At 63.9% G+C, this 125,728-nt stretch overlaps 6 protein-coding genes and 1 long non-coding RNA gene across 22 annotated transcripts; 4 read left to right on the forward strand and 3 right to left on the reverse strand.

Annotated features, from left to right (window-relative positions):
• Positions 1 to 1,062: 1,062 nt before the first annotated feature.
• On the reverse strand, positions 1,063 to 4,592 carry LOC132003779 (uncharacterized). 3 transcript variants are annotated; one of them, XR_009400311.1, is made up of 4 exons: positions 4,431 to 4,592; positions 4,060 to 4,232; positions 3,617 to 3,840; positions 1,063 to 1,462 (listed from the first exon to the last, which is right to left on the reverse strand). It is a non-coding gene; the product is annotated as an uncharacterized LOC132003779 (long non-coding RNA). The 3 variants fall into 3 exon arrangements; XR_009400309.1 differs by having other exon boundaries at positions 1,068 to 1,462; positions 4,060 to 4,130; XR_009400310.1 differs by having other exon boundaries at positions 1,069 to 1,462; positions 3,617 to 3,817; positions 4,060 to 4,130.
• A 33,090-nt stretch (positions 4,593 to 37,682) lies between these two features.
• On the forward strand, positions 37,683 to 77,301 carry SLC38A10 (solute carrier family 38 member 10). 4 transcript variants are annotated; one of them, XM_059379852.1, is made up of 17 exons: positions 37,683 to 38,080; positions 40,583 to 40,700; positions 45,645 to 45,690; positions 46,386 to 46,479; positions 46,728 to 46,871; positions 47,903 to 48,027; positions 50,696 to 50,798; positions 51,543 to 51,725; positions 54,495 to 54,606; positions 55,464 to 55,570; positions 65,081 to 65,252; positions 70,748 to 70,915; positions 71,226 to 71,681; positions 72,276 to 72,392; positions 73,607 to 73,630; positions 75,373 to 75,534; positions 75,758 to 77,301. In XM_059379852.1, the coding sequence occupies exons 1-17, from the start codon at positions 37,982 to 37,984 to the stop codon at positions 76,801 to 76,803; spliced, it is 3,276 nt and encodes a 1,091-aa protein (XP_059235835.1). In that variant the 5' UTR covers positions 37,683 to 37,981; the 3' UTR covers positions 76,804 to 77,301. The 4 variants fall into 4 exon arrangements, with proteins under 4 accessions (XP_059235835.1, XP_059235836.1, XP_059235837.1 ...); XM_059379853.1 differs by having other exon boundaries at positions 65,081 to 65,237; XM_059379854.1 differs by lacking the exon at positions 73,607 to 73,630 and having other exon boundaries at positions 37,684 to 38,080.
• A 2,128-nt stretch (positions 77,302 to 79,429) lies between these two features.
• On the reverse strand, positions 79,430 to 81,750 carry NDUFAF8 (NADH:ubiquinone oxidoreductase complex assembly factor 8). 2 transcript variants are annotated; one of them, XM_059380714.1, is made up of 3 exons: positions 81,601 to 81,748; positions 81,344 to 81,454; positions 79,430 to 79,674 (listed from the first exon to the last, which is right to left on the reverse strand). In XM_059380714.1, the coding sequence occupies exons 1-3, from the start codon at positions 81,682 to 81,684 to the stop codon at positions 79,645 to 79,647; spliced, it is 225 nt and encodes a 74-aa protein (XP_059236697.1). In that variant the 5' UTR covers positions 81,685 to 81,748; the 3' UTR covers positions 79,430 to 79,644. The 2 variants fall into 2 exon arrangements, with proteins under 2 accessions (XP_059236697.1, XP_059236696.1); XM_059380713.1 differs by lacking the exon at positions 79,430 to 79,674 and adding an exon at positions 79,743 to 80,095 and having other exon boundaries at positions 81,601 to 81,750.
• A 232-nt stretch (positions 81,751 to 81,982) lies between these two features.
• TEPSIN (TEPSIN adaptor related protein complex 4 accessory protein) lies at positions 81,983 to 93,764 on the forward strand. Of its 3 annotated transcripts, none has more exons than XM_059380710.1 (13): positions 81,983 to 82,082; positions 82,864 to 82,936; positions 83,193 to 83,284; positions 83,434 to 83,527; positions 85,505 to 85,572; positions 85,738 to 85,816; positions 85,972 to 86,043; positions 86,825 to 87,034; positions 87,975 to 88,221; positions 88,330 to 88,443; positions 88,529 to 88,607; positions 88,849 to 88,983; positions 89,939 to 93,764. In XM_059380710.1, exons 1-13 carry the CDS (start codon positions 82,035 to 82,037, stop codon positions 90,485 to 90,487), a joined length of 1,860 nt encoding a protein of 619 aa, XP_059236693.1. In that variant the 5' UTR covers positions 81,983 to 82,034; the 3' UTR covers positions 90,488 to 93,764. The 3 variants fall into 3 exon arrangements, with proteins under 3 accessions (XP_059236693.1, XP_059236694.1, XP_059236695.1); XM_059380711.1 differs by having other exon boundaries at positions 88,044 to 88,221; XM_059380712.1 differs by lacking the exon at positions 85,972 to 86,043.
• Positions 93,765 to 94,730: 966 nt separating this feature from the next.
• CEP131 (centrosomal protein 131) lies at positions 94,731 to 111,846 on the forward strand. Of its 6 annotated transcripts, none has more exons than XM_059380705.1 (26): positions 94,731 to 94,980; positions 96,972 to 97,173; positions 97,888 to 97,991; positions 98,452 to 98,566; positions 98,807 to 98,934; positions 101,200 to 101,313; positions 101,837 to 101,986; positions 103,052 to 103,169; positions 103,588 to 103,701; positions 103,913 to 104,069; positions 104,416 to 104,510; positions 104,979 to 105,161; positions 105,496 to 105,678; positions 105,757 to 105,879; positions 106,062 to 106,187; positions 106,530 to 106,679; positions 107,734 to 107,836; positions 108,508 to 108,709; positions 108,962 to 109,069; positions 109,149 to 109,266; positions 109,403 to 109,537; positions 110,184 to 110,326; positions 110,399 to 110,576; positions 110,670 to 110,866; positions 111,471 to 111,531; positions 111,605 to 111,846. In XM_059380705.1, the coding sequence occupies exons 2-26, from the start codon at positions 96,988 to 96,990 to the stop codon at positions 111,677 to 111,679; spliced, it is 3,366 nt and encodes a 1,121-aa protein (XP_059236688.1). In that variant the 5' UTR covers positions 94,731 to 94,980; positions 96,972 to 96,987; the 3' UTR covers positions 111,680 to 111,846. The 6 variants fall into 6 exon arrangements, with proteins under 6 accessions (XP_059236688.1, XP_059236686.1, XP_059236691.1 ...); XM_059380703.1 differs by having other exon boundaries at positions 94,731 to 94,962; XM_059380708.1 differs by having other exon boundaries at positions 94,731 to 94,962; positions 109,403 to 109,477.
• A 1,709-nt stretch (positions 111,847 to 113,555) lies between these two features.
• Positions 113,556 to 118,373, reverse strand: PVALEF (parvalbumin like EF-hand containing). 2 transcript variants are annotated; one of them, XM_059380718.1, is made up of 4 exons: positions 118,115 to 118,373; positions 117,812 to 117,947; positions 117,373 to 117,488; positions 113,556 to 116,615 (listed from the first exon to the last, which is right to left on the reverse strand). In XM_059380718.1, the coding sequence occupies exons 1-4, from the start codon at positions 118,371 to 118,373 to the stop codon at positions 116,569 to 116,571; spliced, it is 558 nt and encodes a 185-aa protein (XP_059236701.1). In that variant the 3' UTR covers positions 113,556 to 116,568. The 2 variants fall into 2 exon arrangements, with proteins under 2 accessions (XP_059236701.1, XP_059236700.1); XM_059380717.1 differs by lacking the exon at positions 113,556 to 116,615 and having other exon boundaries at positions 116,639 to 117,488.
• Positions 118,374 to 118,763: 390 nt separating this feature from the next.
• Positions 118,764 to 121,555, forward strand: LOC132004356 (uncharacterized). 2 transcript variants are annotated; one of them, XM_059380715.1, is made up of 3 exons: positions 118,764 to 118,912; positions 120,100 to 120,310; positions 121,190 to 121,555. In XM_059380715.1, exons 1-3 carry the CDS (start codon positions 118,764 to 118,766, stop codon positions 121,553 to 121,555), a joined length of 726 nt encoding a protein of 241 aa, XP_059236698.1. The 2 variants fall into 2 exon arrangements, with proteins under 2 accessions (XP_059236698.1, XP_059236699.1); XM_059380716.1 differs by lacking the exon at positions 118,764 to 118,912 and having other exon boundaries at positions 119,936 to 120,310.
• The last annotated feature ends 4,173 nt before the right edge of the window (positions 121,556 to 125,728 follow it).

A 125,728-nucleotide genomic window follows, 5' to 3' on the forward strand; every position in this document is an offset into this window, starting at 1 on the left:
CTGACCTGGTTTTTTCTCGGCCGGATCGCGGCAGCAGCTGTTTTCTCCAGAATTCCTGCTGCTGGGGGAGGGGCGTTATTATGATTATTTTGGGGCCGTCACAACCTCCTGGAAAAATTCCCTGGCCTCGGAAAGTGTTAACAATAGCCCCGCGGATTTCTGGAGGAAGCGCCCCCGCCCCCGCTTTCTGCCGGGACGCCTTTGCCCCCAGGCTGCTGCGGGGACCTCGGCCAAGAGCGGGGACCGCCGCCCCCGCCCCTGCCCCGACCCCCTGCTGGGCTTTCTGCTCCGGTTCCGCAATCTGCCTCCGCGCTGGGGTCCCGCAGGGCTCGGGACTGGGGAGCTAGGGCCCTTCTCCAGCCTCGGTGGGGCGCGACGCTGGGGGGATGAGGTGGAGCCTTCCGCCCCCGCCCCTAGCCGGAGTGTCCCTTCCCCAGGAATCCTATTCCTGTTTGCTTTTGGGGTCAGCGCTAGCCCAGAGGCAGTTAAAGATTAATGGGCCGCGGCCCTGGGGGCTGGGGCAGGGGCGCTGGGGATGGAGTTCAGCACAAGTGGTACAAGGGGTAGTGGCTGGCTCTCAGTCTCTCTCTCTCTCTCTCTATCGGTTGGGCACATGGTCTTGTTCCAACCGCGTCGTTGAACAGAGGGTTTGGGAGGGCCGCAGGGCCTGTCCACCTGCCGGCGGGGAGGAGACTGGGGAGCTCTGTTGCCCACCACTGCCCTTACTCTGCTTTCGGCCTCAGCCCTGCAGACTCCCAGGGCAAGTGTAGAAAGAGGAGGGGTCTCTCGCCCTCCCAGCCCCTCCCATAGTGGTGCAAGAAGCCCCAGAAAGTGGCCATGCCCCGGCGGGCCCGGAGAAACCAGGCTAGCTCCCGGGCCTGGGGCGTGCAGCTGATCCGTCGGACTCTGCTCCCCTGTGCCGGGGCGTGGAGGGGGGGAGTGTGGAGGGGCTGCTGTCTCTGCAGTCCTCCTCCTCGTCAGGAAGGAGAGTGGAGAGGTCCCGCTCCCCCCACCCCCCACCCCAGTCCCAGAGGCCTCTCCAGGGCCCTGATCCATCCCTCAGGAGGCAGGGGCTCTACCTGTCGCCTCCAGGACTTTCCCGAAGCCTCGATGTATTCACGCTGCTGTTCCGCCCGGTGCGTGGCCAGGAGCCGCATCCCCCAGCCCGCGTGGACGGCGGGCCCTGAGCCGGTCTCCAGGCGAGTAAGGCTACAAGGACTAGACTTCACCAGTGGCTGTTATGCACTAAAGGCGATACCATCACTCCTCCTCGTGATTTCAAAATGCCATTTATTTTAATTTACCTTTTTAAGAACTTCTAGGGCCTGATGAGGGCAGCTAGGGCATTGGTGGAGGAACAGGCATGGCCTGGCTGAAGTGCGCCGGGGGCACAGGAGACGGAGAGGCATGGGCAGCGGCAGGCTGGGCCTCGGGCTGGCAGAAGTGGAATATTCTGGGCTGCCTTTAAAAAGCGGAGAAAAGTCACTTGGAGGCCTTGCCCTTCTGTTCCTGGACGCTGCAGAGCAGGCTGGGGGCAGCGTTCCTGAGCCAGACATCTGGAAGCTTGCTGGGCAGGACTGCCCCCCAGGGCCCTGGCGTCTTGGGCATGGTGGTCCCCGGCTCATCCTGAGGGAAGCAGGGCTGCTTCCTCAGGTCCAGAGGGAACCTGCCTGGTGCCCCCTCCCCCCCACTGTCAGGAGCCCCCCTGTGGCTCCTTCCCCTGCGTGTGGATCACATTCCGGTTCCTGATGCCTCTGGAGGGTCCCCTGACTCCCGCTGAGGCTCTCTGCGATGCTGAGGCCTCGGGGCCCAGACAGTCCGTGCACGGGTGTCTCCTTGGTTCCTTCCGCAGCACCCGGACCCTGCCCACCCCGCGCCCAGACTGCGGAACAAGGCAAGAGCAGGGACAGGGGACCCGTGAGACTCCTTGGGGGAGCCAAGGCTGCCAGGGTGGGACCTGGCATTGAAGCGGAGGGGCCTGACTTTGCACAAGAGGGAGAAAGAAAGCACATGAAGGACCAACACTGCGGCCCTGGCTGTCACAGGACCCAAGGCCACCAGCTCCTGCCAGTCAGACCTGGCGCTGAACTGTCAGCGTGGTTGTTGTTCCCACCTATAGACCGTGAGAGCTGGGGCTCCCAGTCCAACCCCCACAGCACATGCACACGCGCGTGCACACACACAGACACACACACACACACAGACACACACACACACACTTTAGGAGCCGTGGCCCAGAAGACCAGGACAGCTTTGCCTCCTGCCACCTGCTAGTGGCATGGGTGGGTCGGAGCTGGGGAGGCTCCTAATTGCTGTGTCTGTGCCCTCCAGTCTCCTGAGGATGACGGCGTCTATACCTGCGTCCCCCACATCTCTCACCAGGACTGTCCCGGGTCCCTGCCTGCCTCTCCCTTTTACTCTGGCCACCTCGGTTTGCGGAATTAATTGGCAAACTTCCCCAGAAGTAAACTTGAGGATGGAAATTAATAATTTTCCTGGCGTTGAACTCACTGCTAATCATGCCAGCTGGGAGTCGGGGGCCCGGGTGCACAGGGACCCCTGAAAAGCCATTAGCATGACGAGAGCCTTCTGAGGAGCCGGGAATCCCTCCCTCAATTTAGGGGCTGAGCTGCCCGGGGGGCCAGCGGAGCCAGGGCAGGCGTGAGGGTGCTTCCGAAGGGGCCGAGCCGCCCCTGCACCCCCCATCCTGGCTCTCTTGCTGTGTGACCTGGGTCTCATGGGAGCGTCTGGAGTACTTCCTAGGGACACCAAGGACGTCCTTCACAAGGGAGGTGTGGGGCGGGGAGGGGAACCTGACTGGATGCCCAGAGACCTCCAGGCTGGGGGTGAAGGACGCCCTTGGGAGCCGAGGAGGAGAGGCAGGGGAGGGCGGCCAGGGGCTGGGGTGGGGAGACAAGTGACCGTGGTCTCATAGGTCCACTCCAGCAGAGGGTGCCTGGGGCTTGGAGAACTTCGCCGGGACTCCCCCATCCTGTAAAGAGGCCCAGCCCCTTCTCTCTCATCTTCCGGCTCTGGGCCAGGTGGGCCTTGTCTGGCAGGGGTGGTGAGGGGAGTTAAGTCTGTGGCCGAGCAGGCCTCCGCACATCAGGGCTCAGCTGCCCAGAGGCGAGGCGGGCCCAGCGCCCGTGGTGGGGTCCCCAGCAGGATCTTGCATAGCCGGCAGCCTTGCCTGGCCTTCAGCGCCTTCTGAAGGATGTGACCGTACAGGGGCCCTCCAGGGTCCCTGGTGAAAACCCAGACGCCCTGGAGAGAGGCCTGGGAGGCCTGGGGGTGACCAGCACGCCTGTGGACGGCTCTGGCATGGCCAGTCCAACTACCACCCAGGACCCTGGATGGACTGCAGGGTCAGTACTGGGGGCGGGGGCCTGGGATGCCGCCCAGCCTGCTGTCCAGGCCTCCCCAGCACCTCCTTGCTGTCACAATGGGACCACCAGGAAGCTGGGAGAGCCAGGCTGAGATGGAGGGGGAGGGGCGAAGACGGGGGGGGGGGGGGCAGAGGGGGGGGGCAGGGCAGCGAGAACAGCAGAAGCCCTGCTAGGCTGCAGGAACCAGGCTCCCAGCTGTCTGCCCCAGCTGGACAGGCCATCCCACTCACCTGGCAGGTGCAGAGACCACCTGTGGCCCCCCTCGGCCATCCTCTGTTTACCCTTAGCCGTGCTGACCCCTCCGTGGGCTTGGCTGTCTTCGGGTGGGCCACCACACTGCCAGCCCCAGGCCCGCTAAGAGCACTGCCGAGCCGCCCTGTGCTGTCCTTGCCGCATTTACAACATTGGCACTGTGGGTCCCCACAGCCGTCCTGCCATGGAAATGACTGTTAACCTTGAAGACAAGGTGCACAGAGAGGTTTAGTTGCTTGCCCGAGGCCACACAGCAGGACCGAACCAGGTCCATCCGATGAGGAAGCCTGCCTTTGTCTTTGTCCAAGACAACTCGTCACCCCAGCAGGGCCCCCCAGGGGCCCTTCCTCCCACCTGGGGCTGTGTCCCTGGCCCCGAGCCACCCAGCTGACCCCGGCTTCCTGGGCTTGGGATCACCTACCATGACCTCCGCACACCCAGGCTGGGCCCATTCTAGTCACTGTGGGAAATGGTGTCCTGGCCTCAGGAAAGCTGTGGAGAAGTCTCCGTGGGCTTTGGGGCATTGTCCTGGCAGAGCCCCCGCCCCAAGACGTCCCCAGGCACCCTGGGGTAGGCGTATGATAAGAGTGTGGCCTGCAGAGCAGAGGGCTGTAAGAGCCCCTCTCCCCACCCCTAACCTCGGGTTACACCAAGTCCCTCCCATTCTGCCCCTCAGGTCTCTTCTCTCACGAAAGGCCCCTTCTCAGCCTTGTCCCTCAGGTGTCATTGCCGCCCCCCGCCCCCTGGCCTCCCGTACCCACACGTAGCCAGGAACCTTAACAATTCACAAACCATCCCCAAGGTCCCCGTCTAGTGGTCCTTGGTCCTCTCGACCCCAGCCCGGCCCAGCAACACGGTGGACGTTCAGGAGGGTGGCGCTGGTCTGCTGGGGAGACGCGGGAACCAGGCTGGACAGCAGAATGCACTCCCCTCCCCATCGGGCCGATGCTGACAGGTGGGTGAGTGAGCCCAGCTGGGCCCCGGGCTCTCCGACCCCCGTCCTGGGGCTTGGGAATCTGCCATTTGGTGATGTTTTCATTGAAATGGAATTTGCTCTATGCTTGTTTATCGATTTGAGTTCCTGGGGCCCGATGGGCCTGACTTACACACGCTGCTCCTGCCCTGCTGTGCACTGTTCTGACCCTGGGGGGGTTGCTGCCGCTCCCCTGGCATCAGGGCCACCTCCCCTGGGTGAGTGGGGCCAGGATGGGGTGGAAGAGGGCTCCCAACTCTGCTCTCCATCCTGCAGCAGGTGTTCCTGGGGCTGTCTTTGGGTGGGCCTGAGGGGCCCCGGCAGACGGCAGCCACACGCTGATCTGATGTCCTAGAACTTGGTGCGGCACAGCGTACCTCGCGTACTGGGAGAGCCAGAGCAGCAACACAAAGGCCTTCCCAGAGGCCCTCTGAGCCCCCACACCCGGGGGCTCAGACCTGGCAGGGGCCCGTCTCTCTGCCAGCCTCACCACCTCTGGGATTCCGTCAGAGAAGAGCTTGGGAAGTCAGGGATGTCACCACTTCCCCAGCCCCTCGTCCTCAGCCTGCTCGCTGGGTACCCGTGGCTGCAGAGAGAGAGAGAGAGAGAGAGAGAGAGAGAGAGGTCAGGCTGCTCCTGTCTTCCCCTTGGACACAGCCCCTCGGAGCTCCTACCCTGTGCCCCGAGGCCCCTTACCCCACACCCTTTGGATCTTCCTGGAGACTCTGCCAAGGGAAAGGGATTTCTCCTGGTGCCGCTCTGCTCCCAGCCCTCCAGGGAACCCTGAGCCCCACACCTCAGGCTCTCTGCCCTTCACCTCTAGCCCTCCTGGGTCCCGCCTTCTCCCTGTGCCCTGCCCCGCGCCCCTGGGCAGCTCAGAGGAGACCCAGCAGGTGCCACATCAGGGAGCCTTGTCGTTGGGACCTGGGTGTGGCTGACAGTGCCCATGGGGGGAGGCCAGCCATACTGGGGAGCGGGGTCTCTGCTCTCGTCCCGGATACCTACCCTGAATGGAGCCGTAGGTCCAACGAGGGGGAAACCCCGGTCACAGGACGCTGTGCAGAACGAGCGCTCTGGAAGCTGTCCAAGGTCAGTGGCGAGGAAGACTGAAGGGGGCGTCTCTTTTACAAGGAAGGAGGTTAGAGAGATGGGACAAGTAATCGCAGTGCGAGGCCCAGGCAGTGTGCCGGACGCTCAGGGTTGGGGGGTCTGCTGTCTGGGACTATGGACAGAACCAGGGACCAGGAGCAGAGCGGGACCAGCTGGTCTCCTGGGTGCGATGATGCGTGAAAGCCGTTCCTGGACGTCGGCAGCCCGCCTTTTCGATGCCTGCCCAACGGCCGGCCGGGTGTGCAGGACATGGTCACAGCACCTGCCACCGACTCCCAAGTGGTTCAGAGATTGGCTTTCAAGGGAGGAGAGGGAGCAGACGCCACGGCATCTGTTTAAAAAGAGCTGCCGGGAGGGGGTGGGGACTCTCGATCTCGGGGTCGTGGGTTCGAGCCCCACGTTGGGTGTAGAGGGTTACTTAAATAAATAAACTTTAAAAACTAAAAAACAAAAAGCTGTTGGATACAGAATCAATATACACAAATACATTTTATTTGCATGTCCTTACAGGGAGATCTCTCCTGGGGCCCTCAGGTAGCGCCCAGCCTGCAACAAAGACTTCGCGGGGACCCTAGCCTGTGCCCTGGTTTCCGGGCCCGAACTGCCACTGCTCTGGCTCCGCAGCGTTGATGAGGGCGCGGTTCTGTTACTCAAATGCAGCTGACAGGAGTGACCACAGCCCCTAGACACCTGTCCGTACCCCTGAGGGCCGAAGGCCTTGACGCTCTCCAGGACGCCCTTGAAGGGGAAACCAGGGTAGTTCCGAAATCCTGCCTCAAATCCGCACACCGGGAGTTTGCTGTCATTAACTCATTTCTAAAACTTTAAAAAAAGATCGTATTTATTTGAGAGGGAGAGTGTGTGTGTGAGAGCGAGTGTGGGCGCAAACAGGGAGAGAGGCACGCAGAGGGACAGGGAAAGCGGAGCAGGAGCCCGACGCGGGGCTCGGTCCCAGGACCCTGAGATCACGACCTGAGCCGAAGGCAGCGGCTTAACTCACTGAGCTACCCAGGCGCCCAAATATTTTATTTTTAAGTAAGCTCTGCACTCAACACCCAACACGGGTCTCGAACTTCAACCCCCAGATCGAGTTGCTGGTCCACAGGCTGAGTCAGCCAGCGGCCCTGGGTTTGTTTTTTTTTTTTTTTTTATCATTTATTTGTTTGTCTGTTTACTTTCAAGAGAGGGAGAGTGCGATGCAGGGGGGTGGGGGCGACGGGCAGAGGCAGACGGAGAGGGAGAATCCCAAGCAGACTTCCCCGGGGAGTGCGGAGCCCAGAGCCGGGCTCCAGCTCTGCACCTGAGATCACACCCTGAGCCGGAACCAAGTCACACGCGTAACCCGCTGAGCCACCCAGGAGCCTGTTAACTTGTTTTTAAACAGGAAACTGAGGCCAAGAAAGACTAAAACTCAGGAGAAGCTGGTGCTCCCCATTCCTCAGATGAGAAAGCAGGGGCGCGGGAAGGCCCCAGAGGGGGAGCAGGGAGCTGAGCCCTAACCCCCTGGCTTCTCCCCTGCGGCAGCCCCTGGGTGGGAGGGGGCGAGGTCCTCACTCGGCCTCCAGCTCCAGGCCCCCCGCTGACGCCCCGCACCAGTGCCCCAGACCTGCTCTGCACACTTGCAGGGGAGCGGCTGCTCCGGCCGTAGGGAGGGCTTACAGGGGTCTGAGAGTGTGACGGCCACCACCGCGTCTCTCTCTCCGGCCAAGAGAAAACCGCAGAAGAGAAAACGGGCTCAGAGAGGGTCTGGGGCTTGTGGGCTGGTGTGGACTGCTGGGGACCCCCCCTCCGCACCCCAAGCTCCAAGGCCCTGGGCAGGCTCTTTGGTGCCCCTGAGGACAAGGAGCTCCGTCCCTGGGGGAGGGCACCGTCAGCCCCGGGCAGCGCCCCCGCAGCCACGGGGCCTTCTGCATTTTCACGAGGCGGCTCACACTCGGGACCCGCCTTGGTGGCCTTTGCTCATTCGTCACTGGGCTGGCTGCGGCCCGTTTCTTCTGCTCCTGGAGACCCCAGTCAGCCTGCAGAGCCCCTCAGCCTCCCCCACCGGCAGCACAGGCCTCCAGGCCTGCTCACCAGACTTTGCCTTTCCTCCTTGAATTTGCTTTTCCTGTGCGTGAGATCCTGCAAGGGGGGGCGCCTCGTGGGCCCGCAGGGGGCTCTGGCAGGGACAGGGCTCCGGGTCCGGCCCATCTGCTCCCTGCAGCCTCAGCTGTCCCTGGGGCCTGGGAGCTCCAGGCAGGCGGACGGACAGACAGCCTGCTCCGAAGAGCTCGCCTCACGACCCCCTGCCCCTCCAGGCCCAGTCAAAGATGTTCGGCCGTGGCTGGCTGGGCCGGCCTCCCTCCTCGGGCCTCTTCCTGGTCAGGACGTCCCCTCTGCTTCCCCCCACTCTTGGGTGCGCCTCCCTCATGGCACCAGGCTCCCCTTGGTCCCCCTGAGCCAGCAGGCACCCCTGCATCCATGTGTCCATCCCTTGGCCGTGGTCAGCAAGCTCGAGACAAGAGCCGTGTTTCTCCGATGAGGGATGGGCCCCGAATGCAGGCCTGGCATCCTGTGTGACAGTGGCCACGGGCTGGGGGCGGTGGGGGGCTCTGAGCCCTTCATCCGGGTCTTGCCGCCCCCTCAGGATGGCTGTTACCACGTCGCCGTGAGGCCAAAGAACAGGAGCGGAGGCCCCCAGCCAGAGGGGGAGGCTGGCAGCGGGGCTTGGCATAGGGCACCGTCCTCTGCACCCCAGTGCCAGCAGACACTGGCCATCTCCCACCCCCTGCTCCCTGCAACAGTCCCAAGTCCTGCTCCTCAGTCCCCCAGACCGCGCCTGCCTGGCCCCGCCCCGGAGCCTCTGCTCTTTGCACTGCCAGGAATTTGTCCCTGGTTCCCAGGAACGTTGTCTCCCTGAGGACTCCGCCCGCTGCGGAGAGGCTGGGTGTCCCCGTGTCCCCCCCCCCGCCCCCGCCGCCCCGACCCCGGCCTAGCAGGACAGGCCTCTCCTGACAGCCGCCTGGACCCTGCCCCACCCCTCCCCCGCTAACCCTGGGGCCAGCCTGGTGCCCGGGGCCAACGAAAGGAGGGGACAGAGGAGGAATCAGGGCCACTCTGCCTGGGTGGGGCTGATGGGGGCTGCAAGCAGCGCCCCCATGCAGGGTCCCTGGGAGGGACACCCCCCGCTCCTAAGTGGCCCAAGCCCCCTCCACAAACTGACGGACCCTGCCCTCTGCCCCCGGGGCCGGGACCTAGCCCTGTGTGGTTGCTGGGGAGGGTGGGGGGAAGCTGAGGGGCGCAGCTTCCGGGTCTGAAGAGAGCCGGAGCCCCAGTTTCCAGCACTGCTGTCAAAGCAGCGGCTCCCCACCTGCGTGGGGCCTCCCCACCTCCCGCCTTCGCCCGCCCCCACCCCTCCCTGCTGAGGGCTTGGGACTCTGGCCTGGATCCTGGGTCCTAGGCCCAGGGAGCCATGGCTATGGCGTCTGCCAGGGGAAGCTGCCAGGCTGGGCTCGGCCGCCCTGGCCGGAGGCCGGTGTGGGTGTGGGAGGGAGCCTGCCACCCAGCCACACCTGTCCCGCCGCGGGCCCTGGGGTGGGGTTTCCCATCGGTGCTGGAGTAGGGTCAGGCTTCTCACTCCGCCCCGGGGCAGGGTGCAGAGCAGATGGGCCCCTGCCAGCTAGGAGTCACCGCCCAGCCTCTGGCCGGCCTGCCCCGGCTCCGACAGACGGGAAAACCTGCGGGAAGGGGATGGGCTAGCCTGGAGCGTCGAGAGGGAGGTTGGAGGGGCTCCCTCGGGCCCCAAGGGACAGCTCCTGCCCTGCCCTGCCTCTCCCCGCTCCTCACCCAAGCCCCTGCGTGGCGGGAAAGGGGGCCACGCCCTGAACCTCAGTGTGTCCGGACCCTGAACCACCGTTCAGTCCACGGGCTTTTCCTCCTGATCTTGTCCCAAGCGTATCTGTGAAGTCAGAGGCGTGATGTGTTGGTTTTATTTTTTCTAAGACATGCTCAAAGAAGTTATGCATTTTATTTTATTTAAGATTTTATTTATTTGACAGAGATCCCAAGTAGGCAGAGAGGCACGCAGAGGCGGTGGGGGAAGCAGGCTCCCCGCCAAGCAGAGAGCCTCATGTGGGGCTCGATCCCAGGACTCTGGGATCATGACCTGAGCTGAAGGCAGAGGCTTTAAGCCAGTGAGTCATCCAGGTGCCCCAAATTTATGCATTTTAAAGAAACTTTGCAGGGTCATCTGTGGACATGCCCGGCAGCCTGGCCAGGTAGATCCTGTCATGGGGCCAGGCATTTCCAAATTTCCGGGGTCCGGGCAGCAGTTGGGGTAATCCAGGCAGCCCCAGAGCAGGGAGGCCAGGGTCTTGAGTCCCTCGTGAGCCCCTGCCTCATCCTTGACAGGCCAGACCCCCAGAAGCAGCCTCTCTCGGCAGCCCAAGTCCTGTCTGCCCTAGGAACGGTGTGGCACCCCAAGCAGACTCCCCGTGGCCCCACAGGCATCCACACCTTCCCTACGATCGTCTGTTCGGGCTGCTCCCCTCGTCTATAAGCACCCCCACAAACCCCTTCCAAGTGCCTCCTCGGCCCACCCAGGGTGAAACAGTAGACCCCAGTGACCTTGGCCCCTGGGGTCCATGGTCGGGAGAGACCAGCATGGCCAGACCTTCGTGCTGGGCTCTGCAATCCAGGGGAGATGCATACGCGGGGCGCACCCCAGGCCCAGAGCCAGTGGTTTACGCTGGACCAAGAAAGAGCCCTCCACTGCCCTCGGGAAAGGCCAGGACGATGGCAGAGCACGGAGGGCCCCTGCTGGACAGAGCCTTGGGCCGCAGGTCAGCCCCTCCCAGCCTGCCCCCTTGCCCCCAGGGAGGGGCAGGCAGTGAGGGAGGGAGAAGCCTGTGCCCCCTGCTCCCCACCTTGCCCCGGGCCTGTCTCCAGGCGGCCAGATCCACTTCTGAGCTGGCTCTGCCCTGGGGCCCTCGGAGCACTTTAGAGGGAGATAAGCCAGACTGTGTGGACAGGGTCTTGGAGACTCCTGGGCTGGGTGCTGGAGGGGCTGCGACCTTCTTCCCCAGAGGGGAGCTGTGTGTCCTGAGGCCAAGGTTACTGATGAGGAACCCGTGCCACACCTGCCTCCACACTCAGGAACCTCCAGAGAGGTAGATCCTGTTCTAGCCGCCTTGGACAGATGGGGAAACCGAGGCACAGAGGGCTGGATACACCACTGGGCCGGGTTGGGGGTGGAGGGGAGGGTGCCAGAGCTGGGACTGAGATACAGGCTGGTCCAGACTCCGGGCAACCGGGGGCGCGGCAGAGCGCCCCCACACCACTGCCCACAGGACCCCTGGCAGCTCAGAGCTACTGCTGGCCTGGGCTGTGAGGGTGACCTTTCAGGTCCCCTACCCACCTGCCGCAGCCCCTGCGCGTTTCCTACCTTCCTCGATTCCCCTCTGGTCCAGGACAGGGAACGGAGACAAAACCTTTATTTATTTATTATTTATTGGACAGACAGAGATCACAAGTAGGCAGAGAGGCAGGCAGAGAGAGAGAGGAGGAAGCAGGCGCCCTGCTGAGCAGAGAGCCCGCCGATGCGGGGCTCGATCCCAGGACCCTGAGACCATGACCCGAGCCGAGGGCAGAGGCTTAACCCACTGAGCCACCCAGGCACCCATGGCCCCAGGTCTTGATCTCAGAGTTGTGGGTTCAAGCCCTGCGCCGGGGTTCCATGTTGGGTGTGGCGCTCACTTAAAAAAATGGTTAAGGGGCGCATGGGTGGCTCAGTGGGTTAAAGCCTCTGCCTTTAGCTCAGGATCGAGCCCCGCATCAGTCTCTCTGCTCAGCGGGGAGCCTGCTTCCCCATCTCTCTCTGCCTGCCTCTCTGCCTACTTGTGATCTCTGTCAAATAAATAAATAAAATCTTTTAAAAAATGGTTAAAATGGTGCAATTATCTGTTATGCATGTTTTAGCACATGAAAACGGGTTATAGAGGAAAGGGCCTGGTGAGCGTCTCCCTGGGCTCGCCCCCTCCCCGCCCGCCCCATCCCTCTGAGGGTCAGAGTCCCTGCCAGGCCCGCCCGGCTTCCCAGCAGCCTAAAAGCAATTCCGCCCACTTCGTTCTTCTTCAGAGACGGCTGGGGAAGGGCGATCCCATAGGCATAGACGTGGGCTGGGCCTCGTCTATAGGGTCCCCATGTCGGCACCCTCCCACGGCTCCAGTTTTGGGGTGCTCTGTGGGCCCACGGGCCACCGCAGGAATGTGAGCCTGAGTCAGGGCCGGTCTCCTACTGCCTGCGGGCTGGTGTTGGGCCCGCAGCCTCCTTCCCGGGCCATGGAGGCTACACGGAAATCGCCCCACGGGGTCTGTGGGAGGAGTATCGGTCTCCATGCGAGCCTGTGCCGCGGCTCCTGGTGGGGCTCCTGGTGGGGCTCCAGGACCAAGCTCCCCCTTGCGGCCCCCATGGGGCATTTGGATGCCCGTGACTGAGCCCCTGCTGGAACAAAGCCACAGGGTCACCCTCGGGCCTCACCTAGTTCTGCAGGAGGAGGCGGTGCCACTGTTTCCAGGCTGTGCTGCCTCAGGGCAGATGCTTAAGCTCTCGGAGCCTCATTTCCCTGACCTCTGAAGAACCTAAGGCCGGGACTGGAAAATCCCTGTAGGACAAGCACTTACTTGTCTGACCTAACTCGGAATACGGCCTCTCAAGGGTGGGGTCCAGGGGAGGCTGTCTCTATGTAGGGGGTTTAACGAGAACCCCACTCCCCATCTCCCCAAAAGATACGCCCACCTGCAACCTGGGAGTGGGCGCTTCCTTGGAAGATGGGTCCTTGTCTGACCACCGTCAAACAACCCGCAGGGGCAGATCCGTGGAGGTCATGGTTACCGTCCTGGGGAAGGAGCCGTAGGCCCCAGTATTCTGCCTTGTCGACTCCCTGGAGCCCAAGGCCTGAGCCTCGAACTCCCTTCCAAGAGGGCCTGTGCCCGGTCTGACCGGCAGGCCGCGCGCGAGGTGCCCGCAACGGACCCCCGCGTGTCCGAGGTCCTCTGCAACCCTCCGTCTTCTCATCGGCCAAGCAGGGCACCCTCAGCTCCCTTGAGCATTGGAGGGTGCCCCCCAAGTCATATTTCCCCAAAGGCTTGGTGGCTTGGGAGGCAGACATGTGATCATGGCTATGAGCGTGCAAGGTCCCCAACGGTCACAGTCTCGGGAGGGCGCGGTCCGGGTGGAGAGAACCCGCTGAGGCCTCCTCAGGCCCAGGCGGACCCTGGCTCAGCGGGCTTCAGCCCCAGCGTGACCCCAACTCCCCGACCAACTCTCTGAGGCCTGGACCGGCTGTGACCTGAGGGTCTGGCCCTTCTCGCCCGGCCCTCCAGAGTCAGGGTGGGCGTCCCAGAGGGAGCAGGAGCCCTTGAGGATGCCCCCTTGTCCCGGCCATTCTCGCCCCCCACAGGAAACAGGCCCCAGCGGCGGTGGCCTTGGCCTGGGTGCCCAGGTTCGCGCGCTGGGCTGCGCAGGCCCGCGGGTGTGGAACCGATTTATTCGGTAGCTTTGCTGCTGATTAGTTGCAGGTGAGTGGACGGCACGTGGTTCGTGCTGTAACAATATTTTGGGACAATTAGATTGAAACCACATTGCTGGAGGCCTGCTGGCAGCTCGCCGCAGCCCTGCACTCTCCCTGCCCTTTGTGGCTCCCGGGCCGGCCGGGCCACCCCCAACCCTCCGGGGGCCTCAGGGCCTCCCACCCGCACCCCCGTCCGGCTCTTGCCCTGGCCTCCAGCTGACCCCGGCTTCCAGTTGCTCCAGGAAACAATCGCTGGGGTCTTCCAGGGGCAGGTGGGGGTCCTGGGGGGCCCTGAGTGGGGCTTCCAGGCTGGACGGCCACCCCCTCCCCCAAAGGTTTTTCTCCGCACACCGCTGCCCCTGCCCGGGCTACAGTCCCTGGAGCGCTCCTGCCCTCCGTCCCAGCCAGCTGCTCCCCTAGACTGTGCCCTGCAGGAGAGCGGTCCCAAGCCCGGTGACCCCCGACGGGAGGGCACAGCTGAGGCCGAGATGGCCCAGCTGCTGGTGGGGGTCCTCTGTCTTGCCCCCACCCCTGGACCATGCCATGGGCAGAAGGGCCTAGAGGCTGGGTGGGCCCTCTCACTGCAGGCGGGAGGGGGCCGTGCTTCCTCCGCAGGCCCTTGGAAAAGGCCGAGGGCACAGGGTCCATCCTGCAAGGGGACCCCTCAAGCCAGGCTCGGACTTGGGGAAGGGGGTAGTCCATGAGGTCTGAGCACGGATTTTACACCAGACACACCAAGTCCACTTTGAGTCTGGGGACATATGCATGTCCGGAGGAGATGGGGAGGGAGGCGTGTGGCACCTCCTGGGGCTGTGTCAGGGGCTCAGAGCCCTCCTTCTCTTCCTCAGACACTCGGGGGTCGTGCTTCGGGCCCCAGCCCTGGCGCAGAGCATGCTGGGGCCCTGCAGTGCGGGTGGCGTGTGTGAGGGGACCCCTCAGACCAGGGGCTCCTGGATCTTTCAGCCTGCTGGGCGTGAGGGGCACAGGTGAGGGGCCGCGCCCCGCTCTGCTCCTGCCTGCCAGCCTCTGGCCCAGGCACCTGCAAGCCCCCCAGGACCCCCGCAGACATGGGGGCGTGGGGACCCCGAGCCCCAGTACAGCTGCGGTAAGCGGAGAACTCGCTGTTCGCTACCGGATGACGGTGTTTATCGGTCTTCCGACGTAATCTCAGAAGGCTCGTTAGCAGGCTGCGTTTCTAATGCTTCCTGAGCACTCAGAGGGCTTTTCCAGAACGGGGTTTTCCTGGAGTTCTGCTCACTTGCCCACGTTTGTTCCTTCCCTGGGATCCTTGGCTCTCTCTGACCGGCCTTCTACTCCAGCGCCGCCCGTGACGTGTTCCGTTCCAGGAACACAGATCCGGAGCCTGAAACCTCAGGCGTGTCTGACGTCGGGGAGGCCGCCTGGCTGGCCCCCGGCACACAGAGGGGAAAGCCAGCTCTTCCCTCCAACCCCACTCTTCTCGGCCTCCCCTCGGCTCCATCCTGGGAGGCCCATCTTCACTCTGGGACTTGAGGCTTGGTACTGTGGAGGTCGCTCTGGGCCCTTGGCTCCATGACTCTCTCAGAGGGACCCTGCCCTGTGTCACTGTCCTGTTTCTGTGTCTGTGTCCTACCAGAGCCCCTGGACTGGCCCAGGAATGCAGAGGAGAGAGGGGGTGTGAGGGCCAGGAGCGACCCTGTCCCGGGTGGGTAGGAGCCTCTCAGAGCCTTTCGGAAGGTCCTGAGCCTGGCCGGCCCCTTCCTTTCTGGGTGTCCCCGGAGCAGATCTCCAAGGCCCGCTGTAGCCTCGGAGCCCAGCAGGGAGAGCACATCGGCAGGATCCCCGAAGGGCAGAGAGACACCGGCTCCCCGGCTGTGGCCTCACGGAGCTGGGGCGGGAAGCATCCAGAGAGCACCCCTCGGGGCCGATGGGAAGCAGCCCGGGCTCCCAGCCCCAAAGAACCGAGACCCACTGTCAGCAGACACGCGGTGTGGGGCGGGAAACGTCAGCTGGTCAGTGGTCCCCTCTCCCCCCGCAGCCCGACAGTCCCCAGGCTTTGGTGGTCCCGGGCATCCCCGTGGCTCCGAGCGGACTCTGGCCACTGCCCTCACCCTCACTGGCTCCCAGGGTGTCTGGAGCGTGGGGAGCACCTGTCCCACCTGTGGCCAGGGACAGAATCTACTAGGGCGTTTGCCACATCTTGGGGGCCTAGCCTGGGTCGGGGTCCCTGTGTGCTCCTCACTATGTGGGCGTGTGCACACCTAGGGTGAGCCCACATGAGCCGGCGTGGGACAGGAAGCAGGAAAGGTGGTGAGGCTCCTCCAGGAGCGACCCTCTTCAGCGGCACACGGGGTCCCCTGGGAACCGAGTCCCCTCTGTCCCCAGACTTTGGACTGGCAGCCCTGGCCTGGCCTGGGAAGGGAGGGTTTCCCTCCAACCCTAGCTGTGCGGGCGAGAAGGGGTCCCCTGCGACAGGCCCCGTGGGGTGCCCAGCCCATCGCTGGTCCTCACCCCGCCAGCACAGGGTGGAGGGGAAGCTCCCTGAGCGTGCGGGGCTCGCCTGTCTGGGTTGAAAGGGCAGAGGCACACGCATGTTTCCTTCTGACGAAAGAGTGGGGCTCGGGGACACCCCCTGTCAGCAGGTCAGACTGCCGACCGTGGGACTTCTGGGGTTGGGGCAGGTGCCCGGCCCGGCCAGCCAATCAGAGCAGGCCGCGCGTGGGTCATGTGCGGGGTCCCTCGGCCTGCCCAGCCTTCGGGTGTGGTGGGGTGGGTCCAGGCAGTGGGCAGAGCTCCTGGCCGCAAGCGTTGGGCACAACGGGAGACATTGCCTTCTCGGTGTGGACCCAGGACTGGCAGCAGCAGCCGTGCCTAGAGTTAGCGATGCAGACCGCGGAGCCCGGACCTGCCACAGTGGGTGGGCCGGCAGTCTGCGGCTCGCCGGGGCGGGGTGGGCGGTGAGGCCCGCTGGGTGGTGCCGCCGGCCGGACCTCCTGCAGCCACGTGAGAAGCGCCCCGTGTCCTTTGCCCACAACTTGCTCAGTCCCAGGGTCTCACCTACATCCCTCTTGCTGTCCTTGCCCTGCCGCGTCCTGGGAAGGTGCCTTCTCCCCGTCCTTCCAACCTAACAGCGGCAGGTCCCCCTGGGCCGGTGCCCTCCCTCGCCAGGTTGGGGCTGTCTGGGGTGGGGGAAGGGAAGGGGGACTAGGCGGGGTGGGGGGGATCGAGTGGAGTAGGGAGTGGGGGCGGGGGGAGGCACCGGGTGGTCCTGATGCCCAGTGTGGCTCCCACGTGAACCAGGGCCCACGGCCCTCGGTCCTCAGGGGCTGGGGCCAGGCTCTGTCCCCCAGCATGGCCTCACTGCGGGGGGCTGGGGACACTGCTTGCTTCCAGTAAAGTGTAGAATCAGACTTGGGCACTCACAGCGAGAGCCCCCGCTGGGCCTGTAAACCGGCCACACTGGGGCTGGACCAGTCCTTCCTCTGAGCCGCCGGGACGTGGGAGGAGGGTGGACGTGGGGGAGCCTCCAAGGGGAGCACCTGCGGGAGCCAGCATGGGAGGCACACGTGAGAACAAAGGGTCAGGGTGTCCCAAGGAGAGTGCGGGGAAGTGGAGGCAGGCGGGGTGGGTCCCCCAGGACAGGCCATCCGGAGAGGTCCCAGCAGGGGCACTGGGCAAGGGACTGGGAGCCTGCGAAGGCCGGGAGCCACCCCCAGGAGAATGGGCCCACGTGGAACGCATCATGGCCCTCTGGAAGCACCAAGTGTCAGATGATTTCCAGGAAGTTTTGGCAGCCCTGGTTTTGCCTTTGTCTGCCTGGTGGGCTCTCTAGCATGACGGTGGGGGGGGAGTGGGTGCTTCCCCGGGGAGCGGGGGGTGCACTAGGGACCCAGAGCAGGAGCTTGTTTCCTGAGAGGCAGAGGCTGCTGACACCCGTCTGCCCACCGAGTCCAGGGGATGGTCCCAGCACGCCAAGTGTGGGCTTCTTGAGCACATGTCCACTCTGGTCACCGGTGTCCCCAGGTGTGAGCGTTCATGGGACTTTTCTGACCCATGGGGGATGCAGCCCAGGCACCCACGTGCCGGCCCCTGTCAGGGCATCTGTATCAGGCTTCCCTGTGTCCCCACATTCTGGGGTCACCTCCCCGGGGGCCATGGGGCTCTTGCTCAGGACCTGCCTTAGGGGGTACACAGGGGCCCCCCAGCAAGGGTGCTAGTCTCCCGGGGCTGCCATCACAGAGGACCACGGAGTCAGTGGCTTTGAACAGCGGACGTGATTGTCTCCTAGCTCTGGAGGCCACAGGGCTGGTCCGTCTGTGGCTCTGGGGGAGAGACCCGCCTCGCCTCTGCCCCCGTTCCCGGGCCATTCCCGGCACGCCTTGGCTTGTGGCTCTCTTCTCTTCCCTGCATGAGGTGTGTCCTGCCGTCTCCTTACAAGGACGCCCGCCGCTGCTGTAGGGGTCGCCTACCCCAGGGGGATCTCTTCTCAGGATCCTTACCTTAATCACATCTGCAAAGGCCCTACTCTACATCAGGCCACGTTCGGAGGCTCTGGGTGGACACCATTCTCCCTGCCACAGTGAGGGACCCTGGAGTACCCCTGGCCCCGTGTCAGGGAGTTGCTGGGAGGCAGCTGACCGGAGCTTGAGTGAAAGGTTCAGCAGAGCAGGTGTGACAGGAGGAGGGATGAGTGGAGAGGGGCTTCTCCCCGGGGGTCTGCCTGGGAGTGGGGGGCCCTGGCCGGGAAGGGGGAGCAGGCCGTGGAACAGACCCTGGCCGGGCAGAGCCCATGGTGACCTGGCCACACTTGTGTGCCAGGAAGAAGAGGGGACGGAGGTGGGGTCCCCTGAACCCTGGAGGAACAGGCAGCTTTGACCCACTGGTCAGGCCTGACCCGGTCAGGACATCCCTCCCTGCGCCCATTGCGCACTGGCCCGCACCCGGCTCTGTCTCTCCAGCCCCAGCCACTGCCCGTGGGCTCGCTCTGAGGGTGCCTGCGGCTCACCAGTTGCTTCCACCGGGGTATGGGGCCTGTGGTCAGAGGAGTGACCGTCAGATGGCAGGACAGGACCCTTGGTGTGGGTGTTGGTGTCCCTGGAAGGGGAGGGCACTGATGTCTGTCTCTGTGCTGCTTCTCCCTGGTGGGCCCGGTGTGGCTGGAGAGGAGGGCGGTGGGGGGCTGTGAGCCTGGGTCTGGCACTTTGGAAACCCCTAAGAGTAAGAGGGGATCAGCCTGAGGGGCTCATTTCTGGGGCCTGAAGCCATCACGACTGGGGACTAAAGGGAAACCGACAAAACCCCAAACCACCGACAGAAAGAGAAACTTATTACACAAAATGCTTTGAAATTTCTGCCTGATAAAAGCGTCGTTATTAACAAATGTCGAAAGGCAGCAGACTAATCAGGAAACGCAGACAGGAACCTCTGTGAGACTGGGCCACACAGCTCCCAGCGGAGAGCCGCAGAGCCGGGGACGGAGAGCCTGTGGCGGGGGGGCCGCGGCGTGACGGGGCCAGGGAAGTTCCACGCGACCCAACCGTTCCAGTCCGTGGCGTCCATCCAGGGGAGAACACATGTTCACGTGCAGCCTTACCCCGGAAAGTTCCTTAAGAGCCCCGCCTGGAACAGCCCAGATGTCCAGCCACAGGGACCTGCCACAAACATGGTCCCCCAGGCCATGGTCACCAGCCCACAACAGGAGGACACACCTCATTAAGAACCCCGATGTGCCTCAGAATTGCTGGGCTGAGCGTGGGAGCCAGTGCCTTCCGCATGATTCCATTTGTTAAAAAAATTTTATCGAGCAGCGTCTGGGTGGCTCACTGGGTTAAGCCTCTGCCTTTGACTCAGGTCATGATCTCAGGGTCCTCGGATCGAGCCCTATGACGGGCTCCCCGCTCAGCGGGGAGCCTGCTTCTTCCACTCCCTCTGTCTGCTGCTCCCCTGGCTCATGAGCTATCTTTTTCTGTCAAATAAGTAAATAAGATCTTTTAAAGATCTTTTATTTCTTTATTTGAGAAAGAGGGAGCGTGCACAAGCAGGGGGTAGGGGTAGAGGGAGAACCAGGCCCCCGCTAGCTGGGAGCCGGACAGGGGGCTCGATCCCAAGTCGAAGGCAGAGGCTCTACCGACTGAGCCCCCAGGTGCCCCCTGCACGAGTCCATCTACAGGAAATTCTAGAAAGGGCGAAACCATCCCAGAGCGACAGGAAGGGGATGGGGCCCGCGGGGGCTGCCATCAGGTGTGCGACCCATTGGAAAGCAGCACGAAGAGATGTCCTGGGTCTCTGGGACGTTCTGTCTTGATTGTGGTGCCGTGGCATGCCTGTAGACATTGTCCAGAGTCATCGAACTGTACACTTAAAATGGGTGCATTTTATTGTATCTAAATCATATGTTACTAAAGATTAAAATAGAACAAAATAAAATAAAACCCCACCAGGATACTAGCTGTCCCCTGTCAGATGATGGGGGTCAAAACAGCTGGGGGGGGAGTCCAGCTGTGCCAAGAGGCGTGAAGCTCTCACACTAGCGGTGGGGCGGGGGGGCTATGTTGGCCCACGCCTGCCGGCAATTTGGCAAGAACAATCTAAATTTGAAACACGCTTGCCTTTTCGCCTAGCAGTTTCTCTTCCAGGAACTGAGTCTTCCAGACGGGCTCGCACAAGGGCACGAAGATGATGCGAGGGGCCCGTGCACAGCAACACTCGGTACGCTGGGAAATGAGAGTCAACCAGCAGGCGCCGGCCGGCTGAGCACCAGGAAGCGGAACGTCGGTGTCCCGGACCGTCCCGGACTAGCACCCGAAGTCCCGAGGCCTGGGAAGCCCCTGGGGGCCGAGAAACAAAACAACTGAGTTGCGGTGGCACAGGGCCGTTCCTGGATGTCGCCTCCGGAAACCCAGGGTGCTGGGACACGCTACGTTCTTCCCAGCCCATCGCGCAGTTGGATTCATTGGTTTTCCGTGTATACGGATTTTATAATTAAAAAAATATTTCTTTAGGAAATGTGACCTTGGTCTGCGTCCAAGGCAGGTGGGTGGGGCGTCTGGACCACCAGCCACAAGGAGGCAGGTGCCGGTGAGGGCGGGGCCCAGGCCCCTTCGGCAGGGGAGGAAGGCCGGGTTGGGGAGGGGCATCTCGAGGTCACAGTCTAGGGGACCCGGGCAGTGGAGGCTGTGGACGTCTGGGCGGCCTCCAGTCCTCCGCTTCCTTCCCCTGGATGTGGACCCCTCCGGAGGTGCCCCTCGCCCCGGGACCGCCTCCCGGAAATCGGCTCGCCCGCCTGGCTGCCTTTGAACCCCTCGGCCTTCAGCGGCAGCCCCCCAGCCTCAGCCAAAATAAGGCAGACCAGGATTGTTACACAAATTGGCTGGTGGGGCCCTGAGCCCCGCTAATTCCTGTGTCTTAATGAGTGGGAAAATGAGGTTTTTATTCATCACTGGGGCTTTAAAAATTGCAGTAAAGCGGCCCACTTTGTAAAGAAAAAATCAATAGAGAAAAGAAAACAGGAGTATGTAAATGGACAGAGTGACAAAAAGCAGGCCAATTACCCCCAAAACGAGACACAGTTATGCCTCCATTAACTCAATTATATTTTCAAAAAGATTTCTTGCGAGGCCCCCACCCCAGCCCACCCCCACACGCCTGTAATTTTTACATCAACTTCAACCCATTAAGTTGCATTAAATTATTTTGTGGGAGAGAGAGGTGTGTCTGGGGAGGGGAGCGGCGGGCCTGTCCGGCTCTGCTGGGGGCCTGGGGTCAGCGGCGGGCAGGCTGGGGGACCCGGGGGCGGGGGGGATCCAGCTCTCAGCCCCTGTGAGACCATGAGGAGGACGGCCACCGGCTCCCCCTTGCCACATGGCCGCCCCAGGACCTGCTGGTCTCCCCGGCCCCAGAGGCCCCCCACGCCCTGCCCCTGCCCTTTATTCCCAGATCATTCTCTGCTCCGCACGTCCTCCCCCTGCCCCCGGGCGGGGACCCACATGTGCCCCTCATAGTGGGCACCTGCCCTCGCGGCCTTCACGAGCTTTCTCTTTGTCTCGTTCCGGCTGGAAAACTTAGTTTTTTTGAGAAATAGGAAAATGAAGTATTTAAAATAAATCACCGCCCAAACTGGGGACTGAACGGGGTAGAGACCGATGCCTGCCCGACGGACTGCCCTTCCGTTCGCCCGGGGTCCGGCGGCCCAGCCGCACCCGCCTTCCCTGACGGTTCTTACGAGCTGCTGCTTCTGTGGGCCCCGCGGCTCTGGGCTGGCTGGCTCTAACCTGCTTTTCTGCCAGCCGCCCCCCGGGAGCCGAGGTCTGTCCTACATAAGCCTGTGTCTGGGCCAGCCCGGATCTGGAGCTTAGTATCAAGGACTCCAGGCGGCGGCTAGAGGAGGAGGGGTGGGCTGGGGCACGGAGGGCACAGGAGCCGTCAGACAGGGAGTCGCTAGGCACGATGTCGAGGGACACAGGGCCAGGCCTCAAGCCAGGGAATATAAAACCTGGGGAGACTCAGGCTGAGCAGGGCATGGGTGACCCCGAGACACAGGCCAGGGCCCCCTCCGGGGCCGGCAGAGTGAAGGTTTAGACCACAATACAAGACCCCCCAAAGAATCAACCCCTTTGTCCCTTGGGGTATGAGATCCACGCAGCAAGGGACCTGCCCGGGACAGGCTCTAGGGTCTGGTCGCCAGAGGTTTCCTGCGCTGGCCTGGCCGTAGGGACAGTGGCAGGGAGGGAGGAGGGACAAGGCACAGAGACAGAGAGAGGCCGCTGTGACCTGGACGGGGTTCCGCGTGGCCAGCCCCTGGGTGATCGCGCCGTGGGGACACCGGTGTGAACTTCAGCCCCTCAAAACCTCCGTCGCCCACGAGCACCCCGACTCTGGAGCTGAAGCAGCCACAGCAGTCGGACGGCCCGCAGCCCGGGGTCCACGGCCAGGGTGGGACGGGTCAGGTGCCCGGACGTCAGTGTGGGCACGCGTGTGTGCGTGTGTGGGAGCGGCAGCCTCTGCGCCCACCTCCGCTGCCCACCCCCACGCCCCGGGGGCCTGCCGCTCGCTGCCGTGTGCTCCTGGGCCGAGAGGCAGACATGCGGGCTGGACTGCAGAGTCCTGGCTGGAGAAGAGCCCGCAGTGGGGGTCGTGGCAGGGTGTGGGAGTCCCCGCTGGGCTGGGGAGGGGAACTGGGGGAGACCCTGCAAAGAGGGAGCACCCCACCCCGCCTGTAGCCTCACCCCGGACCAGTGCTCCCCGCACAGGGACCCCCTTTCGACCCCCAGAACCCTAAGGATGGAGGACAGCTCAGAGAGGGGCCGGTCCAGCCTTCCCTAGCTGCCCTCCCGCCCCTAGGGGCCCAGCACCCCAGGCCTCTGGGGAAGTGGGGGGATTCCGCCTCCCTTGGGACTGGATCCGGCGTCTCCTTGCTCTGTTTTCCTTATCAGTCATCTGTCCGCTCACTGCCGGGCCACAGGCCGCCAGGCCGACCTGCCCTTGCCAGTGAGTGGCCTGAAAGGGCCATTGTTCTGGAGCAGATTCGGGAAGGGCATGGAGACCCATCTGCCGTCAGTCAGGCCCACGGGGTCAGACCTGAGGACCTGGGTCAGGCGGGTCTCAGGAAACTCCCCAGGACCAGCTGTGCCTGGGCAGCCCGGGGGTGGGGGGGGGGCAGTGCCCGAGTGAGGGCCAGCTTGGGGGCCAGCTTCCCTGTGTGGAGAGTCTAGGACCCCAGCCCCCGGATCGGCTGAGAAGCGGGGGTCCTCCCTGGGGCAGCCCAGGGTTCATCCTCTCCACCTCTGCACCCCATGCCCATCCTGCCCCGAGCAGACTGTCCGCACAGATCGGGGGATGAAGGTGGGTGCAGCTGCTGGGCCCCGGCTGGCCGTGTGGGCCGGCATGGGGGCCTCCCTGGCTCCCGCCTGCCTGTTCCCCACACCCGACCTACCCCCTCATTCTTTTCGGGGTCCTGCCCAGCCTCTCTGCCACCTGGGGCACCTTCCTGAGAGCCGTGCAGGCTGGGCCGGCTCCTGCGCTCGCCTGGCTGAGCAGCTGGGACGCTGGGCCCCCCGGAGGGGAGAATGTCTGCATCTTCCCAGGAGCCTGTCGCAGGCCCTGCTTCTGCCGTGGTCCTCTCCCTGGTTCTGCTCAGGGCTCGGCCCCTCCGTTCATTTCTCTTAGCACCCCCCCCGCCCCCAACAGAGCGTGACCTGGGATTCCTCAGGCCCTGGGAGCTCTGTGGGCATGGTCTGGCAGCCAGAGGGGGCCAGATGGGTAGCGCAAGGCTGGCTGAGCCCTGGGGCTCTGGGGAGCCGTGGTCCAGGCTTTGGAAGACCGTCAGGAGGATGTGGGTGGCCCAGCTCCCGGGAGCAGCAGGCGGCCGCAGGGTCTAGGTCTGGGTGGTCTGAGCCTTCCAGGGCTGGTCCCCTCTCAGGCTGCTGCAGGTGCAGGGGTCACCTTGGTGGGGGGCGTGCCCGGCCATGGGGCCATAGCCTGCCCAGGCTCTGTGTCCGCCGTGCCCTTCCCACACAGAGCCCCCCAAGGTGATGAGGGCGACCTTGAGGGCTCCAGCTGTCCCACACCAAGGTCCAGGCATCAAGGTCACCGCCAGCCTGTGCTGCAGGAAGGGGGAGGGGTGACTGGAGGTTGGGGAGGGAGAGGGGGAGGGAAATAAAAAGAGATTAGATTTTGTAAAAGGTACTCGAGCTGTCTGCTGACACCGTCTCTGGTCTCCATCCGTTTTATAGCCTGACGGCTCCACGGCTGGGCCTCCTCCGTCAGGGCAAGCTGGGGGTTGGGGGGTGAGGAGCGCCCCCCACCCAAACCAGGGCCGCCTGGTGGATGTGCCAGTTCTTCCCCTGCCCGGCCTCTGCTCAGGGGCGGCCCCAGGTCACAGGCGCCCAGCCCCCAGCAGGACCAGGGCACTCTGCGCAGGCGGGACCCGGAGGCTGCCCGAGGACCCGGCCCCCCGCTGGCGGCCACTATCGCGGCCCATCTATCCCCCTGACAGGTCAATTTTCTCCCGTGTTTTACAGAACCTTTCAGAGCAGGAAATGTGATCCCGCGGCTGATTTATGTCCTTACCTGGTCTTTGTTCACAAGCTGCCCTCCACGGGGCTGCGCGGAGTGTCCAGGCCCGGCTGGAGGACGTCTCTTGACCGAAGGGAGTCCCGCCCCTGCCCCTCCTGGGCGCCGCTTTCCACAGAGCTCGCCTGGGACACGGGGCGCGGGGCCGTCACCGTGTTTCCCAAGACGGGCCTTCTTGGGGTGTTTTGGATTCTGGCGGGTGGGCAAGCCCACTCCTGCCCTGTGAGCATCCTGGGGCCACATCCTGGCGGGGAGCCCGTCCCTTGGTCCCTTCGCCTCCTGGCTTGCAAGGGAGGGTGCCCCGGGTAACTGTGTGTCTTGCGTGTTGAGTCCACTCTTGTTCCTCAAAGCGGGCTCTTCCTCGTTGCCGTAGCTGAGCTCTCAGGGCATCCTGGGGACAAGGGGCCCCTCTTTCCCCATGTCCTCTGGAGGAAGGAGTCCCTCAGCAGCTGCCTCCCGAAATGACGAGGACCTTTTGTGTACGATTGTCGGGCTTGCAACCTTCTGCAAGCGATGCACAACACATCCAGAGACTCTCCGCGGACGTTCCGAGTGGGGACTGCTCAGCGCCACGGGGCCCTGCCCCGCCCCCTCTGCCAGTGGCTACCCCCCACCCCTCCCAAAGAGAATTCTGGGAACCGGGGGCCATGGGGTCTTCTCTGTATCACCCCTGGTTCCGCATGGTTTTGTGAGGTGGGAGCTGCAAGCGCAGCCCACTGGGGGCTCCAGGGACAGATGCTCCGGGCACACCTGCTCCTGAGCAGCGGCCTCTGCCCCTGAGACTAGCAGGGGCCGTGCATGATTCTTGGCAGGCGGCGACCCCGCACAGCTCTCTAGCCTCTGATCCCGCAGGGAAACCCAGACCCTGGGCTCAGCCTCCCCGGCAGCCGGGACACGTGTGTGACCCAACCATCGGCAGACAGACTTTCCCCGGCTCTGGGTGTTGACCCCTGACCGGGTCACCAGGTGAAGACACGGGCAGAGTCGTCCTGGTGTAGCTGCCCGGGTGTCCTGTCCAGGCGGGGCCGCCCTCCTGCTTCTCCTCTTCCCAAGCCCACATTTCAGCCGCCCGTTTCAGCAGTGAGAGCTTCCACTACCCCTTCAACCTGACTGATGGGCAGAACCGCGCTGGTTGCTGTCGCCAGAAGCTGACTGAAAGCATTGGCTGACACAGGACCCAAGGCTGGGTCTTCAGATTCCACCGTGAGGGGAGGGGACGGCGCCCATCAGCCCACTCACCCATCTGTCCGTTCATCCACACACGCACACACCCATCTACCCCTCTGCCCTGGCATCCATCTGCCCCCTTCCGCCCACGCATCTGTCCATCCGTCCACTCACCCATGCTTATCTACTCCTACCTCTCCCTCCTCACTTTCCTGAATAGGGCACTAACCCTATTCCAGGCCTGGTGCTAGGCACCGAGGCCACAATGGTACAAGAGCCCTTTATTGGTTCTAATCTAGGGGAAGAGACGACAGCATGTAAGTCCAGGGGGCTCTGGGCAGGCAGAACCCAGCTGCGGGAGGAGAGGTCCAGGGAAGCTCCCAGAAGGAGACGGAGCTTCGACATGGTAGGGAATACGGGCTTGCTAGGCAGAGACCAGGGACGTTTCGGTTTTTCCAAGGCGCATGGCTCGAGGAGGTCAGGGAACAGGGTTGGGGGCCAGGAGGTGCGTCCGGAGTTGCACTCCGGACAGGAGAGGCTCCTTCCCAGTCTGCCTACAGACGGGAGAGGCATCGACAGTCTTGTGCTTAGGTGGCCGTGGCCACTGCACTAGCGGCAGGGGTCCGATAGGATGCGGCATGCCAAGTCGCTAAGGCACCCCAACTCCCAACACCGACCTCTAAGGCACTGCCTGAGATCCCGCAGGAGCCCCGGGCCCGGCCCCAGGCTTTTCTCCTCCCAGCAGCCACCGGTCCCAGCCTCGGACCGCTGCTGGCATTTTAGCAAAAATCTCCCAAGAAACAGGGGGACTGCACAGGCCCCATGCACAGAAGGGCCCCGTGGTCTGTCGTTGTCTTGAAATCCTGAAGAACGTCCACTTCTAGCTTGGGTGCTCTGCGGGGGACCCTGGGGCAGGTGAAAAGTGGAAGAGACACTGCGTCCGGGGTGTCCCTGCTGTGCCGCACGCCTGCAGGCAGTCCAAGAAGCCCCAGGAGCAGATCTGGGGGTGCCCCTGAGATGAGATCCCCAAAGTGAACACAAGGTAAGTGTGTTGCAAGGAAGCCGGGGGGGGGGGCGGTGCTCCACAGCCTCTGGGGCCACACTTCCCCTTAGAACCAGAGATGCCTCCTAACACGGGAGGGGTGATGTGTAGCAAGAGCACCGGGAGCAAGGGCCGCCACACGCGCTCTCAGTGGTGCCCTCCCTGCCCGCCGAGCCCTCGCCCCAGAACCGTGCCGATGCCCGGGAGGGGACGGGACAGTGGGGCCGCCAGACCCCCTCCCAGGCCCTCCCTGCCCTGTTTCCCGGATGCAGATGGAGCAGCAGGCAAACAGCCGGCCCAGCTCCGCACTGTGCGTGCCCTGGGGCTGGTAACGAAACCCAGGAGCCTGGACGCCAGGCGCGGGGGGACTGCGTGGCCTCAGTGCTCCCGCCCGCACTTGGGGTGCAGAACGGCATAGCGCGAGGTGAGAGTGAGCAGGAAACGTGTGCCAAGAGCTGTCCACTTTCTGTACTTAGAATAGCGTTAAAGAGCAAACACCGCCGCCAGGGACGGAGGACGGAGAAGGGAAGCTCTGGCCTCTCCCACCTTCCCGGGCACTGTCCGCAGCGTGTCGTGGGCCCTGCCCTTGCTCTTCCCTGTGGCTGGGCGCGCAGCGTGAGGAAGGCCTGGCCTGCGCCCCTCTCAGGAGCCACCTGCTGGGGTTACTTCCGCCCCCACCCCCGCGTCAGCTGGGGGACGGAGGTGACCTTGTGGCTCAGCGCCCCCCCCAGGAGCTCAACACACAAAGGGTTCCTTTCAAGAGCCCCTGTTCGGGGCTGGAGGCCCCCAGGAAGGGTGGGGACAGCTCCCTGAGGCTCTGTCCTGTGACTGTCTTCACCAGACTGGGCCTCCCTCCATGCCTCCAGAATGCTGAGCACAGGGTAGTTCGTCATCTGCGCAGAGAGGAGGGGACAGAGGGCTGGACCGAGCCGTGATAAAACGGTGTGGAATAGCCACTGTGCACTTTGAACCCCCTGATCTGCAGAACGGGGCTGTGACCACCCACGTCCCTCCTGGCCTGGGGGCAAGAGGCCGGGCCCTCTTTTCTCAAGACACACCCACCTTCCACACCAGGAGAGGGGGACAACTGGAGGGGTTTGAGCCAGGAAACTGAGTCTGGGGGATCTTTGTCATCAGGCCCCACCCCTGGGGGCTCTGGCTGTGCCATGGGAGACTGAACTTGGGCTCAGAGCCCCCCCAACCCCCACCCCAGCCTGGAATTTCAGGAACTCACCTGTGTTCTATGCAGACTTCATCTGTGCTTGTCTGGGCACCCGAACAGCAGGGACAATGACACCAGCCGGCAGGGACCGTGCCCCTGTGGGAAACACACCTGCTGCTTCCCATGCGGGGCCTGCTTCACCCCTGACACCGGCCCTGGCCTGGCACGAGGCCTGCGGGCCACCAAACACGAGGCTGGCTTTCACTTGCAGAGACGGTAGTGGGGCCCCCACGGCCACCTCCGGAGGGAGGGACGGGCTGCGCTGGGAGTGGGGGCTGAGGGACACCGGGCCCTTTGTGGGACTCCATGTCCTGTCTCAGCCCTGGGAGTGGGAGGGGAGCGCCTCATTTCAGGAAAGGAGACGGAGGTGGTGGAGATCCTGGTCCAGCCGCTGGCTTGAGGGTGGGGGAGCTTATGGTCTGCGGGGAGAAGGCTGAGGCCCCCTCCCCTGCCGTGCCGGGTGGGGCTCCTGCGGGGGCATTAGAGCCAGAGACCACTCTGTACCACGGGAGGGACCTGAGGCCACACAGCCCTCTGGGAACTCGAATTCAGGGGGCCTGGCCAGACCCCTGCCCCCAGGAAGGCCACCCTCCCCGGGCCCCGCCCCCACCCTCCCCCCAGGGCCTCCAGGGACAGCACGTCCCACACCTCCCACCTGCGCTGCCTGATTCTGTCTCCCCCAGGCTGCCGAAGGCTCGAGTTACCCAGGCTCCATCTGCCCAGGCCTCTGCACAGCTGGGGACGCTCTCGGAAGCTCTGTCCCTCGCCTGGGCATGTCACATTCCTGCATAACTCCCCGTGGCCCACTGTCCCGCTCACAGTCAGGACAGCCATGGGTGCAGGGAGCCTGGGGGGCTGCAGCTGCTGGATGGGGGAGCCTGGATGCGGCCCAACCGTGCCCCAGGGCTCCCAGCTGCGTCCCCCTCACCTCCCCCATCAGGGCCCTGGCTCCCAACCCAGCACAGGGAAGGCAGTAATTCATCACTCGGGGTCCACTGGGGCCACCTGGGGGAGCTCTGGTATCCTGAGGGCAAGGGAAGGACTTCCCCAGAAAGGGATGTCCCATGAAAGGCAGGACCATGGGTCTCCTCTCATCCACTGTGGGTCATGGCCTTCCCTGGGGGCTGGGCGGGGCCCGCAGGCTTTGTGCTCTCTGGATAAGCCCAGCTGGGGGCACACCTTTCAGGGGAGACCGCGATAGCCCTGATCCCCGGGTCGCTGCCCTGGGAGAGGATCCGTCTGGGGAGGTCTCCCCACTTCTGGGGGCCACCCAGGTGGGCCAGTGTACAATGGGCAGTTCCCACTGAAGTGGCCGGAGAGGAAGGTGGGCGGGGATCCCCCAGACCTCCCCACCCCATGCCTGCCCCACCGGGGCTGCCACGGCTGCTTGGCCCTTCTGGAGTGGCCATGGCTGTTGCGTGCTCTCTGACCCGAGTAGAAGCTCCTCAGTGCGGAGAAGACTGTGGCCATCCAGGAGACAACTGATGGGAGCCACGTGGACGCTCTGGTCTGATCGGCCATTCCACGGGTAAGAAAACTGGGGCCCCAGGAGAGGGTGCCTCTCTCCACTCTGCTGAGCCTGGTCTTGCCCCAGGACCCGGGTCCCAGCGCCACGGATCGCCAGAGTCACCGACGTCCCGACTCCAGCCTCAGCATGGCTTCCACTCTTGGGGCTGGAAAAGGAGTGAGAAAGCTTTTCGGGAGGACTTTCCTTTCTGCCCTCCCACAGCTGGGAGGGAAGGGTCCTGCTTCTTCAGTGCCAGCGCCGAGAAGCACGGGGGGGGAGGGAGGCAGGTGGGAACCCCAGCCCCTCTGCTCTGCCCCGACCAGGCCTGCCCCTTTGTGCCCCTTCCTCCCCCCGTGAGAAGATGCTGGGGACACCGTGGAATGACGGCCTCGGACCTCCGAGCAGTCTCGAGGGGCTGCCCACTCACACCCTTCCTCAGAGGCTCTGGTCACTGCAGCCCCCCCAGTCCCCCTAGCACCCCCCACTCCCACCCTGAGCAGACCTTGTGCAGTGCCGACCAGAAAGCTCTAAGAATGGGGGAGGCCGCCAGTGTTGAGCCGGATGCCCTCTAGTCCTAGAATTTGCTCCAGGAGAAGAGAGCTCTGGGCAAAAGGGCAGAGGGGCCTCGGATCCCAGGACCCAGCGTGCTTCTGTGCGAGCGGAGCCTGGCAGGAACTCCGGGCCTCCGTGGGCCCCGTGCCCACTGGGCCGGCCGACGCTCCAGACAAGGGCAGAGGCTGGAGAGGCTGGAGAAGGCTAGTCTCATGTCACAGGCCTCCCCAAGCGCAGCAGAGAGGCCAGGCTCCGGGATCCGAGGGGCCTTCCCACGGGGCGGGAAGGGTCGGAGGTAAGGATGAGCAGGAAGGGTCTGTGGGGGGCTCCCTAACTTCTTCAGCTGCCGGCACCTGCTGGAATTGGGGCAGGTTTCTCCTCCGCACATGCCTTCGTCAGGCGAACCCCTGGGGATCTCCCAGTCGAGTGCGGCCAATTAGGTGGTGCTGTGAACCGGCCCCGCAGGGGTGTGCAGCGGCGTGGGCGGCCAGGGCGGCCAAGGGCAGCGAGGAGGGATGGCAGGGGAGAGGAGGGCGGGCAGAGCAGGGGAGGAGGCAGCAGGGCCTGAAACCTGGGAGTGTCGGGCAGGCCGCAGGCCACCCAGGGCGGTCCTGGGGCTGCCGTTGCAAAGTTTCATAAACCGGGGGCTTCCAACCACAGAGCTCCCTTACCTCCTGGGTCTGGAGACAGAAGTCTGAGCTCAAGGTGTTGGTGTTCCGTTCCTCCAGTGGGAGAAGGTGGTCCTCATCTCCCAGTGCGGACGCCGCCGGAGACCCTCGGCCTGCAGGTGAATCGCTCCGATCTCGGCCCGTCTTCACACGTGTGCACGTGTGCTTTCTCTGTCCAACCTGGAGCCTTTTTTTTTTTTTTAACAAGTCACCAGATTAGGGCCCACCATTCTCATTTTAAGCAATTCTACCTGCAAGGCTCCTATTTCCAAATAAGGACCCATTCCAAGGCACTGGGGCTAGCATTGTGCACAAGAATTTGGAGGGCTGTAATCTAGCACAGCCACGGCTCACCGCCCCGTCGGACTTAACTGTGGGAAACTCCCCTTGGCCGTCCCCCCCACAGGCACCGTGGTGTAGTCTCCTCAGCAAGGCCCCCAGGAGGGCAGAGGGAGGGCACTGGGGCCAGGCTGGGATGGGGGTGCACCTCCCCAGCGAGAGTCGTCTGGATGCAGGGGTGACCAGTGTCTGAGACCCGAGGCAGACGCTGCCACCACGCCCCCACCCCTGGATCGCCCAGGCCCGCGCAGCCCGGGGCCAGAGCAGCTCTCCTGTCGTCCCCTCCCCAGAGCCCGGCCTGCTCAGCACAGCCTGGGCCTCAGCCCCACTCCCAGAACCCAAGCCACCAGGGGGTGACCACAGTCTGAGCTCTGGGAAGAACGCTGGGGTAACAGCTTCTGGACCTGGAGACGAGGACGGACCCCCAAAGCTGGGCCACCCAGCCCCCAACACCCAGCCCCATCTGGGCTCTGGGTATCTCCAACCTGGGGGTCCCGACAGGAAGAGGGCATGTGCTCACCTGGGGCCTGCCTGGGGCTCTCCCATCTCACAGGCCTCCCCTCCTCTCCTGAAGGGGCCCGGGAAATAATCGGAGGAGAGGACATGGGGAGGCACCCAGGGCTGGGGGAGGGACCACATCTGAGCCACTGCTCAAACCTCATCAAGAGCCAGGGGCCTCCACCCTGCCCCCACCCAGGAAACCAAGACCAAGGCCAAGTGTGTGTGCTTGGGAGGGGGTTGCATCTCAGGATTCCGTGGGGCCCTGGCTGCCCCGAGCTGTAGGACGGGCTTGGAGGATTCCAATGGGCACCCGTCACGGGGATACTAAATGACGTCTCCTCCTGTCTGCTGGGACTCTCGTCAGTGTTGCGGCTGTGGGTTGTATAAACGGCAGGGGGCAGGGACGGAGCCACCAGGTCGCGGCTTCCCCCATCCCTCCACAGAGCACCTCCCTGGATTTGATGCAGGCAGTCTGGAAGGGGGGATCCCCCTGGGGTGGGGGATGGGAACTGTGGCTTCTAGACGGTGCAGCCACTGGGCTGGAGTGAACGCAGAAGCCCTGCCTGCCAGGCCCCACGCAAGGCTCCCCCACACGGCACAGCCCAAGTCCTCCACCTGGGTCCCGGTCCCTGCGCTGACTTCCGAGGCGCATCCCTGCCTCCCTCCCGTCTTTCCACCAATTTGGAAGCTGGAGGCAGATGAAAAAGCAGAGAATTGTCCAATGAAGATGCTCTCGGGGAGAGAAGGGGCCAGTGCTCCCTGGGACGTTATGTGCCCCTCACAGGGTAGCCTCGAGTGGGGTCATGGGCTCCACTGTCCACTCACAAACACGGAGGACAGACTCTGCTCCCTGGCCCGGGGTCTGCCGGCCGCTGGCTCTCCCAGACCCTTCTCAGAAGCAGCCACAGCTTCCATGTGGACGGAACCCCGCTGGGCCCCTGTATTTCTTTGTTGAGGATCAAGGTTGGGGGAGCTGGAGGGGAAGGAGGGGTTAGAGAAACAACCTGCGCAAGGCGGCACCCCGTCCCCCGCAGGGGAGGGATAGGACCCTCACCTCAGCACAGACAAGTGTCAGCATCCCTCTCTCTTTGAACATAGAGGTTGGCAGTCCCTGGTGTCGGGACCCACATCCGGCCTCCACCTTCCCCAGACAGTGCCCACAGCTGTTGCCTCCAGAAACCCAACGGAAAGTTGTTGCCCTGGGAGCTGCCACTTCAGTGGTGGGGACCCCAGGGCAGGCTCAGGGAGGTTCATGAATGTGCCTGAGGTCACACAGCCTCTGTGTTCCAGAAGCCACAGATGCCTCCCATGGGACACGGGCATCCCATCAATTGTGGCGACTGATCTCACGGGGGCATAGTAAAGTCCACCCCTGCGGACGGGGTGCCGGGTCCAAAATAGCCACGGGGCTTCCTTTCTTCATCTCTTCCTGTGCCCGACGTACACTTCAGTCCTAAAAATGTCAGTGGGGCAGGATGAAGGGAGTGCCCGAGCCTGCAGGGGCTCGGGGGTGGGGAGGTCTCGCAGAACGGAGTGGATGGGGCGGGGGCCGGGTGGGGGTGAGGCAGCCAAGGGCAGGGTGTTGGAGCCCAACGAGGCGGGACAGCATCATGTAGGAGTTACGAACGCAGAAGGGGGACTTCCAGGCCCGGGACCTCCGGGAATGTTTGGAGGTCCTGCCGGGGACTTGGGGCTTTCAATACACGCAGACGGGCTTTGGGAGACGTCGGGACGTGAGTGCGTGGACCGTACACACCAGCCTCCCAGCTCAGTCCGCTGCGGTGCCCAGGAGCAGCGGCATCCCGTGGCTGTGAGCACACTGGGGCGCAGATCTTGGCTTCTAGTACCGTTCTCCCCTGGAAGGAACCAGGGCTCCTTGGAGAAATGACTGACGGCAGCAAAGGCCAAGATGAGCGGGGGACATCTTACGGAGCAAGAAAGCAAGAAGGTGCTCAGGTAATGACAGGGACACACCGAAGGACCCAGAAGCCGGCGGAGGGCTCCCGAGGTACAGGTCCGGGGAGACGAGGGGAACGGAAGAGAGCGCTAGCCGTGGACTGCGGCCATCGAGTAAAACAGGAAACCGTGAGTCTGAACCGACAGAGAAACTGATGAATTAAAAGTCTGATGGGGGGGCGCCTGGGTGGCTCAGTGGTTAAGCCGCTGCCTTCGGCTCAGGTCATGATCTCGGGGTCCCGGGATCGAGTCCCACATCGGGCTCTCTGCTCGGCAGGGAGCCTGCTTCTTCCTCTCTCTCTCTGCCTGTCTCTCTGCCTACTTGTGATCTCTCTGTCAAATAAATAAATAAAATCTTAAAAAAAAAAAAAAAAAAGTCTGATGGGACCAGGATGTTTGGTCTCAAATTACCCGCTTCCAAACCGCTGCTTAATTGCAAAGGAGAAATCGGGAACTTGACGGGGGGCAAAGCGGATCTCATCAAGCCGTCCAAGAAAACATCATCTGTAACTGAACAAAGCAAAATCTTCCAGCGCCTGACAGGGTCCCCTGAACACACGGCCCCACTTGTACGATATTCCTGCCGAAGAAACACAAGGTAAGTCTCCAGGTGAGTGTTGTGGGTAGGATAATGGCCTCCCCAAAGATGTGCGCCTCTTGGGGCCTGGAGCCTGAGACTTGGAGACGGAAAGATGATCCGCGCTATCTGATGAGGTTGATCTAATTCCGTTTCCTTAAAATTGGAAAACTCCCTGGCTGGGTCAGAGGCAGGTGCTGTGAGAGGGAGCCGGGCCTTCCCCAGCGCCGGCTATGGAAGTGGAGGAAGGGGACCATAAGGAGGCCTCTAGAACCCGGGACGGCCCTCAGTGTACAGCTGGGGAGAAAAGGTGTCTTGGTCCTCCTGCCCTGAGGAAGTGAATTCTTCCAGCTGCTGAAGGAGCCGGAAACGGATTCTCGCCTCGGGCTTCCAGAGCGGAGGCAGTCTGCCCACACCGAGATTTCAGTCGCCAAGATCCCTACCGGACTTCTGACCTACGGAACTGTGAGGGAAGGGGTTTCTGCTGGGTGAACTGGTAAGTTGACAGTGATTGGTTCCGACAGCAGTGAAAGACCAACAGCGAGGAGCAAGTAGGAGACCCAAGTCGAGGGGCACAGCGTTAGTGATCAAGCACACAGAATTCCTCAAAATTCATAAGAACAAATATGAACAGCTCTTTAGAAAAAAATGGGTGAAAAGGAACAGGCATTCGATAAAAGAAATATAAATGGACGATGACATTTGAGTAGGGTGATTAACTTCCATTTGCAATTAAGGAGAACAAAGTAAAACCACGATGAGATTTTGTTTTATTCACCAGCTTGGCCACCCTGATGATACCAAAGGAAGGTGACAGTTTGGAGCAGGGGACTGCAATGTACAGCCTTCAGCCAGACTGGGCCAGCCAGTGCTTTTATAAATAAAGTTTTATTGGAACACAGATACTCCTCTGGTAGGTACTGGTGAGGGCTGCTTTAGAGCTACAACAGAAGAACCGAAGAGTCGTGACCGAGACCATATGGCAAGCAGGAAATATATGCTGTCTAGATCTTTAAAAAAAGAGAGATTTATTTATTTATTTGAGAGACAGAGAGAGCCAGTGAGCACACAGAGGGAGAGGGAGAGGCAGGCTCCCCACTAAGCAGGGAGCCCAACGCGAGACTAGATCCCAGGACCCGGGGATCCTGACTTGAGCCGAAGGCAGACGCTCAACTGACGGAGCCACCCAGGTGCCCCTACTATCCCTTTACTGAAAAAAGTTTTCCAGCCTCTGATGTAAAGGAGTCCTCGTAAGTACTTTGAACAGCCCTTTGGCGAAATCTGGTAACATCAAAGGTGTGCATAGTCTTGAATCTACAATTCCACTTCTACAGGTCTGCTCTAGAGAAACTCTACGGGAGGACAGAGACCAGCACTAACGTTCACTGCACCACTGTTTCTAAGGGCGAATAACGGGACGGCTCTGGTGCCCTCAGCAGGCGCGTGAGTATATGTATCTTGGGCCGTTTGAACAATAGAATTCCAGAGCAAAAATGAATGGCTCTGAGGAGCGATTTGACAATGAATCTTGCCAACAGCTGAGTGAAAAAGGAAGTTGCAAAAGAACACATATGTATAAACCCATTAGTATAAAAATAAAAAATGCAAAAACGCTCTACCCCAACACGCAGTCAATTAGTTAGGCTATAACTTTTGGTTTCTTGCAGTAAAGTCCAAAGTAACAATGGCTTAAAGGGGGTGGCTTGTCTCTCCCTGGTATGGAGGACGTAGCTAGGGGCTGGGATGGCGGCTCTGCTCCGTGATGCTGTCCAGAGATCCAGAGATCCAGGCTCCTCCTAGCTCGCTGGTCCACTCCCACCACGGTCCGCATGGCCCAAGACGGCTTCCTCCCACAACCTCGATGCTGCAGACCGTAGGAAGAAGCACCCGTAGCTGCAAAGGAGGCTGCGAAGTGCGCTCTCTGTCCTAGGCAGCCGTACATGCTGGCAAAACTTGGGAGACTGCGTAAATGAACACGAGGACACAAGCTGTAATGTCCCCCACAGTCTGGGCACATGCCCACGGGCGGTAAACCTCTAAAGGAAAGCACGGGAGTGATAACGTCAGGGTAATCGCGATCCCAGGACAGCTGCGAAGGGGACAGGAAGGGGGAGGCGTGGAGGCACCACCAAAGGGTACGTCTAAGTTTCCGTCTTAGAGCCGAATGGTGGAGTCATGAGTATTCCTTATTCTCTGTTAACACATACTTTCAAGCTTCATACTCCATCATAAAAGTGAAAAAGGTTACAGAACGTATGTGTGATTTATATAAAGGGCAATGAATGGCACGTACTATTGTGGTTTTGAATTAAGAACTTATTTATTTTTTTAAAGATTCTATTTACTTTAGAGAGCAGAGCGGGAGGGAGAGGAGTCTCTTTAGGCTGAGTGCGGCGCTGGGCCTGGGGGCTGATCCCCGGACCCCGAGGTCACTACCGGAGCCTAAAACCAAGAGTCCGGGACTGTGCCACCCAGGTGCCCCTGCATTAAGTACTCCTGACCTGGCATTCCCTCCTCTTCCCCTGGTGCCTGGGGGTGCTACAGAGCTTTCCCTACCTAGTGGCTGGGAGAGTGGAGCTGAGGAACCAGCTTCTGTTCTAAGACACAAGGTCCTCCTGGGTGCCTGGGTGGCTCAGTTGGTTGGGCAACTGCTTTCAGCTTGGGTCATGCTCCTGGAGTCCCAGAATCGAGTCCCACATCGGGCTCCCTGCTCACTGGGGAGTCTGCTTCTCCCTCTGACCCTCTCCCTCTCATATTCTCTCTCTCTCTCAAATAAATAAATAAATAAAATCTTAAAAAAAAAAAAAAAAAGACATAAGGTCCTCCGGGTGTCCACAACCCGGGGCGCCCCTCTACCCTCTCCCAGCAGCCTCGGGTTCCTGGGGCGGTCCACCCTGCTTGGAATTACCTGCGTGGTCCTGAGAAGGCCCTTCCTTCCGGGCCCTCCGTGGCCGTGCATGCCTTCAGCGGACACACGGTGAGCATCTGCCGGCGCCGGGAATCCACAAACGCATCAGGGCTTTTCTCTGTTCTCTCCCCTCCCCAAGCCCTTCCTCCTCCAGTCCCATCTGTTTCTCCAGGCCCGGCGGAGAAGCCACCTCCTTCTGGAAGCCCTCCTAGACTTCTCCGGCCCTTCTGTTCCCCAACCTTGCTGTCCTCTCGGCGGCGCGTGTCCTTTGCTCCGGCGCCGCTGGGACGTCAGACCCGCAGGGCGCCGACCCGCGTGCCCTTCCGAGGGGCCGGCCCGGGGAGCGGGTGCCACGCTCTCTCCTGCGAGCTGTGTGCTCCTGGCGGGGTCGCCAAGCCGCCCTGCGCCTGCGCGTGTCCCGCGTAACCCGGGGTGCCCGCTCCTCCGAACAGGCTCAGGGCGCAGCTCCCCCGCCAGCAAGCCCCGGCCCCAGCCCCGGCCCCCGGCCCGGGTCCCGAGCGCGCGCCCGCACATCCGTCCCGGTGTAACCGCTGAAGGTGAACCCTTCCAACCGCTCTCCTCCGAAGGCGCCGCGCTTCTCGCCTGACCCCACCGACCTTGTCCTGCAGCCCCTGCAAGGCGAGGCTCGAGGGACCAGACCCGCGGGCGAAGCCGCCTGAAGCTCGGGACCCGGGCCGGACCGCAGAGCCGGGTAGGCCCCGCCCCCGCCCCCGCCCCCGCCGCGGGCCCCGCCCCCGGGAGCCCGCACCCGCTTCCCATTGGCTTGCGGTCCGCCGAGGCCCGCCTCTCCGGGCCACGCCGCAGCCTTCCCCTCGCCAGCCCCGCGGGCCCTGCCAGGCCGGCCTCTCATTGGTGCGTGCGCGCGGAGCCCCGCCTCGCGCCGTCACTTCCGGGCAGGGAAGCCTGCGGAAGGCGGAAGTGTGCGCTGAGAGGCGGTCGTGGAGAGCGGCGGAGGCGGCCCGGGTCAGTCTCTGGCTGCGCTTCCGCGTCTGGGCGCCGGGACCCCGAGGCGGCCGGCGACAGCGAGTGGGGACGAGGCCATGAGGCCGCCGCAGGGCCTGGCGGGGTCTGGAGGCTGACCGTCCCTGCCGCCTTCGCGCGAGGCCGCCGCCTCCAGGCCGTCGCCCGTCCGTGTCAGGGTCTCGCATCCCCGGTGCTCCCAGGGCCTCGGACCGGGGCGCCCGGGCCCTAAGCCCCGCGCGATGACCGCGGCCGCCGCCTCCAACTGGGGGCTGATCACGAACATCGTGAACAGCATCGTGGGGGTCAGTGTGCTCACCATGCCCTTCTGCTTCAAGCAGGTGCGTCCAGCGCGCGGGGTCGCCGCGGGCCGGCGGGGGCGCTGGGCGGGGGCGCGGGCGGCCGGCGGGCGTCGGGCCCGGGCGGCGCGGGCGGGCTCGGAGCCGGGGCGGCGCGGGAGCGGCTCGGCCGCGGGGTCCCTGCGCGTCTCCGTGTCTCCTTGTTATCGGGGCTTTTGGGGTTTGGGGGGGTTTGAAGCGATCTTTAGGCCCAACGCGGGGCTCACGCTCGCGACCCGGACATCTGGGGTCGGCCCCGGGCGGAGCCGGCCCTTTCCACACCTCTGACCCGAGCGCGCGCTCGCTTGCGGGGCGCGCGGCTGCGGGCCTGCGGGGGGGCGCCGAGGTGACCCCCGAGTTCGCCCACTGGGCTGGGCCGCACGTGAGTGTCCGCTCCGCCCAGAAGCCCCTGGAATCGGCGCCACGCGACGGTGCGGCCGCGGGGAGAAGGGCCGCGCCCGCGGGGCTGCACCCCCCGGCTTGCGTGGGGTCCGCCCGCGGACGGGTCTTCGCCCGCGGACCGGTCTCCGGCGCTTCGCCCAGGGGAGGCTGCTGAGCGCCTCGGCTCGGGCCCCTCGTTCCCTCGAGCCCAGCTCCTGGGCTCACGGGGGCCCGGGCGGGGCTTGCTGCGCCCTGCGCCCTGGCGGGGGCCGCGCGTGTCGGGGGGCGGCCGGCGGGAGGCTGCGGCGGACCCGTCTGGGGATGAAGCCAGGCAGGGAGAAGTGGAAATCAAGTGGGCGCCGCCGTTTAATTTTAGGCTAAACACTTTGCATTTCCGTACTTAGCATCTTCGGGGTAAAAATAGCACCAATTTTTTTTTCTTTAAAATCTGGAGATTATTAATCCCCCACCTCAGCCCCGTAGCCTGAATTGCTTCCCAGTTCCCAGGCGAGTTGTGGTGACTGTGCCGGCAGACGGCGGGCAGGAGGACAGGGACTCCGGCTGCTGTAGAACCAGGGGCAGCCCCTGTGACCTCACACTGAGCCCCAGCGTGCCCGGCCACTCGCCGGCGTTTCTGGAAGGACTGTGGGCCCCAGGCTGCACAGAGACTTGCCCGGGAGCCGCGTCCCGGGCCCGTGTGTGTTTGGGTCTCTGTGGGTCTGAGGCTGCCCTCCTCCACACGGGTCTGTAAAGTGCCGTGGCCGCACGGCTCTGCGGGGGCTCCTGGGCAGCTTTCGGACCCCAGTGACTCAGCCCAGCGCAGATCTGGGTCTGGCGCGTGGTGGGCATGAGGCCCCGCCAGGCTAACGTGCCCAGGAAGGCTCCCGCTTAGTGGTGGAGGCCTGCGTGCGAGCACAGGACCGCAGGGGGTCCCCCGTGCTGAGGGCCTGGCCCAGCGGGCGCAGCCTCTCATGTGGGCGCAGCACCTGCTCCCCAGGAAGGCCTCGGCTGGGGCACCACGGCAGGCCAGGGGCAGTTTGAGGACGTGTGTAGTTGGTGTCCGACAGCCGTGTCATGGTTTTGGGGTTCTTTCTGTTTGCTTGATTTTAGTAACTTGGGTACTTTCCAAAATAAATTAACATTTCACTGAAGTGTGACACGTATACAGAGAAGTGTGCTCTTGGGTGTGTTCTTGGTGATTTTTTAAAAAGTGAACGAACACAGGGCACTAACTCCCAACTTAAGGAGCAGAGCACGGCCAGCACCCCGCACCCTCCCGCCAGGCCACCATCCCGCCTGCGGCGCTGCAGAGCAGTGCACCCGTGTCGTGGAAGCAGACTCCTGCATGTCACCTGGTGTCCCTGCTGCGGACTCCTGCGTGCCCTCTCGTGTCACCTAGTGACCCTGCTGCGGCTGTGCCGGTTTCAGTCCTCTGCCTCCGCTCGGCATCCACGGCGTCGCCTGCCTGCGGCTCCGTGAACACCGCACACGGGCTCGGACGCTCTGTGCGCGTTTCCCGGGGGTGTTTCTCAAGGGCGGGGTGTACGCTCACCTCCAGTAGAGGCCGGTAGGACACTTGTTTCTTCAGCTTTTAGATCACGGATAAACCCCTCTAAACACCGGCAGACAGGTGTCTGCGTGAACACGTGCGCTTCTTCCGGGGGAATCGCGAGGAGTGCGATGGCTGGGTCGGAGGGTGTCTGTCAAGGGCTAAGAAAGGCGACAACGTGATTTTTCATCTCTTCCCGCCAGAGTGTGTTCACCGCTGCTGGCTGTTGGCCCAGGGGGCTGGAAGGCGGCATAGTGGGGGGCGCTCGCAGGGAGCCGCGGGCAGGGGCGGTGGTTGGCAGCGCGTCGCTAGCTACGCGGTAAGACTCGGCGGGGCCGCGGAGGCAGTGGCGTCTCTGGCACTCTTTCAGGGTCACAAAGCGCGTGGTCACCACATGCAGGGAATTGGTCCCTTTCAGTGCTGGGAATTGTCACCTGTAGGCAGGGGAGTGAGGCAGAGCTGGGGCCTGGCATTGGCGAGGGTCGAGGGAGGCCGAGGGGGTGCTCGGGAGCCACGCGGGTGAGGCGGCAGCACCGGGTCACTTTATTTTGTCTTTTTGTCTCCCTCCCCTCCAGTGTGGCATCGTCCTGGGGGCCCTGCTGTTGGTTTTCTGCTCTTGGATGACGCACCAGTCCTGCATGTTCCTGGTGAAATCCGCCAGCCTGAGCAAACGGAGAACGTACGCAGGCCTGGGTGAGGACGGTGGCGCTGGGCACGGCGGCTGGGCGCCCCCGAGCCCTTGCCTGGGGAGTGCAGCGTTCGCGATCTGGGCGTTGGCGCCTTGCTCCTTTTTTTACTTACTTTCCTTCCACTTCATGCTTAAAGAGCTCCTTGAACAGCAGGTTTTCTTCCTTATTTTAAAGGTTTTAAAAAAGATTTTATTTATTTATTTGACAGACAGAGATCACAAGCAGGCAGAGAGGCAGCAGAGAGAGAGGGGGCAGCAGGCTCCCCGCTGAGCAGAGAGCTCGATGCGGGGCTCGATCCCAGGAGCCTGGGCAGAGGCTTTAACCCACTGAGCCACCCATGCGCCACTTATTTTAAAATTTAATGCCGTTTTTCAAAACCGTTACTAGAGGCAATGGTCTTCCCTGAGGAGGTGAGACTTGCTTTCCTGTTTCCCGTTGATGCAAACACCTGTAGAGGGCCTCCCCTTGGACATTCAGGCAGGACCAGCTGCCCCCTGCTCCCCTGTGCACTTGCTCCTTGTCTGCCTCTCCTGAGCACCCGGAGCCTTCCTTCAGGGCCGCCTGCTGGGGGCTGTGGTGCTTTGCTACTTTGAATGTCGTGGAGGAGATGGCCGTTCCGCCCGGGCCGGTGGCCGGGATCCAGCCCCCTGTCTCTCTAGCACTGCTGTTTCCTGATGCTCTTGGTTGTGATTTCATTTCCTGTAGGTCCTTTTCCTTCAATTTCGGCCAAGGGCCAGGAGGCTGTGCTTTCTAATTCCTTTTGGTTTGCGCTGTTTCCTGGGGCGCTCGGCTCGGAGGGCAGGGGCCCGACTTTCCCGCCACCCTCAGGCTGCTGTGCTGGCGAGATCTGGCCTGGGGGCTCTCAGGAGCTGGGGAGAAGCCCTGGGCCCCGGATGGAAGCCCCCCCTCCCACCCCGCTGCCAGTGTGTGGCCGGGACACTGGTCCGCTTGTGCTCTCAGAGTGGAGAGGCGGTGGCGAGAGGAAGTGGCGTGCGCGCTCCGAGGGACCAACTAGAACAAAAACACGCGCAGGGTCCTCGCGCGTGGGCTGTGGCGGTGCCACCTCTGGTTTCCTCCCAGCTTGTCTGCTTTGCGTCAGTGCCGCGGTCCTGGCGTCTGTTCTGAGCGCAGAGCTGAAGGCGCGCCTCCTTCCCTCCTTGCCCGTGCGAACCTTGCTGTCAGGCTCTCGGTGCCAGAGCCACGCCAGGAGGTCGCAGTTACAGGTGAACGGATCCCGCGGAGAGCACCTCCCGCAGCTCGGGATGACGTGTGCTCCGGGGCGCCCCTTCCTCCACCTGCAGGGCTGTGACTTTTGGGGTGATCTTTTTCTCCCCTCTGAGGGTCACCATTTGGCGGGGTTCCCGGAGCAAACGTCCCATAAAGGCCTTGGCTGGGCCATGACAGAGGATATGTGACCCTAGACCGCGGAGACTGGTGGCTTTGGACAGCGGTCTGAGTATTCTTCGAAAGTCCCTGAGAAGGCAAACCGGTTTGGCTGGATGAGAGCGTCTGCCAGGAAAGCAGACGGGACACCCTCGAATGTGGCTGCCCGGGGCTGCTGCCCGGGGCTGCTCACCGTGACTGGAGCCCAGCTGCTGGAAGCAAAGACGGTCCCGGTCCACCGGCCGTCCTCAGTTGTGCCTTTGCGAGCGAGACAGCTCCGTCGCGCGAGCTCCCACAGACCGTGTGGCCCCGTGGGCTGCGTCAGATGCCCTGGGTCCAGCCTCGGGCCCCGCACTGTCGCTCAGAAACAGAGGCCCCGCCACTTGCATGGGAGTCGCGCACGGGAAGAGACGAGATTCTCTAGGGCGCTGTTGGTCGGCGGCCCCACCGCGCCGGGGCAGGCTTACTGAAAGGGCCTTTTCTTCTCACGCTCTGCCTTCTCCTGGCCCAGAAACCCCGTGCGAGCTTGCAGCACAGTTGGAGAGGGTGGCCTGAGACCTGCGGCCCTGGGGTTCGGGATAAGCAGCCTCTGTTGGCAGAGCCCCCGGCCCCAACACGCGTCGTCTGCTGGATCCGTGGGCGCCAGGAAGGTTGGGGGCAGGCATGTGGCCTTGTGGCCTTCGGCCAGACCTGGAGACAGAGCGGGGCCCAGAGGGGTCGACGCAGCTCCATGGCAGGGGTGGGGTGTGCGCGGGGCTGGTTTCACGGAGGATGTCTGCACGTGCAGACGCCGGTGAGACTGCCACCGTGCCTCAGTTTGGTGAGCCCCAGCGGTGACCCCAGTGTCGCCCCTTCCCCGTGAGCGGTGTGCGGTGTCTGCTGGGGAGGGTGCCCTCCCGGCGGGGATCACGGCGCTTGGGCCGTGTCTGTTGGTAGAGCTTCCGTGTGTTTGTGGTGGTCTGGCGGCTGCGCTTGCGCCAGGTCGGCGCATGTCCCCCGCGTCTCACCTGCTCCTCCCTCGCCGTGTGCATTCTGTTTCACGTAGACTTTTTTTAAAAAGACTTTATTTATTTATCTGAGAGAGAGAGAGAGAGCACGAGCAGGGGGAGGAGCAGAGGGGGAAGCAGGCTCCCCACTGAGCAGAGAGCCTGACGCAGGACTTGATCCCAGGACCCTGAGATCATCCTCCGAGCTGAAGGCAGACGCTTCACTGACGGAGCCACCTGGGCGCCCTCATGGAGACTTTTCTAAATCTCGTTTTCGGAAGATGGCCCTGCCAGCCAGTCAGCCTCCCGCAGTGGTCTCAGCCCCCCAGGGCCTCCCCAAGGCCCGGACCCCACTGTGCTGAGTGTGGCTTCTGGGCTCCCCGTTGTGTGCACTCGATGCTTCCGGCACTGTGTCTGGGGTCCTGGGGTCCTGGTCAGCCTGCCACCCACTCCTGGGCCTGGGGTAGGGCCTGCCGAGGGCCCGTCTGGCCAGTTTTCTCCCTGCCGGTCTTCAGACGTGGGACCTACATGCGTGGATATGTGGCACGGGCGTGAGGGCTGTGGAGCCAATCTTTCTGGTGCCCGGGGTCTCTATACTCTCATTGGCCCAACAGACGTTCTACCGGCCTCTGTGCAGGTGGCACTGGGGAATCACGTAGTCCAAGGCCTGGCTCCAGGGGCGGCTGGCTTGAGGTCACCCTTCTGTCTCGAGCAGCACAGTTTGGTGTGTGAACCACCTTCTCTGCCCTGCTGATGCTGGCGTTCGTGAGGAGGAGGCTTGGAAAGCTGGTGGAGAGAGTGGGAATGGGGTCAGGGTCCTGCGCTGAACCGGGAAGTCTCAGCGTCAGCCCTGTGTCCTCAGCAGCCTTGGAGCCACAGGCCGGGCAGTGGCTCCCAGGGGGAGAAGCTCCTGCCCGGCCTCCCAGGGAAGGACCGGGAGAGGCCTCCTGACAGCAGTCCCCGCTCCGCACGAGAGCACTGGCTGGACTGGTCCGAGGCCACACCTCCTCCTGGTCCGCAGGGCCCGGCTGCTGGCTGCAGAGTGTCCGTCCCAGGGAGAGGCAGAACCCCTCCTCAGATACCTGCCGGCTGGCTGGGCCTGGCCCGTCACTGTGGTTCCTCCCCCGAGGGACAGTCCCGGGCCCGCTCAGCCATGCCAGGTGGGAGGCTAAGGCGGGGGCTGCTGGGCATTTCTGTTGGGGACTCGGCGTTGGAGGTTGCCGAGGGATCCACCCTGGAGGTGGGGAGTGGGGGAGCCCAGGTAAGGAAGCGGCTGAGCGGGGCGGCCCGAAACTGGGACGGCCCCGTTGGGTTGTCCTTGTGGGTATCTGGGTGAAGAGGGCCGCCTCCCATCTTGGTCCCCTGACTTGCTGAAGTATTTTCCGGTTCCCCGTTCTCCAGGGTGCAGGTGTGTTCTGGAATGTTTTCTCCGAGCATTTGGAATGCGCTGTAGCTGTTCGGCTTCCTCGCAGAGCACGATCGGCTGGGAGGGGGCCACCTCTGCGGGGCACTGGGTTATGTGGTCCCGTCCGGAGGCGCGCTGCCCAACGGCTGTCCTTGGGAGCCTCAGAGCGCCTCCCTTGGGCGACAGCAGGCCTTGGGGTCCTTAGTCTGTGAAGGGCTCAGCTTGGCCGGGAAGGCCAGCGTGCCCCTCAAGGCTGGTGTGGCTTACTGGCCTTCTGCCTGTTCATGGCCTCTGTCCTGTGTGTGACGTGCCAAGCTCCCCTGCACTTGGCAACACTGTCCCTCTTCCTAAGTCACTGGGAAGTGGCAGGCACCAACTGGCTACGTGTTTCCTGCTCTCTGAGTCTCCTCGGAAAGGGAAGCTGGGCTGTGCTGTTGCGCGCTCTCCTTCCTGGCCGCTCCTGGGAGTTGGGAACTTCCCGGGGCCACGGTCAGGTCCTGGGGGGGCCTTGCCTTCGTCTCTCAGCTGCTCAGGGCAGTTCTGCTGTCAGGGAGGAGGGACAGGCCTCTCTTGTCCGCTGCGGGACACGCTGTTCTCAAGCCCGGCTCCTTGATCGTCTGCCTCGAGGGGGGCAGGCCTGAGACCTCTTATCCCTTCGCCCCCCAAAGTGCCCCACTAGAAAGGATTCTCTGAGTTTCCTTCTGGAATCACAGTGGGTGAACCTAAAGCCTTTAGCCAGGTCCCTCTGGCGTGGGCCGCAGAAGTGTGGAGACCCGTGGGCACTGGGCGCACCCCCGATTTGGGCTTCCCCAGCCTCCCTGGCTTCCTGGCCTCCCCCGACCTGGGAGCCCGCGCGGCCTCGGTCACGGGCCTTCCCCCACGGCCACAAGCAGGGGACCACCGCTTCACGGGGACAGGTCTCCTTGGTTATTTCTAGTGAAAAAAACCAACTGCCTGTGTCTTTCTCTCCTTTTTATTCTTTTCTCTGTGGTTTCCGTTTGTTGAGTAGACCCGAGAAAAGCATGGGACCAGAATCTTAAAATGCCCTCCCTACACCCCCGAAATGCCAGACCAGCAGGTTTTTGTCCAGGGCCCTTCAAGGCTTCCCGCGGGGGTGTGTGCGGGCGTGGCGTCCGTGCCGTCGACTGACCCCGCTTCTCTCTCTCCGCGCCAGCGCTGCACGCCTACGGGAAGGCGGGGAAGATGGTGGTGGAGACCAGGTACGTGCTGGTGCTTGCCCCCCTCTGCCCCCCTCTGCCCCCTCTGCCCACCTTCACCGCCCCGAGGAGAAGCCTGAGGGCCTTCACACCCTGAGCCGCGCGTCTCGGACCTGGACTGCTTTATGCGGTGGTGCTTTTCTCGAGTGTCACTTAGTAGTTGAAAGCAGCATTTGTGGGCACCGTAAAGTAATTTGGGTTTGGGCCAAAGACCCATGTAAGTCCTGCTAGGGAGGATGTGAGAATGGGGAACTCGGGGAACTCAGCCCCGCTCCCGAACCCCATGTGTCCCCCGCCGCACACGTGGTCACCTCGAGGCTGCGTGGAACGGTCCTATCCTTCCCCTTGGAGTAGACTTTCGTGAGATGAGAACGTTGCTGGAAATGGAAAGTTGCCCTTTTAGGCTTGTAAGTTAGGGAATTGTGGACTCAGGGGAGCGGCCCTCTGAAGGCAGTTGATGGTTCTTTTCACTCGTGGAGCATCAGGGCGCGTTCATCCGCTCACTGGGAAGAGCGAAGCGCCCAGGTCCCAGCCCAGGCCCGCAGGCGGGCGTTTGCAGGACACTGCCTCTTCCTCCGGCCGGCCTCGGCGATCACGGGCCAGCCGCGTGGTGGGGACGGGTCTCGGTGGGGGGTGGGAGGCGAGATGGCGGAGTCCGGTGAGGACGGGGCCCTTCAGCCCGACCTCGTTCTCTGCAGCATGATCGGGCTGATGCTGGGGACCTGCATGGCCTTCTACGTTGTGATCGGCGACTTGGGGTCCAACTTCTTTGCTCGGCTCTTTGGGTTTCAGGTGAGGACACGCGCAGGGGCCCGGGGCCTTGGTGTGCTTGTGGCTGCTCGTGTGGCAGCTGCTGGCGACACCCCTGCAGGGCTGCCTCTCAGCCCCCGGGGGCAGGGGCAGGGGCAGGGTGAGGCCAGCTGCCTGCGGTAGGTTAGGAGAAGCTTCTGGGCGCTCTGGGGTTAGTTCCAGGCCCGCGGGTTGGAAGCTCTGGGGAGCCACTGGGGTGGCGCCTGCCCGGCCTGCTCGGCTCCCCGCAGGTGGTCGGCTCCTTCCGCATGTTCCTGCTCTTCGCGGTGTCCCTGTGCATCGTGCTTCCGCTCAGCCTGCAGAGGAACATGATGGCCTCCATCCAGTCCTTCAGCGCCATGGCCCTCATGTTCTACACCGTGTTCATGCTTGTGGTGAGTGCTCCCGGCGGGGACGGGAAGGTGCTCGAAAGCCGGGCAAGTGGTGGAGTCGTGCCCGTGAGCCCTGGCGGGGCACGGGGGCCGCCCAGACCTGGGCCGGCAGGGCAGTGATGGTGCCCAGGCAGGGGTGCAGCCGATGCCCCAGGAAGCGAGGTATGGAGGCTCCTCGTTTGACGGACATTTCATGTGTACTTAGTGATCGGGACTCATGGCGCGGACGCCTGGTCACAAGGGGGCAGGTGGTTTTCTAGATGAACATTCTTGGCCATCCAGTTCTGGGTGGCCGGTGTGGAGTACATGCTTGGAACACTTGTGTCCTACCGCGTGCCTGGAGGCCTCTGAGCGGGAGCCCGTGGGGTCTGAGCCTGGGGCCTGACCATCATGGTGAAGGTCGGACGGGCCCACTCCTGAGTGAACAGCGTGGAAACCTTTGCCATGGGTTTTCCTAAGAAAGCTGAGCCCTTCCCAGTACCCCAGCGACCTCCTTGGGAAGGCTGCCCAGTAAGGTCACGCTGTTCCCCAGACAGCCCTGTTCTCTGGGGCTTTGTCTTTTAAAATGGGTGGGGGGGGGCTGGCGGCCTCAGTCGGTGGAGCGTGCGGCTCGTGATCTCAGGGTCGTGAGTTCGAGCCCCGTGTTGGGCGCAGACCCTACTTAAAGAAGAACAAAGTGTCCAGATGGGCCTGGGAAGGGCCTGCCCAGTTTGCAGGGACCGTCCTGTCCCCTGAGGCAACTGAGAAGGGGGTGGCAGGTGGGCCTCACTGTGCCCCGTCTGCCACGTGTGTTCAGGGCATGGGCAGCTGCCTCAGAAGCCCCGCTGGCTGTGTGCGTCCAGCTCGTGGCACAGTGCAGGGCAGGAAACCACGGGTGCGGGACCCCAGCCAGCGGCACCAGGTCTCGCCACAGGGAGCGTGTGGCCATCTTCCGGTAGCGTGGCCCGGGCCACGGTACTCGCCCGGCGCGGGGGTCCCGATTCGCATCCCGTGTGCCGATCTGCCCTGAGCTCGCCTTTCTCGTCCCTGTGCAGATCGTGCTGTCCTCCCTCAAGCACGGCCTGTTCGGTGGGCAGTGGCTGCAGCGCGTCAGCTACGTGCGCTGGGAGGGTGTCTTCCGCTGTATCCCCATCTTCGGCATGTCCTTCGCCTGCCAGTCGTAAGTACCGTCCGCTGCCCAGGGGCCCGAGGCATGGGGGTGTCCCTTGGGGCGGGGGGTCGCGGGGAGATGGGCGTCCTCTCTTGTCTGGAATTGGCGACGTGGGCCACCATCGTGTGATGCCTCGTTCTGTTGTGACTTGTTCCCCCTCCAAGCTGAGGGAGAGAGCTGTGTGTATTTTTATCGAGAGAGAACTCGACTTTATTCCCGAGATGTGCTGCCGGCAGGACTGGGGACAGTGCCCAGTACGCCCCCCTCCCCCCAGAAGAGTTGGCTGTGGGGAACACAGAACAGCCCAAAACCATCTGATTCACACAGTCCCAAGCATTTTGCCAGAACTGAGCTGTTCGTGTGAGAATATTTAAAAGGAAATTGCACAAACATTGACTTCCGACTGCCGCCGGGGCGCCTTCGGAGGCGTGTGCGCGTGCGCGAGTGTGCTTTCTCTCTGGCACGCAGAGCTCTGGGAATGCAGATCAGGCTATTTCCATAATTCCAGCAGCATTACCTTCGCCACCGAGTGACAAGAGCCAGTGATTCATGCCCGGTCGGAACGGTAACCCGCTCAAAAGAGAGGCGTAAATCCGGCACGGACGGGAAAAGACCATCAGTACCCGGGGGGGCCCGCTTCTGCCAGCCCCCCCGCAGCTCCAGTGGGCTTGTATTGTGCCAATCGTAAACTAATGTGGCAGATAAAATTTGCTCGTGCTGCTGTGTTTACACCCACATGCGAGATCCAAATCGTCATTTCCCACTTACTGTCTCTCTTGGCAGCTTGGGTTCCACCAGAACACGCTCTACTCTTGCTGTTTAATGTCCCCATTATACTTGGTGACAGAAGTTCCACTCTCTCACGGCATACCTTGTTACCAGTTGTCCTTTTTTGTCTGTGAGTTTGCTTTTAGAACAGAAGCCAGTGGTTGGGCTTTTTGGTGGCAGCTGCAGAGTAGCCAGCCCACCTCGGTTGGGTTTGGGTCCTAGGTCAGATGGTACGTTCTGGAAGGTTGTCCTGCTCGAAGGGAGCACTGGCCCTACGGAGAGCGCCCATGTTCTCCCCAGTGAGCGGCTGGCAAGGGCGTCCACAGAGCTTGGTATGACTGGTTTGGGGACCTCCCCTTAGAAACACAGGCATTTACCAAGGGCGGAGACCAAGCGCTCCTCTCCCGCTGCATCTCTGCACGGGCGTGCGTGAGAGACGGGCCTGCGGGGTGACTGCCTGCGTGACTGGTGTCCTTTCTGCGGGGGTGGGCCGGGCCGCTGCTTTGCTCTTGCCGTCTGGCCCTGTATGGTCTCACTTCCTAGTAATCGAGTCCAGAACCACGAGGCCCTGTGGCCCACAGAAGCAGCCTGGGGAGTGCCGAGCGCAGAGGTTCCTGGTCCACACGGAGGCCCGGGTCTGTGCGCTGGGGCTGCATGTGGGAAGCTCTATCTGACTCGGGTAAAGCAAGTCTTGGAGGCCGCTCGGCGAGGTGGGCGGTCTGGGTACGCTCTGTGGGGTGCCGAGGTGGTTCTCATGGACGTCTGTGGCTCCCAGCAGTTGTTCCGGGGGCACGGGCAGGATTGGGGGGGCCTTTCTGCACTTGTTCATGCGCCAGCGTGGGGCACGACCCACTCCCCACGGTACCTGCAGCTCCTGGTGTGTGCTGGGGGCCGGGGGTCGGGGGAAGTCCCCGTCCGGGGGTCTGACTCTGCTTCCGCGAGTTGTCACTCGCTGGTATGGACCCTGGCTCAGCCCGAGGAACCGTCTGGCGCTGGGATGTTGGTGCCGTGTCCCCTGTGGGCCCTCTGCCGTCCGCTTGGGCTGCACGGATCGGTGCTCCCTGGCACCCTCCAGCTGGGCCGAGGGGAGGGCAGCTCTCTGGGGTGACCCCTGGCCACGGTGGGTGCCCCAGTGGGACAGTGCCCGAGCTCCTGCTGGCCAGTTCTTCCCACCAGTTCCTGTTTGCTTTGCGGTGACGTCTCCTCTTACTTTCTTGAAGGTGGTTTCGGGGTTTGGCTTCACTTACCGCTGTGCTTGTCCATCTATTGGCGACCATTTTCTGCATCCTGGCGCATCCCTGCCAGCTGGCATTCCGCACGCATGACCGCGGGCCGTGGCGCTCTGTCCCCCAGCCACTGGGATGCCACAGTACATGGGCGGGAGAGTGGCCGCCTTCTGTTTGGACACCCCTGAGCCCGGCTTCCCTTCCCCGGCTGCACATAGACCTCCGCTGCCCACCCCTTTTCCTGGCCCTCCCCACTGCTCCCCACAGGGATTGTCCGCTGTTTGCAGAGGGCCCGACGGCCGTGTCCCTTCCACCGCCCAGCAGCGCTGCGCCGCTGGCCCTGGGCTGTGCGTGGGACAGAAGCTGCCTCTCTGTCCCTGTGGGCTCCGACCGACAGCACTGAGGCGAGGGCAGGTGGCCCGGCCCTGCTTATGTTTGTTTAACTTTCTGTTCTTTTGACGGCGGCGCTCTGCACTGCTTCCTGCCTCCCCTGTAAACACGTGTGGCTTCACTGCCGCCTGGCACCTCAGCTGCAGCCTGGAGTTACCATGGTGGCGGGTGTGATTGGAAGGACCGTGCTGGAGACTCGGAGGGGGGGGGGACTGGGGACCTGGGGACAAGGGCAGGCAGAGGGCGTGTCTTGCTCTGGAGTCTGCTTGGTGAAGTCGCTGGTGTTTATACAGTCAGGTTCTGCCCACCTACGACAGCCTGGATGAGCCGTCGGTGAAAACCATGAGCTCCATATTTGCCTGCTCCCTCAATGTGGTCACCACCTTCTACGTCACGGTAGGAGCCCCTTCAACTGTCCCCTCCTCTCCTGTGTCAGAAACCGCTGGGCTCTCGACCCCCTGCAGGCCTGCCCTTTGCTCCTTTCCTGTCGGGGACCCGGTGGCCGCGGGGCGGCTCCGCTCCAAGGCCGCGCGCAAATGCAAACACGCTCTGCCCCGGGCGGCAGCCGTATCTCTCCCGTTCCAGGGGCCCCCATCACGCTGGCCGGGAGTCTCTCCTGACTCCTTCTCTGAGACCTTTGCTCATCTGCGCTGGAAAGAGCCCCGTCTGTTTACCAAAATGGGGACATAAAAAAAGCAGAGGAAAAAAATAAGCTTCGATTTGGGTAGATTTTTCTTTGGGTCCCCATGTTGCCGTTTGTCCTATGAGCAGTGCGCACTCTGGCCCGTGGCCCTGAGCCGCAGAGCGCCCGTGCTCTCCTCAGCTTCCCCAGCGTTGTCCACGGGGAGTGGCCGTCCATGGCGGGCACGGTTTGCCCCATGGTGCCCGGCTTTGGCTGTTGCCCTTGGGGAAGGTTGGCCGCCCTGCGGGGCTTGCCGGGAGCCCTGAGGCTTCCTTTCCATGTGGTAGCTCGCTGCCCTGGGGCCTGCTGTCCGCGCGGGAGGCAGACTGGAGCCTCCTGACAGCCGGGCCTTCTGGGCACGTAGGCTGTGGGCCCGCGGTCCCACGGGCGGTGTGGTCCTGCGGACGCTGCTCAGGGCTGTCTCCATGACCGTGCACCCCACTGTCGCCCTCCCGCAGGTCGGCTGCTTCGGCTATGTGAGCTTCACCGAGGCCACTGCAGGCAACGTTCTGATGCACTTTCCCTCCAACCTGGTGACGGAGATGATGCGAGTGGGCTTCATGATGTCCGTGGCCGTGGGCTTCCCGATGATGATCCTGCCGTGTCGGCAGGCCTTGAACACACTGCTTTTCGAGCAGCAGGTAAGGAAGGCTCTCGTGGCCCTTGAGGCGACCCTCCAAGCAAAGTGCTGTCCTGCCGACCTCCACTGTGTCCGCTCTGTTGGCTTGGGCCGCTGCTCTAGCTCTCTGGGCTGCGGCAGGGAGAGCTTTTTCTACTTAAAAATGGAAAAGCTTCAGTTGAAGTGAAATCTCTTATTTTTTAAATGTTTTTAAAATATTTTATTTATCTGTCAAAGAGACAAAACGAGAGAGGGAATATAAGCAGGGGGAGCGAGAGAGGGAGAAGCAGGCTTCCTGCCGAGCAAGGAGCCCGATGCGGGGCTCGATCCCAAGACCCTGGGATCATGACCTGAGTTGAAGGCAGATGCTTAATGACTGAGCCACCCAGGCACCCCAAAGTGAAATCTTCTAACAGGGATATTTTTAAAAAATCTCTATTACAAGTAGGCAAAGAGGCAGAGCAGCAGCAGAGGGGAAAGCAAGCTCCCCACTGAGGAGAGAGCCTGATGCCGGGCTCGATCCCAGGACCTTGAGGCCATGACCCAAGCCAAAGGCAGGGGCTTTAACCCACTGAGCTACCCAGGCGCCCTTCGGGATTTTTTAAAAACCAGCTTTGAAGAAAAGAGACCGTGCCAGAGCACACAGGGGTCTGTCCACACGGGAGGCGTGGAGCCCTGACTCCCCAGTCCCCCGGCTGCTGCCTCCGAATCAGGTGGAGCGGAAACCCCGAGGGGTGTGGGGGGGCTGGCAGTGCGGAAGAGCCGGCTCCGTAGGCAGGCACTGACATCTGGGCCCTGGGGTCAGCGCACTTTGCTTTTACATTTATGTAACTGGACATTTTAACAGTTTGGATCAGAGACGGCACGAGAGGCAGAGTTCTCTTCACTTCCGCGTGTGCGGCCATGAACCACTGAGTCCTTAATGAGAAGTTTTCAGAGGTGTGGGTTGGAGCTAAGAGTCTCCTTTGCTGTTGCCAAGTTAAAAATAGAAGGTCCGTGTGTAACTTGTGCCCCAAGACGTGCCCCGAGATGAGCCCACTTTGGGAGCCCACGGACCCGCCCACAGTTTTTCTCCATGGCGGTGTCTTGTGTCTCTGGGTGGAGGTCCTTGAGTGTGGTCTGCGGTCAGCCGGGACTCCTGGTGGCCACACACGTGGAACTGCTTAGGCCACAGGGTGGGGGGTGGGGAGTGAGGGGGTGGGGGGGCTCTCAGAACTCCAGGAGACAGTGTGTCCAGTAGCCACACTGGAGAAGGTGGGCCCCTGGGCCTTTGGAGCAGCTAGAACTGGGCTCGTTGTCCACAGGGTTGTCCTGCGCTCAAGGCAGCTTCCCGCTGATTGTGCATTGAGACGGCCCCTCGTGGGGGAGCCAAGCCCTGAAGGACGGGCCGTCCTTCCCCATCCAGTCTGAGCCCTCATTCCCAACCCCGTTAGCTGGGCAGGCACCTGGGCACCAGGCATGGCACGATTTAATGCCTGGTCCCTCGGGGGCAGCGGTGGGGACAGCTCTTGTCTCCCCCCCCCCCCCCCCCCCCCCCCCCCCCCCGCACTGTGAGCTGCTGGCCTCCAGCTTTCCCCCTTTGATGCGCACACGTGCTCTGTGTGTGAACAGCATTTGTGTTTCTGTATATAATTTTTACCGTTGAGGAAACAGTCCACGGTGGCATTAGAGGCGATGTTAAATCAGGGAAGAAGATTCACCTGCGTCCCTCCGTCCTCCCACAGCTGACGTGGCGTTTGTGCGCATCTCTGTAGAGTCCTTTCGCTGAGTCTCCTGCCTTCGCTGGGCGTCTCCATGGAAACCCGTGACGCCGCCTCGCTCTTGCTCTTCCAGCTTTTGTGGGAGGCTCTGCCGCGGTGGGTCCTTCATGCTTGACCTCCCACGGGTGCTCTCTCCCGACCACACGTACCGCTGCCCCTTCTCCCTCTCCTCTTGGAGTATCGGGTAGACTTGTAGGCAGGAGTTCTTGGGTCAAAGGGTGTAGCCCCAACGCCCCTCCTCGCCGGACCCAGTGCAAGCTGTCATCCTAAGGTCGATCAGAAATTTGGGCTGCAGTGCCCCCCAGTCCATCCTAAGAAAGCCACCTGCATCAACGGTCTATTATGGAAATGGGGTGATTTAAAATTCTAGTTACGGAAGGTTCTGAGACTCCCCTGGAGTGGTATTGCCCAGCCCAGGAATAGGAACCAAGGTCAGCCCTTCCTGTGTGCCCAGTAGTGCTCTAGAAGCTTCACTCCGGCGACCTGACCAGAAGATGGTTCTGGTGAATGGGCCTTGGAGGAGGAGTAAGTTTGGGTTTGGTTACATCATGTCCTATCATCTTTCCTTCTTCTCCGAAGCACCTGGAAATTAGAGCATGCACGGGAGTGTGTGCCCTGGGGGGTTCTGCTGTACCCGGAAACCATCAGCCTGGCTCTGTGGAGCTCCCTCTGGCTTCTGGTGGTCCCGTTTTTAATCTGGCTTGTGCACTGCCCCAACGGAAATGGAAGGTTCCTGCTGCTAACATTTCAAAACAAAGTTGTAAACTCTCCATCCTGTTCCATCCCATGCCTGCGTGAGGAGCAGCCTGGGCCTTCCCGGCCCGGAGCTTTGCTGGGCTGGGTTACTGGTTGGGTCACCGTCTCGCAGCAGCACCGCTCAGCCAAGTCATACCGTGTCTGGAGTCACCTGCTGGCCTCCCATGCACACCTACCTGGGCCACCGGCAGAGCCCTTTACGGGCAGCCTTGCTGGAGGGCGGAGAGGCAATCAGTCATTTCAAAACCATTCTGTTTTTGTTTCCTCTCACCCAGCAAAAAGATGGGACCTTTGCTGCTGGAGGCTACATGCCGCCCCTGCGGTTCAAAGCCCTCACCTTCTCAGTCGTGTTTGGAACCATGGTGGGTGGAATCCTGATCCCCAACGGTAAGTGGGAAGACTGCCCCGGGGACTGGCTTCCCGCCCGCTCTGTCCTCCGTGCTTGCTGTGACAGGGAGGGACCCCAGGGCTGGCGCTGCCTGGAGTCTCCGTGTTCAGCCGACACCCAGAGTCTCACAACCCTCTCTAGTCCCTAAAAAAAAAGTAGAGGCCATCTGTGAATCTTTCGATTTCTCCCCGGGAAAGGCGTGGGTCACTGTAGTATCCTCAGGGACCCGTGGGCGTGTGCAAAGCTGAGCTAGTGACTGACACGCAAGGACACCAGCCTGGTTGGTGGACTTGGTGGGGATGCTGTTGGTTGATTCCTGGTTTTGATGACACATCACCAAGGGACAGGGAAGGGCCTGAGTGAGATTTGCGCAATCACACATGGTGGGGAGGTTGGCGATTCAGGACAAGCCATCCGAGAAGCCCCCGCTGGGCGCCCAGAGGCTCTGAGAGGAGCCAGTGCGGTGCTGTAGGCCTCGCCCTGTGCTGGGCCCCGTGGGAGGACACCTGCTCCCCGTGGCTCACCGAGGTTCACGCAAGCAAGGGAGGGAGTCACGCTGCCCCCATTTCACAGGCCAGGAACTGAGGTGCAGGGAGCAGGGAGCTTGCCTGGGACTCCTGGCTGGGAGGTTGGGGCCTCTGGTTCTCACGGGGCTGCGGATTGCTCCCCGACGCCCGCGTAGCAGCCAGGATGCCCCTCACGTGCCTGTGGGCACACAGGCTGGACTTGTGGAGGCGCGTGTTCCCCAGGCCCGGAGGCAGGGCTGGCTTGCCTGCCTGTGCTTGCCAAAAGCCTGTGCTCCGTGCCTTGCCGGAGCCCCTGGCGCTCACCCCCCTCCTGTCTTTCTCATTCCCAGTGGAGACGATCCTGGGCCTCACGGGCGCGATGATGGGAAGTCTCATCTGCTTCGTCTGCCCGGCTCTGATCTATAAGAAAATCCACAAGAACACCCTTTCCTCCCAGGTGAGCGCCGCTCAGCCCCACCCAGGACTGGTGTGGGCCGTGCTCTCAGATGAGAGTTTCTTCCTATAGGAGGCCCTTGGTTCGGAAGGTCTGGGAGATGCGGGACCAGGCCAGGCGGCTACCTCTGTACGTATGGAGGTTCCCACGGGCCCAGGGTGCGCAGGCGCGCCTATGTGTGTGAGACCTTACTTTGCCTGAGCGTTGAAGACCGAACCGCTTTTCCCCAAGCACGTGTGTGTGTGGTGACAGGGTTATCCATGCCTGTGTGTCGCACACTCCAGGCCCCTCCCCGTTCCTATCCCCGACTGTCTCACTAGGGGACTGTCCACGGGGTCACTTCTGCCATGCTCTGGTGTCATAGGGAAAACCATGCCGATTCTCCACGTACATGAGTGTTGGGATGCGTTTGAGAACATGTCTGTGGGAAGCTTTCTGGAAGAGGAGTCCCCGTGTCCGAGAGGAGGAGCACGTGGGCGCGGGAGCTTTTACCCACAGCCCGTACAGAGGTCAGTGCCGTCACCGCCCGGCCGAGCCCAGGCCTCTTTCCCCGTCAGCGGTCTGCGGGGGTGTCAAGTGTCTTCTCGTGTGTTTACGAGCTACTGCATTTCTCTTCCTGGGAGCCACCCTTGCGTCTTGCTCACCTTCCGCGGGCTGACGGAGCTTTTTGTTTTTGGGATGTCCCCATGATGGTTTCAGGAGTGCCGCAGAGCGAGTGTACAGCAAAGCACCCGATTCCCCATATAGCGTGAGGACCGTTTGCCAAGTGAGCCCAGCCATGGAGCCACCGTCCAGGGAAGGTTTATTTAGAACATTCCAGCACCCAAAGCTTCCCCGGGGTGTCTCACGGTCTTTCCCCTCCAAAGGTTACCGCTCTTCTGTCTTCTAACGTTTGGGAATAATTCTGCTTGTCCTTGGAGTGGGCGTGGACAGAGTCTCACAGTACGTGCTGTGTGTCTGCTTCCTTACTCGGGCGTCACGTCTGAGGTAAGCCGCGGGGGCCGCAGCCTGCCTGTTCTCCCTGCTGCGGGCTCCACGCGGGCCCCCAGAGCACACAGTGGGGGTCTCTGGGCCGCTCGTCCGGGACGTGCGTCCGGCGTGTGGGTTACTCCCCGAGGCGGGTGTACCGGATCCTGGGCTTAGGGGTCTGTCCGGTTTCAGGAGATTTTTCCAAGCTCTTCCAGGTGGGCCTCTGGCCTCGGGTTGGAGTTCCAGTTGCGCTAGCCCTCTGCCCCCCTCGCACGTGCTGGCCCTTCTGAGGGGTGAGCAGGGGCTCCGTCTGGGTCTTAAGTTGCAATTCTCAGGTGACTGACGATGTTGAGCATTTCATCGTGGGCTTCTCAGCCGTGTGAGTGTCGGGCGCGTCCTGCCCTGTCAGCCGGACGGTCTTCTTCTGAATGATTTGTGGACATTTTTCAAGCTTCTGAGTCTTTTTTCAGAAGTACACATTGCAAGTGTTCTCTCTGGGCTGCCTCTCCATGCCCCTGTGGTACCTTTTCACCAACACGTGTTCTTCCTTTTGTTTTCTTATTTTATTTTATTTTTACTTATTTAATTTTTTAAAAAAAGATTTTATTTATTGATTGGACAGAGAGATCACAAGCAGGCAGAGAGGCAGGCAGAGAGAAAAGGGGAAGCAGGCTTCCCCCTGAGCAGAAAGCCCCATGCGGGACTCGATCCCAGGACCCTGAGATCATGACCCAAGCCAAAGGCAGAGATTTAACCCAGGTGTTCCTATTTTATTTTTTAAAGATTGATTGGTTTTAGCGCACACATGCAAGTGTGTGCAGGGGTGAGGGGCAGAGGGGGACGGAGGGAGAATCTCAATTGAGCAGACTCCCTGCTGAGCTTGGAGCCTGACCTGGGGCATGATCTCACCACCATCAGATCATGGCCTGAGCCGAAATTAAGAGTCGGACACCCAACCAGGCATCTGTGCCGTCTGTAACGACTGTGCCGCCAGGTGCCTTGGTGTTCTTCATGCCAGCGTAGTTCCGTTTGTCCCCTTTCTCTCTGGCTGGGGGCCTTTTGTGTGCCGCCCGTTACAAGGCCCTGCAGATAGCCTTATAGGTCATGTTCTAGAAGCTGCTTGTTTTCTTGTCCGCATTCACGTGCAAGCTCCATCGGGTGGGGAGGTGGGGTGAAGGCCCTTAGCTGATTGCACCCCCCTTTCCCCGGCACTGTGGTGTCATGGCTGTCATCAGTCCTGTTTCCCCAGGGGATTGCTGGGGACACCTCTGTTGCTGGTCTGTCAGTCTGTCCTCGTCCTCATGGTCCTGCTCCGAGCGCTGTGTCTTTACAGTCTTCACGGTGGGCGGCAGGTGCCTTGATCTTCATTCTTCTGCCCGGGGTCTTTCCATCACTGGCCCTTAGCATCTGCCGCGGAGTCCGCTTGCAGGCCTCCTCCTGCACAGCCGAGTTGGACTTTGATGGGGTTGTGCCAGACCACGGACCGGAGGACTGACCCGACCCTTCATGTCACAGCATTTCCCAGCTTTCCTTATGTCTTCTTTTACCCGTGGCTTCTTCAGACGTTCAGACTCTGGGGGATTTCCTCATACTCTTGTACTGATCTCTAGTGCGACCCCATTGTGCTGGGAGAACACGCACTGAAGAATATGAATTTCCTCCTTTGACCTTCTTGAGACTTGCTTGCAGCCCAGCTTATGGTTTGCGCCGATGGCTGCCGTGGGCTGCGGGCAGCTGTGCGGTTAGGTCAGCTGTACTCACTGCGATGGTCAGATTTCACGTGTTCTTGCTGTTTCTTTAATCTTGTTTATCAGTTCTGGGGAAGATGTAACAAGTTCACTGTAATTGTGGATTTGTTTATTTCTCCTTTTAGCTGTATCAGTCTTTGCTTTTTATCTTGAAGCTGTGTTACTGGGAGCATACAGTTCAGGACCCTCACATGTTGCTAAACTGACCTTTTTCTTGTGAAATGTCTCTGTTTGTCTTTGAAATGCTTCTGTCCTTAAAATGGTCTTGTCTGATACAGTGTGACTGACCCAGCTTTGTTTTGGATTTATATTTACACAGACAAGTTTTTTGTCTTTTCTTTTATGATCTTTCTATGCCTTTATACTTATGGTGTATCTCAGATAATGGCATATGGTTGGCTTTTGTTTCGTTTTGTTTTTATCCAATTTGTTAATAGGAGTATTTAAGACTCTTTATAGTGAATGTAATTACTGATTTTGGGGGGATTAAAGCTTCCATCTTACTCTGTTTTTACTTGTCCCATCTGTTCTTTTTTGTTTGTTTCTTTCTTGGTGACTTGGATAAATCACACATTTTAAGTATTCGTGTTTTATTTGTCTTTTAGCTGGAGGTGCACATTTCTGTTCTAATGGTCACACAGAGCAGTTTAGTATGGGTCCTCGATTTATTAGAGTTGACAGTAAGTTGGTTTTACCAATTCACAGACAAGCCAAGCATCCCATAACGTTTTACTCCCATTTACCCTCCTCTGGCCTGTGGTGCCATTGTTTCTGTGTATTTTAATTTTATGTATGTTTTAAACATTGCGAGATGTTATTATTGTTTTAAAATTGCCAACATTTCATTTTATTGAGCCTTTGCAGCCTCTTGGTTTTCTGTCACTTGGTCCTGTCTTCTGGCATGCTTGGTAGTTGGTGGCCATTGTGTTTGAGAAATGGTAGAGGTTCTCGATGATGCTGTCTTCCAGCAGACAGAGGATGGCAAAAGGCCTGTGTTCACTTAAGGGGAGGCTGTTCCTGGTTTGCCTCACTCCTAGGGCACAGCCCTTCCAGGGTCTCAGCTAAACGCCCTTGCCCTCACATTGGTAAATTCTCTGCTTAGCTTCTGTTGTCTCGCACCTCTCTGCGTAGTTGGCATGTACCTTAGAGAGAACTGCATGCAGAATGTGGGTGCCCTTCTATGAGGATGGTGGCTGCCCGAGTTCTGGCTGCCCGAGAGCCCCCTCACCCTCCCCTCTAACCCCTGACTCCGGCTTGAGCGTCGCAAGCTCCAGGCTGCTGCTCTCCTGCCTGGTGCTCAGCACTGCAGGTCAGGAGGAGCCTGACCTCACGGGGCCTCCGTGCTTTCCTCTGTGATCCGGGGTCTCACCGGCGGTCTTGGTGGCCAAGGTTGTCTGCCAATTGGGCGATTTTAGTGAGTTTGGGGAAACTCCTGAGGGCATGCGGAAACTAACCAGCTGCTGCCTCCAGATTGCAAAGATTTTTCTGTTTGTCACGTCCCAGAGTTTTAGTCCCTTGGACTCTTTCAGGGGGAAGAAGTCATTGTTAGAAAGGCCCTTCCTCTTCAGTATGATTTTTAAAAAATTTTTCCTTCAGTTCCAGGGCTTTCATGACTTCATTGTTTTTCATGAAAATCCTTGATCGTCTGTGTTTTATTTCAGGGTAAGAACCCAAGCAGGCTCCATAGATGGCAGCCCCGGGGCTGGGTCGCTGCTGGGTGGTGGTACTGCTCTCGTACTGGACCTCGTGTGGGCTTGGGCCTGGTTTGGGACTTGTGTTCAAATGTGCTGCCGTCCGTACTGCTTGCCACTGTGGCCATGGTAGTGCCCCCTGCTCTGTGATGCATCGCTCTGGAAACTTTTTAAAATTTGGATCCAACTTTTTTTTTTTAATTTTATTGATTTATTTGTAGTAATCCCCACATCCAGGGTGGGGCTAGAACCCACGATCCTGCAATTGGGAGTTGCACACTTACTGACTGAGCCAGCTGGGTGCCCGGCTTGGGAAACATTTGAATTCTGATCCTTCTTCCTCACTTTTACTTATGACATTTCTGGATATGTCGCCTGTTCATTCTCCAGAGGCGTGTTGGAGTTAGCCGATCTGCCTCTTGCCAGAACAAAGTCCAGCTTTTTGTTTCTTTGGTCTCATCAGAAGTCTTCGAAGCTGTAGATCACTTTGGACGGTGTCGTTCCCTCCGCACTCCGGCGAATCTGCAGTGCGTACCTTGCAGTCTTCCGTGCAGTTGCAGGGGGTGGGGTCCGGCCCGGCCTGCACCAGCCAGACCGCGAGACGGCCGCACTGCCACCTCGGAGATGTCCGAGGCTCCTCTTCTGCCGGCTTCTTCCCTGCCTGTTTCACGGGTTTGCTCTTTGCCCGCCCACCTCCTTGCAGTCCGACGGCACCTCTGGACTATCCCTCCTCCTCCTTCCCAGTTGTTAGGGCTTCTCTTTCCTGATCTGTGTGTCCTGCGCATCTGGCTGCGGGGCCAGCTCCTGACTCAGCGGCGAGAGCCCCTGGTGTCAAACTGTTGAGCCTGGTGTGGCTGTGGCTGCGCGTATGGGAACAAACATGCACGCCCACACGCCTGCACACGGCGTACGTGAGCACCCGTGGAACTGTGCTAAGACAAGTGTCCATCTGTGCCTCCTTTGCTCTGGTTTTGAAATCCAAAAAACACATTGAATCGTGTTAACCATTTGTGAAGATGGTAAAGTTTGTCCCTCCAACTCAGTGCTCTGATGACTTGGGTATCACACATCAGTTTGGGGATGGACCGTCTGACTGTGGTGTTCTGTTCGTATGTGCTGCTGTGTTTTATTTGCACACAGGTAGCTTTAGTGTTTTGAGGGAAATGAATCTTCCAAGGCACAAACTGGGCAATGTGGCTAGAGTTTGGTGCACACAAAGCTCGGGTCTGGAGGGCACCTGCTTGGCTCCTTTCTGCCTTCTGTCCCGAGAGCTCCGGCTGCTGCTCCTGCGGAAAATGCGGGCCCAGCGCCAGGCCCAGGGCCCGCTCCCCTGGCCCGCCTGACGGCTCTCTGGACACAGACCTAGAGAAGAGCTGGACAGGGTGCGTGGCTGATGGACATGTTGGGACTGGGCAGCAGAAAGTCTCAAAGGAATGTGCTGAGAAGCGTCCTTGTAGGTGGAGTGAGCCTGTGACACAGTGTGCCCTTAGTGCATCAAAAAGGAACTTTCTCTGCCATCATGAGTTCATTCTTTACCTTGAGAATCTGAGAAATTGGACGGTCTCTCCAGTCTCCACCTGGATGGAGGTGTTGGGAATTGACATGCCACAGCCTGGAAGCCCGCAGAGGGAGCAGGAGCTGCTGGCGGGGCCCCAAGGAGAGAGCGGGGGTTGCCCAGGTCACAGGCCGGTGCTGTGCCCCCGGAAGGCTGTAGGTGAACACATGAGACCGAGACTTGGAGACAGTGAGCCACACACCGGTTGCCATCCGACCTCCACCAGAGCCCAGCACCCAAGGCCTTCCAGCTGGGATCTGGGGGCTGGGGGTGGGGTACACCCTGACGCGGAGACCCGAATCAGGGCGTATGGTTGCACGGCGGCCAGAGCCCCTGTCTCCAGGTGTGTTTCAACAAGAGGTGCGGAATTTGAACCCGTGTGGTGTTCAGACAGGCTCCCGTGTAAGAAGTGAGTGCTTTTTTGTTTTTGAGTCGGGAACCTCTGCAGATCTGGAGGCTACATGCAGGTCATGGCTTGAGGGGTTCTCTGGGACACCATGGTACTTGTGGCCCCGGGCCAAGCCCCGGGTTTTGCTAAGCCTGGGCTAAGCCCTCGGAGTGTGCTGTGTTTCTCCTTCTGGTGGCCCTGCTGGGGGACTGTGGAGTAAGGCTGGCACACCGGACACGCTCACCGCCCTCGTCCTGTTGGACTCATGCAGGGCTGGACCCAGAAGGGGCTGTGCTTGGGGCGCCGGAGGTGAGGTTGAGCTCCAGGCCCAGCTGACCCCCTCCCCCCGTCCTGAGGCCATGGCACCCCTGCACCCCAGGCAGGCTCTAGGGCAGCTCCCAGTCGTCTATCCGTGGCCAGCCCGGATGGCACAGACCTTGGCCCCCCTCTCCAGGGTCAGCATCCCTTACTCAGGACTTCAGAGAACCCGCGATCATTCCTTTTGGCACCCATTCCGCAGCCAGCCTCCCACACTTCAGTGGCGGAGTGGGGGCCCTGGGAGCTCTCGCCGGTCACAAGATCCTGGGTCTCATAGAACTCAGGTCTGTGCCCATGGTCAGCATGTAGCCGTTACACCTGCTCCTGGGGACTCGATGGCCCCTGTGCCCTCTCCCCTGGCCTGGCTCTGGCTGACTTGCTTCTACTTCATGCTTGCCGAAGGAAGCTTGGCTGCTGCATGCGCCATTGCCCTGTGGACTGGAGCCCACCGTGTCCCCGCTGACCGTCTGCGCGCATTCATCTCACGGCCACCCTCCAGCCAGGGTGGCTTTGGCTTCCCTGCCTGGGGGTTTCCTGGGCCCGCGGTGTTTCTTCAGAGAAGCGATGAGGGTGGCGAGCTGGGGTGAGGGGCCGGTTCCCGAGGCTCTGCCTGGCCTGCAGGCTGCCCACGCTCTGGCCCGCGGTCGGCTGCTGGGGGCCCTGCAGAGCCCGGAGCAGCCGGGTGAGCCTGGTGTGTGGGGAGACGAGTGGGGTCTCAGCACAGGGGGCGTGGGGGCTGCCGCCGGGTGTGGGAGCGGGGTTGGAGCTGAAGGACACACGCCCAAGAGGGGGCATGGGAGGTCCGGGCAGGTGGCAAGGGCAGGTGTGTGGGGGACCTCCTAGACCTGGTTTCTTTTCTGGGATTTCCGGGCTCCATGCAGGCCGTTCTTGCTAAATCAGCCTTATGTTAACGCGCTCTTTGTCTTTTTCAGGAAGCTTGCTGTCTTCCAGTATTGAAGGAGTTAATGTTTATTTATTCTGCGTGTGAGGTTTTTGCTTTTAGACCAGGAAGCCCAGGGTTGAAAGAAAAAATTCCGAGTCATGAGTGAAATGCTGCCATTCCAGTCTCCCGTGGGGCTGCTCGGCGATGTGGTAGGAAAGCAGTGTAGTGACCGACTGGGCAGGACGCCTCCTGCTTTGTGTCCCTGTCCTGTCGGGGTGGCCCCAGGCGGGCGCCGGCCTCGGGCTGCTCTAGAGTGGTCTCCTGCCCGAGCGGCAGCTGGAGCCGCAGAGTGGCTCGCGCCGGGGGCTCTTACCCACTGCTGGTCACTGTCCTGATGGTGCCGCGCGCTCCGAGTTAGGAGAAGAACTTCTCTTGTTGCTTCTCAGCAAGGTCATTTCTGCTGTTGGTTGGGAAGTATGAAATGCAGGGGATTTGAAGCGTCCTTTCCTTTTAACTTTTAAAACGACCTCGGTCACTTGTGGACACCATCACTGCCCCACGAATCTTCCCTTCTGGGGAAGCTGTCCTGTGCTAGCGCTGAGCGTGCTCAAGCTTGTAGGAAAACACTTGGGGGGGGGGCGGGGGCGGCGTGGTCACAGTCGGGAGCTCTCGACCCCGTGCTGCGCGGTGTGGAGTCTGCGGATGCCGCGTTGGCTTCCCAGATCTCGCTGCGAACCTTGGGTAACCCTGTTGCACCAGCCGTGGCAGGCTGGAGGGGCACCCCAGGGCCTCCCTGACGTGTGGCCGGCCTCGGGAGAACGGCCTGTCCTCGGCCTCTGTGAGCGCTGGGGCAGCACAGTGTTTGCGGAGCGGCTGCGCAGAAATGGACACGTCCTGCAGGCTTTGTCCCCCGGCCTCGCCCGTCTTTGTGAGTGGAGGCTGTTCCTCTGAGGAGCGCCCCTTCTCCGGCTGGTTTGCCCCAGGGAGGGCTCACTGGTTTTTTTTTTAACTGGTCCATTTTAAAGTCAACATGACTTTGGGAAAAAAGTTTGAATCCTGGCTCTGAGACTGCATGGGGTGAGCGGCAGGGTCTCCCTGGCTCTTGGGGCAGGTGGCCTGGCAGGGGGACGTTCTGCAGACTCCACAGGACCAGGAGTCCCTGCTCCGTGGGGACAGCCTGGCAGGCCGGGCGCAGGCGGGGCAGAAGTAGCCGCAGAGATAATGGCACGCATCGGGCCAGCGTGTGCATGTCTTCACAGAGACATTGCGGGAGGGGACGGAGTCACGCAGGGCAGGCTTGGTCCTCCCAAATCTCTGAGCTGCGTTTGTGACCTGCCTGGCTCCCTCATGGGAGGGATGGGCCCAGGGGCGAGGACCCTCGGCAGGCAGCAGCATGGGCAGCACGACTCACTGGGCAGCCGCACTGGGCACCCACTGCTCAAGGTGGGTGGGGAGCCGCCTCCCCCTCTGTGCCGGTGGCTCCAGGCGTGGCCCGCGCAGGACCACATGGGAGGCAGACCGACTGCGCCCTGGGCCTGCTGCACAGCTGTCGGGTGACACGTGGGAGGCTGAAGTGCCCCCTTAGGGGAGGGCACTGCCCTGAGATTCTTCCTCTTCTGGGCGGAGCCATCAGGAAGCCCTACCTCGGCAGCCACAGGTGTCGGCAGGTCCAGCTCCTACTCTCCAGGAGGCCTGGCCGGTGGTTGCGGGGGTCTACTCTTTGCAGAGAGCCTGCCCCTTCCTTCGGGGCCGGCCTGGCTCTGGCAGGTTGGGCCGATGAGTCGGTCACGTTGGCTAGTTAGGGACCCCCACCTCCTAGCGGCCAGCATGGGGGCAGGCCGGCCAGCAGGACCACGGCCTCCCGCTCTGCGCTGTGCCCTCCTGCCCCTTCCTCCCCTACGTGGGGCAGGGCTGCAGGGATCGCCCGACCCCTTTGACCCTTGGGTCTTTGTCTTGTCCAGCTGGTGTTCTGGGTTGGCCTGGGTGTCCTGGTGGTTGGCACGCACACGACCCTGTCCGTGAGCGAGGACGCCCCCGTGGACTTGGCCGAGGAAGCCCCAGCCGGCCGGATTGAAGAGGCCGAGGGCATCGTAAAGGCAGAGGCGGCTCGGCTCCCAGGTACGCAACGTCCAGGTATGCACACGCCCCAGCCCTGCAGCTTTCCTGAGGCGCCCCCGCAGGGCCGTCTCAGGGTCACGGTGCGTGAGCGGTACTTCCCAGCTGTCTCCCCCACTCTGGTCCCGTTTGGCTGGTCGAGTAGGGCCGGGAACGGCTGCCTGCCTGTGCGGGACAGCAGGATGGAGAGCTCAGAGCCCGCCGCAAGGCGCGCTGACAGGTAAGCAGGTGTGTGCGTGTTGTCAGGTTGGCTTGCTCTGGTTTGGGGATGAGGTGTTGCTTGGACAAGGTCAGCGATGCCCCATGGCTTTGTTTGACGGCCCCCGCTTGCTGCTGGTCCACCGGCCCGTGGGGAGGGGTGGCCCGCGCGGCCTTCTATAGCTGCAGGCCGGCTCAGAAGGCCTGCTGCCGTAAGCTCCATGGCCCACCCGTGGCTTTGCTCTCTCCGGGGTGCGGGGTGGCTTCTGAGCGTGGCTTTCTGGGCTGCAGAAGGGGCTCCATCGTGTCCCGAGTCGGTGGGAGAAGAGAGTTTTCTTGGAGCCTCTGGCGGTCCCAGGCAGAGCTGGCAGGGGTGCGGGGAGGGCTTCCTCAGCCTTCACGCCCAGCCGCTGAGTAGCATCAGGCTTGGGTGCTGGGGGGAGGGGTGCGCTTCAATCTGGGGCTTCTGCTCGACGAAGGTTGGGTTTTAGGTGTTCACACTCCTGGTGTGTCCGCGTATGTCTGATCCCTCCCCCGCAATAGACCCCCACCGCGGATCGTGCTCTGCCCGGCTGCTGCCCGGCCTGCCCTTCTGGGAGAGGCCCCTCGGGGGCAGCAGTGCTGTTTGCCCCTGGGTTTTGGGTGTCTTTTGCTGGTGATGGCTAAGGAGTGCCTGCCCTAGTAGGAGCCTGGTCTCCCTGCCTACCATGATCGACAAAAGGTCCCAAAAGCCTGGCAAGAGAGTTGAACTTGCTCTAGGTCCTGGGCAGCTAGGCTGCCAGCCGTGGAAGGCATGTGGCCCTTAGATTTGTTGCTGTCTTTGTCCCCGGGCTTAGAAAGCCCCTAGCTGGTGTCCATGCCCCCCACAGCCTCCCCGGGGGGCACAGTCTCTCCTGGGGCTCGGAGGAGCAGGCCGTGCTCTTTTTTGTCTTCTTGGGAGGACGGGCTGGCAGAAAGATTCCCCTTTTGGGGGTCCCTGGGGAATGGCGGAGAGGGCCCTGGGGAATGGCGGGGTTCCCCAGAGAAACAGATCAGAGTGGTCAGAAGCCATCTGAGCGTCCTGCGCCAAGTTGCATGGATTTGGCAGTTAGGATGGAGGAAGTCCCCTTGGAGAGGGACACAGGTGTCCTGCACCAGCCCCTGCTGGGTCCCTCACCGCCGGGCATCTCGGCCTTGTGTGCTTCATGGATGGCTGCGGCCGAGGTGGACTCGGGTGCCGCTGACCTCGGCCGGCCGTGGATTTCCTGGCATTGGTTGGCTCCGGGCTGCCTGTCCCCCCTCCAGTACGCACCCGCGGTCCGCGGCCTGTGCCAGCAGCTGCGGCCTGTCGCGGAGCCGGGCCGCGAGCTCACCTGGAGCCCGCCGCGGCCACATCTGGTTTCCATTGCTTCCACGAGCCTGTAACAAAACACATGGCCCCCTCAGAACCACATGCCGTTTGTTGTTAGCGCGTTCTCCGTTCTTCTCGCCCCTGGTGTCCCCCGTAATTGATGGGTTGCCTCGTTGAAGCAGAGCCGGGGCTGCTGGGGCCTGCGCCGTGTGCGCGCCTGTCACACTTCGGCCTGTTGGCCTGGAGTGGGGCTTTACTGGTCTCTCTGGTGGTGCCGAGGCCAGAGCCGTGCAGGTTTCCTTAGAGCCGGAGCCGGCCCCGGGACAGACGGTGGCAATCCTGCCCTGCCGGGGACACGGACTGGGACCCATGGCTGGCACTCTTGGAGAGCGGAGCCCAGGACGCGTGCTTGCTGGGGTGGTGAGCAGCGGCAAGCGTGGAGGAAAGAGGTTGCTGGGCCCTGTGAGGCAATTCTCTGTTAAAAAGGCTAATTAGACCATTTCTCTCCTATCTGAGCGCGCCCCACAGGGCCTGGTGGGTCAGGTCGGGTTCTAGAACATGCTTGGCTCCTTCCTCTGCATGCGGCCCCATCCCCTCTCCCCCTTCCCCCGCAGCGTGCCCACCCCATGCCCGCAGCCCGTGTCATGGTATCAGAGCACCCATGGTGCGCGCGCTGCCCCTTGGCCACCCTGCAGGGGTGCGGGCTCTGCTCTGTGGGGAGAAGCCCCAGAGGACCAGGACGGAGGCTCTGGTCAGGCCAGCGCAGGCTAAAGGCTGGGGCAGCAGCTTGGCTGTGACTGTAGGTGCAGGTGGCTGAGGGTGACCACAGGCCTGCGTGAGAGCTCACCGCAGGGTCCCCTGCCCTGTACTCGCTCTCCCGAGGACTCAGCCCTGCACGCGGGCGGGAACGTGTGCACATTCTGCAACAGGTGCCAGGCCGTGTGTGAGGGACGGGCCCGGCGCTCGGCTCTCCGCAGCTGGGGCAGACGGTCCCACCACAGCCCTCCCAGTCTCCGCCGACAGGGGCTTTCACCGGCCGCTGTGCTGCGGCACCTGACCCACTCACTGCGTGTTCCTCAGGCCCTCCCAGGTGACTCGGTCAGCTCAGCCACACCGCCGCCTGGGGCAGGGAGGCCGCTGTCTCCCACGTGCAGCCCTGAGTGACCCCGACCCGCCCTCGGAGGCCCTCGGGGAGCAGCTCACCTCCTCTGCCTGTGGGGAGCCCTGCCGGCTCTAGAGGACCGTGAAGAGTGAGGCTCAGGCCACCGTGGCCCCTTGGTTGGGACGCTCGGGTCTGGGGAGCCAAGGTGACTCCTGTGTGCTTGGGAAGATGCGAGGGTACAGCGGTCATGCCTGCCCGTGCCAGCCACGGCCGGCAGAGCGGGCTTCAGGAGTCTGCACGCCCCGGCCCATTCTCATGGCCACCTTGAGGGTCAGGAAAGTCACTTAAGGGCCAGGCCTGGCTCTTGGCTCTTGCCTTACAAGTGCATGGCCCTGGGCTCCCACATGTCTCCTGAATCGGGGTTTCTCCGGGTGACACGTACCCATCTGTGGGCTCAGGTGTGATAGGAGCAGTCCCTTTGTTTGGGTGCTTGCTGACTTAACTGTGCCCTGGGTCTCCGGAGAGAGGCTGCTCGATGCCGGCCGCCCACAGCAGTCGCCTCTAGCCCAGGTGTTCAAGTGCAGACGTCCTTGGTGTAGAGGTTGTGACCCCCCCGACCCCCGCCGCCGCTGTCGCATCCCCGATTCCAAAGACAGCGCAGAGCACAGGGTCTGTCCCGCTGAGGTGGAATTGTGGACTTGATCCCCATGCCGGGCCCTGGAAAGGAGAGCCTGGCGGAGAACCATCCGTGGCCTGTCTTAGGGCGCTTCCAGCCTCTCGCTCCATCAGGCGGGTGAGTAGGTCCCTTGTCACCATGCGGCCTGGTGCTTCTGAAAGCCAGATCCGCCCCTGGCAGGGTCTCCCACCGCCTGGCAGAATGAGGCACGGACCCGGAACTGTCCTGGGTCTTTCCTGGGTCATTCTCTGGTTGCTGGGACCCAGCGATGACCCTGAAGGTGAGCGAGGTGACCGCTGACTGCTGGGGACGCCGAGGTGCCCATCTGCTCTGGGCCTGTCCGCGCGGCCCTAGCTGCCTGCTGGGTGTGGTCAGCTCCTCTGTCCCTCTTTCTGGGGGTCGTGTTTGGTTCGCTATGCCGGGAGGCATTGCCGGCTGTCTGCGGCCGAGAGCCCAGTTCCCGCCCGGGGTGTGCTGGTCGTTGCTGTGGACCGGGATGCTGGAGGCCGGAGGCCGGGTGCCAGCGGCTGGGGGTGCGGGAGCCCCAAGGCACCTTGGCCTTGCTGTGAAGCCGGGTGCCCCCACAGCTCTGTCCGAGGGCCCTGGCGGGAGACTCCTCGCCGCTTCAGGTCCCCGCCATCTTGCCGTGCATACGGGGGTCCCCCTCAGCCCAGCCCATCAGGCTGCCCCTGCTCTCATGGGGGACTTGCCTTGGTTCCTGCTGAGACAGGGCCACACGTAGGTGACTTGGTCTTGTGATGGCTTAGCAGCTTGTTTTCTTTTCTTGTGTTTTTCCTTTCTTTTCTGGCCCTTTTTGTTTTTTAAAGATTTTGTTCATCAGAGAGAGAGCAGGAGCAGGCAGAGGAGCAGCAGAGGGAGGAGCAGACTCTCCGCTGAGCAGGGTGCCTGATGCGGGGCTCGATCCTAGGACCCTGGGACTGTGACCCTAGCCACAGGCAGCCGCTTAACTGACGGAGCTACCCAAGCGCCCCAACAGACCTTTTTTTTAACTTTGTGATCCATGAGATAGATGCCTTGATTTATGGTGACTCCTGTTGGAGCATAGGGCCTCTGGGAAGGGGTGAATTGTGTGACAGAGACCAGGGTGTTTTCATCCGCTCAAGCGATGGTCACCCGCTTACTGTTACCAGCCCCTTGGTTCAACTGTAGAGTCCAGAGTCTGCCTGCGAGCCCGCCACCTGGCAGGGCCCCGTCCCTGCACTGGTCTGGTGAGGGCACTGTCCCAGCTGCCTCCTGGCGCCCACATGGTGAGGGCACTGCCCCGGGCTCACAGGTCCCGGGCTGCATAATAATTTCCTCTCCTTTGGGACCAGCAGGGCCCTGTCCGGACAGGACACCATGACACCCCCCCCCCCCCCGCCCCCCGCCCCAGCCTCACCTCCCGCCAGCAGCCCTGCTGCCCGTGGAGGGCAGTAGTCAGCCCTTCTCTGGGCAGCTCATGTCCTGTGATGGGGAACAAGAATGTGCTTCCAACCTCTAGGGTAAAATGATGGATTTTTAGTTTCTTTTCCCAGGATATTTAGTTTTTGCCCCATTTGCCAATTTTTTAATGGCAGCCGCTTCCTAACAGGCTCTGTTTCGGTTCTGCGGGGGCCCCCGGTTGCCATGCGGGTGAGCTATTGCACAGGACTGTGTGGGGACAGGTGTGGACAGGCGTGGCACTTGGGGGCAGGGGAGGCGTCGTGCGCAGGCTCTGCCCGTGGCGGTCTTCGGTCTTCCCTGTTGGCGATGAGCGTTCCCAGCGGCGTTCCCTCCCCGAGCACCTCCCAGCGCCACCAAGCAGCGGGGCTGCACTTTGAGGTGTGGCAGGCTGGTTGTCCCAGAGAAGGGGGGGACCCTGGGCAGATGCCTGCCCCAGGCTGCCGCCCTGTCCTGGCGCAATCCGCGGGTTCGTGCTGCCCTCTGGTGGTGACGGCCGGTATTCCGCAGCGCGGTGCTCTTTTGCACCCAGTTAGGTGTAAATTGCATTTTGACATATTTTTGTTATGAATGCACATGAAAAATGACAGTTTTCTGTGCTACTTAGCTGCTAATGATTGAGCAGGAAAAAAATAACTGCTTAGGCTCTGCCATCCGACTAGGAAACGTGATTACAATCTAGGGACAACCGCCCAGTCCCTGTGTGGGGTTGGGGGGTGCGGCGTGGCCTTGTGGAAACTGCGCAGTGAGCCGCGCTCTGCTTGCAGGCCTGAATCCAGGCGTGGACACGGCCGCGGACGGCCGAGATAAGCCGAAGCTGCCCAATGAGAAAGATGAGACGGAGCAGGCCCAGATTAAGGGCCCCGTGGACGCACCCCAGAGGGAAGGTGCCAAGGAGAAGCAGGAGGAGGCGCAGCTGGACCGGCCGGGCCGAGGTGGGCGGCGGGCGGCGGTGGTGGGCGGCGGAGGAGGGGCCTGCCTGAGTTCTGGTCCTTTCTGCCTCCTTCCTTCTGTGACTCAGGGGCGACTCAGATGGGGGCCCCGCCCCCGCCAGCTGGCTTGCAGCTGCCCCGTTGTAATTCTCTACGGGTAGCCTCCGTGCTCAGGCAAAAGTCCGGTCTGTGGGAGGCGGCACTTGCCAGCCTGCCTCACACCGTTGGGCACTGGGACGCAGCTCACGCTCTGGGGAAGGAGAGCCGGGCCACCCCAACCTGCTTGCTCCATGATGTGTCTGTCTCCCTCCAGGTGTGGCAGCACCAATGGGCGAGGCCCACCGCCACGAGCCCCCTGTCCCTCATGACAAGGTGGTAGTGGACGAAGGTGAAGACCGAGAAGAGCCAGCGGAGAATGAGCGTTCGTCCAAGCACGAGGAGGAGAAGGCTCCAGGGGGCAAGGCTCAGATGGCACTGCCTCTGCCAGATTCGGAAAGAGAGAGACCGAGACAGGACCAGGTCTTAGAGGTAGCAGGGGGTCTCCCTGAAGACCCCTGGAAGGTTCCAGAAGGCAATGGTCAGCCAGCTATCGAGCCCGTGAAGGAGGACCAGGGGCCAGGCGACGGGGGTCTGCAGCCAGGGCCCCAGGCAGTGCCACCCGAGGGGCAGGACGCCCCAGCAGCTGGTGCGGCGGAGAGAGCCGGCGGGGTCCCGCTGCCGGGCTGGGCTGCAGGCGCCGCGGGCAAGCTGGTGGACAAGAGTGAGCCCGGTGGGTGTCGGCTGCGCTTGCCTTGGCAAACTGCTCTCCCTAAGAGGAGCCCCGGGGGGGGGGGGGGGGGCAGGAGAGGCCGGGTGGGCGGGCCTCCTCCTGCCCACACTCCCGCTCGGCTGCCCAGGTCAGCACGCGGACGCGCGAGAGCAGCGGCCCCTTCCGCAGCCCCTGGGGAAGCCCAGAGTCTGGTGATGTGACAGCTCCCGGGGTATCTGTCACGCAGTTGCTTGCCGGACCTTCGAGTGTTAGGCGGCGCGCTGTCCGTGCGTCTGGGCCCTCGCGGGGGACGCTTGACAGGTGCCGCGCCGTTCAGGGCCGTGCGGCGCGGCCAGGCCGGCTCTCGCATGTTAATTGGCAAAGTGGTTAACGCTGGCTCGCTGCCACCAGCCCGCGAGATCGTTGAATGTGTTTTCATTACTTGGCCGGCCGTCATCAGGGCGGACAGAAACTGCTGACAGAGGGGGTGACGCGGAGGCTAGTTTTTGGAAGCCACCCCCCCCCCCCTCCCCCCCCCGCCTTCTGCCCCCACCTGCCCCACCCACCGCGTCCTCCTGAGCTCTCTGCAAACCTCCCGCCTCTCCGTGTGTGCAGGTGGGAAGGCCGCCCTCCCGGTGAAGCTGGCCCCCGAGGCCGGGCCGCAGGTAGAGCCGCAGGAGCAGAGGGATGCGGAGGGCCAGGCCGGAGGCCACGCCGGCAGCAAGCTGGAGGGTAAGGCCTTCGCTCTCCTGCTGCATCCTCCCCGGGGCCGGAGCCTCTGCCCCTTCCTTCCAGACCCGCAGCGAGGGCTGGGGGAGGGGGAGACGCAGGTGCCTGTCCTCCCGGCGGGGCTGTTCGAGCTCCCCACCCCCGGCTCTGGACTTGCTGGCTGCCTAGTGAGGAAAGACCCGAAGTAACCCCCTTTCCCCCCAGCAGCTTCCTCTGGGTACCCCCGCCCCAGGTAGTCTGTGTCTCTCTTTCTTCCCTTAAAAAAGCCTCTGTTGTGCTGTCACAGGGTTTTCTGTTCGCGTGGGTGGCACTCTCAGGGCTGCCGTGCCACTGTTGCTAGCACGTGCTGGTCAGCTCCCCGGCTGGGGGTGTCTGTGCCCCCGGGCACTGCTTAGAGCTAGGAGCTGCCCTTCCGGCGGCCCAGGTGGGAGGACAGATGCCACCTGCCTCCCCTCGGCCCCTGTGTGTCACCCGTCACTTAGGGGGACGTTTGTGCCCATCTGTAGCGAACACCCAGCACCATCTGGAAACAAAAGCTTGTCGCGCACTTTTATCTCCAGCGGCTAATCCTCCTTCGGACCTCTGTGTCTGTTTTGGGGCGAACCCTCTCCTCGTGACCTCGCCCCATTAGGTGCTGCCCCTGTAGTGTGGCTGGTGGCAGCCTTCCTGGCTGGTGGTCTCCTGTTCTCATTTCACTGGTGACCAAGGGGCCTCTGCACACCTGCTCCCTGGTTAGAGCCCCTCCCCACCCCCACCCACGTCCCGGGACACCGAGTCTGTTTGCAGAGGGGCCCCGTGAGCCGTGCCAGGGCGTTTCTCCCTGAGCCTCCCCTGGGTCTGTGCGTGTAGATCTCGGTGGCACAGCCCTGGGGCTGTCGTGTGTGACATGCACCCCGCGGCGCCCCCCAGCGGCCCCCCAGAGGGTCCTGCGGGGACAGCCGGCCCAGAGCACTGGGCTTGGGGCTGCCTGCTGAGCCCCCGGGGCAGCCAGGGGCCTGAGCCAGGAGTCCCTGGAGGTTTTCTGGGGTCCGGGGGCTGCCCTAGGGGTTTCCTGTGGTGGTTCCTGTCTAGTTTGTCTCCCTGTGCTCATGGATGCCAGTGCTTATCCTGTTACCTAAACCTGTTTGATTCTTTCGATTTTTTTTCTTTCTGAAAAGACAATTCTCACGGTTTCCTACTCTGCCTTTCTTCCGTGCGCTTCTCAATGGGATGAGCAGCCGAAATCAAACAGATAGTAGCAGGTACGGACCCGGAGGGCACGCTCCTGCGGAAGGCCTGCGCGGGGTCTGAGATGCGAGAAGGGGAGGGCACAGGCCGGCCAGCCCCAGGCCTCACTTGGAGCCGCCGCTGCAGCCCGCCCCCCGCCCCGGGCTCGGCTCTAGCCCCACAGCTGGGGTTCCCCCGATGCCCTCGCTCCCTCCTTCCCACAAATGCCCCGGTCCCGGAGGACGGTGGGTGCGGTCTGCACACGCCGCCGGCTTCAGGCCTCCCCGAGGGTAGGGCCTACATGGAGGTTCTTCCGTGTGCGTGGCCTGGGATTAACGTGTCTTGCATGCGTGTTAACATCCATCCGGGGGCCTGGCGGGACAGGCTCCGTCCATGGGCACGGCTTGTCACCACTCTGGTCCACACATGTCGCTTCTGGCTGGACCTGACCTGGCACCGCTTCGCTCCTCCTGCATCATCGGTCCCGGGCTGGTCCCCCGAGGGGCCGGGCAGGCTGGGGCTGCTCCTCCAGCACCTGCTCCGGGGACAGGCCGTGTGGGCGGCACGCGGGGCTGTCGTCATACCGTTGACTGTTACGTGGCTTTGAGCCGTGGGTACCCGGAGTGACAGCGAGGCGCATGGCTGAAGTGGCTGGTCTAGAGCCTTGGGGGGTGGGGGACAGCACAGCGCACTTCCCTCCACGGAGCCCCAGTCCTGTCCACAGGATGTGGCCTTTCTCAGGCAGGTGTCTTCATGACCTTAGGGGGTTTGGAGGAGGGCCGGGTGGGGGTGGGGACCGCCGCACAGGGGCCTCCGCGTGGCTCCTCCTCCCTGCCAGCTGGTTCGGCGAATTCCTCACGGGCCTCTGGCTGGAGGGAGGCCAACCCCGCACTACCATGGCAGGTCACGGGTCACCGTCGGCGAGCACGGGCTCGCTTGTCCGCGTGTGCAGCCTCGCCGGAATGTGAGCCGTCGCCACGCCCAGGGCGTCCTTCCTTCAGAGCTCGCCCGCCCCCCAGCCCAGCGGCCCACGTCGTCTTCCACAGCCTCCTGTTGCAAGGCGGACGGGCTGTAGCAGCTACATACGCCGTGGCTGCGCGCAGGAGACGCTGGTGCTGAGGCCTTTGTAGCGAAAGCCGAGCTCCCCGGTGCTCCCGCAGGTGGCCGCAGCCGGCCGCAGGCTCAGACTCGGGGCCTCTTCCTGGGCCCACATTCTGGGTTGGGGGCATGGGGAGCCGGGCGGGTCCTTGGACGCACGCCTGCTGCGCGGCCTCCCCCCGGCCCACCTCCCTCCGCGCCTGCCCGCAGCCAGTCTCCCGGGCGGTGGTCAGGAGTGGGGTCAGGGCCCTGTGGGTGTCGGCAGCCGGCCTCTGCCTCACGGAGGGTCCCTTTCTTTCTTGTCTCTGCGGGAAAGACCGTTCTGTTTGTTTCCTAAATTCTCACCTTGGAGGAAACTTCCTCACGGTTCTGGGATTCTGTTTTTAGAGCAGTCTGTAGCTCGGCGCGCCCCAGCCCAGGGCACGGCAGCATTCCCACGGCACAGACCTCCCCTGTAGCTTCTCTCGGCGTCTAGTCCCAGGGGGCGGCCATCTGAGCAGCTGGGCCCCTGCTGGGCGTGTCCAAACCTCAGGCCCGTGCGAGCCCGTGCGAGCGAAGGGCATCCCGGGGAGAGCCCCCAGGCAAGCCGGCGCCGGCGCCCCGCGTCCCTCTGCCCTCCACCCGGCCCAGCGCCTGCGCAGACGGGGCAGGCTCCGAGTGTGCGTTCTCCCCTCCACAGAAGCCGGCCGGGCGGAGATGCTGGACCACGCGGTCCTCCTGCAGGTGATCAAGGAGCAGCAGGTGCAGCAGAAGCGGCTCCTGGACCAGCAGGAGAAGCTGCTCGCGGTGATCGAGGAGCAGCACAAGGAGATCCGCCAGCAGAGGCAGGACGGCGAGGACGGCAAGTCAGGGCCCCATCGGGCCGGGGGTCATCACCGAACGCGTGGCTGCCCGTGGCGTCTCCTGGGGACTCCGTGGGGCCGGGGCTGGGGCTCTGGGGCCGGGGGTCCTGCTGGGCAAAGTTCTGGCTCGTGTTTAATTGCCGGCCAGTTCACCTTTCTAGCCCCGTGTTGGTAGCTTCCGTTCGCTCCCGTGGTTCAGTTGGCGACTGACTTCATTTGCAGCCGAAGCGCAGCCAGAGCCTGGGGTGCCGGCGCCCAGAGGGAAGGAGCAGGAGACCCAGGAGGGGCAGACCGCGGACCATCCCCCACAGCAGCCTGTGGAACTTGCACTCGGAGCCCCCGGGCGTCTCCCCGCTCCGCCCCAGGGCCACGGCCCGGGCGCCGTGGAGGAGCCCAAGTCGGAGCCCAAGGCGGCTGTAGGCAGAGCTCCAGCGGGTCCTCCTGGCGCTGCCGACACGGAGCCCCGGGCGGCCCAGGCTGAGCCGAGGGAAGGCCAGCGGGGCGCTGTGGCCCAGGCAGCTGGCGCTGGCATGCCGGAGCGGGTGCCCGTGCCGGACCCTGCCGAGGGGCCCAAGAGCCCAGAGAAGCCCGTTGCTGGTGAGCTGCCCGAACAGGACACTTTCGGCAGAAGCTCCCACGAAAGGAAGAAATCCCGGAAAGAGGTGGCCCCCAGTGCCAGTGCCCAGGAAGCGGATGTGCTGGGGGCGAGGGAGAATGGCGACCCTCATGTGAGGTCCCAGCCGGTGAGCCGAGGCCGGGGACCCGCAGGCCTGCCCAGCAGGTCAGGAGGAGCAGCCCCCGGGGCCCAGGCTGAGATTCGGCAGCTGGAACACCGGGCTGTTTCTGTTGGGACTCAGGGTGGGCAGCAGGGCGCTCACCTGGAGGCCAGAAAGGGGGCTGTCGCCGGGGACCGTGCACTTGCTCCGGGGGAGGACACTGCCGTCCAGGAGCCGGAGCGGAGGCAGAACCCTGATCCGGGGCCCATCCCTGGGGCTCAGAAGCTAGACCATGCCAAAGCCAACCGAGACCTCAAAGTCCAGGCCGGTTCTGACCTTAGGAGGAGACGGCGGGATGTGGCTCCTGGGGCAGGCGGGGACCCGGCCCCAAGGGACAGGGTCATCATCAGCTTTAACCCTCTCCCGGACGTGCAGGTCAATGACCTCCGTCGTGCGCTGGAGACCCAGCTACACCAGGCCGCGGGGGGTGCCTTGTGGGTGGTCCACGGCCGCCAGGTAAAGCAGCTGGTGGGAGCCCCAGAGGAGCCCTGAGCGGCCACCAGCGGCTGCTGTCCTCCGTTGGTGGGTCTCAGCCAGCCGTGCAGAGGCCACATGGGTGCAGAGTGAGAGTCATGCTGTGGCTGGGGGTCTCAGTGGCCTGTCACCGCAGCCTCGCTGTCCAGGCGGCCCGTGCCTTCTCCGTCCCGCATCTTCAGCTTGTCCGAGTGACCGAGCTCGGCAGGACCCGGATGACGCAGCGGCCGGCTGGGGAGCGTGGCCCTGATACGGACAGGGGCTGCCGTGAGAGCCCGCTGCACGCCAGGCTCCCGCTTTCTCCAGTCGTCGCAAGCGAGACGTTGCGAGGGTTGCAGAGAACCGGAGGGAGCTCAGCCCACGCTCACCTCCTCGCCGGACGCAGCTTCATGGCTACGGGTGTCTCGAGGGTCAGAGCCGCCCGCCTGCGTGCCCGCCTCGGCCCCCGTCACAGCCCCTCTGCTCTCCACGCTCCCTCTGCTTTTCTAAACCATAAAGTTGTTTACAAATTAGAAACGTCCCGGTGTCCAGTCCATGAGGCTGGTGTCCGCTGTGCTGGTGGTTGTGAGGCCGCCTGTGGACCAGACCTCGGGGGGCGGGGAAGCCCGATGCAGCGAGGCCTCCAACAGCCCTGCGAGCAGCTGGGGGGTGTTTGTGGTGTCCCATTTTCAAGAACGGGAGAGCCGATGGTCGCCCCCCTGGCCGAGGCCAGCGGGCAGGTGTGGCCATGGTGGGCTGTCCACCCGCAAGCCCAGGGCTCTCACCAGCTCGCCTCGCGCTCCGAGGGCAGCGAGCGCTCCAGACCCCGCTGCCAGGGGCCCCAGGTGTGGCTGCTGGCGGGCTCTGGCCAGAGGGGCCCGGGCGCGTGAAGGACCACAGGTGCCCGGCAGCTCCAGCCATGGCTTCTGGCCTTGACTTCCCTTGCGCCTTTGAAATGACATTGTTTATCGTAGTCCGTGTCCTCAGACAGCCTGACGACTAGAAACAAGTACCAAAAGGCCAAGGGGCTTCCTCCTGACCCCAGGAGCTGGTGCTAGGGAGACTGGAGCCGACGGACACTGCTCCTGCTGCGGAAAGCCCCGGAGAGGGGGGTGGGTCTTGGGGTGCTTCCTGTGCTTAGGTAAGAACACTTGCCAACAAACGCTGCTCACTGGGAAAACGCCTTCTGGATGTTTCCCCGAGGTCAGAACTCCACTTTTTAGAGTGGGGTGTATTTCTGGACGCATTTACCTGGATCTCTTACCTTGACCCGACGTTCGTGTCTTCTGGACGTCAGGCCATCCTCCTGCAATCTGCAAGGTCCCGTCCTCCTCAGAGTGGGGGACCCAGTCCCCGCTCCCCTGGACACTTGAGGTCTTCGTCCCAGTACACACTCTCCCAGCCTCCCCAGCGTTCACCCCCTCAGGGAAGGACCCAGGACCTCAGGGTGAGGTCGCCTTGCCAGGATCACAGGGAGCTGGAGGGGCTGGGACTGTCGTTTGCTTCTGACCCCAGACCACGGGTGCCAAGACTGACAGGTGCAGGGAGCGCGCCAGGCGAGCACCGGAAGCACAGCCGCCAGTGGGTGACCCTCCTGCTGGGTAGTTGCCCTGGGCGACTGGGGTAGGATCTTGCCTGTGGGCTCCTGTTCTAGGGCAGGGCCAGCGACTGGAGGTAGGTGGGAGTGAGGATGGACCCCGGGGCAGCGAGGCACACAGAGTTGCGTGCGGTAAGGGGGCTGCAGGAATGGCTGCATCCAGACCCCAGTTTGTGGCATTTCCCTCAGTCAGGAAATAAGGACGAAGGCCAAGGAACATGGAAGGGGGGTGGGTGTGTGGCCTGAAGGGGGACACGGGTTGGACTAGAGCTAGGAGACATGGGGGCAGGAGGGCACCTGGCAGGACTGTTCCAGAAGTGGCTTGGAGCCAGCAGAGACCCATGTGCTCCCCACAAGAGGCAGCCAAAGGTCAGAGTGGAGAGTGTGAGGGTCTGGAAAAGCCCACCCTCAAGGCCACAGGAGGGAGGAGAGTCGTGGTGAGGAGCGCTGGGCTCCCAGGCCCACCCCTTCCTGCTCTGGCCCTCGGTGTGTGTGGGGTCAGGGCGCGACCGCCCCCCATCAGTGCATGGATGCTGGACTCTGGCAGGCCAGGGGCTGTGGACCCCAAGGGAAAGATGACCTCCAGGCTCCTGGAGCACAGTCCCCAAGCGTCCAGCAGGCAGCGCTCTGGACCTGTGGAATCCCTGGATTGCGCCCGATTTTATTCTCAGGTGGCAGGGCTGGGGTGCTGGACGGGGACTGTCCGGAGGGCTCGGGCTCTGACCTGGGGGGGCTGCGGAAGGACAGGTGCCCCACACAGTGTCACTGCTGCTGGGTTCCTAAGCCAGACCCTCCCTCGGCTGGCTGGCGCCTCTAGAAGGGCAGCCCCTCCTTTTTTGCTTCCAAGTCCAGAAAAACCGCCTGAGTGGCTTTCCCTACCCATGGCTCTTTCCCTCGTGGCGGCTGGACGTTGGCTCTGGCACGGCCTGTAAAGCGGCAGCTGCATCTGCTGCCCCGGTCAGGCTCAGGTAAGGTGTTTTAGATGAAAATTCTCCAAAAAGTGACCATCCTGAGCGGCGCGTCCCCACGGCCCAGGGTCCTCCGTGCACACGACAGAACAGCCTCTGGTGCGGTCCGCCTGCTCTTTATTGTGGCTTCCCAGGGTCTCACGCTAACCCGAACCCTCACACGCGCGGCGCAGGAGCACCAGCTCGCCCCCTGCCCCAGTCCTCTCAGCTCTGAGCGCTTCGGGTGTTTCCGCCGTTTGCCCTTTGGGGCCGTGGGCGCCGCCGGGCTCTGCTCCCTGGGGCAGCAGACGGAAGTGCCGTGCGGGCTCGTCCATCCTAAAGGCCTCCCCTCGGGCTCTTCTTGGCCTGGAAGGAAAAGGGTTTGCTGTGAACGGGGTAACTGAGATGAGGCTGCGGAGTAAGGAAACCGCCCACCAAACGCTGTCTGCAGCCACTACCTTCCCGAGAGCCTGGCCACCGGCGCCGGGGACAGGGATGCCTAGGAGGGGGCGTGGGCGCTCCCAGCTGCCACGGGCCACGTTCCACCTGCTCCACACGGGCGCCCCCAAAGCCACGCCCCCTGGACCAGGCCCTGTGCAGATGCCGCGGCCCGGACACCCCGGGCCGGTGCTCTGAGGCAGCAGAGCTGCTTACAGAGAAGGCTGCAGCCAAGCGCTGAACACTCGCCCGAGACAGGGCTCCCGGGACGCGCTGGACGGGAGCCCGCCGCCCTTTCTGCCTCTCACGCTGCTCCCAAGTGCCGTGGAGTCCGGCAGAAGGGGCACGTCTGTGAGAGAAACACTCAGGTCAGGCACTAGTCCCCGAGCCTGTCCTCTTCCGTCACGCTGGCGCCTGGAACAGCTCCCGAGCGTGGGGCACGGAGTGTGGGGACCTCTGCGGGACCAGAGCAAAGGCGAGTGCAGACGCCTGGAACGGGGAACTGCCCAGCACAGAAGGCCGTCCCGAACACCTGTAAGTATCACGGCCGGTCCTCGTCTCACACCTAAGTTCTTCCAAGCAGTGACCCCTGTGCTCTGGGGAGGGCTGTACCACGAGAAGCCACCGAGACGACAGGTGGGACCCTGGATGAATGACCCACGTCAGACCTGTGACTGGTGACAAGGGCTGACCAGGGATGGGGGCAGGACAAGCCCAGAGCGAGCGGCCGTTATGATCACAGGGAGGTCCCCGGGGAAGGCAGCACGAGCCCTGTCCGCTGTCCTCTCCCTGGAGGAGTGGCCAAGCCGCGGAAAGCCGGTCTGCTCGGGGACCCTGGAATGCTGGGAAATGGCCTCAGCAGCCCTAATTCCTGCTCACCCAACTGCCCCGTCTGTGGTCCAGGTCTCTCCCCAGCAGCTCCGGAGAACATCACGGCCCAACCCCGACCCAACGCAGGGGGCACCAGCCCAGGACGCGCGGCAGGCAGGCAGCCCCTCCTCACGCCCTCTGGCCCCCCGCCCGGCTCCCTGCGTGCGTCTGCAGCTCCTCCGACGCGACCTGCCGCACCCTTCAGGAAGACGTGCGGGCCCTAGGTCTTCCCTCGCGCGGGGCTGGTGACCTTCAGACTCACGGCTCCCACCTGACCCCTGGGATCACCAAACGCCTCGGAAACAGAAGGGACGAGCCGCTGAGCGCGCAGAGTCCCAACCAAGAGAGGCGCCGACGGGTGCCACCACGGCGCCCTCCGGGGCCCAGCAGAGTGACCTGCGCGTGCCCCTGGGGCTGTCGGGGCAGCGACGTCCTCCGCGGGCGCTGGCGGGCTTCGGGGCTGCAGCCGCGCGCCCAGCACACCCGTGCGGCGCTCAGCGCCCGCGAAGCGAAGACCGCGGGTGCGGGGCGCCCGGGGCTCCTCTGGACACCACGGGCTCCAGGCGCTCTCCGCGCGCGCCCCGCACCGGCATCCGCGCGCGGGGGCTGCCGTTCGCCTCCCCCGACAGGCGCGGGCACACGAGGTCCGGCGCCCGGCCAGGGAAGGCAGGCCTGCGGGCCCCCAGCGGCGGTCGGGGAGGCAGAGGACCGGGGCGAGCCCACCTACCGCGGCGGCGAAGCAGCTCCGCAGGGCCTCGAACTCCCGCGCGCACAGATCCTTCGTCAGGCGGCCGCCGGGGGCCGTGGACGCCTGCACGCACCTGCCGTAGGCCGCGGCCTGTGGGCGGGCGGGGACGGGCGAGGATCGCGGAGGCCCCGCGCCCGCCCGTCTCCCGGGGCAGACCCCGCGCCCCGCCGGTCACCGCCCTGCCCGCGCGGGCCCTCCCCGTCCCGTAGGCACTGCCCCGCCCGGCAGCTCCTCACCTCGGCCCCACAGGCTGCGAGGCGCTCGGGGAAGGCGCGGAGGCGGCTTCGCACGCGCCCCCACACCGCTCCGTTCCCCGACATGAACGGTTCCTCCCGGCACCTCTGGGCGCCGCCATCTTGGGCCCGTCCTCTTCCGGCGGCTCGATAGGCGCGCCTTCCGCCCGCAACCGCCCCTGCGGTTCTTGATTGGCCAGGCTTCAGTGCCCGCCCCTTTTCCGGGGCGGTGTCGGGTCTGGCCGAGCTCTGCAAGTGGCTCTTGGATTTGTCTGTCTTGGATTGGGACTTCAGATTGGCTCAGGCTCAAGTTATCTGTCGGCTCGGCGCAGGGCCCCGCCCCGCGCGAGCGATTGGCCATCTGGGCCAGGCGCGCGCGCTGATTGGAGGGGGTCCGGGGCCGTGGCCGCGGGCGGGGCCGGACGGTGACCGGCAACATGGCGGCCGCGCCGCTGCTGCGGGACCGTCTGAGCTTCCTGCAGCGGGTAAGTGCGGGCGACCGCGGCTCCGCCCTGCGCCCGCTCGGCCCCCGTCGGGGCGTCCTCCGGGGCTCGGCGACCCCGCCGCCCCCCTCGGCCCTCTCCGCCTCCACGGCCGCGGCGTGGGCAGGGTCCGAGCCACGCGGGACGGTGCGGCCGCGGGGCCAGAACCGAGCGGGAGCGGCGGCCGGAGGCCCGGGGTCTGGCTTCCTGGTTCTGCGGAAGCGCAGCCCCGGGGAGCGGCCCCGCCGGACCTGCGCCGGGCGTGTCCGCGCCGGGAGGACCGAGGGGCAGCGGGCTGGGCAGCTGGGTGCGGGTCAGGGCCCGTCCCGCGCCGGCCCGGGGGCAGCTCCCGGGGACGGCCTCGGGGCCTCGACCAACGGCCCTGCCCTGCAGAGACCGGGGTGACGGTCGTGCGCGCGGGGGCCTGCGCCTCGCGCCGGGACGAGGCCGGTTGGCGGCGGCCCGCGGCGCTCCCCGGCGCTGTCCGCGGGGCCGGGCCGTCCGCTCCCGCTCTGGGCCGCGCGCCTCACGCTTCCCCGGGCCTCTGCGGCTCCCCCTTGGCGGGCTGGTGCGTGAGGAGGGCACGTCCGCAGCCTCCCGCGCTTTCCACGCACCTGTTCGGGGCTCGGGACAGCGGCCGTGGCTGTCCCCAGTAAGCGCAGTGCGGGCGCTGCTCGGGCCGCGCCCCGGAGGCTTCCGTCCCGCCCGCGCCCCGCGGCGGCCGGGTGGGGACCGGCTTTGCTTCCGTCCCGCCGCGCGCTCAGGGGCTCTCGCTCCCTCCCAGCTCCCGGTCCTGCTGAAGGGAACGTCCGACGACGATGTCCCGTGTCCCGGCTACTTGTTCGAGGAGATCGCTAGTATCCTTCCTTGTGCGCACACGCGGGCCCGGCCCGTCCTCTACCCTGGAGACTAGTGTGGGGCCCGAAGCCACATTAGGACGCCCCCGGGGTTCAGGAGGTCCCCAAGCCCCGAGCTCTGGAAACCAGGGCCGGGTGGTGTTGGTGGGAGGGCTCCTGGGAAGCCCGGTGGCGGGAAGGCCGGGTTCTCTCCCCAGCCAGGCCCTAGCGTGGCCCGGGCTCGGCGCGCTCCGTCCCTAACCCAAGCGCCCCCCAGAGATCTCCCACGAGTCCCTGGGCAGCAGCCAGTGCCTCCTGGAGTACCTTCTGAACCGTCTGCACAGCGGCTCCGGCCGCGTGAAGCTCAAGGTGAGCCCCTGCGCGGCCCCCGCAGACCCTCCCCGGGGTCGGGGCCCCAGCACCCGCCAGTGGCTGGCGGGGCAGGAGGCCGCAGCGGGACGAGTGCCGGCTGCCCCCCGTGACTGCCCTCCGGTGCCGCCCCCGTGACTGCCCTCCAGGTGCTGAAGATCCTGCTCCACCTGTGTGCCCACGGCTCCGCGGCGTCCCTGCTTATCCTCAAACGCAACCCGGCTTTCATCCAGGAAGCCGCAGGTACTGGGGGCCGGGGGCCGGGCAGCCAGGGTCCCCCCTACCCCACACAGCTCAAGCCTTCTCGCCTGCACCCCATGCCCCAGCTGCCACCTTCTCTGTCCCGCGCCTTCCCCTTCTGGCCATCACGGCAGCACGGGGCTCAGTGGCCCGTTTCTGCCCGCGTGCCCGGCCACGCCTTGGCGGCCCAGAGCTGTTTTGCCTGTTCTGGGTCCTGGCACACCACAGGGGATCAGCACCGCCTCCCGGTGTCACGGGCTCGGTGTCCTCCCCAGGGCCCGGGACGGGGAGCCCCGTGAGCTTCTGCTTCAGGAGGCCTGTGGGAGGTGGGGCTCGGGCCTGTTGGGGTCTAATGCACGTCTCACCGCCACCCCCGCTCAGGCCGGGCGCTGTCACCTGTCTTGTTCCTTAACCAGGACCTGGGGGGATGCGGCCTGAGACCTTCCCCTCCGTTAAGGCAGGAGCCCTGGGTGGTCTTGGGGACACAGACCCCAGCACATGGCCTGAATGAATCGAAGTGAGAGCCTTGCCCACCGAGCAGTCCACGAGAGGGAGCACCAGGGAGGGGGACTGAGTTGCTCTGGGCCACCTGGTGCTCACAGGGGACCCTCAGCAGTTAGGGAGCACGTCCTACCTGCCAGGTGCTGGGGTACACCCCCGCCCCGAAACCACTGTCGGCCCTTCACTGAAGGCAGGGCTGGGTGCGGGTAGGTGCTTGGCGCCCGAGAGAGCATCACCGCACAAAACCAGACACTGCCCCAGGGGTCCGTCAGGGCTCGTCCTGGTCCCAGCGAGCTCCCGAGAACTAGCGCACAGAAACAGCACACTCCGGGATTCTTGCCAGCTGGTGGGTCCCAGCGGAGTGCACCGTGGCCCATGCGAGTCATCACCTGGGCCCTGCACCCCCGGAGCATGGGTAGAGCGGCTCGGTGGGGCCGGTGGGGGTGGGCAGACCGCGGTTCTCTGTTGGCACCACGGTCTCTCTCCACGGGGCGACTACCACGTAGCAGCCTCGGTCCACCGTGCTCTTAGCGTCAACCCTGTGGGACCGTGGGACCGTGCCACTGGCCGTGGGGAGGTGGGGCTGGGCCAGCGGTGGCTCTGGGGCAGGGGAGCCGCGGAGGACCGCCTTGGCTCACACAGGAGGGGCCAGGTGCTGTCCCTTGTCCACTGGTGGCTCAGTTTCCGGCCGCCAGTCTCGGCTGGGCCCAGGGGCTGATATGTGCACACGCTGGGCCGCCTGCCAGGGCAGAGACGGGCAGCACCAGGCCGGTGTGGACTGTTTGTGACAGAGGAGACAGGGGGAGCCTGGGATGGTTTAATTTTTTCTAAGAAAATTTCGTTTGCTGCGGCTGGTGCTTCTGGGAAGGCAGAGCTTGGAGGCCGTGATGAAGACCGGTTCGACCCTTGAGCCCGGGGGGACCTGCAGGGCTGGAATTGGATGGGACTCACTGGTGTTCTCTCCGGGTGGACAGTGGGTCGAGGGAGGTAGTTAGGCCGCCAGTGCAGCGGCTCCGCTGAGAGCGACAGCAGTGGGGTCGGGGAGAGGGGCCCCCGTGCTGCGCTCTGCAGGTTGCAACGCGGGCCTGGCTGCTGTGTGCATGTGCGAGGGGGCGGCCGGGGCCGCGGGTGTGTGGCCTCCGTGGGCCAGGAAGGTGATGTGGCTCTGAGAAGAAGCCTGGGGCAGTGGGTTCTGGAGCAGCAGTATTCTGGGGAGTGGCGGGTTCCCCAGGCTGGTGGCTGCCGTAGGGACCGGGAAGCCGTGTCACTGTAGGGACTTGGACCAGGAAGCCGCTTCACATGGGGGACTTGAGGACAGACCTGAGCTTTGGGAAGCTTATCGGACCCTGGGTGTGCAGGGTCACCTGCCAGGGCTCAGAGCTCTAGGGACCAATGGGGGGTGGCCTGGGCTGGGATGGGCTGCGGCTCAGTGTCCCGGGGGCCAGCCACTCAGCCCTGTCACTCTGGCTCTGCCCATAGTGTTCTCGGGGCCCCCGGATCCTCTCCATGGGAACAGCTTGTCCCAGAAGGTGCGCGCGGCTGCCCGGGTGAGTCCAGGACTCAGGTCAGCCCCAGGACAGCTCGTCTCCCACCACCCGGGGCCCTGGCTCTGCTCCCGCTGTGGGACCAGATCGGGGCTGGTCCTCAGAGAACCATGGGGACGGGGGACAGCAGCCAGACCCCATGCACTGAGCGCTCTTCTCCTCGTCTAGGACTTGGGGAGCGCCCTGTTCTCTGACAGCGTGTCGCCTCCACCTCCCTCCCAGCCGCCCAGGGCCCTGCCTCCAGCGGGTAGGTGACTGCGTCCATCCCTGCCCCCGAGTCTTCCCTCTGGGGTCCCTCGGGGTCCCTCGGGATCCCTCCTCCCCACCTGACGTCCTTGGCTGCCCTGAGCAGGGCTGGGGGTGGGTGGCCACACTTGAGGCTGCCGTGGGCCTCGTCCACAGGCATGGGCTCGCAGTCCAGACCCCAGAGCGCCCTCCAGGGCTTCGGCTACAGCAAGGAACGGGGCCACGTGGGTGAGTGCCGCGGGGGCTCTCGGGTGCAGGGTGCCTGGCAGCTGGGGCCTGCCGAGGCATGGAGGGTGGTCTTGCTGGGCTGCTGTACCTGGCGTCCATGGTCTTCTCTGCCCAGGCCTGCGGGGCAAGGAGGCAGGGCGGGTCCGCGCCAGCAGGCAAGACGTCAGGCCGAGCCTCCGTCGCATGTGTGGGCGCCCAGCCCTTGGCTCCTTCAAGGGCCGGAGGACACAGGGTGCTGGGCCTGGCGGGGACAGAGGCGACCCCGAGTGGGGGTGGTGCTGTTTGGGGTGGAAGCTGTGGTGGCCCACGTGCTACCCGTTCTTGTCCCCGGGGTTCAGACTCCCCCCAGCGCTTGGGAAGCCTGATGTCAGACCTGCTTGGAGGTCTTGTCTCTTCCTGACACGGGGGTGACGGGGTTGGTCACGGTGGGGCATTCGCGTGGGCCAGGGCCCGAGCCGCCATGACGCTTGTGAGTTCCAGCACGAGCAGCACCTTGTCCCCTGCTCCCACACAGGTTGAGGGGACTGAGGGCCGTGGTTCTGCTGTAAGCTGTGGAGCACCCGGGCTCCATCGGGCCTGGGGATACACTGAAGCAGAATTCCCCAGGGAAGCGTCCGGAAGGCCCCAGATCCCCTGCATAGCCTCTCCTCTGTAACTTTAGCTCAGGTCTCCACCTTTTGATCCCTGAGCGGGAGCAGGGCAGCCCCTCAGGAAATGTGGGCGAGCACGGGGGGACAGGACCGAGAAGGGCCGTCCCCCTCCTCCTCTCCCTCTGCTGCAGGCTCTGCGGGCGAAGCCTTCCTCTCCACCATCCAGAAGGCTGCAGAGGTGGTGGCCAACGCTGTGCGTTCTGGGCCCGAGAGCCCCCGCACCCAGAGCTCCCTACCGCGGGGAGATGCCTACCAGCCGGCCGTGACACTTTCAGCCAGCCACGGGGGCCCGGGTGCTGGGAAGCCGCTCTCTGGTGCCCTCCCAGGTGCCCGAGGAAGTGGTGAGACTCCTCTGGGGGGTCTGGCTTTTCCTGGCCTCCTGGGGTCTGGGTGAGCCGGCCTTCCCTGTCCACTGAGCGGAGAGAGGGGACAGTGGGGTGCGGAGAGCGAGACCCCTTTAGTAGTGAGAGCCACGGGTTCCCAGCTCCGGGAGAGGCAGTCGAGGTGGGGGCTGTGGAAGGTGCCCGGCGTGGAGCGGGGACTCTGCTGTGCCAATCTGGCTAAGACTCAGGCAGCACGTGACCCGATGCTCCTAAGGGCATGTGGCCCCCCCCCGCAGAGCCTCCCACTGGCCTGCCACGTGTTTGCCGTGGTCCCTGCGGTGGCTTCCCTGTCACACAAAGGTTATGCACAGCATGTAGATGCTGCTTTGCCAGTCTCTTGCCGGGAGCTCCGGTGTTACAGTCCCAAAGCGGGTGGGGCTCCTAGAGCCCCTCGAGCCCCTCCCCCCACTCAGATACAGACCCGGGACCCCAGCCCAGTTGCTGCTGGTTCAGCCGGGACAGCAGGGGTGCACGGCCAGGGCCAGCATCCACATCTACTCCCCCAGCGTCCACCCCGGGGAGTAGACAGCGGCACCAGGGGTCACAGCCGGGTATGTGTCCAGGAATGTCATTGGGACAAGGGTCAGTGTGATCGGTCCCTCTGCCTGTAGCAGAGCCTTCTGGGAGCTTTGCTGTCTGGAAGGGCAGCGTCAGGACTCCCTGAGAATTGAGTGCCGCCCTGTTGGGCCCTGCACCTCCTGCCATGGGCCAGCGCTCCTCCAGCCTCGGGTGCCCGGCGCTGCTGGGTCTGCGTGAGCTGGCTCGAGGGCAGGCCTGTCCCAGGCTGGCGGTCCCCACCCTGAGCCACCCATGTGAGGGGTGCCCCCCTCTGTCCCACATCACCTCATGCCGGGTGTTTATCTGGAGCTCAGGCCCTTCCCTGGGTTTCCTGGTCCAGGTGCCCGGGAGGGGCGTGTGAGGCAGGTCAGAGGCCGCCCGATCTCACCCCCAGTCCCGTCTCGCACAGTCCTGAGACCCCAGCCTGGGCAGGCTGGAGGGGGCTGGGACGAGCCAGACAGCAGCTCCAGCTCGCAGACGTCCTCCCGGGACAGCGGAGAGCCGAGCAAGGCCTCGGACTCAGGCAGTCGGTCTGGCAGTGACAGCCCCTCGGCGGCCAGCCAGGCACCCAGCGACCTGGCAGAGCGGTGAGTGGGCACCATAGGGCCAACATGGTCCCTTACTGGGTCCCGGCCCGCAGGGAGTCCTGGCCTGGAGGGGTCTCCTTCCGATCCGGACCGCTGTGCCCACAACAGGGTGGAGGCCATGTCCCCGAGTGACTGCCGGCAGGAGCGGAGCCTGGTCCAGACTGTGACGCGTGGGCCACGTGCCTTTCTGAGCCGAGAGGAGGCCCAGTGCTTCATCAAAGAGTCAGTCCCCTGCCATTCCCCACTCCCGGCCCCCGGCCCCGAGCCCCCCGGCCCCGCGCCCCACCTTCTGGCTGCCCCCCTGCAGGTGTGGGCTGCTCAACTGTGAGGCCGTGCTGGAGCTGCTGACCCGCCGCCTGGACGGGACCAGCGAGTGCGTGCAGATGGTGAGGCCCTGCCCATGGTGGGTGCGGACGGGGGTGGGGGGGCGGGCGAGGGTAGCCGGTCACCTCCTCACTGGGGGTCTGACCTGGGCAGGAGGGGAAGTGAGCCCAGGACTCCAGGGTGGCCTGCCTGCCCCAGGGCTTCCCCGCCTGGGAGCCGCAGCTGGGCCAGGAGGAGGGGAGCTGGCCAGATGGCCCTGGGTCCTGGTGGGGGGACCGTGCTGACCTTCTGTGTGCCTGGCAGAGAGCGCTGGGCGCCATTGCATCTCTGGGGCACACCGACCTGCTCTCCCAGGAGCACATCCTGCTTCTCACCCGGCCGCGGCTACAGGAGCTCAGTGCGGGCAGCCCGGGACCTGTGACCAACAAGGCCACCAAGGTGGGCGGCAGCCGGGGCGCAGAGGGCGGGTAAGGGGGTGCCTCGGTAGCCCCACTCCTGTCCTGGGCAGCCTGTCCCAGCTGCTCCTTGCTGTGTGGACAGCTCGCGCCCTTAGAGCGGCAGCTGGGCTTCCCGGCTCTTGGCACTCCAAGCTCCCCAGCCTCTTCCGGTGCCTGGAACCTGCCCGTTCACCTGTCCATTCACCTGCCTTACTGCTTAGCGGCTCTGCTGGGCACGCAGCCCGCCTCCCACTGGGTTCGGTTCGCGGCTGGCCTTCTGCGGGAAGCCCTCCTTGCTTGCTCCTGTTCTCCGCCCTGGGTCACAGGTCATGGGTCCATGCTTGGCTTCCAGACCCCTCCCTGGCTCCTGGAGGGCAGAAATGGTTTTGTTCTCCCAGAGTCCTTTTTCCACTGAAGCCTGAATGGTGTGCAGGGCACTTGACTCTCTGGGGAGCTTCTGGGCAGCACCCCTGCAGCCAGGCCCCGGCTGCTGCTCTGCCTGTTGGCGTCTCTGGCTTCTCCATTGCTCTGTGGCCCCAGAACACTCAGACCTGGAGTTGCTGGCCTTCAGCAAAGAATCAGTGACCCAGCAACATCTGAGTCCCAGTCGTAGTGGGGTTTGTGGGGACGAGAAGGCAGGAGGAGGCCTTGTGTGTAGCAGTGGGGAAGGGCATCTGTGTCGGGCTGGCGTGGCGCCCAACGGGACCGCCTCTCCCCGAGCTGGCTCCGCGCAGCGAGTTTCGCTGATGGGGGAAGTGTCGGTTGTGTCGGCAGGCCATGTGTGGGTGCAGAGGGCATGGCCGGTGTTGGAGCAGGTGGGGGACAGCAGCAGGAGGAGGAGGCCTGGGTGGGCAGCCGAGCGGCCTGCTCTCAGGGCTGGAGTGCTTGGGAGGGGTGTCTCTGCGCCCCAGGGGTGCACGGGATCCCTCAGCCAGTCCCCTTTCCTTCATGTCCAGATCCTGAGGCACTTCGAAGCCTCCTGCCGACAGCGGCCCCCAGCCCGGAGGCCCCCGGCTGAGCTGGGCCCCGCTGCTGCCCCCATGGGCCCGTCTGACCTGCTGACCGATGCTGTGCCTTTTGCTGGGAGCCAAGCCTTCCTGCGGCCCCTGAGCCCCACCCTCCTGTCGCCCAAGAGCTCCGCGCGGTCCCCTCCCTCGGATGGCTCCTCCCTCTCAGTTCACGGGGAGTCTGGGGAGGCAGAGACCAGACTGAAAAGTCCCAGAGAGCAGGGGGCCCCCTCTGAGTGGAGCCCATTGGGCACAGGCTCCCCAAAAGGATCACCAGCACTTAGCCGGGAGCCCGGCCACGGCCTGCAGAGCCCGGCGGCCAGTGGTGGCTGTAGCTCCTTGTTCGTCGGAATGGAGCTGGTGGCTTGTCCCCGCCTGGTGGGGGCCGGGACTACCACAGGAGAGGCCCCCCAGGCCCCGCGGACGTTGTCACAGAAGGTGGCAGCGAGAGAACCTCCTGGCCCAGAGTCGTCCGCTTTCCCGTTTCTAAACTCATGACCTGGACGGCCTGGGCTGCACATGGGGTCCTCACTGCCCCTGCCCTGTAACTTCCAGGACCCCGTGACTTCGTACTGCCCTGTTTGCACACAGTCCCCATGTCCCACTGAAGAGAGGTTCCCTTTGGGCGTCTGCTACGGACCCTGCTCGCCCTCTGGCTGCTTCCTGTCGCTCGCAGAAGACGTGGGGCTGGCGGCTCGCGAGCCAGTCTGAGCCACTGGTCAAGCCTGGGTGATGCGCCAGGCAGAGCCAGGCAGCACGTGCAAAGGAGTCCACGGGGGCCAGCTCCCAACCCAAAGACCGGCTCCCCGATTTCCTGCAGAGGAACATGGACGCCCTCACACACGGGCCCTTCTTGTGAGCGTGGTGGCCGCACAGGGAGAGCCGTGTGGGGTTCTAGGCAGAAGTAGATGCGGAGCAGCTTGTCAGATGGGCGGCTGGGGTGTGGACGCTGGGTCTCCTGGCACGCAGCCATCTGCCTGGGGGGTTAGTCCCGTCTGCTTGGCCCCATCTGCCGACGGGCCCTGCTCCCTGCAGCCAGAGGGAAGGGAAGGGGGAGCTGTGGGGCAGAGGGCACAGCAGGGCCTGCCTGGAGGGGACAGGAGGGGACCCTGCCTGGGTCCTCAGAGCACACTCAGGCACATGGAGAGGAGGGGCCGGCTCCTCTGTGGGGGCCGCGTCGGGTGGGGGAACGGCCCAGGCCACAGCCCTTGCCACGCTGCTACTGCTTCCAAGTGACCGCAGAGGAGGGCCTGGTGCTGCCTCAGTTTCCATCGCATGTCTCCTGTGCCGGAGGCCAGCTGTTTGGACTCGGATCCCTGGAGAGCAGGCAGGCTTACAGCAGACCCTCGGCGATGCCGGACCTCAAGGTCCCCTGGAGACCCACACCTGCCTCCCAGAAACGGATTCGTGTGGGTTTGGAACCACCGCTTGGCTCTTTATTTCTGAACTCAGACCCCTGCCCCTGTGGGGTTATAAGCAGGCGGGTGCTGTCTGCGATGTCCGGTCACTCAATGAGCCACATGTGGCTGCTTCCCACTGACTGCCCGGGGAGGTCACGACACCTAAACGTCCTAAGTAAACGCTGGTGTGCACCCGGAGCTGCCTGGCCCTGTTACTCCTGCCTGGGGCGCATGCGTGGGAAACGGCATTAAGGAGGCCGCACGTAGAGGACCCCCCTCCCCCTCCCCGTGCCAGACAGGAGGACAGATTCCTTCTTCCTTAAGTGCTGGGGGAGACTCGCCGGTCGGAGTTCTGGTTCTTTAATGTTAATGGCGAGGTTTCAACTATGAAATGAAGTTTCTGTCGCCTGTGAAGGGCCCTTCAGGTTATCGTCCCATGTGAAGGTCAGGAGCTTGTCCTCCAAGGAGTTGGTCTGTCGCACAGACGCCGCTGTCTGTCTGTCTGTCGGGTCTGTAATGATGTTCCATCCTTATTCCTCATGTTGATGACTTTTTCCCACTCTTGGGTAGTCTGGTTAGAAGGTAATATTTTTTTCAAGAACAAAACCTTTGTATTACTTTTTCCTACCTTTTTTATGTTTTGTATTTCATTGCTGTCTACATTTTCTTTCCTACTGTTTTGGATTTTTTCTTTTTTTTCTGGTTTCTTTAAAGTGGAAGCTTAGATCATTGATCTGAGACCTTTATTATTTTTCTTTTTTTTTTTTTTCAAGATTTTAATTATTTATTTGACAGAGAATGCAAGTAGGCAGAGCAGCAGGGAGAGGGAGATGCAGGCCTCCCACTGAGCACGTAGCCCGATGCAGGGCTCTGGGATCATGGCCTGAGCCAAAGGCAGCCACTCAACCGACTGAGCCACCCAGGCATCCCAATACCTTTATTATTTTTCTAACATTGGAAATATTAATGCTACAAGTTTTTCCCAAGACACTGCTTTGATTATATCCCATGAATTTCGATAGTTTTATTATTTTTTGAAGGATTTTTATTTATTTTAAACAGAGCAAGGGGAGGAGCAGGAGGAGAGGGACAGGCGGACTCTGCTCAGTCCCACGACCCTGAGATCATGACCTGAGCTGAAATCCAGAGTCGGACAATTAACCAACCGAGCCACCAGGAGTGCTCGATAATAGTTTAATTTTCACTTGTTCAGGATATTTTCTAATTCACCTTGAAATGTCTTTTTGTCTAATGGGTTGTTAAATGTGTTTTTTCCCGTTATGCTTTTAATTCTGATATAGTAAGAACATTTTTTCTATAACTTCAGTTCTATTGTTCAAGATTTGAAACTTTTGTTGAAGTTTGTTTCATGGCCCAGAATATATAGTCAGTCTCGAGGACTGTTCCATGTGTATGTGGTCTAGAGAGCTACCGACCAATATCCTTCATCAGCCTCTGAGTATCAATCTGTAATTCATCAAACTAACATTTGTGAAGAAAAATCACATTTTATGCAGAAAATGCCAGAGACAAAAGCCAACATTTCATTCATGAAAAAAACTCTGTCAATGAGAAATACAACGATCTCTGACCTGGTCCCAGAGCTAACGTGCATGCTTAATGGTGTGGGACTGAAAGCTTTCCCCCCAAGATTGGGAACAAGGTGGTTCTATCCATCATAACTACTCCCGTTCAGCATTGTACTGGAAGCCCTGGCCAGTTCACTGAAACAGGAGGAAAGGGGGGCAAATAGAGTGGAAGGGAGATTTATTCACAGTTATTACTGTCTATGTGAAACTCCCATAGAATCTACAAAAATTCCTAAGACTGATAAGTGAATTTATCAAGGGCATAGGTTATGGGGTCAATTATATGCACCACTGTATTTTACATACTAGCAATAACACCATATGCCGAAAAATACTGGAGACTGGTAAGAGAAGTCAGTGAAGGCCTACGTAACGGAGAGGTATACCATGCTCGTGGACTGGAAAACTTCATACTATTAAGACATCGGTTCTTCCCAAATTCATCTACAGATGAATTAACATAATCCTCATCAAGTGTCACTGGGTGGCTCAGTCAGTTAGGCGGCTGCCTTCAGCTCAGGTTCTGATCTCAGGGTCCTGGGATCAAGCCCTGTGTTGGGCTCCTCGCTTGGAGGGGAGCCTGCTTCTCCCTCTCCCTCTCCCCCATGTTTGTGTGCATGTGCTTGCTCTCTCTCACAAATAAGTGAAATCTTTAAAAAAAAAAAAATCCTCATCAGAGTTCCAGCTGGGTGTTTTTGTTTTGTTTTGTTTTGTTGTTTGTTTTGTGGATGGTGACAAGCTGATATGAAAATTTGTAAGAAAAGTAAAAATAAATTGAAAAGCCAAGGTAATTTCGAGAAAGAAGAACAAAGAGGACTCCTACGATGTGATTTGAAGATTTACTGTAAAGCAGCACTAATCCACGATGGTGGAAGTTGAGACACAGATCAATGGGCCAGTGTAGACAGTTCAGAAATCAATCCATGCAAATATGGTCAACTGATTCCACAAAAGTGTGGGGGTAACTCAATAGAAAGGGGATGACCTTCTAACAGATAGTACCGGGATAATTCGACATCCATGCACACCCCACCTCCCCGACCCCCACCCCGGAAAAAAATTATCCCATATTTCACACCTTACACAAAATCTCAGTTGAACCACACACCTAGATATGAAACCGCCGCATCGTCTTGGCAGGGCAGTGGCCTCCGGTCTATGACCAGGTCCTGGGACAGGGCGCCTGAGAAAGGGCACCAGCCTCGCTGCTGGTGGATGTGCAGGCGCCAGCCCTAAATGGAGCTCTGCGGGGTGGGGGGTGGGTGTGCGCAGCGGGATCTCGTGTCCAGACGGGGCTCAGCGGGGCGGGAGTCTGGACCCGCGGGCGACTCGGACGGCGTGGGCACCGGGGAGCAGCGTGGGCGATGGGGACCGTGTGGCAGCCAAGGGAGGGCGTGGAGTCCGGGGGACAGCATGGGCGACTGGGGACCGCGTGGGAGTCCGGGGCCGCCTGGGCGTCGGCGCGGACCGCCGGGTACCGCGTAACCGTGCCGGGAGCGCCACGCCGCCCACGCCGCGCCCGCCCCCCGCCTCCCTGAGGCCCCGCCCATCCCGCCCCCGACTAGCCGAGGCCCCGCCCTCTCCGGCTGGTCCAATCGACGGGCCGCTGCCCCGGGCGGGCGGGGGGGGGCTCCGCTCCTCCCACCCCCGGACGCCCGAAGGACAGCCAGGCGCCCAATGAGCTCTTCGGACGGCCGGAGCGGGCACCCGGACGGCCAATCCGGAGGCGGCGCGGGCGGGAAAGGCGGGCCCCCGTGACGGACGGGGGAGGAGGCGCCAGGCTGGAGGCTGGTTGCTAGCGGCCGCCGCTCGCCCTGCGGCCCCGCCGCTTCATTGTCACCTGGGCCTCGGAGCCTGCGCCAGGGCCGGGGCGCGAGGTCGCCCGCCCAAAGCCGGCGCCTCGGGCGTCCCACCCGGGAGGGCCTCGCACATCCGCCCGCCGGCCGGCCCCGCAGGCCCCGCGCCCCAGGCCCGGCTCGCGCAGGTGAGGGGCCCCGCGCAGGTGAGGGGGGCTGGCGCGGATGCGCGTGTGCGGGGCCCGCGCGGGTGAAGCAGGGGCGGGCGGGGCTGCGCGGGGGAGCGGAGTCCAGTGGGCGGGCTCGGGTCCCACCGGCCCCCTTGAGCCGAGACCTTGGGGGACCGGGAGCTGCTCCGCGGGGGCCCTGCTCCGCCGCTGCTGAGGACGGGGCAGGGGCTCGGGTGCAAGGCGAGGTCTGGCCCGCAGGTTTCCACGGAGAGGCTGTGTTTACCTTCCCAGAGCCCGCGCGCCGCCGCTGCCCGCGTGTCAGCCCAGCAGCCCGCGGCGGGCCAGCCCGGGGCCGGCGGGGTGTGGCCAGGGCCCTCGGGAGCGGAGGGCGTGACCATCACCCGCGCGACCGCAGACGCCGGAGTGGGGACGCCTGCGGGGTGAACGGCGGGGACAGATCTGTGCGCCACTCTAGAGAACAGCGGCCCTGGCCCTGGCCCTGGCCAGGGGCCCCCGACTCCGGGCGTGTGGAGGGGGCGGCCGCGGGGACCCGCCGTGGGAGGGGTGTGTGGCTGCTGGCCCACCAGCGTCCTCCATGGCCGGCGGGGCTGTGCTCTCCTCCGCGGTCATTCCGTCTCCCGCTTCACGGGCTCCACTCCTGTTGCTTGTGTGCCGGCCACGTGCCAGGGGCTGGGGCTACGGGGTCCTTGTCCTGGTGGCGCTGATGTTCCTATGAGGAGTCAGACAACACAGACTGACCTGTGTGGCCAGCTGAAGGGAACTAAAGCAGGAGGAGGGAGCCAAGTGATGGGGACCGCTGGCTCTGTGACCGAAGGGGGAGCCTGGTGACATCCCAGGGAAAGTGGCCGCAGGCAGAGGGGCCCGCAGGTGCACGGGCTGGCCATGGAGACAGCCCGGCCCCGTCTGAGGGGCAGCAGGATGGCTGGTTTGGCTGAAGCAGAGCGCAGGGCAGTGGGGGGGGGGGCAGTGAGGGGTCACAGAGAGAGCAGGGTCAGATCTGAGGGTGCTGGCTGTCTAGACTTTATTTTCTGTGCCAGGGAGCCCTGGGAAGGTCTCGACAGGGACGCGGTGTGATCTGGGACCTGGTAGACAAAGATGGGCTCTGGCTGCTGTGGGGAGGGCAGGAGCGGGGGGCTGTGTGCTTGTCCCGGTTCTAGGAGAGACCGTGGAGGGAGGGGGGGGGGGTGTGGGGAGAGGGCACAGGTGTGGCAGGGAAGGGCAGGATGTCCGCTTGAGATCCAGATCCTTGGTCTGAGTCCGTTACAAAACATGACCCTGGGGCGGGGGAGGCCGGAGGTGGACGTCAGGGTTCTGCTTTGGTCCTTTTGGGGCTGGAGCACCAGATGCACAGCTCGTCTGGTGGCAGAAATTAGGGAACAGAGTGGGTCAGGACCTGTCAGCCTCTGTTTTGAAGCTTGGGGGCCAGACGTGGGCCCCAGTTGGGAATCTGGGTGGAGGGGAGGCCAGGGCAGAGCCTGGGGGTCCTCTGAGCAGAGGGGCTGGGAAGAGGAAGCGACAGCCAGGGAGACGGGGTGGGGTGGGGTGGGGTGGGGGGGCAGATGCCACAGCCGGGACGCTCCGGGCGCTCTGGGGAAATGCAGGGCTCCCACGGCCGGACAGCAGGCCAGAGCTGTGGCCCTTGGGTCGGGCAGCATGCGTCAGACCACGTCCCGGCTAGACCATCTCTCCTGGAGCCTCACCGCGGCCCTGTCCAGGACAGCCCCAGGAAGAAGCACTTTGCTTGTCTTACAGATGGAGGAGGGAGGCTCGGACGGGTGCAGAACCTGCCCCGTGGCGGGTGGGGGGCTGCCCCTGGCCACCCTCGGGCAGGGTGGGTCCCCCTGGAGAGCCGTCACTCGGCATGGAGTCCTGCTCTGACAGAGGGACCCCCACCCTCTCCACGAGGAGGTGGCTGGGTTGCGGCAGGCTCCTGTCCTGGCGGGAGGGGGTGTGTGAGGAGGCCTGGCTCCTCAGAGGGCATCCCACGGCGTTTCTTGCCTGCTCAGGGCCTGCTCCGCCTCCATGAAAGGCTCCCGGGCTGCCAGTGGTCCCTCCGGCAGCCCCGAGGGCAGCTCAGAAGGGGTGGACCTGAGCCTGACGGGCCTCCCTCCGCCTGTGTCCCGGCGTCCCAACAGCGCCTCGGCTGCCAAGCCCCTCACCCGCTCCTCCTCTGTGGTCACAGGCAGTGAGCCAAGGACGAAGGCGCTGGTGAGTGCTGGGGCCGGGCTTGTGCGGGCGCCCCGTCACCCCCACCTCCCGAAGGGTCGCCCCACCTTTCTGCAGGCCTACCCCGTGTCTGTCGTCCTTTCCTTGTCTGCGGCCGCCCCAGGCTCAAAAGCGACTCCGTTCATAGACCAGAGACCTAACTTGAGAGAGGTCAAGGCCAGGGTCGGCCGAGGGTGGACCGGGCCCAAGGCAGAGGAAACCCTGCTGGCGCCGACCTCTCTGTCCATCTTGCTCCGCCAACACCGGATTTGTCTGCGTCCTCAAGGAGCAGGGTGACTTGGGGGGAGGGAGATGAGCTCCTTCCGGCCTTGAAGAAAGCCTGGTGGGCTTGCCGGCAGCAGGTGCTTGGCGGGAATGAGCCGGCCGTGCTCTCGGGTAGCCGATGATGGTCACGACCAGGCCCGGAAGCCATTGCCAAGGCCCCCGGGCCAGGCCCCACGTGCTTCCTCCTGGGCACTCACCAGCCAGGGACGAAGGGTCCCCACATTGTTCAAGGAAGACGAGGCCTCGGGAGGTCGAGGACCTGGGCCAGGTCACCCTGACCCTCACCCAGGACCCCACGCTGCTCTTGTCCACAAGAACCAGGAGACCCTCTCCTCTCCCCACATCCGTTCTCCGAGGCCTGGTGTGGCACGGGGTGAACGGGTGAGCGTCTGAAGCCTTTGCCACAGGGCTGCTTGCTCCTTCCTTCTGCAGGAGGGGCCCGGAGGGGCCCGAACCATCAACAACCTCCGCAGATCCAGCAGCACTACGCAGGTCCGCCAGCCGCCAGCCAGCCAGGCCTCGGCCGAGCCCCTCAGGTAGCCGCCGGCCTGCCCTGCTCCTGCCTCTGTCAGTCGCCCTTCCGTCCTCACCCGGTTGGGCCCAGGCTAGACACCGGGGCCTGACGGGACAGGCACTCGGTCCACCCCTGCCGGATGGGGTGGCGGGGCGGGTACAGGCGGGACGCATCTTGACCCGTCCTATCTGCGAGTAGAGATGCAGACCCCCAGGCCAGCGTCCCCCTGCCTGCTTCTCTCCCTCTCCCTGCTGCGCCCCTCACGTGGGTGTCCAGGTGGCTGCAGCTCTAGTGGGGGCATTTCCTTGGGGCATGGTCGTCGGATCATAGCTAAGCCGCGACAGGCCAAGCTGTGGGCTTGGGGACAGGATTCTCTGTGACCTGGCTCCACCCGTCCCCTTGGAAGACCTGCCCATTTGTGCTCCTAGAGCTGGCCTCCCCGGACTGACTGTCCCTGTGTGCCATCCTCTCTCCCAACGCAGGCCGGCCGAGCACCCCCACTTCCTGACCCTCTTCGAGGGCGGCTCCGGTGGGAAAAAGAGACCGGCTGGTGTGAGCAAAGCTTCCAGCGAGAAGGGAGCCACATGGAATGTCCTGGTAAGGACCGAGTCTGTGTCCCTCGGAGAGTGATGGTGGGCCCCCGCCTGCCTGGCCAGCGGGGAGGGGTCGGTGCTAGCCAGCTCAGATCACTGCGGGACGGGTGGCGGAGGAGCGCAGAGACTCCCAGCCCCCGGACCATCCCGTCTGTGCGTGAGGCCGTGGGGGCACTCGTCAGGGGCTTGGGGTCAGTGGCCTGTGCAACACATCGTGGTCTGAGGTGGCTACTGTGTCATGCAGGATGACCAGCCCAGGGCCTTCGCCGTGTCGCCGGACTCCCGGAGTCCCAGCACTGTCGATGCGCCGGTGGGCCCGCGGAGGAGAGAGTGCACCGTGCCCCTGGCCCCCAGCTTCACTGCCAACAACAGGTGGGTCCTGCTGCAGGCGCTCCTTGTGGCCCTGACCACCCGAGGCCCCTGGGCCGGGGGCGGGGGTGTGCTGTGTGTCTGCCCGTGGCAGGACCTCCCCGCTCTGGAGTGAGGCAATGAATGAGGGAACGCGTGGCCGGCTTTCTCCGCCCAAGGGCCCGGGGAAGGAGGCTGCAGGGCGCCGTCTTGCACACGAGGCGGGGTTCTTCTGGCCTGGCGGGGAGCGCACACCGCCGCGGGCCCCCACCCGCCCTCTCCTCCGTGGGGCAGCTTGCCTCCAGACGGCCCGAGACACCCGGCTTCATTCCTGAAGGGGCCGCTGGCCGCCATATGAGGCCCAGCTCCACGTCTCAGGAGGGTGGAGCGTGTTTCCCGGGGCCCTCCGGGCTCGCTGTGCGCCATTAGTCGGTCTGCGTGCCGGCTCCGGGGGTCCCGGGTCGGCTGCGCCGCCCCCAACCGCGAGACCGAACCAGGTGCGTGCAGAGTGATGGCCAGCGTGCAGGGGTCTGCAGAGGCCGGGGAGTCGTCCGGACGGCCAGGCGACCGGGAGAAGCCGCAGCGGAAAGCAGGCTCGTCTCGGCGTCCCCGGGCTGCTGGGGGCACGGGTCCCCCTCGCCGTGGGCACAGGGACAAGGGGACGCGTTTACTTCTGTGCGAGAAAGAGCTTCTTCTCGACGCAGCTGCTGTTTGCCCAAGGAACAGTCTGGGGGGGCTCTCGGGGACGGGTCCCCAGAGTCGGCGCGGTGAGTTCCTGCTTCGGGTGTGAGAACTTAGAGGAAAATCTCATCGTGATCTCCGAGTGACGCGTGGGCACGGCGAAGGGAAGAGCTGGAACCTGGCAGACCTGCTGCCCTCCCTCCCCGCCGAGTCCCGCTCTCCGGACACAGCCGCGCTCTGGCTGCTTCTAGTGCTTTCCATTATGTTCTCCCGCCGTTTCCTTGGCAATCTCCTTCCTTTTCTTTTCTCCGCGTGACTGCCGCCGCTGCCCGGTGCGCCTCCTGGATGGACTCTGCCGCCGGCCCTACCCCGCTGTCTCCTCTGCCTCCAGCTTTGGGACCCGAGGGGCCCGTGTACCCCTGAGCTGCACGCCCGCTCTTGCCTCTGTCCCCGCGTGGCCCAGCCGCATGGCCCTGGGGCCCACAAGCTCCTCCCGTCCCCAAGGGCGGCGGTCTCGCCCCGTCTGTGATGATGTGGCCGTGACGGCCGGGTCACCTGCCCCAGCTGCAGAGGCCGGCTGTGCGCTCGGCCCGGCTCCACGCGTGTCTCGAGTCCGCCGCGCTGGGAACGTTGCAATCGGCAGACCCCAGAAATACGAGCTATTCCCGCAAACAGGCTGTTAAACATTTGCCGGCGAGCCTGGTGGCCAGTATGGATTCTCGACCACGCCCTGTCCTCTGCCGAGCCTGTCCTGTGTGTCTGCTCTTCGCGTGTGTGTCTGTCCTTCGGTGTCTGGAACATGGACTCCACCAGCCTTGCGAGGGAGGCCCTCTGAGTTGTGCGGTGGCTCACGTCAGGGCGACTGGGCAGGGGCCAGGCTGGTGTCCCGGGGGGGCCGCACCTGTCCCCAACTGGGGCTCTTCTCGGGGCTGCTGCGTCTGTCCAGGGAGGGATTCTCTGGTCTCCTGACTTGGGGTTCAGTTCCTGCCCACCACTGCTGCGCACCCCGTGGGACAGCGGACACAGGCGTCCTGCTCGGCACCCAGACGTTGCTTCCCCGGGCGGGCCAGCCTGCAGCCTGGTGCCGGGGTGCTGACGGCCAGGAGGGGATCTGGGGCCCAGCGTTGCCTTAGAAGAACCCGGCGGCCCCATGTCCTGTACCTCCACGGGGTCCTGGGGGCAGAGCGGCCACTCCCACAGCCCCGCGCCCCTGCATCTCCACCCTTCCTCCCCAGGTCGCTTGCCACGGGCCCTTCTGCTTCTCGTCCTGTAAAACGCTGTGGTCACGTGTTTGCACCTGTCTCCGCCATGTCCCCTTTGTCCACATGTGTCCGTACCACGTGTATCCCTTCCGGTGGCTGGGAGGGCGGAGGGCGGACTGCGGGTCTGTGGCCAGCTCCCCGCCAGCAGCCGTGTCTGCCCTCAGGGGCCTGGGTTTTCACGGCCCGCACCGGGCTCTGCTCCGTGGAACGCTGCGGGTGGGGCTCTCCCGGGTCCCGAGAAGCCCCCACTGGCGCTGTGGTGGCCATGGAGGGGCCCCCAGGGACTCGTGGGTGCTGGCGTGGCGAGCATGCTCCAGGGGTCTGACGCCGCTCCCGCCCCCCACAGGAGCAACAAGGGAGCCGTGGGCAACTGTGTCACAGGCATGGTGCACAACCACTACTCGCCCTCGGGCCAGGCGCCGCCCCCCAAGAGCTCCAACCGCACGGCTCCCTCCCTCAAGTAAGGCCTGGCTCTGCTCGGGCGGGTGTGGGAGCTGGCGCGCCGGGAGCGGCCCGGTCCGGGTCCCCATGAGGCCCGGTGCTGTGCCCACAAGGGGCACCAGGAGAGCACATCCAGACAGACCCTGGCAGGCATGCGGCCCAGCTAGGAGCCTGCAGCGGCCCCCCTCACGGCATCGCCTTGTCCCTGCACAGCACACTTGGGGGAGGGGGTGCCCGTGCAGTGTCTCGGGTCACTGTCTGGCTCAGGGGTCCTGAGACTCGACATCTGTCTCCTTTTTTGAATGGGAAGAGCCCGTGCACCCCGGTGCCACCAGATGGGCCCATGGGAGGGGGTCGACCAGCATTTGGAACCCGGGAGCAGGCTGTGCCTCCTCCTCACGTCCGGTGGGTGCCTCCTTCCAGCCCCAAGGCGCCCGGGGTGAAGCCGAGGCCGCCCCCTCTGCTGGCAGGCAGAGCCGCTGGCCGGGGCTGTGGGGGGCCTGGGCGGGCGTCCCCAAGCCCCTCCTGCCCTTTCCGGTTAGCAATATCCTCAAGGCTGCCGCCGGCGAGGGAGAGAGCAGCGGCTCCGCAAAGCCGCACGAGAACTTGGCCGGCAGCAACCGTGTGGCCCAGAACAACGCCGGGGGCACCCCGCTCAGGAGGAAGGAGGTGACGGAGGAGGAGGCCGAGAGGTGAGCGGGACGGGGCGGGAGGGGCCTGGAGCTCCGGGACAGGAGTTCTCGCTTGAGTGGTTGTTCTCAAACTCGGACGCTGACGAGCTCCCCGGTCTGTTCTAAATGTGGAGAACAGGCAAGTCTGCGGGGCGGGGCGGGGGCCTTTGTGGGCGGATGGAGATGCTCTAAACCGGGTCCCACCTGTCAGCTTAGGCAAAGTCCTCAAACCGTTTACTTGATGGGTACGTCTCGTAGTATGTCCCTTGCAGTTCGCTAAAGCTCTTAATTAAAAAAGGATTAAGGGGAAGGGAGATAAAACAGAACAAACACCACTAATGGTCTTACGGCGTCTTACGGGGTGACCCCTGGTCCACGGCGTAGCTCCTGGTCTGGAAGCTGCGTGACCTGAGTGTGGGCTGCTCGGAACCCCGCCCGCCGGGCAGTCACTGCCCCATAGCGGGCCCGGGGAGCAGGCCGGGAGCCCGCAGCCCTGTGCTGTGCCCCTCTGTGCGCCTGTCCCAGGGCCGGCGACCGACCAGGTCCTGGCTGCTCCATTGGTGCCTTCAGACGGCCCGAAGAGCCGAGCTTTACTGGCCTGACTTGCAGTAGGAACCACACGTGTAACGCGTCGCGTGGTGGAGACTTTGGGCAGCAGCGTGCACCCGTGTCGTCTGCAGGGAGAGCCGCCCAGACAGAATGTCCGCCTGGCCCAGAACCCCCCACCCCGCTTCTCCAGGCCTGACCTTGGCCACGCCCAGCTGCCCCCTCAGGGCTCTACCTCTCAAGAACGCTCTGTGGCCGGGGCGCCAGGCCTATGGCCTGCCTGTACCTGTGTGCGGCTCTCTGTCCGTGAATGGCGTCCACCGTCAGGCCTGCAGTGTTCACACGGCCAAGCCACGGGCCTCTGGCTCATTTCTGGCCGCGGTGATGAGCGTCTTCGGGAACATGCAGCTGTCAGCTTGTCCGCCCACCTAGGCCTTCGGGGGCGCGGGGCTGGAGAGGCTGTGGCTCGGCTGCCGTGAGTCCACAGGCGCACGGGACTGGGCCTTGGTCCTGAGCCCGGCTGCCCCTACCCCCCGGCAGGTTTATCCACCAGGTGAACCGAGCCGCCGTCACCATCCAGCGATGGTACCGCCGGCAGGTGCGGCGACGCAGAGCCGAGGCTGCCCGCCCAGAGCACCTGCTCGCATCCAAGCCGAAGGTCAGCGTGGAGTGTGAGCTGGGCGGCAAGGGTGCAGCGTCCCAGGGTCCCCGCCACGCACAGAGGGGTTTCTGGGGCCAGTGCCATTGCAGCCTGGGATCGCCCCGCGGGTCTGTACCCCGTCCAGCGGCCCAGCTTCCTCTCTGCCCCGAGTCACAGCCTGGGTGTCAGGACACAACTGCCAGCCAGCAGCACCCTGGGCCGAGCGGTCCGAGTGGGCTTCCGGCTGCAGGGCCCTGGCTCCTAAAGGCAGAGCGGCCTCCCCAGCTGGAAGAGCCCTGCCTTCCTGGAGGGAGGCTTGTTTTCTCTGGGCAGAGAAGTGGCGGTCGGGGGGGCCATGGGGTCCTGTAGAAACCCGGGGCTGCATCAGGCAGCTCCACCTTCCCCGTCAAACCAGCTATGACTTTGACTTCTGCAGGAGCAGGGGCAGCAGCTCGGAGAGGGGCTCCTGGGCCTGCACCAGCCGAAGGAGGCAGCCAGGAAGAAGGCCCGGGAGGAGAAGGCACGCCAGGCCAGGCGAGCGGCCATTCAGGTGCCCGAGGTGACCCAAGCAGCGTGGAGAGCCCAGTGCCAAGCCAGCAAATGCTCGCTGGGCCCACCCCCTGTACCCTGGGGACCCCTGCTTGCTGCCTTCCCTGAACCTCCTTCCCCAAGCCACTCGACGTTGGGTCCCAGGGCAGGGCTCAGGAAGGACGGGCCTGGCTCTGTCGGGCGAGGCTGCTCAGAGGGGCCCCCCACGACAGGAGCTGCAGCAGAAGCGGGCCCAGAAGTCAGGGGACCCTGAGCCCAGGCCGCTGGAGGACGCCCGGGAGACGGAGAAGCCCCGGCCTGCCCAGGAGCCGCTCCCGAGGCCAGGGGGCACCACTCACGCCCAGCAGACCCAGAAGGCCAACAACGCCGGTGAGCGCAGCAGGGCCTGGGACCCGCCTGCCAGCCGGCCTGGCTCTGGGCACCCCAAGCCCAGCCCAGACAGCCCTGCCCCGTCCCTCTGGGAGGGCTGTGGCCTCTGCTGCTGCCATTCGCCCCCCGGAGCCCCCGCTCTGCCGTGAAGCAGACCCTTAGGCCCTGCCTCTCTGCTCCTGCCTCTCTTCATCTGGAGCTGGACGTGGGGGCACCAAGGGTTCTGGGGTCGCACCAGTTCCCCTGACCCTTCATCTCCCCTGCATGTGGCCTCTCCTTAAGGGCTTCCCCAGATTTGCTGCCCCAGCTGAGTGGGGGGCGGCCAATGCTGTGCTGTGTTGTGCAGGGTCTGGCTTCCGAACGGCGGGCCCAGAGGACCCCTGCCAGTCTGCCTCCAACTCCTCCCCAGAGCCCCGGCAGTTTCCAGAAGACAAGCCTCAGGTGTCTGTACAGCTCCTCCTGTCCACCCTCCCGGCTTCAGCTTCGGGGCGCAGCCCTGCTTGGGTGGCCCAAGCCTGCCCCTCCATGGGGTCCCTGGTGCCAGGAAAGGCTGCCCAGCGTGGGTCTTGTCGCTCTGATGCAGGGATGGGGTCTCATGGGTCACTGTGGAAACCCGCTGGGTTGTCACCGAGGCTCCGGGGTGGGGCCCACGCGCCTATCTCCAGAGGGAGCAGGAAGCCCCGAGCTGGGGAGGGTCGAGGGGCAAGGTCGGGGGCGTCCCACGCGGCCACTCTTCCTGTCTCCCTGGAGGTGGGTCGGGGCGAGTCTGGTCCATGTGCTTACGTGGGCACGAGCCTGTGCAGAGGAGGCCTCCCCTTCCCCGGCCCATCTCCCCCTAGTGTCCCCCCCAACGGCTCTCTGGCGCCCTCTAACGGCCTTCGTGGCTCTCCCTGTACGTGTCCACTGCAGGATGCCAACTCCAGGGATGTGGCCAGCCAGGATCTGGAGGTGGTGGGTTCTGCTGGGGGCAGGGCCAAGTCCAGGGCCACCCTGGATGAGCTGCTGGACACTCTCCGGCTGCTGGAGGAGGAGCCCGAGCCGCTGCCCTGCCCCAGGGCCTACCACCAGGACAAATACTCCTGGATCGACCAGGTCCGCACGGGTCACGGGGGCTCCTGCCTGCTTCGGTCGGGACCCTCACGAGGGCCCAAAGGGGCTTGTTAGGGTGTTCAGAGTAATCCTGGGTGGGCATCCCCGGGTGGGCAGTGGGTATTGCCTCTGCCCATGGTGCCCCAGTGATGCCCCACAAGCCTCTGGGCAGAGAAGCCCTTCCTTCCAGACCAGGTCCAGCCGCCTTCCGCAGCTGTCCCTGCGCTGGCTTCTCCCCCGCCTCCCCTGCCTGGGGTTCCCCGAGCGACTCCCAGGAGTCCCTACCCAGGTCCTCGGCTGCCCCAGCAGCGCCTGCCGCTGTGTCCCTTCCCCGTAGGAGGACGACGGCAGCTCCCTGACGGCTGACAACCTGGAGAAGTTTGGGAAGCTGAGCGTGGGCTCCGGCCCTCCCGAGGACGGGACTCTGCTGTCCGAGGCCAAGCTGCAGAGTATCCTGAGCTTCCTGCACGAGATGGAGATGGAGACATCGGGGCAGGGCCGGCCTGCCTCAGCCCCCCAGGTGCGGAGGGGCCCCGGGGAGGGACGGTGGGGCCTCACCAGGTGACCAGGGCCTGCCTGATGCGCGCGGCCTTCCCAGGGGCTGGTGCCGGAGGAGGGGCGGCGTCTGGGGCCCACGTGCACGGCGAGCGCGTCTGTGATGCGGCTGAAGCTGGAGGTGGAGGAGAAGAAGCAGGCGGTGCGGCTGCTGCAGAGAGCGCTGGTAACGCCCTGTCCCCACCCCTGCCGTCCCCGCCCCCACCCCGCAGACCCTCGCCCGCACGCGGGGGGCCGTGACCACTAGGGCCCCGCTCGCCAGCCTGCCCCTTGCGAGGGCCTCGCCCCCGTTCCCTCCCCCGGTGCGTGCTGCCCAGCCGCACACCCTGGACCCCGGGCCCCTCGCAGGTGCAGCAGCGGGACCTGACTGTGCGCCGCGTCAAGGAGACTGAGAAGGAGCTGGGCCGGCAGCTGCGGCAGCAGAGGGAACACTACGAAGCCACCATCCAGCGGCACCTGTCCTTCATTGACCAGGTGCCTCCGCTTGGGCAACGGGTCACCCAGGGAGAGGGGCCAGGACCTGCTGGGCCCGTGGGGTTGTTGTTCCAGACCGGCTTGGGCCTCACGGAGAGTTCCGGGCCCATGGGCCTTCCTCGCTGGGCCCCCTCCCCTCTGTGGAAACGGGCAGCGTCTTCCCGTGGGAACACTTGCCGGGCTGGTCCCAGACATCGCTGGGTGCTTCCCCAAGGCCGTGACCCGCCCCACCCCACGGCCGTGTCCCCCAGCCACAGCCCCTGCCCGCTGGCACGCCTGCCCCCTCAGCCCCAGAGTCCCCCCACGGGCTCTCGGGGGTCACGGCGGCGGGGCCCCCCCCAGGGCAGCAGCTCTAGCCCCCGCCCTTGGTCGCAGCTGATTGAGGACAAGAAGGCCCTGGCCGACAGGTGTGAGGCTGTGGTGGCAGAGCTGAAGCAGGGGGACCAGCGGCGCAAGGACAGGGAGGCCCAGGTGCAGGAGCAGCACGAGCTGGTGAGTCCCTCGGGCCGGTGGCCTGTGGCCGGGGTGACCGGCCTCCACCACTGTCCCCGCAGCCTGCCCCCAGCCCCAGCGAGCTCTCAGCACCTGTGGGAGGGAGGCCGCCTTGGAGCATGAGAGTCGCGGGGGCTTAGGAATGAGACCCCAGGACCCATCATGCAGCCTCGGGACCAGGAGCACACACAGAAGAGCCTCAGGCCTGCACCCCACATCCGGGGGGACAGCCGGGGGGCCGGGGGTGGCGGAGCAGAGCTGCCCCAGCACCAGTCACGGCCCCTCCCACCCCTGGAGCTGCTTCCCTCTGCCCTGCTGGGTGCCAGACCCTGGGGCCCAGGGACTCACAGCACCCTCCAGAGTCACATACGAAGAGGGAGGGCTCAGAGCGGCCCCCGCCTGCCACCCCCCCCCCACAGTGCTGGCTGCCCCAGCTCTGGATCCCTGGACAGGGGGACCACACATGCTTTTCCTGGTTTTGTCGGCTGAGGACCAGACCCCTGCCCCATCTGGCTTTGCTGGTGGCCACCAGTCACAGGCCACCCCGCCCCAGCTGCACCTGCTGCGGTGTGGGTGGCGATGGTCCCCAGACCGGAAACTGACTCTGGGAAGTCAGTGGCACCAGCATTTTTTTTAAAAGATTTGTTTATTAGACAGAATGCATGTGCAAGCAGGGGGAGGGGCAGAGGCCAAGGGAGAACCTCAGACAGACCCCTGCTGAGCCGGGACGCCCCCCTACACGGGTCTAGATCCTGCCACCCCGAGATCACGACCTGAGCCAGAACCAAGAGTCGGGCGCTTAACCGACTGCACCACCCAGGAGCCCTGGCAACAACAGTTTTTAAAGTCCCCCCTGCCATGGCAGGGGGCACCAGAGTTGTGGACCTAGGGGTACCCCAGTGGGGTCTCTGAAGACTAATTACTTCCCCACTCAGGCCTCCACGTCTGGGGAGGGCAGAACAGGCTCCCTGGCTTGTGCAGGGGAGGGGGGCGGGGGGTTCGGCGCCCCCCCACTTCCTCAGCTGCTGGGGACTTCTTGTTTCCTGCTTGGCAGGAGATGAAGAAACTCAAAGAGCTAATGAGCGCCACCGAGAGAGTCCGCCGGGAGAAGTGGATCAACGAGAAAACCCGAAAAATCAAGGAGATCACAGTCCGAGGTGAGCACCGGCGCCCCCGGAGCTGGTCGGAGGCTGACGAGCCGCACGGCCCAGAGGCACGGGACGGCAGCGTCTTTGAGCAAGGACAGTGGTGGTTTCAGTCATAGCCACGGTACCCTCAGGTGACCTCTAGTGGGCTTGGAGGCGGGGAGAGGGCCGGCCCAGGACCCAGGACAAAGGGCTGTTGGAGAGCATGGGCCATGCCTTCCCTCTGCCCCCTGAACTCCTCCACCTTCCTGGGGCCGGGGGTGCACTGGGGGGAAGCATGGGGGGCTCCCTGAGGTCCCTGCGACCTGGGACTATCGCTGCTCCCCGGGGAGGCTTAGAGAATGGGTCTGAGGCTGGCGGAGCTCCCGAGCTGTGGTCACTAATGGCCGCCCACACCCAGCCCACCTGCCCCCGGGGGATCCCTCCTCCAGGGGGAGCCCCACCGGGGGTGGGAGGGAAGGTGGGCCTAGGGGGACTCCATGGGGCTTTCTCTCGGGTGGTTGGGGTGGGGGACCCCCTGGATGGGCTGGAGCCCCAATGTCCTAGTGGGGGAGAGCTGGGGGTCCCCTACAGTACCAGAGGCAAGGGTCAGGGCCCTGGGTAGCATAGCCGGGCGAGGTGAGGGGCCCGCGGCCGCGAGAGGCCGGAGGAACAGGCCCCTGCAGTGCAGTGCCCTCCTCCAGGCCTGGAGCCCGAGATCCAGAAGCTGATCGCCAAGCACAAGCAGGAGGTTAAGAAGCTCAAGAGCCTGCACGAGGCAGAGCTGCTGCAGGCGGACGCGCGGGCGGCCCAGCGCTTCGGGCGCCAGGTGGAGGAGCTCCGGGAGCAGCTGGAGCGGGAGAAGGAGGCGCTGGGCCGGCAGGAGCGGGAGCGCGCCCAGCAGCGGTGGGTGTCCTCCCCGGGCGGGCCTCACCGGGGACAGGAGGGAGTCCAGGCCAGAGCAGAGCTGGGGTGTGCCGGGACCCGCGGGAGGAGACCGCGGACGCTGCCAGCACCGAGCTGGTGTCGGGGCAGGAAACCCCGAGGGCAGGACGCGCGGCCCCAGTGGGGCTCCCTGCGAGCCCCGGGAGGGCCGCAGCTGCGGGCGGGGCGGGGCGGGCGGAGTCCAGAGCCCGAGCCGAGCCTCTGGCCCCACAGCTTCGAGCAGCACGTGGAGCAGGAGCAGCGGGCTCTGCAGCAGCAGCGGCGGAGGCTGTACGGCGAGGTGGCCGAGGAGAAGGAGCGGCTGGGCCAGCAGGCCGCCAGGTGCCACCCGGAGGGGAGCCGCCCGCCGCCCGCCGCCCCACGCGTGCGCCCCGCGCGCTGACCTCTCGCGGGCCCACAGGCAGCGGGCGGAGCTGGAGGAGTTGCGGCAGCAGCTGGAGGAGAGCAGCGCGGCCGAGGGCAGGGCGCTCAGGGCCGAGTTCGAGAAGGGGCGAGAGGAGCAGGAGCGCCGGCACCAGGTGCGCATCTGCCCTGCGCTGTGCGTCGCGCGGGTTCTGGGGGCGCGGGGGTGGCGGCCGGGGTGGGGCTGGCCGGAGCCTGGGCTCGCGCACCCGGGGTTCGAGGCCTGCTGTCGTGGTGCCGCCCGCCCCCCAGATGGAGATGAAGGCCCTGAAGGACCAGCTGGAGGCCGAGCGACAGATGTGGGAGGCCAGCTGCGCCAAGAAGGAGGTGCGGAGCGGGAAGCAGCCTCCTGCGCTGTCCAGCACGCAGGCGCGGAAGCAGCCACCTGTGGGTTCCCCTTCCGTGGCCTCCCGTGGGCACGGTTCTGGGTTCCACAGCCCGGCTGCTCGGGGGACTGGTGGGCATGTTCTCGTGTGCACTCAGTGGGGGGCTGAGGAGAGACCGGGGCCAGGGGCCAATCTGATGGCAGAGGGGGCGGTCCTCCCCCTCCCCACCCCCGTGGCTGCCCTCCTCATTCCTGGTGCCTTCCCCAGGAAGCACCAACCTGCACTGCCAGACGTTTCTGGAAGAGGCCAGAGTAGACAGGTGCCTAGGGTCGCACATGAGGCCGTGTGCGTGGGCCAGATGACAGAGGCCCGTCAATGGCCGGGCAGCCTCCGTGTCAGCTCGTAACCATGCACGGGGGTCACTGTTTACGTGAGCAGATGCTGGGCAGCCGGGTCAAAGGCTGTGGTGTGAAACCTGAGGGGAATTTCCAGAATCGCCTTCCCAGAGCCTGCCCCGTTTGGGCCTCACCCCCGCCCCCAGGCTGGAGGTGTCCAGCCCGAGGATGGCACCCCTGGGCGGTGCTGCTGGTGCTCCTCCTGTGCCCCACCCTGGGTCCTGAGGGGGCCCACGGCGGGCGGGGGGCCTGCCACCCGGGTTCCGTGGGGCCCACCCCGCGCCGGCCCCAGCTAGCCCCGTGCACCCCCAGGAAGCGTGGCTGCTGAACCGGGAGCGGGAGCTGAGGGAAGAGGTCCGGAGAGGCCGGGATAAGGAGATCGAGCTGGTTATCCACCGGCTGGAGGCCGACATGACGCGCGCCAGGGAGGAGAGCCAGAGGGCGGCGGAGAGCCGGTGAGCCTTCTCCCCGCGCTGCGCGCCGAGGCCCGAGGCCCCGGAGCCCCCTGACCCCGCCCCTGCCCCCAGCGTGCAGCGCATCCGGGACCAGCACGCGGCGGAGCTCTCGGAGCTGGAGCGGGCGGAGCGGACGCTGCAGGAGCGGTGCAGCGAGCTGAAGGGGCGCCTCGGGGAGGCCGAGGGGGAGAGCGGGCGCCTGCGGGGCCTGGTGCGGCAGAAGGAGACGGAGCTGGCGCACCTGGCGGCGGTGAGCGCGGGGGAGGCGCGGGCGGCGGCCTGGGGGGGACCCCCTCGCGCCCCCCCACCCCCGCCCGCTCACTCCCGCCCCCCGCCGGCCCAGGTGAACGAGCAGCTGGTCAGCGAGAGGAGCGGCCTGGCCGAGGCGCTCCGCCAGGAGTTCGCCGACCGCCTGGCAGCCTCCGAGGAGGAGAGCCGGCAGCTCCGGGCCGAGCTGGCCGAGCTGCGGGCCCGCCAGCGGCTGGAGCTGGAGCAGCTCACGCGGGAGAAGCAGGCGGAGCTGGAGCACGTGCACGGGAGGTCGGCGGTGGGCGCCCGGGAAGCGCGGTGTGGGGGGGGGGCCGCAGCTCCGACCGGAGGACCCGGGATCTGAGAAAAGGAAGTGGACTGTGGGTCTGCCTCTCGCCGCTGGCGGGGAGCTGGGGCTGTGAGCCACCGCTGAGGGCTCCGGGTGGCACCAGTGTCCCGGCAGGACGGGGTGGCTGCTGCCCCGGGCAGTCTCTGGAGGCTCCCGGGTCCTGTGCGGGAGGAGTCGGAACCCTGGGGACTCCGCAGTGGGCAGCTCCCCCAGCCCCGCGGACCCGGGGTCCTTCCAGAGAGGCGGGGCTGAGGGAGGGGTCCTTCCTCATCTCGGCAGGGAGCCTCCCTCTGGGCTCTAAGTCACCCAGGCCGGTCCTGTGGGCAGTGGCCCCGGGCCCAGCCGTGGGGGTCACCACCAGTCACCAACACGCACAGACGGCCCGGTGCCCGCCGTCAGCAGGGTGGGATGGGGTGGGCGGGCACAGCCACCTGCCAGCTCTTCCGGGATGGGGGCCCCTCCTGGCCCCCCTGCTGCCCTCAGCCTCCTGCCAGCCACGGGGTCTGGGGGGAGCTGCCCCAAGGCCCACTGAGCGCTCCCCTGCAGGGTGAAGGCGGCCCTGGCGAAGAAGGAGAAGGCCGTGCTTGGCCTCCGGAAGCAGCACCAGGTGGGTCCCCCAGGCCCGGCCTGCGGTGGGGGCGGAGGGGGCGGCCCAGGCCTAACCGCGGGCGGCGTTGCAGGCGGCAGTGAAGCGGGCCGAGCACCTGGAAGAGCTGCTGGAGCAGCGCGGGTGGCCGCTGCCGAGCGCCAAGTGACCCGCAGCCTGGACGGGGAGACAGCAGCCGGGCGGAGAGTGCCTGGTGCCAGGTGGAGCCCGTCCTGGTCCCGCGGCGCCCTTCCGTCTCTCCGCCCTGGGCTGGGCCGTCCCGACGTTAGAGCGCCGCCACGGCCTTTGAACAGTAAAGGTGGTTTTGATACTTTGTGTCGCCCGGCCTTGTCTCTCTCTCCTGGGCTGGAGGCCAGGTGTGGGGTGTCCCCCGCCCAGCCCTGCTCTCGGGCTGACTCCCCGTGCCCCCTCCCTGCTGCGGGGCCTGGGGTTGGGTCCCAGTCCCCCAGCACAGAGAACAGCGCCCTGGCTGGCCCGCCGCACCCCCAGAAGGAGCTCGGGGGCTCTGCCCCGGCTGTGCCCCCGCGCGGGTGGCCGGGACAAGCCCTCCAGGAGACCCTCGTTGTCCTTCCGCGTGCCACCGGAAGTGCGACAGGCAGGAGCCCCCAGGAGTGGGCGCTGGACAGGCCCTGCCGTGACGAGGATGGAGGCCCCCCGAGAGTCGGAGGGGTGCCGAGGGGGCTCCCTCTCAAGCACTCGCTTCCCCCTCCTCTGCCGGCACTGGTCACGCCTGCTGCGGAGCCCCTCCGGCTCACGCGGGGCGTCTCGGCGTGCCCTGCAGGGGGGCCGAGCCCCACCGACCCACGAGGGCTGAGGCAGCTTGCGGGACTCTCACCTGTGGGGCCTCTCCCGCCACTGTCGTCCTGTCTCGGGGCGTCCTGTCTCCCCTGCACGAGAGCGTCTCCTCTGTGTTTGGTGCTGGAGCTGGCGCGGCGGGGATACACGCCAGTCCCTCTGGCCTGACCCCTCCCTGCGTGTGTGGGCCCCCGTCTGGCCCCCAGGCAGCCTGTATGAGCCGTGTCTGTGTCCCCTCCTAGTGGGGCTGGCTCGTCCTGTGACATGACCGGGTGGGGGGAAGGTCTCGTGGCTGTCTAGTCTGTGTGCCTGAGGCGCCCAGTTCTGAGGCTGGAGGCGAGGAGGGCGGTCCTGGTCTCCACCGAGCTCCCAGGCCTGCTTCCCCCCTCTGGGGCCGCCGTGGCCCTGCAGCTCCCCCCGTCTGCCTGCTGTTCGGAGCTCCGGGCTGGCCTTTGGATGCGTTCCTAAGTCCGGAGAAGGGCGGGTGGCTGGCCCCCAGGGGAAGGGGGTGCCCCTTGAGGGGAGGGGCAGCGGGCACCGGCTCTGCCCCCCCCCCCGGGAGGCGGGGCTGGCTGTCCAGGGCCCTCGGCTGGGCTCCCAGGGGTGTGGCCAGGACCACACAGGGGAAGACGGGCCTTTCTATGGAGGCTCTGGCCTCCTCCGCCCACCAGAAAAGGTATTTTTGTCTGAAGCAGTTAGGAATTGCTCCGGGGGAGTGGCTGGAAATTACTGAACTATGTATTTTGCAAGTAAGGTGTTCAGCAGTTGGGAAGAGGGGGTGGTGTCCAGAGAGTGGGGCAGGCAGGGAAGCCAGGAAACCTGTGGAAATGGGCAGAGGTGAGGCTCCAACCGGGGGCAGGCATGACTTCCCAGCCTGGGCAGGACGGCCGCCACCACCAGGAGGAGCGCCCCAAAGCCTGCTGTGGGCAGGGGATGGGCGGACACCCTGGGTTTCTGGTGTGGTCCCTTCCCTGGATGGCTGTGGGTTGTAGGGACAGCTGGGGGGGATCTGGTGTCACCCCACCTGGACCCCTCCCCAAGGCCACGGAACTCATGCCCTCTGATGGAACCTGCTCTGACCACTGTCCTTTCAGGAAACAAGTGACAAGCACAGACAAATCCTTAAAGTTCCTGTTGGGTCTGTGCTGGGCAGAACTGTGGGCCCAACAGACCAACAGGCTGCCCTGGGGGGTGCGCCCTCTGGCGGGGGGCAGGCCAGGGGGCGCTGACCTTGACCTTTCCGAGTTCCTCTAAGACTCGTCAGGAGGTGTTCTCAGGCTGTCCATGCTTGGCCTTTCCCTGCCAAGCCCATGCGGCAAAGACTGAATTTTCCCCCAAACAACGTGAGGTCTTGGCTTATCGTAGTTTTGTTATTCAGAGTAATTTCCTAATTTCCATGGTGGTTTCTGTGAACGGTGGGTGGTTTTGCACTGCGCCACTTTTCTTATCTTTTTGGTTTGTGGTTTAACTTGACTTATCTACGGTCAGAAAACATGTCAACTCTGACTGATTTCAAATCTGATTGCTCTGTGGCCATCGTGCAGTCAGTTTTGGTAAGGGCTCTGTCTGTTGGGTTAAAGAGAAGGAAGTTGTTGGATGCAGACGTGATCTTTATCACTTGGGTGGAGTTAATGCATCGTGTTTCTAGTCTCCTGTATCCTTACCGATTCTTTCTTCCTTGCTCTGTCGGTTCCCAAGAGGATTGCTAAAATCTGCCACGGTGCGCCGTGTCCTTCTCATCTAGCTGGCTCATTTTTGCTTTATGAATTCCGAGGCTCTGTTAGCGGGTGCGTACACATTCAGAGCCGTGTGTTTTCCACTAAACTGATCCTTCGTCTTTATGAAATGGCCTTCTTTGTCTGGCAGTACCTCTTGCCCTATGATTCTTCATCTCCTAGTCGTAGCTGCACCGGCTTTCTCACCGTGGTGTTTGAGTGGTGGATCTCCACCACTGGTTTTACTTTCAGGCTTTCCATGGCATTCCAGTGAAGCATAGCTTGAAAACAACCACAGATAATGCGCCAGAACATGGCATGGCCAGGCCTAGACTGCATTGAGCTGTGTTTGGCCCCAGTCCAGAGGGATTTCTTCTGCTCTTGGGGGCAGTGAGGGGAAGGATTGGGCTTGCTGAGGCCAGACTCCGGTCTCTGTGAGGACTGGCTTGGTTCCCCTGTCCTCACTCCTTCGAGCCCCAAGACAAGCCCCTCCCCTTCCTCCTTGGCAGGTGCCAAAGACCCGGGAGGCCATTGGGTGCCCTCTTCAGCTCTCAGCCTCTTGGCCATAGTTACCAAGACCCGATGGGGAGCTGGTGACGACATCAGGCTCGCCTCTCAAAGCTTTTCTTCCCGGAGATCTCCCATCGCATGTCCTTAACGCTTTTCTTGCTCATAATACGAATAATGAATAAGTATCACGGTATATCAGGAGACGGAGAGCACTTGAGGAAAGACGCCTCCCCTCCCCCTGCACAGAGATGCAGAGTGCGTGGCAAGGGCAAGCGCGCTGTGCAGGAGGTGGCTTCAGACTGACTTCTTTGGGATGTGACATTTGAAGAAACTTGGAAGGAGACAGGGGAGTTGGTCACGCGGATGTAAAGCTACAGAGGGGCACGCCAGGCCGGGAGGGCCACGCAAGGGGAGCCGAGGGGGAGCCGTGTGCCCGAAGCTGAGCCTGGAGGGGAGCAGGACATGTGGGCGTCCCGAGGACGGGACTTGACAGAGGAGCCTCTAGAGGGTTCTGAGTGGAGGGATGCAGCTTTCTTTTTTTTTTTTTTTTTTTAAGTAAGCTCTGTGCCCACCATGGGGCTTGAACTCACAGCCCTGAGATCAAGAGTCGCCTGCTCTGTCCACTGAGCCAGCCGGCGCCCCAGATCTGACTTCTGTTTTTAAAGGGCCTCCAGCTGCTGTGCTGAGACCCTACAGTCCGAGGGTGGAGGCCAGGAGGGCGGTGTGGGGACCACCGTGGTCCCCCGGGCAAGAGAGGGTGGGGGCCAGGAGGGCGGCAGGGAGTGGGGCTCTGGGTGGCTTCGAGGGTGAAGCTGCCGGGATTCCCGCGAAGGAGAGGAGGAGAGGCGGTGTGAGTCGGGCCCTTTCCTGCCACGGCCCGGCGGGGGTGCTCAGCCCCGCGAGGGTGCTCGTGAGGGACGGTGCCATCGCTTCTCGGCTGGTCCAGCCCCCTCGACCCCTCCTTCCTGGAGGCTGCAGAGTCCCGGGGAGCGGCTGAAAGAGGAAGCCCACTCCCGCCGCGAGTGACACGGGCCCCTGCCCTTGCCCCTGCGGACATGGGGGACCAGAAAGGGGACCCAGGGTTGTCCCCGGACCGGTGCCCAGGGTGGAGGAGGAGTGGGGCCAGCATGGCGCGGGGGGCCGCAGAGCTCCTGGCCGGATGGGCCCCAGGAATGGCGCAGCGCTTCCGGGAAGGCACAGTGGCGGGAACCCACAGAGGGCGGAGCCCAGCCTCACGCTGCAAGTTCGAGACGCCTTCTTCACGCGCAGCGGGGTGTCCGGAAGCCACGGTGGCGCAGGGGTCAGGAGCACGGGAGAGAGGTGGGACCGGGGCCGCGGCCCACACCTGACACCTAAACCACGGGACTGGAGCCCACCGGGTGGGCAACTGCTGGGGCGCGGAGGCTTCTGCTGGGGGTGGGCGAAGGCGGCCGGGGGTGGAGGACTGACCCGGAGCACAGGCCAGGGCACAGACCCAGGGCACAGACCAGCGAACAGACCCAGGGCACAGGCCAGGGCACAGACCAGGGCACAGACCAGCGCACAGACCAGGCCTCTTCAGCTGCAGCCTGGGCTCGCAGGTGCCCCCACTCTGTGTTCACACGGCTGATGTATGAACCCTGCAGCCTAGCAGAGCTCGCCTGGGGAAGGGGATCCTGCCCCGGTCTAGACACAGAGAGCACTGTGCTGGGAGGGGCGAGAGCTGGCGGTAGGACCCCACCGCTGCAGGTGCCCCCCGTGATGTGGGGACAAGGGGGAGACAGAGGGGCGGGGGCTGGGTGCATCTGCCCGCCTGGCCTCCCCTTCCCCGCCCCACACATTCCCGACCCCGGCCCCACCCCCACCCCCGCTCATACACTGCCCCCAAGAAACACTCGGGCTGCGATGTTCATTTAATGATGCTTTTCTTCCATTTTCCTGGCACGTGCTGTGTCCACCCCTGTGGCCTCCTCGGGCGGCCATGCCGATGTCCCGCGGCGCCCCGGGGCCCCTCCCCCGGCCAGGGACTGGCTGTACACTACTTCTTCTTTGGGACTTTCTCCTTTTTGATCAATTCAGAAAATTCTAGAATAGGAGACAGATTTCTAGTAAATAGTCCCCTTGCCGTGTGCCCCTTGAGCCCTGCAGACCCAATGGGGAGGCAGGCCCCACCCTATGAGGGGGCCTCCTGGCATAGAGGACCCTGGGGAGCAGGAGCGACCAGAGCCCTGTGCCCCCCCCCAACGGCCCTCTTGGAGGAGATGAGGCAACCCCTTTTGGGGGCTTATGACAGACTGGGTCTCTGCAGTGACTCTCAGGAATTCTTTTCAGAGCTCTTGAGATCATCCTGCCTTTCTCAGTGGGGGAAACTGAGCCACAGAGAGGCTGGGGGGCTGAGTCCTGGGTCATCCCCCGAGCCAGGGCCAGCAACTGGGGAGGGGGCGCTGTGAGATGACCAGACCCCACCGTCTGGAGCCATGGGGGGCCTCCGTCCCTGGTTCCGATCTTCAAACCTCCCTCCCTACCTGAGGCCACTCCCATCTGGGGTGTCTCGGACCCCTGCCCCTGTCCAGCCAAGCCTGCCCGTGGCCATCTCAGCCTACCTCTCCCCCACTGAGCAGCCCGCAGTGGCTTCCTCCCCCCACTCAGCAGCCCCAACACCTTCCTGTCTGAGGTGGAGGACGGTGCCCAGCAAAGACGGCTGTGAACTCCGTGCCCGGGGAGGGGGAGCCTACACAGTGTTGTGCCCAGATGGACACTGAACGGTTTTGTGGGGTCCCGGAGGGGCGGGCCTGGAAGGTCCTGCGAGGTCCCTCCAGCCCCGTCGGCCGCGCTGACCCACCTTCGAAGTCAATCCTCCCGTCCCCGTCCGTGTCGGCCGCCTGGATCATGGCCTCCGCCTCCTCATCGGTCAGCGGGGCGGTGGGCCCGCTGCTGGGAATGGTGGAGAGGATGTACCTGCGGCGGGGGTGGGCTCAGGTTAGAGCCGAGGGGGTGTCTGCCTGGTGCCCAGTGGTTTGCAAGATGCTCACTCCCCATTTTACAAGTAGGGAAACTGAGGCCCAGCTGGAGAGGGGTCTCTGGGCCTGGCGCCGGTGCTATGGACCTACACTGTTTTGGCCACCCCCACGTACCCCAAGGCCAGCTGGGGTCTCCTGAGGGGGGTGCCAGGTCTCCGCAGGGGTGGGCGTGGTGTGGCGGACTGGGCCCGGCCCGGGTCAGAACCCCGACCCCCGCCTCCGGCCCGGGTCAGAACCCCGACCCCCGCCGCCGGCCGTTACTTGATTTCATTCCACTCGATGAAGCCGCTCTTGTCCTTGTCCAGGGTCTGGAAGGCCTGGCGGATGGCGCTGTCCAGCTGCCCCGAGGCCTGGAACTTCTGCATGTACTCCAGGAACTTGAGGTAGTTGAAGGAGCCTAGGACAGCCAGGCCCAGGTCACAGGAGGCTTGTGGCCTGCTCTTCCCCCTCCCCCACCTTGTGTGTCCCCGGGCCGCTCAGCCCAGGGAAGGGGAGCCCGCAGAGGGACTCTGGGGCCCACGGGCCTGGGGCGGGGAGGCCACGCTGGCGAGGAGGTATGCATACCGTGATGCCGCACGTCCGTGGGCAGCAGCTCTATGTCCTTGTCCGACAGGGACGTGCCCATAGCCAAGGCCACCTTCTTCATCTGAGAGGAGAAGTCATCCATCCTGGCCCTGTGGTGGACAGCGAGCGGCTTGGAGCATGTGCACGGGTGGGGTGCAGGCGCTCTGCTCAGACCGAAGCAGACAGAGCCCCACATGGTGCCAGCCCCTGCGTCCTGAGCAGGGTCCCCCATCCCGGGCTGCAGAAGCCCTTGGGGCATGCAGAGCCCTTGGGGCCGTGCAGAGACTCTGGTGTCCAGGGCCCTGGAGGGAGATGTGCCCGAGAACCCCCTCTTGGCTGGCTGTATGCTCGGAAGGTCACTTCAGTCTCACAGAAAAGGCTGAGGCCCCCAGAGAGCAGGGGACGAGCACGGGGTCCTTTGCTCTGCTGGGAAGCCGTGGTGGCCGCCGTCCAACCCGTCAACGCTGCCGGGCACTTCCCTCTGTCCCTGCAGGCCGATCTCAGCCACGTCCTCTGGGAGCCCCACCTCCTTCCACCATGACTCAGGGCCCGCAGCCAGGGCCTTGTTCTCCCAGAATCCGGACCGGACGGACTTGGACCTCCCAGCTGGCCACTGGCCACCCGTGGCGCATTGGCTCGGGATTGAGCGATGCCCGGATGCTCTGAGCCAGGAGGGTCACTGCTCCTTCCCTGGCATCTGCCCACAGGCCCCGTGGACGTCTGCGTGTCACTGCCGGTTCAAGGAGAGTCGGTGGCAAGCAGGAGCCACCGGGGCAGGCCAGGACTCCAACCAGGCAGGTGGGGGCCTGGTCGCAGGCTCAGGGGCCAGCAGGTGGGGACCAGGCTGTCCTGGGGCCCTCAAGGCGGTGCCTTGTGACCTGCTGGGCTCTCGGGTTGCTGTCCCCGGGGTGGGGTTGTGTTCTGGGGCTTGAGGCAAATCAGCTATTTCAAAAGCTCCTTGGCCCTCTTGAAAGTTCATGGGGTGGCAGAACCTTCTGGAACATACCCCCATGACCAGGAAGAGCAGCCCAGTGGCCCGTGCATCCTGAGTGGGGCTGGACAGTGGCCGGGGGAGTTCACTCTCCTCCGAAAGAGAAGCCACAGGTCCAAGGTGGCAGCTCCAACCTGACAGCCCGGGGGTACAGGGAGCGCTGGGTAGAGGCCCAGGACCACGACCTTCTTCCTGACTCTGGCCATGCCTCACAGCTGTCCTGGGCCTCAGGGTCAGCATCTGTGAAATGGAGAGACCCCTGCCCATCGTGCCCCTTCTCAGGGCCTTGGGAGGAGCCAAGAGAGAAGGGAGGTCCCGGGGAAAGGGATTTATGGCCTGTAGGGGGCCCGGAGCTGGGTCCCCCACACATCCTGCCTGAAAGCCGGGTCCTGGGGGGCTGGCCTGGGAGGCGGGGTGGGGGTGGTCACCCGCGAGCCAGGGCAGACCTGGGCCACAGAGGCCCACAGGACAGGGCTTGAGCAGAGCCCCTGATTGGCCTTCCCATCCCCGAATCTCAGAACTCCATTCTGGAAGCCGGGGCCGCCCCGCCTGCCCCTTGGGCCGGGCCAGAACCAGTGTCCCACGCTTCGGGAGGGAGGGGCTGGGCCACATCCCAGGCCAGGTCTGGCTGAAACCGGAGTGGACGTCCTGTCTGCAGAGCACGCCGGGTGCCCTGGGCTGTGTCTGTTCCCACCCAGTCCCAGCCCCCTGCTCTCCCGGGTACCCCCCACGGGAAGGCAGAGGAGCCGGAGATCAGAGCTGGCGTGGGGACAGGGCCTGGGGCCTCAGTGTGCTGGCCGTTTATTTATAGCCCCAGTCCAGGCCCTGGGATGGCGTCTCACTCACCCCCAGAGCTAAGCCGACATGTCCCGCCACAGCCAGGGGTGGGAATAGCAGGCACCACCCCCAGTCAGCCGTGCGGCGCCCTGCGGTTCCCTGTGGCCCTCTGCCCGGCCTCCTGGGCTGCTCCCACTTCGTCCTTCACCTCGGACAGGACCCCTCTCTGCTCCCAGCTCGCTGCCTTCCACAGCCGAAGCAGGACTGAGCTCGAAAGCCTGGCTAGGACCCCCGACCTGTCCCCAGCATTGCTGTGCCCCGAATGCCCTCCCAAGGCTGCCAGGGACCTCGGCCCACCCCAGACCCCTGTGGACCACCATCATCAACGCCGATATGAGAAAAAAATGCTGCGTGGGCTGGAGGCTGGGGTAGGGTCATTGAGCCGGGGCCCCAGCAGTTGGGGCCTGAGTTCCAGGGTGGGCTGGCAGGGGAATGCGGCAGACGGGACCTCATGAGATGGGGACTGGGTCCCAGAGGGTCCTGAGCTGACTTCGTGTGCCCGCCGGAGTCGGTGGGTCGGTTGGCCTTGGGCCCTCTGCCCTGCCAAGCTCCCTGGTCCCCAACTCAGCACCTGGGGCCCTGAGGTCAGTGAGCAGGTCTCAGCCTCCCTCCCCACCCTGCTCCCCAACTCCGAGCACTCTCCCAGGGGCCCACATAAGCGCACACAAGCCCTCGTGCTCACCCCGGCAGACCCAGGCACACACGGCTGCCTCTAAGCCTGGGGCTCCCTTGGGGCCGCCCCTCCCTTTCCTGCCTCTCCTGGACCTCCCTGGGGTCTCCTCAGTCCCTTGGGCCTCCGAGTGTCCTATGGATGGGAAGGAGGCTGCAAGCTTTGACCGTGCAGCATGGGCAGCCCTGGCTGGGCCCAGAGCCCGTAACCACCCCTCCCGGGGCAGGGCTCACCTCCGCCTGGCTTCCCTCGAGGGTTCTGGGGAGGCAGGTCGGGCTGGGGGTGCTCAGAGCCTGTGGGGGCCCCTGCTTTTATACCTGTAGCCACTGGGCCTGTTTACAGCTTGGCTGCACCTGTCCTCTCCGCCCCTGCCCCTCCCGGGCACTCCGGCCTGGCACTCGGGGCCCCCAGGGGCTCGCTGGCGCTTGGCACAGCCACGCTGGGCCGGGCAGACTGACCGCCCGCAGCGCCCAGCCTCCCCAAGCCCAGGGCGGGGCTGGAGAGAGTGGACTGCACCGGGCAGCAGGAGAAGTTTCTATCTACTGATTAGGTACACCCCTGCTCTCTGGCCTTACAGGATGGCAGGAGTGTGGTGGGCCCAGAGAAGGGCCCAGAGGCCTGCCAGGGTCACCCAGGGGGTGCAGGCTGGCCAGCATGTCCGAGAAACCGCCAGAAGCCACTGGACAATGGGACCTCCTCCAGCAAGCCTCCAGGCCGGGGAGCTGTGCTTCGTCCCTGGGTCACTATGGGGGTCCGGAGAGCCGTGTCAGGGCCGGCCATAAAGGTGAGGGGAGAGGAGGAAACCCGTGAGGCCACACTGACTTCCGCAGTCAGGGGAGCAGACCTGTGTGACCTCGGCCAGGGCTGGCCTCTCCGCTGGGAGGGGACCTCGCAGGACAGTCTCCAGGCTGAGAACGGGGAGACAGAGACGGATGCACCCTGAGAGCCCCTCCTGGCTCTGGGCTGGCTGGAGGCCCCTCACGTCCACGGACCTTCAGGCACGGAGCCATGATCCAGCACCAGCGCAGAGACCCTGGGGCGCAGCCCTTCCCAGCACCCGACCACCGCTTTCTCTGTGCGGATCTCCCCGGTCGTTTTGCACAGTGTGGACGCAGCCCTGAGACCCGCCTTCTCCGTGGGAGAGTAGCTCCCACGTCACTGGGGAATTCACAGAATGTGCTGGGCGCTACCTTGTGTCGCAGCTTCGTGTGAGGCCACTGAGCTGACAAAGTTCCAGAAATGTCCGACGGCCATCTGCGGGTGGAGTCCGAACAGATGCCAGCGTTTTGCTTGTAGAGATGCTACTTCAGCGTGTCTCTGTCCAGGGGAACGTCTCCTGCTCCTGGGCTGAGTTCACAAGACCGGAATGACTAGGACCGACGGTGGAGGGTTACACACTCGGCCTCCGACGCTCGCCAGCACACCCGTCGCACGCACCCCGAGGCCCCCAGCGGGCAGCACTGAGCGCCCCTCGACACACTGTCCCTGCAGTGGGAGGCCGTTCTGCACCAAAGGGATGAACCGTGTGCCACGGACATGGTGGACACCCCCCAGCGAGGGGAAGAAGCCGGTCACAGAGGACCACACAGCACCTGGTCCCGTGTGTCCCACATCCGGAGTCAGCAAATCCACACGGACGGAAAGCGGGTCGCTGGTTGCCGAGGGCTGGAGGAGAAGGAGTGAGGAACTCATGTTTAACGGGATGGGGTTTTGGAGTGGGGAGAATGTTCTAGAACTGAGTAAGGAGTTGATTGCACATTCTGAATGTGCTAAATGCCACTGAATTGTTCATGTTTGAAAACAGTGGTTTGTTTTGGGGCGCCTGGGGGGCTCAGTCGGTGAAGCCTCTGCCTTCGGCTCAGGTCATGATCTCAGGGTCCTCGGATCGAGTCCCGCATCGGGCTCTCTGCTCAGCCGGGAGCCTGCTTCCTCCTCTCTCTCTCTCTCTGCCTGACTCTGCCCACTTGTGATCTCTGTCTGTCAAATAAATAAAATCTTTTAAGAAACGAGTTTTATGTTATATGAATTTCTCCTCAATTAAAAAAAGAAATACGCGGAATGGGAAATGACGCTTTGAATAAAGCCTGAATCAGAAAACACGGACCGCAGGCGCCTCACCCAGGGGCTGACCCAGCGTCGAGCCCCGCCCCACCTGCCCTGCGGGGGAAGCGTCTTCCGTCTTCCGGAAGGCCCGGCCTGCCCCTTCGGCAGGCGCTGCTCAACCCCACCGCGTCCCTATGGTTGGGGACACGGGGTCCCTCACTCGGCTTCTCTCCCGGAGCACGGCCGCCCCCGCCCCAGTCAGTGCTTTGGTGACACCCAAACGTCTCCCCACTTCTCGTGCCCGCTGGCCTGCTGCCAGACACGACTCCTGAGCTCCTGGGGGTCCCCTGGGCACCCTCCCCGGCCGCACGCCCCCCTGCATACGAGTCACACCCCCTTCCCGGCCAGGCCCACCCCTGCGGGTCCTTCCAGGGACAGGTGCCCTCCCTCTGCCGTCCTAAACGTGGGCAGGCAGGACTCGTGCCGGACACTGTCTGCCCCGGAGGTCTCTGTGAGCAGAGGCCCGGGGGCATCTCGCCTCTGACCTCGGTCTCCGTGGGCCTAGGGCCCACGCTGCCCTGTGCTAGCAAAGCTTGGCCTGGCCTCTGTGGTGCACGCCCCTCGGGACAGGCCGGCCCCTCAGCCAGTGGTTACTCAGGCATGTGGCACCCCCGCACCCCCCTTTATGGGGCTCAGCCCCTGCTGTGGCCGCGGAGGACTCCGGAGCCTCCTGCCTCCCCGCAGGTCAGGGGAAGGAGTGGGGCATAGTTTCAGGACTCTGGCCATCCCAGGATCGGCAGAAGTCGCCCTTGCAGGAAACTTGGGGTGGGCTGGCCACCGGTCACCCCCAGATTGGCAGGTCCACCCCTGCACCCCTTTCAGCCCCACCTGCGCTCTGCACCGGGACCGGCCTCTCCACCGCCCCGCCCCTGCCGCGGGACAAGCGAGGTCCCGGAACTCAGGACCTGCCCACAGTAGCGCTTTTTCCTGCTGGTGTGCGGGTCCTTTCCTGTCCTGTCTTTTCTCAGAGCTCGAGGGCCTGGACCTCCAGCCGGAGGCCAAGGGAAGAGTCCGCGGCAGCCTGGCCGGCCCCAAGGAGCTCCGCTGTGCCCACCACAGGGTCGAAGAGCCTGGTCCTGCCCCGTTGGCTTCTTTATGCCAGCGTGGGGCAGGCTCCTGTGGACCTGGAGGCCTTGGGCTAGGAGCCCCCAGAAGCACAGCACTTCCTGCCTCTGCCTACAGGAAGGGAAGCACACAGACCCTCCCCTGCATTCCAGCGCCCGCCCGCCTCCCTGCCCCAAGGGACAGACGGACAGCGGAGAGTGCTCGCTGCCCGGCCTCACATGGGAGCCCCAACCCAAGGAACAGACTAATGGTGCAGGGATCTGGGACATCTCTAGTTCAACGGTCACCATGCCCAGGGAGCAGCAGGGCTCCGGGTTCCAGGAAAACCTCAGAGGATCCTGGCTCCCCGGGGGCGGGCTGGGGGGGGGAACGGGAGTCAGTAAGGTGGGATGCGGTGGGACTGTTGCACCTGGAGCCCCCCGGGTCTTCTCCTGCCCTGCCTGGAGCCCAGACGAGGGTCCAGAGCCCCAGAGCTCTGAGATGGGCCCATCCTCAGCCTGAGGCTTCTGCTACAGGGGCCCCTGAGTGCTGGGGGGTGCGCGCGCACACGTGTTCACAGGGGAACTGGCGTGGAGGACTGTCTTCTGACCCTGGTCACTGAGGCCAGCCACAGTGGTGCAGAGGCTCTGGACAGAGGCTACTTAGGGCTACTGGACATCTCCCCTGCCTGTCCCTAAGGGGTGCCCCTGGATTGGTTGGGGTCCAGGTATGTGGGGCACCTGCTCTGGCTGGACGCAGAGATCCCTGACTGCGGGGACAAGCCAGATCACAGGCCTCAGACACCCCACCCTCGGCAGCCTCCTGCCTTCCAAGCCTCCGGGGTCTGAGAATTTGCCGCTGACCAGGCCTCTACTGGCCACTCCACCTGTGGCTTCTTCACCGCCCCCCACCTCGGCCTGGGGGCCAAAGCTGCTTAGAGCAACTTCACACCATTAGGGCCAGAAAGAAGGGTCTGGATCCCCTAACCCTCCGCAGGCCCCTGGTGGGGTGGGGCTGCCCCTTCAGGGACCCCACGGGACCATTCCTCTGGCCATCAGGTACTTTCTACACAAGAGGCCCTCTTAGAAGGACAAGGTCACGTTCTGACACCCTCTCCCTACGGGGCGACGGCTCTGCGGGGGGCCCTGACCCACCCGTGCTCTCCCCAGAGCCCTGCCAGCCCTGCTGGGGGCAAGCGCCCCTCCCGCCCCCACAGCACCGCTGCCCCCAGCGGCCCTGCCAGGGGCTGTGCTACTCCGCGGAATGAATGGACGCATGAACCAGCGCGATCCGAGTTACGTAAAGCCCAGCTGCCCGCTACCCCGCAGCTCCCCAGCGCCACAGGGAGGAGGGGCGTTGGCCGCAGCACCCCACCCCGCCCCGCGCCCCACGGGCCCCCCTGCAGCGGGCGCCGCAGCCGTGCAAGATGGCGCGGCCTGGGGGGGTGACGGTCGCCGGGTGCCCGGAGCCGCCGCGCCGCCCCAAACGCCCGGCGCGGTGCACTCCCTGCGGGGGCGACCGCCTCCTCCTCCCCGGTCGTCGCGGCGTGGCCCAGCGGGGGCGGCCGGTGCAAAACAACCCCGCTCCCCCCCCCCCCCCCCCCCGGGCGCCCCCCCCCGGGCGCCCGGCCCAACCCCCCCCCCCCCCCCCCCCCGCCCCGGCGCGGGCGCCGCCCCAAGGGCACCTGGCCGGACCCCGATCCGCCCCCGAAACCTGCGTGTGCGGGCCGCGTGCCAGGCCCGAGCCCCGTGCGCGTGGCCCCCCGCGCGCCTCCGGGCCCCCCTGCGCGCGCTTTCGTATTCCTCCTGCGTGCCACGGTGCCCACCCCCGCCTGTGCCGCCCTGGCCTCGCCCGCGTCGCGGGGCCCCCTCCTGCCTCCGCGCCCCCCAGCCTCCTCCCTCCCCCGCGTCCCCAGGTCTCCCATCCTGCGTCCCTCTGTCCCCCTGCCCCAGCCTCCGCGCCTCCCCCC

The sequence above is a fragment of the Mustela nigripes genome, chromosome 16, assembly GCF_022355385.1.
Source record: "Mustela nigripes isolate SB6536 chromosome 16, MUSNIG.SB6536, whole genome shotgun sequence".
Classification (NCBI taxonomy): domain Eukaryota; kingdom Metazoa; phylum Chordata; class Mammalia; order Carnivora; family Mustelidae; genus Mustela; species Mustela nigripes.

Bases quoted from the DNA above. Each gene is read 5' to 3' on its own strand.
- SLC38A10 (XM_059379852.1), top strand. From the start codon at position 37,982: ATGACCGCGGCCGCCGCCTCCAACTGGGGGCTGATCACGAACATCGTG. The intron at 50,799-51,542 runs GTAGGAGCCCCT...GCCCTCCCGCAG, and splicing joins TCACCACCTTCTACGTCACG to GTCGGCTGCTTCGGCTATGT. The intron at 72,393-73,606 runs GTAAGGCCTTCG...TGGGATGAGCAG, and splicing joins CGCCGGCAGCAAGCTGGAGG to CCGAAATCAAACAGATAGTA.
- NDUFAF8 (XM_059380713.1), bottom strand. From the start codon at position 81,684: ATGTCGGGGAACGGAGCGGTGTGGGGGCGCGTGCGAAGCCGCCTCCGC. The intron at 81,455-81,600 runs GTGAGGAGCTGC...GCCCGCCCACAG, and splicing joins TCGCAGCCTGTGGGGCCGAG to GCCGCGGCCTACGGCAGGTG. The intron at 80,096-81,343 runs GTAGGTGGGCTC...TTTCTCTCACAG, and splicing joins GGAGCTGCTTCGCCGCCGCG to ACGTGCCCCTTCTGCCGGAC.
- TEPSIN (XM_059380710.1), top strand. From the start codon at position 82,035: ATGGCGGCCGCGCCGCTGCTGCGGGACCGTCTGAGCTTCCTGCAGCGG. The intron at 86,044-86,824 runs GTGAGTGCCGCG...CCTCTGCTGCAG, and splicing joins CAAGGAACGGGGCCACGTGG to GCTCTGCGGGCGAAGCCTTC. The intron at 88,222-88,329 runs GTGAGTGGGCAC...TGCCCACAACAG, and splicing joins CCCAGCGACCTGGCAGAGCG to GGTGGAGGCCATGTCCCCGA.
- CEP131 (XM_059380705.1), top strand. From the start codon at position 96,988: ATGAAAGGCTCCCGGGCTGCCAGTGGTCCCTCCGGCAGCCCCGAGGGC. The intron at 105,880-106,061 runs GTAACGCCCTGT...GGCCCCTCGCAG, and splicing joins GGCTGCTGCAGAGAGCGCTG to GTGCAGCAGCGGGACCTGAC. The intron at 109,538-110,183 runs GTGGGTTCCCCT...GTGCACCCCCAG, and splicing joins AGGCGCGGAAGCAGCCACCT to GAAGCGTGGCTGCTGAACCG.
- PVALEF (XM_059380717.1), bottom strand. From the start codon at position 118,373: ATGCCCCAAGGGCTTCTGCAGCCCGGGATGGGGGACCCTGCTCAGGAC. The intron at 117,948-118,114 runs GTATGCATACCT...TGGCTGTCCTAG, and splicing joins CACGGACGTGCGGCATCACG to GCTCCTTCAACTACCTCAAG. The intron at 117,489-117,811 runs GTAACGGCCGGC...CCCCCGCCGCAG, and splicing joins ATCGAGTGGAATGAAATCAA to GTACATCCTCTCCACCATTC.
- LOC132004356 (XM_059380716.1), top strand. From the start codon at position 119,936: ATGGCGTCTCACTCACCCCCAGAGCTAAGCCGACATGTCCCGCCACAG. The intron at 120,311-121,189 runs GTAGGGTCATTG...CTGGCCTTACAG, and splicing joins TGCGTGGGCTGGAGGCTGGG to GATGGCAGGAGTGTGGTGGG.